At 39.7% G+C, this 144,179-nt stretch overlaps 2 protein-coding genes, 1 long non-coding RNA gene, 2 other non-coding genes and 1 pseudogene across 12 annotated transcripts in view; 3 read left to right on the top strand and 3 right to left on the bottom strand.

The window, feature by feature from the left end:
• Nucleotides 1–49,268, bottom strand: part of ZDHHC20 (zDHHC palmitoyltransferase 20) — a 50,544-nt gene extending 1,276 nt beyond the window's left edge. The window contains exons 1-14 of one of the 8 annotated variants that reach the window (XM_019715664.3): nucleotides 49,043–49,266; nucleotides 34,896–34,922; nucleotides 30,102–30,205; nucleotides 24,655–24,775; nucleotides 21,726–21,795; nucleotides 20,214–20,246; nucleotides 19,465–19,585; nucleotides 12,456–12,491; nucleotides 11,350–11,482; nucleotides 7,773–7,899; nucleotides 6,771–6,860; nucleotides 5,041–5,156; nucleotides 3,900–3,977; nucleotides 1,169–2,460 (exon numbers count right to left, since the gene is read on the bottom strand). In XM_019715664.3, coding sequence (XP_019571223.2) covers nucleotides 3,940–3,977; nucleotides 5,041–5,156; nucleotides 6,771–6,860; nucleotides 7,773–7,899; nucleotides 11,350–11,482; nucleotides 12,456–12,491; nucleotides 19,465–19,585; nucleotides 20,214–20,246; nucleotides 21,726–21,795; nucleotides 24,655–24,775; nucleotides 30,102–30,205; nucleotides 34,896–34,922; nucleotides 49,043–49,160 — 1,134 coding nt within the window. In that variant the 5' untranslated portion in view covers nucleotides 49,161–49,266 and the 3' untranslated portion in view covers nucleotides 1,169–2,460; nucleotides 3,900–3,939. Of the gene's footprint in view, nucleotides 2,461–3,899; nucleotides 3,978–5,040; nucleotides 5,157–5,516; nucleotides 5,562–6,770; nucleotides 6,861–7,772; nucleotides 7,900–11,349; nucleotides 11,483–12,455; nucleotides 12,492–19,464; nucleotides 19,586–20,213; nucleotides 20,247–21,725; nucleotides 21,796–24,654; nucleotides 24,776–30,101; nucleotides 30,206–34,895; nucleotides 34,923–48,280; nucleotides 48,364–49,042 lie in introns of those variants that run through there. The other 7 variants (XM_019715671.3, XR_012495632.2, XM_019715667.3 and 4 more) reach the window with 7 other exon arrangements.
• A 9,843-nt stretch (nucleotides 49,269–59,111) lies between these two features.
• On the bottom strand, nucleotides 59,112–133,880 carry MICU2 (mitochondrial calcium uptake 2). The gene is made up of 12 exons (XM_019715675.3): nucleotides 133,639–133,880; nucleotides 116,077–116,221; nucleotides 95,691–95,722; nucleotides 95,255–95,330; nucleotides 89,105–89,152; nucleotides 88,048–88,130; nucleotides 71,661–71,723; nucleotides 70,692–70,789; nucleotides 66,442–66,613; nucleotides 62,612–62,720; nucleotides 61,529–61,686; nucleotides 59,112–59,986 (listed from the first exon to the last, which is right to left on the bottom strand). The coding sequence occupies exons 1-12, from the start codon at nucleotides 133,840–133,842 to the stop codon at nucleotides 59,882–59,884; spliced, it is 1,293 nt and encodes a 430-aa protein (XP_019571234.2). The 5' UTR covers nucleotides 133,843–133,880; the 3' UTR covers nucleotides 59,112–59,881.
• LOC109436825 (nuclear nucleic acid-binding protein C1D pseudogene) lies at nucleotides 85,532–86,324 on the bottom strand (annotated as a pseudogene).
• LOC141571427 (small nucleolar RNA U2-19) lies at nucleotides 131,686–131,764 on the top strand. Its single transcript, XR_012496170.1, has one exon. It is a non-coding gene; the product is annotated as a small nucleolar RNA U2-19 (small nucleolar RNA).
• LOC141571426 (small nucleolar RNA U2-30) lies at nucleotides 131,911–131,980 on the top strand. The gene has a single exon (XR_012496169.1). It is a non-coding gene; the product is annotated as a small nucleolar RNA U2-30 (small nucleolar RNA).
• Nucleotides 133,881–133,962: 82 nt separating the features above from the next.
• LOC141571091 (uncharacterized) lies at nucleotides 133,963–139,992 on the top strand. Its single transcript, XR_012495634.1, has 2 exons — nucleotides 133,963–134,105; nucleotides 139,689–139,992. It is a non-coding gene; the product is annotated as an uncharacterized LOC141571091 (long non-coding RNA).
• The last annotated feature ends 4,187 nt before the right edge of the window (nucleotides 139,993–144,179 follow it).

The following is a 144,179-nucleotide window of genomic DNA, read 5'->3' as shown; positions in this document are numbered from 1 at the left end:
CAATATGGATGAGTAAACCCAGTCGAATAGTATTCACAACGTGGCAAAATGTTGGCCATAAATTAAACCAAATGTAACCAAAAAAAAAAAAAAAAAAAAAAAGGCTTTCACTGAAAATGTCCAAAAAGTGCTACTAAACTTTTTAAACATGCTACTAAAGATGATGTTAAATAAGGGGAATGAAAAGAGCCAAGAAAGATTCCAACACCACAAAAGTGCCTGAATACATTCAAGGGGAAAACTGTTTGCTAGGTGCTTAATCAGGTGCGTGCATAACCTTTTATCTAAAAATAGAAATACTCACAAAAAATACCAGGAGAACGTTTCTGAAAGTAGTAAGTTTAAACACTGTTTCCTTATACTATGCGAGCTGCCAAACTGTAGTGATGTTTTCAGTTGGTAACTGATATCCCTTAAGAAGTCTTATACTTAAAGGTTTCCTAGAATCAAGATGATTAAGCTACAGAGTTAAAATAAAGGTAGACGAATCAACATGCTAGTTTTCCAAACTATATTTTCAAAGCTAATGCATTACTTTGGTTCAAAGGGAAGAAAAGTTAATTCCTTTTAAAACCTAATATTAGTATTAGCCAATGGAATTAGACAAATCCTACAAATTCTAAACCTGGAATACTTGACTATAAAACCTGTGCAACATTAGACATTAGAGCTATTCCCTTGTACGCTGTTTGGCGTACAGAAGATACTCCAAAAATATTTGTTGGATGAATAAAAAATAAGGTTATTTTGCAAAATTAGAAATTGAAGAATGTTACAGGTTATCCAGTCCAACTCATTCCTAACACCCCCTCCCCATAATCCCATTTTACACATAGGTAAACTATAACCCTTGATACTTATAGACGCTGGTTAAGATTTGTCTCTATCCACTACTAGAAAGAAAGAAATTATTTTGGGTTGTGTGTGCATATTTGACTTAAAAAGTATAAACATTTCTACACTGTTTGTCCTTTATATGATACTGTATTTTTCTTTAGAATTAATGCAACATTTTTTGCCACTTACGACTGGATTTCAAAAAGAAAAGAGGGTGTGTGGGCAGAAAGAGGTTACGGTTATAAGGTCAGATTTACTATTTTGCATTTAAGAGTGGCATCCAGTTGAAGTTTTATGAGTATACGGGCAAGGAAACACAAAGATACATATGTTTTCTTTTTTGATTTTTTGGCTTTTTTTGAGATAAACCTAAAATAAGATTTGAATAAAATACAACTGACAGAAAAATAAAGAAGTGGATATGCCATTCTAATTTTTCTAATATTTTGGTTAATAGAGAGATGCTTGGAAGTATTCCACATGAGAGCTGGCACGTCCATGAATGTTATAGAGAAAGTGTCCACAGGGGAAAGCTGGACAGGATGATGTCTTTCGGGACCCTTGCAAGGCCAAGAGACTAAAGTTTCAAATGACTTCTCAGGTTAGAATTTCTTTCCTCAGAGCAGTGTTATTCTAAAGAGTTTCACCCTAGTTCAAATTTCATTTCAAGTCACTGATTAAGGTGTTAATAAATTACTGTAAAAGTTTTGAAGTAATTTTTCATCAATACCTACATTGAAATTTGATCCTACGGACCTTAGAACTAAAATATTTTTAACAGTTTTTAATAGCCTGCCTATCATTCTCTTTACTTTTCTTCTAGCCACTTCTTCCCATTACTACTGTGTCCAATATTTCCACAGCACATACACCTTTGTGTTTCCCTGCCCATATACTCATAAAAATTCAACAAAAAGGTAATTTAAAAGAAGACAGAAACAAAAATATTTCTTATACTGCCAAGTTTCCTTGAGGCCTTGGGCATACCATTATGAATTATACAAATTATACAAATGTGCTACATTTTTTAAATCATTACATTTAGATATTTTAATCCTTGAGTGTTACTGTATAGCAACAATAAAAAATCTTTATTAAAAATGTTGAAAAGTTTAAAACAGTAATTATAAATTAGCAAACACCCATTTTTTAAAAAGCAGTTCTGTTCTTCTTTTCCTTCCACAGTTCAGCAACAGGAATTTGGACTCACTTCAGGCCACCACCCTTCCCTAGATGTACTTCACTTAGACAAGTTTTCAGCTTGTTTCAGGAGTGAAAATTTATATGGACACTAAGAAACAACTCTGGTAATGTAACTCAGGTATTAAAAAGTACGTATGCCATGTGAACATGTGATCTGACAGCTCCTTATAGCATCTCACGATAGGCAAGTGTTATTTGCAAAGTAAATGAAGTCACTCTTGTAGCTGTAAGCCGTGTTGGGCTTCTTTAAGATGAAGGCATCTTCGTGCTCTGCATAGGGCTTCTGTGGGCCCCGAGGTCTGTACAAAGACTTCCTTTCTGAAAAAATGTATCTTCCGTTACGCTTCAATTACTTCCTTCCATTGATCATCTTCTTGCAAGTAATACTGAAAATATCAGTCATAACATGTTTTTATAAACCTGTAAAACCAGACACAATTGAGTTACTGGTTAAAACTTGATTTTCTATTTCAACAAACATGATGTATTCAGTGCTGCTGTGAGCTAAGGTGTAAAGCTGCTACTCTACTACTCTAGCAAGACACGCAAGAAATACTTTACATGATGTGCTGTCATAATAACAAAGAGTTTTGTAAGCAGAAAGTAACGGCAGCACCCAGAAGAGCATTTTACAAGAGGCAGGTTCTCAGAGCTGTCTCCTGCTGCTCACTGGGGTACATGTCAGGAAACAGCTCCCCGCACACTGCTGTGGGGCGCAGGCTGGTGCCCACAGCCACTGGCTAGGGATTGCAGCCAGCCCGGCGCTCAAGCAGCACAGGTACCAGCCACTGTTCCATCTATAGGAAGAAGCAGCGAAGCCAGGATGGAGCACCCGTCTGAGGCCCACCTGTGGCCCACAGCCACGTTCTCAGAGGCACTGACTGTGGCTGTGACCAGGGCTCCTGCTGCTGTCTCCGAGTGCAGCCTGCGCTGCCTGACAGCAACCCCACCTGCATGCCTGTGTTCTGCATCTGTCCAGGTTTTAGGCTCTGCCAGTAACTCGGACCCCTGGGCTCCAGGTCCCTGCACAAAACTGAGTGCTCATGACGAACACCGAGCATGGCAGCAGAGGCTCCCCTGAGACTGCAGATGACAACCCTTTGAAGAAATTGCACTTCTGCCATGGGACCATGGTAAGAATGAACAGGCTAAGCTTGTGGTCACTCCTTACAGAGCACTGGTAACCAGTAAACATTACAGGGAGTTTTCAGACATCAAGTGTCTTCACCAGATGCTGCAGAGCCACTGAGCTCAGATCCTGATTTGGAAACAGATAGCTGCCTCCTTGCTTTAAAGCATCAGGAGAGAGACCTGCTACCCGCTGCACTTCAACTCCAGGCTATCCAGCTCCCTCACAGCTCACAATACTTCCTGTGTCTGCTCACCGTCGCTGGGCACACAGATAAAGAACAGCGGGTCTGTGCTTTTGGCCGCAGCAAACTGCTCTTTGCCGCACTGTTCACCAAGTAAGTAACATCGCTGAACCCCTTAAGTCTGTTTCCAGCCTTTAATTTTAGTCACTCTTCTCTAAATCAAATTTCTTCAATAGTGGGCAAAAGTCACTTGTTTTTCTTAAATTAGTAAGGTACTGTTTACTGAAAAGGTTAGTTGTCCATATACCAATCCTAAACAATTCTTACTAGTTTCTTCATTAATCTACCAATAAATATTTACTAAGATTGAGCGAGGATTGGTTAGAAAAATGGGATTTAGGCTGATACCTTCCAGTTGCTCCTGAACTACCTGGTTTTGCTGATGTAACTCAAAGAGTGAAAAACTGAATTGCAAATTGTTTTGAGATGATGAAATATGCAAATAATCTGCATTTGTTCAAGGAAATTACCTTTGCACTGTCTTACCTTGCTCTTAGTCAATTGGTTAGTTATGAACAAGTGGAACTCAATTTTCTATGGCCACTGTAACATGGTTATTTGTCCCTGTAAGCACACAATTATATATGACATGACAAAAAAAAGAAGTATTAAGTTTCTGACTAAACAGCACAATTGATGATTACAGTGAAACCAACTCTCAGGAAAGCACTAAATAGGCTTATGGTGCCAACCACTTATCCTCTTGTCGAACCCAGAGGTAGGTAAAGCAGGGCTAAGAGCTAAACATCCCGTTTTATGCCTGTTTTTGTGAAAATGTCCACTGGCTTTAACGAGGTTTGGCAGCGACAACTAAGAATCCACAAAGCAGATCTTTCCCTTGACCTCACAAAGGGCTCTACTGATCCTAATGAAGATCCCAATGACATTAATTTTAAAGATTAATTTAAAGGCCGCTAAAACCCAACATGACAGAAAAATCAGAAATTCTTACAGCAAGTTTTCAAGTTTTAGGATATTTCCTAGATTTAGTACAAACTGATCTGAATGTCCAAATTACATTTCTACAGTGCCAGATGATAATGACAATATAATGTCATTACTATTATTAAGAACTACTAGTTATGTTTCAGACTGTAATGCTAGTAAGTGGCCAGACTATGTTGTAAACCCAGGTCTGACTCAAAAGCCCACTTCTATGTTATCAACTGTTCTATAATGCATCCATAATTCATGAAATGATTAAATAATCAAGGAAAGGTTAAAATATATTCACATGCATTCTTTTTATAATAAGGCAGCAAAGAGTATAATGCTTTTCAAAAAGTTATTTTCAAACAAGCAATAGCTAGGTCCTTAAAGAACAACCTTGTTGAATGTTATTCAGAATATTAAGATGCCAAAAGAACTTTATATGTCTGAGGTAAAGAAACGCATGGATGGGTAACAAAAACCACCCTGACTGTGAACAGAACAGAATAGCAGAAGCCAGTACACTTTCGCACTCAACCTGCTTCTCCAGAAAAGATACCAGTAAACAGTATCACCCCGGATATACGATACTAATTAAAAAGTTTCACATTTTAGTATTTTAAAATAGCACGTTATCCAAATCTGGTAATTTTCATTTTTACCAGGAGAAGCAGTGTTTCCCGATAACCAGTATTACCTGATCTGACAGTGCCTTCCTCAGATCCATTCTCTGTCCACTGACATTCACTGTCCAGCAATCGGTTTTTTGATTCACTAAGTGGTCTGATAGGAAAGGGTGGATTTGAGCCAATACTGAAAAGAAGAGCAAATCATTTAGTAAATAGTGTAATGCTTAATTAAGAATACTTAATTAATAAGCAGCAAATTAGTATTCCTTCTCCTAAATACGTGAAGGCAACTCGTAAGATCTCAGCACTCAGAAAAAAATTCTATCTTCAAAAGAAAAATATGCCTCCACCCCCTCACCCCCCCCATTAAAAGGCTCTCTAGACCCAAGAATCGGTACTCCAACACTGCCAATGAAAACAGGCAAAAGAACAAAGCTTCCTTCAGAGGCCAGCCTGAAACATTTTTAACATATGTTAACCAAGAGCCATACATTAGCACAAGGAAGGTGAGGGTCTATGTCTGCGGCCAGGACAGAAAAATTACCTGTCATTTCCCAAGTTTTCTGCTTTCTACCTCTGCAGTTTAGATCTAAGGGGAAAAAATGATTTAGTGATTTAGTGTAGACTTATTTTTCTAGCTAACAGATCCAGGGAGGGAGGGAATGGAAGAGCGAAAGAGGAAAAAGGAACTAATATTTGTTGTGTACCTACTGTGGGCCAAACCCTGTGCTAGCTGCTGTATACACATTATCTCAAACCTCCGCAGTGACCTGGGAGATAGGTATGCTTATCCTCACTTTATAGAGCTGGAAACGGAAGCTTAGAGAATGGAAGTGACTTGTTCAGAGCCACAATAAATGTTAGCGCTCTGAGGTCCTAAGGCCTTAGGTTCCAGGTGCTAAGGCCTATGTTCTTCCATATTAATATGCCAGCTTGGAATTTATAATCCCTTCTCCCCCACAATTAATTTCTGTAGTAAATAAGTTTCAACTGTTTCACTTTGACAGATCTGAATAACACTAATTTTAGAGAATTTAAATGCTGCTAAAACCCAAAACGATGAAAAAATCAGAAATTAAGTATCTGTACCTTCTTTAAAATTTCATTTAAAACGATTTCTCTGAATGTATGAATCAGTTTGCTTGCTGTGCAAATATGAAAAAATATCCTCTTAAGATGAATGAGAGAAAATTTTATATTTGTACTTTTGAATTCTCATTAATATTATTTTCATATTGCAGTTAAAAATCTGCTTATCAAAATAAAATGGTGAATAGAACAATGAAGAATTTCTTTGAAGAAATACAAACCAATATAATTAAATCTTGAAAGGATGTCTTAATTTCTATGAAGATGCAGTATACTTAGGGAGACCATGCTTCCTAGTTTGCCCAGACATTGCCAGCTACATGTGACTGTCCTGGTATAACTAATAACAATAAGCATTCGCTTTCTTACTCTCAGAGTGTTCTGGCTTAGATAATAAAAGTATGGTTATCCTAAGCTAATTAGGTATATATGCTTATTACCTAAGCATATTTGTTACATAACAATATAACACAGAATTAGATATAAATTATTACACATTAACCATCAGTTAAAATAATTTAGATAGAATTTCTCTCTTCCTACCTATACTGGCTCACTAAATTACTACTGTATTTATCTACAAGGTATGTATGTATTTATATATATATATATATATATATACACACACACACACACACACACACACACACACACACACACATGGTTTGCTTTATAATGAATACTGAAAGCTTAATGACAAGAAGCTCACCTTCTGGCATATTCATTTTGGTTTGTAACAGAAGCTTGCTCTGGATCCATGCCCACAAGGCGAGTCGGAAAACTGCAACCATCACCCAAACTACACAATAGAAAATATCAGAACAGTTTAAATCATATTAAATGAAATCAATGTGGTCAAACTTAACCCCCATTTTTCAGAGGCATGGTACAAAGAAATCATTGTCACTTGTCATTTCACAGAATAATTCCTCAGATTTCTAATAAAGAGGGTGATTAGCATCCACTGAAGATAAACCTCTTTCTTTTATAATTACATATATTTAAAAACAGTATCTTCTATAATACTGTATGCCAACTATACTTTAATAATAGTAAAAAAAAAATGACCTTCCCTGACTATTAAGATTATGACCCCTATGAAGATTATGACACGTCAAACAGAGGTATTCCAATGTTTGGGTAACTGAGCTGCTCGTCACAATCATTTAAGAAATCATAAAGATTCAAACTGAAAATCAAGATGTAAGTTCCACACATACTCATTCGACAATATTCATTACACAAGCATTTATGGAATGCCTATGATACTCCAATTACTATTTTAAGTGCTAAAGATCTAGCAGTGAACAAGGAAAAGGAAATCTCTGCCCCCAAAAAGCTTACAATCTAACCAAAGTACAGACAGCTTACGTTCACATTCTAAACACTGAGGCTGTGTGCGACAGTTTACTTCCAGCCAAGATGGATTAACCAGTAACTCGACCTGCTGTCGTAAACAACCAGCAAACTGAACAGTATATACAATAACTGTTTTCAAAGCAGTTAGCACAGAACTGTGGTCTGTGACAAAAGAGAACCGATCAAGTGAGGCCCAGCCTCTGCCAGGCCAGGAAGAAAACACGCGGAGTAAGGTGGTGTCATTGAAGAACGTCACAATATATCGCAGTCCCTGAATCTTAAGACATTTAACCAGAGAAGCAGAGACTATCACATATTCCATAATTTCTGAGACCTGGATTTTATAAATTACCTTGAAAATATTGGAAGTAGCCAGTATTTCTTTTCATTGCCAAAGACTTGTCTCCAATTTTTACTGTATCCAAGAGAGAACCCATTTCCATCCTGTCCGTATGAAAATGTGGGTGCGCGGAATGATTCTGTTATGTGTATATACATGAAAAAGAGTTAATCTATTTAAAATTATCGGAGCAATAAAAGTACCAATTTTCTTGTTTTATATCACTGATATCAAAAGCTATCAATATAATTTAAAATTAATACTTGTGACAATTAAAAATTCCTGAAACCTATTTCAGAAAAAATATCACTTCTGAGTATTTCATGACCCTTACAAAAAGAAAATGTCAAAATAATTATCTAATATTACTGAAAATCTTCTAAGTATGTTCAATGTATCTTATTTTTCTTTATTTCAATATTCTAATTCTTACAACTTCGTTCACTCATTTTTGTGAATTTCCACTATGTGCCCGATGGCACATTACCAGGTATTTGGGATCCAAAGATAAACTAGATGAAATTCTTACCAAAGAACCCAAGTCCAACAAAAGTACATGTGACTGACGTATGTGTGTGTATTGGGGGTGTTGGGGAGGTGAAAGATGGAGGAAGTGATGCTTGAGGATGACCTTGAACAGTGAGTAACAGATGAGGAAGCAGATGGTATTAAAGACCATTATTTCAAGCTTGGTTATCAAGTGATGTAGAGTGAGGGCTAGACGAAGATTTAAGTTTCACAGTATTTTTTTCTTTATTTAAAAATAGAATGCATTTCAGCATGTTTTAGAAGCTAAGGATAAGAAGAAGCCAGGGATAGATTGATGGGGAAAAGTTGGTAATACAGAAAAGTAATGTAAAAATTGATGGAAGAAAATCTAGAAGAAATAGGATGGCCCAAGAAGAGCTCTAAAGATTAACCTTAGATATTAGAAAAGACATCTTATCCTCAGAAGTTAGAGAGGGTGACAGTGATGGGTCTGACAGTAGAAATGTTATATGAGGTTATAAAGGTGGGAAGGTAAGAACTTACTTGTGATGACTTCTAATTCTTCTATGAAGGGCACACAAGATGGGTAAGAAAATTAGGGAGAATGGTGAATATCTGGAAAACTGTTGTGAGTGATAAGGCAACCAACCTGATCAGAAACACATTACTCCCAAAGAGAGGTGAGGGCCTCAGTGAGGCTGAGATTTTAAATCTGTAGGCCAAACAGTCTCTGTGGGAGTGAGACTGCCGTCACCAGCTTGCTACAGCCCTGACGCACATATAGATAAAATGGACAGAGGGACTAATCCAGGTCATGGGTTAGCACATGAATCATGGGAGAAAGCCTAGGAGCAGGTATAATGTGAGGGTGCTGTCGAGAATTATTAGTCATTTATTACAGGATCTGGAATGGAAAGGGTAGGAAATGAAACCAGAAGGGAAAGAAACACTTGGGAGAAGTGTTGGAGAACAGAGGACTCAATAATCTAAAAATGGAAGTACATTAAAGTACAGAAAAGGGAGAACTGAAAAGATGCAGACTGTGGTCAGACAATGGAAATTTCCAGTTGAAAATTTCAGGGGCTCTTCAGTTCCAAGTGAGGGAAAGGTTCAGTGTTTCATTATGAGAATACCAGCCACCGGAATCAAAGGGACTGCCTGTCAGGGATGAGTAGTGTGACTATAGAAACTCTTTAATGTGGGGGAACTGTCTCAAGGTGTGGAGGTGACAGCTGTGAAGAAGGGTAGAGGCGGTACCCCAAAGGATGGATCAGAGCTTCAAAGAACAGGGCACACTACTGCCAGGTGTGGAGGGCGAGGGTGTGGAGGGCGAGGCTGTAATGAGGTCTGCGCCCTTCATAGGCAGCAAAATCCATTCAGTCGTTTATAACCACTGAATTATTTAAGGAACTAGAACAGAAAATATTAGCGTACACTGCACATACAAGAGATTAATGACATCTTGTGAAATTTTTGCTTACTTTATTTACATGTTGTAAATGTGTGCACGCACTAAGTCGTGATATAAACTGATACATTTCTTCCTGCAGTCCCTGGCCAGAAATGGTTAAAGACTAAAGGGTCAATGGGTCTCCCAGGAAGCGCCCACCCTTGACACCCACACAGTTGGGTGGGGACAAGTGGCCCAGTTATGGTTAGGGCAGCCAGCTGCTACTCAGCCCCAAGCGAATGGTGCAGATGGAAAAATGGGCCGCCGTCACCACACTTAGCAGTTTTGGAATGAAGAAATCTACTTTTCCATGTAAAATCTCTAAGTTTTTAGCTGTTATAGAAGATCTTAAGCGCCAGACTTTGCAGGTAGGTTGCATTTTGTCATCTCTGAGTAACGGTAAAGAGATGGCAGGATAGTCTGTGAGGAGGATAACAAATTAATGGATATAAGGAAGTCTGTTTACATGGAAAAGGGAGGAAGGCACAATGGAACCAGAGAGTGCAACAGTAGAGAGGAAGCTGGGCAAGGAAGGCCACAAACACCCTTGGCCTGGACGCCCATCACCCCTCACATGACTCAGTACGACATGAGATCAAAACAATCCAAATGTGAAAGTGCCCAAGTCTCCATCTTTCTGTTATTAACATCTGCCCCTCCTAATTCTCCTGGCAGACACACAGCTTCAGATGGCAGCAGGGCTTTAACTTCCTTACAAAACACTGCGACAAAGCCCTACTTTGTATCCTGGTACATTAGCTGAGACTCAATATTTCAGTTATAGCAGTGGTGCTGCTTACATGCCAATAGCCCATCTGAGCAATACCACACCAGTGTGTAAGAAAGGTCTGTCTGATTATTTGAACAACTCACTGAATTCTTTCCCTGTACTTTCTCTTTTTTTAAATTAAAATTTATTGGGGTGACAGTGGTTAGTAAAATTACATAAGTTTCAAGTGTACAATTCTGTAATACATCTATATATCATGTGTGCTCACCACCCAAAGTCAGTTCCCCTTCCATCACCATATACTTGATCCCCTTCCCCTGTACTTTCACTAAAATATTGGCAGAAGAAAGACATCAATGGTGATATTTGTGATACAATAGGTAAATTTCACTGTCAACTGACACAAAGACGGAAATAATTAACCATGTCAAAAAACGAACCCTCAGCCTCAATCATGAAACATATGCTAGTCAACCGTGTCATCAATTGTGGTAAAAAAAACATGTTTTCACTTAAAGAGAAAGTGTATTAAGGATTTCAAAATTATTTTGTCAATCTGAGAATGAACTGCCTCATAACATGTAAATCTACTACCCATCTTCCACGGACTGATTTTTGAAGACACTGTGAGAATGCAGGAAACAGCTTGTATTAACATTTATAAGATATGGTGACTTCTATACTTTTATATACAGTGCACTACTGAAAACCTATATGTAAGTCAATCTCACTTCTTCAACCTTCTTTAAAATAAGGAAGCTTTCCATTTATATATGCCCATTGTTCCTATCCAGTCACAGTGAATTTTCCTACACAATTATTTTACATTTCTTTATCATCTGACATTTGTCCTTCTTTAGATTTCATATTCATTTGTGCTCATTTTCCTAAACAATTATGATTTATTTTAACCTACTTACCTATTGTTGTTCTGTTTTTTCCAACCAGCCAACAGTGGTAGCTGAAAAGTGACAGGACGCTGATGAAGAACATCGTCGACACAAAGAAAAGAAAAAGTACGTGGAATTTGGCACGTGTATCTGGGAGTTCATTCTGAGGAAAAGAAAAAAAAAAGTGTTAATGTTAAAGACAGTTAACCTCTAAAATATACTTATTATTTGATTCTTCCTAAAATTACTGAATCCACCAAAAAATTTGCCAGATATGAAGAGTAACAGAATAAATTAGATAATATATCCAAAAACATTACCAGAGTCAGAAAATTGGCATTATTAAAGGAGCTTGCTTAATAAAACGTCAGAGCCATTTAAAAAATTGCTCTTAAACATTTAAAATTTTAGCAATACTTTCAGTAATATAATTAAAAAATGGGTTCTTTTAGCCAACATTCTGCATCTATACAAGCTTTCCCCAACATCAGGATACAGAAGGGTTTTTCCCCACCAATGCTAAAAGATCTGTTATTTTAATTATAGATGCTATTAACCAGAAACTAATTGTGATAAATTTTTGTACTTTCCTAATCTCTATTTTTGGAACACCACTGCAACTATATCCATCCCTTTATCTGCTTCAATTCCTACCTTTTTTTATCCTCCCTCCATTCCTACAGAACATTTTTTAGTAATTAACAATTTTGGTAAATAAATTTAACAACAGGTATTAGTGAATGAAAACAGGTTCTCAGTTACCCATTCTTAGGGCTATGTTCATTTTAACAGAAGCAAAGTCTTAATCTAGAAGAAACGAGTATCTATTGATAGGAGGAAACTTTTCAGTGTTAGCTTTTAAAATAAAATCACGTAGGGAGATCACAGACGCCACTAGAACCTGAGGTGGTCCTGCTTGATTTAAACACTGTTTACAGGCGAAAAGGAAGATTTTCAGCATTACATAATTCTGATATTTATCTTTTTCTTCTCTCCTAAAGTTACCACAATACCTTTTAAATACATTAAGTGATTCTTCTGTCTCCCCATCTTGTGAAGCAAATGAGTATTACATAATATATTCACTATAAACATCATATGAGAGACGAGAATGTCATGACAATAATGTATTTTACCTGTGGACAACTTTCTGTAGACTTCCTGCGGCAAAGCTTGTACAAATAGAGACAATGTATTAAGAAACCAATTCTTACACAAAATTTTCCTGAACACTCGTTTTATAAATCTTGTTTTGAAGGAACACTAAGTTGTTGCTCTCTAAAAGTCACCAATAACATTTCCTCAAAAAATGCAAAATAGAAAATGGACAAGAACACTTCACTCTTCAAGCTCGTTTTAGGTACACTTTACACACTTTTCCACTCAGTTTTTAAAACCGATGTGTATCTAGGATAGAATAAAATTAACATTTTTTAGAAAATAACTTTTTTTTACAAAACTTTGATCAGCAGTCTCTAAAAACCAGATCTGACAATTTGTTATCACGTTCACGGCTATTGCAATGGCCTTCTCTGACGAGGTGACCTGCACCATCGGTCTAGTTTCAGCACAAGCAGAATGACACTTCACAAGTCAGGTCACGTCACTCCTTAGCTCCCACTTCACTGGGCAGTAGCCAGGGCTCTGTACCATCTGGGCCCATCTCCTGGACTTCCTGACAGTCTCACTCCTGTTCATCTCCTTCAGCTAGGGTTTCCAGGTGGGAATGCCTGCCCATTCTCAGGAATTTTTTTTCACTTTCCTGTTCCCGAATCCTGAGAAAAGTTGGTCAGAAAACCGGGAAGACTGGCTCCTTGAAGCCAGTGATACCCACAATGGGAAATAAATGTACTACTCACAATATTTCTCTTAGACATTTTTCCTATTTATTACTAGGGTTTCTGGGTGGGAATTTCCACCCATTCTTGGGAATTTTTTTCGCCTTTCCATTCCTGAATCCCGAGAAAAGTTGGTCAGGAAATCCGGAAAATTGGCTCCTGGAACCCAAATGGTTGGTAGTATCGGCCGTCACTTTGTGGAAACGATTCATCGTGGAGAACAGGAAACAGTTTATATCTCAGGATTCAGGAACGGGAAAGTGAAAAGAATTCCTGAGAATGGGTGGGAATTCCCACCTGAAAACTCTACCTCCAGCCACACTAGCCTCCTTGCTGCTGCTCAACATGAGATACTTTAAGATCTAACTCTTAGCGACTTTCAAATATACTTATTAACTATAGTCATAACACTGTACGTTACTTCTCCAGGACTTAATTTTGACCACTTTTACCCACTTCACCCATTTGCCACCCCTTATTTCTGACAACCACCAATCTGTATCTATGAGCTGTTTTACGCTATTTTTTTAAATGTTGACATGTAAGTGAGATCATCCAGTGTTTGTCTTTGACTTATTTCACTTAGAAAAATGCCTTCAGGGTACATCCGTGTTGTCCCAAATGGCAGGATTTTCTTCTTTTTTTAAGGTTGAATAATATTTCATTGTATATGGATACCACAATTTCTTTGTCCATTCACCAATCAATGGACACTTAGGTTGTTTCCATGTCTTGACTATTGTAAATAATGCTGCAGATATCTTTTCTAGTATTTTTGTTTTCCTTTGAATAAATATCCAGAAGAAGAACTGCTGAATTGTATGGTAGCTCTATTTTCAATTTCTGGGGGAACTTCCAAACCGTGTTCTATAGTGGCTGCACCAATTTACAACCCCTCAACAGTGCACGAGGGTTCCCTTTTCACAACATCCTTGCCAACACTTGTTTGTTGATTTATTGACTAAAGCATTCTGACTGGTGTGAGGTGGTATCTCCTTGGGGTTTTGATTTGCATTTCTCTAACAGGTAGTGAAGTTGAGCATTTTTTCATGTACGTATGGACCATCTGTATGTCCTCTTGGGAGAAATGTCTATTCAGTTGCTCTGCCCATTTTTAAATCAAAATGTTTGGGTATTTATGCTATTGAGTTGTATGAATTCTTTATATATTGTGGATATTAACCCCTTATCAGATATATGGTTAGCAAATATTTTATCCCCGTTGGGAGGTTGCCTTTTCATGTTGTTGATGATTTCCTTTACTGTGCAGAAGCTTCTTAGGATTATGTAGTCCCACTTATTGATTTTTGCTTGTGTTGTTAAATCTAAAAAATCATTATCAAGACCGATGTCAAATAGGTTTGTGTTTTCTTCTAAATTTATGGCTTCAAGTTTATGTTCAAGTCTTTAATCCATTTGGAGTTGATTTTTTTGTATGGTATAAGAGAGGGGTCTGGTTTCATTCTTTTGGATTTGACTGTCTAGTTTTTCCAACACCATTTATTGAAGGGACTGTCCTTTCCCCATTGTATATTCTTGGCTTCTTTTTCGTAAGTTAACTGAAGATATATACCTGGGTTTACTTCTGGGCTCTCTATTCTGTTCCATTGATTTGTGTGTCTGTTTTTTATGCCAGTACCATACTATTTTGATTACTACAGCTTTGTAATATAGGCTGAAATCAGGAATCGTTATGTCTCCAACTTTGTCCCTTTTTTCCAAGATTGCTTTGTCTATTTGGAGTCTTTTCTGGTTCCATACAAATTTTACGATTGTTCTACTTCTGTGAAAAATGCCCCTGGAATTCTCATAAGGATTATACTGAATCTCTAGATTGCGTTTGGAAGTATGAACATTTTAACAATATTAATTCTTACAATCCAACAGCACAGACTATCTTTCCATTTACATATCTTCTTCAAATGCTGTCATCAATGTCTTACAGTTTTCAGTGTATAGGTCTTTTACCTCCTTGGTTAATGATACTCCTGGGTATTTTATTCTTTGTGATGCAATTGTAAATGGGATTGTTTTCTTAATTACTCTTTCTGATAATCTGTTATCAGAAACTCAACTGATTTTTCTGTATTGATTTCATATCCTGTAACTTTATTGAATGTGTTTTAGTTCTAACAGTCTTTTGGTGGTCTTTAGGGTTTTCTATATATCATGTCATCTGCAATTACAGTTTTATTTCTTCCCAATATCAATGTCTTTATTTCTTTATCTTGTTTGATTGCTGTGGCTACGACTTCCAACATTATGTTGAATAAAAGTGGCGAGAGTGGACATCCTTGTCTTGTTCCTCATCTTAAGAGGAAAAGCTCTCAGCTTTTCACTGTTGAGTATGTTTTAGCTGTGGGCTTATCATATATCACCTTCATTATGTTGCAGTACACATTTCCTCTATGCCCACTTGGTTGAGAGTTTTTATCATACGGATGTTGAAGTTTGTCAAATGCTTTTTCTGCATCCACTGAGATGAACATATGACTTTCATCCTTCATTTTGTTAATGTGGTTTATCACACTGATCGATTTGCAGATGGTGAAGCAACCTTGAATCCCTGGAATAAATGTCACTTGATCATGGTACATGATTCTTTTAGTGTACTGTTGAATTCAGTTTGCTAATATTCTGTTGGTAGTTTTTTTATCTATGTTTACCTGGGATATTAGCTTGTAATTTTCTTTCTTATAGTGACCTTGTCTGATTTCTGTGTGTCAAGGTAATGCTGGTCTAATAAAACGAGTTTGAAAGTGTTCTCTCTTCTATTTTTTGGAAGTTTGAGAAGGATTGGTGTTAGTTCTTGTTTAAATATCTGGTAAAATTCATCAGTGAAGCCATTTGGTCCTGGACTTTCATTGGGAGGCTTTTGATGAGTCAATCTCCTTACTAGTAATTAGTCTGTTCAGAGTTTCTATTTCATCTTGATTCAGTTGTGAAACGTTGTATGTTTCTAGAAATGTATCCATTTCTTCTAGGTTGTCCAATTTTTAGCATAGAATTGTTCATAGTAGTCTCTTATAATTCTTTGTATTTCTGTGGTATCAGCTGTAATGTTTCCTCTATAATTTCTGATTTTGAGTCCTCTTTTTTTCTTGGTGACTCTAGGAAAAGGTCTATTGTGTTTATCTTTACCAAAAACCAGCTTTCTGTTTTACTGATCTTTTCTATTCTCCTAAGTCTTGATTTCATCTATTTCTGCTCTGATCTTCGTTATCTCCTTCCTTCTACTGACTCTGGGCTTCATTTGTTCTTTTTTCTAGTTCTCTGAGGTATAAAGATGGATTGATTGAGATCTTTATTTCTTCACGTAGATGTTTATCACTATGAACTTCCCTCTATGAAGTGCTTTTACTGCATCCCGTAAATTTTGGTATGTTGCACTTCCATTTTCATTTGTCTCAAGATATTTTTTGATTTCTTCTTTGACCCACTGGTTGTTCAGTGGCATGTTATTTAATGTCCACATATTTGTGAATTTTCCAGTTTTCTTCTTGTAACATTTCTAGTTTCATACCACTGTGGTTGGAAAAGATGCTTGATATAATTTCAGCGTTCTTAAATGTATTAAGACTTGTTTTGTGGCCTACCATAAGATCTATCCTGAGATGAGAATGGTCTCTGTGCGCATAGAAGAATGTGTATTCTGTTGCTTTTTGATGGAGCGTTCTGTACATGTCTGTTGAGTACATGTGAACTAATGTGTCGTTTGAGGCTGATATTTCCGTACGAATTTTTTATCTGGATGATCTATCCACTGATGAAAGTGGGATCCGCTACTATTATTGTATTGGTGTCTGTATTTCCATTAAAACCTGTTAACATTTGCTTTATATATTTAGGTGCTCCTATGTAGGGTGCATAGATGTTATTCTCTCAGATATCCACTAACTCCCTTCAAGCCTTTGCTCCAATCTAATCTTCTTACTGAGGTCTACCCCAATCACTCCTTTAATACTACAACCTGCCCCTGTCCTACACACTCCCACACACTTGCCAAATTCCTTACCCTACTTTTCTTTTTTCATAGCGTTTACTTTCTAATATACAATATAATTTACTTATTATGTTTGTTATTTGTCTCCCTCTTTCCAACAGTAAGTTCTACAAAGACATGAGTCTGTCTTGGTCACTGATATACTGTGTTTCCCTGAAAATAAGACCTAGCCGGACCATCAGTTCTAATGCGTCTCTTGGAGCAAAAATTAATATAAGACCCGTGGTGTGGTGTGTGGTGTGTGGTGTGTGGTGTGTGGGGTGGGGTGTGGTGTGTTATACCTGCTCTTATATTATATTAAAATAAGACCAGATTTTATATTAATTTTTGCTCCAAAAGATGCATTAGAGATGATGGTCCGGCTAGGTCTTATTTTCGGGGAAACACGATATATACCAAGGGGCTAAAATACTGCCTAGCACATTATAAGTGCTAAATAAATATCTATTGAATAAATGAAGAAAAAGGTAGATTTGAGTTTCTTAATCTTACCTTACTCATGATGAATCTTAAAAAGTTAATATTTATCCTTTAATTAATAAATCATTACATGCAAACACTGCTGAAGTTTCTGACAGAAAAATGTGAAATTGTTTAATTTGGACTTCATTCATTTGGCACTGAATCTTCTTCCTTTAAATAAGGCCACTAAAGGTGCCCACATAGGGGAATAATGGAGGTCAAAATTCATTAGGCTGAGACCAGACAGAGATGGGATACTCTTTTTAATATGCAGAAAGGCACCATAAGTGCTAGTACCCTCTGGTTTTAAACACCCAAATTTTAAAAATCTAATGATGTTTTAATGAAAATCCTTCCAAAATGTATTAGATAGTATTTCCTGGAAAAATAATTGTGGTTGATGACTCAAGGTTTTTATTACGTTCTTCACAACTATGAGAAGCAAGTCAGTGAAAAGTACCTGGATATTGGAATAGAGAGATCTCGGTTAAAATTCTGGCTTCCTATACTATTAAATATGTGACCTTGGGTAGTTACCTAACCCCCAACCTCATATTCCAACTCTAAAAATTGGAATAATAACGGCCCATTTCGCATGAACTATATTTTCTTATTTTCTGTGTTCTTGATGCGCTGGCATTTGGGGCCTTGCTGATGAGGGAGAGAATGCCCCTCCCAGGGCTATCCAATTCTTAAGAGATAGCAAGGAATGCACCTCTCATATATAAACTAATCAATCCAGAGCCCATATTCCAAACTACCTCCTCTATTTGGCTCTTACACTCCAGGAAGAAATACTCCCTTGCCTACTCACTCCAGAGCTCAGTATTGGACAACTAGGGGCAGCCTATATGCCCAGAGACTACTGAATTATTCAGACTAGCTAATCCTAAATCCGCTTTCTCTGCCTGGCCTTGTCTTTCCCGCTGAAACCACAATAAAGGCTCTGGGCTCATCCCTTCTGCTACCTAAACAACCCTGGTGCTTCCCTGTGTGGCCCTGTGTCGGGTGGCATGGTATGGCATGCCTCCTCCCTTGGGAACTATGAGTGATAGACTACCTTTTCAATGATAATCATCTCCTGATCTGTTGGCTTCACCATACCTGAATAATAATAAAACCTACATTTTAAAACACCTTCATAGAGCTTTTAGGAAGAATAAACACAAAAGTACTTTTTAATCAGAATAACCTCCCTTCAAAATTAAAGATTTAAATGTGAAAACAAAAACAATAAAAATCCCAGAAGAAAACATGGGTGAATACTTGTATAAACTTATAGTGAACAGACTATAAAGCCAGAAATCATAAATAGAAAATACTGCTTTAAAAACAAAAATCAGAAACCATAAAAGTTCTTCTTTAAAAATATAAAACTTTAATTTAATAAAAATAAAACAGGGTTATAAGATATAAATCGAAAATGTGAAAAAAACATACACAGCTCATGACAGTAAAAGCATTATTATCTATAGAGGCAAGAAAGAGATTAGTGATTATCGGGGACTGGGACTATCACTTTCATTATTGTAAAACTGCAGTAAGTTTCATCAACTCAAATAAAAGCAATTACTTCCCTATAATTGATATGTCTATTACAGTATGGCTGAAAACTATGGATCATTAAAAAGCTCACAATATCATGTTTAATATTCATTTACTTACAAATAAACAAGTATATATAAAGGTAAACATTATCCCTGTTTGCCCTCTGATCCATTATAGATTCTAAGTAATAAAATTAAAATAAAGTATATCTACTTGTAATAAAGAATGAATTCTTCATGAATATAGCATCTTAAAAAGTCTGAAATACACTTTAAGATAGAAAAAAAGACTTACCGTCCAAAATTTTATAAAGTACTGTAAAACTGTTGTAGCCACGAAAAGGCAATATAATAGGGAATACAATAAAAATAGCAGGAAGAATTTGTAATTAGAAAATCCCACACAGTTGTTCACCCTAGAAGAATAAAGAAAGTCACACTATAAAAATAAGACAAATCATAAACTCACAAAAACAAAAACTAGAATGGTTTTTGCCAGGGGCTGGGGGAAGGGGAAAATGGGAAGTTGTTTAATACGTACAGTTTTACTTTTTCGATGACAAATTTCCTCACACAATGTGAACACACTTAACACTACTGAAAACACACATCCACAATGAAGACATTGCTCCTGGCTTCCCAAATGACCCATTTCCAAGTAATAATGTAAGACATTTCAAAATGTCTATAATAAACACATTTCAAAAAACTTAATCATTATTACCTGGAAATGGGTTGTTTGGGAAGTAGGAAGCAATGTCTTAATTGTGGATGTGTGTTTTTAATAAATGCTATAAGGAATTTGGAATTTTAATGTTAATCATTCATATATAATTATTTGGGTTAATATCAGAATATATTTTAAAGGAAAACATTTTATAAAAACATGTATATACATACGAGTATAAACATGTATATAACTAGATCAATCATGATATTAAATTGACCTTGAAAACTTAGGAATGCTGAGGTCCATCACTCTAAATTCTCTCCTTCCCACCTCTCCACTCCCATATGTAATTTCCTCTGTTTTTTTATACATACCAAGGACAGTGATGATCCATCTTAAGAATACATCTAAAAAACAAATAAGCATTAAGAAAATCCATGCAGAAAGTTTTTCCAATTCTAATTTCTGATAATTTTTTTCCTTAAAAATTTCCCTCTATAAATATATCTTAGAAAAACCAACCCAATAAACATTAGGCTAGAGAAACTTTCTGATATTTCCACCATTTCTTTTATAGGTAAGAGGTCATGATTTTTGAACACCTGGAATTCAGCTGAGCATAGTTGTCTTGGACCACATCAAGTGACATTTTAATACACAGATATGGTGCAGACAGCTCTTGGTGTATTAGCTAGGCCCAGCTAACAAATCAGCTGAGGGAAATAAAATGAAATACACATGATCCCTATTTTAAACATGTGCAAGTCATAAAAATAAAACTTCAGGAGCAAATATGTTAAAATATTAACACTGATGGGCTTGTACCGTGTTTCTCCGAAAATGAGACCTAGCCAGACAATCAGCTCCTAATGCATCTTTTGGAGCAAAAATTAATATAAGACCTGGTCTTATTTTACTATAATATAAGACTGGGAATATAATATGTAATGTGATAATAATACAATACCCTATACTATAATATAATACAATACAATACCGGGTCTTATTTTACTATAAGACTGGATATAATATAATATAATATAATATAATATAATATAATATAATATAATATAATATAACACCAGGTCTTATACTAATTTTTGCTCCGAAAGATGCATTAGAGCTGATTGTCCAGCTAGGTGTTATTTTCAGGGAAACAGGGTAAATGTTCTTTTGTCCACATATTTTATAAAATTCTATCCCATGGATAAGCACTACTATACTTTTATAAGCAGAAAAAAAGAATCCCAAAATTTGCCTCCCTGCCAGAATGTGTAATCTATATTTGTATAGACCACAGATCACCTCAAATAATATAATAAATGAGGAAGTAACACCAGAAAGCTAAAGTGCTTGTCTAACTCAAGTTCAAGCATTAACTGGGATTCCCAAACTAGAGATCTCTCCTTCAACACACTACCTTCTCACAAGTACACAAGGACTAAAATCTTTCAAATTTTTCTGGGAACAATGTTACAGATGGGAATTGAAAATGATATTTTTGTGGTTTGTTAGGCTTTAATATCAACATTAATAATCAAAACAAGAAAACTGTCATTTTGGTCTTTTTAATCCAGGAAATAAAGTTATCATTCTTAAGGGGGTTATTACTTGCTCGTCTATATTATATTAAGCATGAACACAGGAAGTATGTTAAAGAAAATTCTGTCAATCTTTAGAGGAACTGTTATCAAAGATTGCTCCAAAGTATATTGTGGATTATAGGAATATTTGTTAGGCTGCTCGTATGTAGCAAATAATGGGAGAAGATAGAGTGTTTTTGTTATGTATAAAGCACGTAAGATGTTCCTGCCCCTTCTATTCTCCCTTCACCCATTTCCAGTGCTGGGGTTAAAGGAAAGAAAGCAAACAAGGGTAACACTTACATGTCACATGCTGAGCAGTGATGCGCACGGTCAGGTTTAATCAGCTGACATCTCTCACAATACCTGATGGCTACATTTAAGAATTAAAAGGAAGTTGTTGAAGGATGTAAAAGTTTAGTTAATTTAACTAAAATGTGCTTTCATTTGTTGTATGAACAACTCTGGAAAAACTGACAACTAATAATTCTGTCATCAGGTTTGATACCAGTTCTCCCACTTCCTAGCTGGTGACCTTGGGTGAGTTGTTTCTAAGAGCCTCAGTTTCCTCCTCTGTAACTGCAAGTAATACCAAATGTAATGAACTATTGTGCAGATTAAAAGGAAACCTTCTAGAACATATCAGATTCTCAATACAGCAGTTATCATAATAAAATACTGTTATTTCTATTATTATTTCTAATAAAATATAAAGTCAGACTCTACGATGGGAAAAATTGGTGTGGGGGAAAAAACCAGGGAGATTACAAAGTGCACAAAGAGCTATCGTGGAGAACGCCCAGGGATGGATTCTTCCATAGACATCTCCTGAGTGCTCCCTTAGTGAGACACTGTTAGGAACCGTGGGAGAATGCCTGACTCCAGAGGCTCAGGATATAGTCAAAGTGGTGAGATGAGCACAAGGAACAATGAGGCAGTGACTTGTGATATCCAAGGTAAGCATCGGAGAAAGTCAGAGACGACTTTCAAAATCACTTCGTGTTAAAGTGGATAAATGGTTTGAAGAGAGGTGGACAGTGAATTCAAACTTTCAACTGGATTTAGAGATGAGAAAATCATCTTTCTAGGCAGAGAAAAAGACAAAAAAATAAAAGGCAGCGAAGGACACAGTGTTTTAGCACAGAATTGACACAGGAAAACAGTGTAGGAGAAAGCTAAAGAGAAATGCTGCTGGGATCCAGACTGTGCAGGGGTGCAGGTTCAGAAAGACACGTTTTGTTTCCTGAATAGATAATGATACGTCCACATGATTGGAAAACGCACAAAGGGGAATACAGTGACAAGTCCCCAGCCCTACTGCCCAGCCCCACCTCCCCCGGGAAGGCAGTGCCATCCCCTTCACTAATCTCTGGTCTATGAAGGTCCACTTCCTATAGCACACATTTCAGAATTTTGTTCTTTAAAGAATGAATGGGTATTAGTTCTATAATAAGAAAAAAGAAGAAAAAGCCCCAGAGTGTGGGATTCTCAGCAGTAGAAATGGTTCTCCAGAGCAGGACTCTGCCAGCAGTCAGAAGATAAGGTACGAATCCCAGACCTCGCCCCCAGCGGGCTGTGGGCACCTCACTGCCTCTCATTTCTTCATCTGTAAAATGGGGACAAGCAGCACCATCAGAGAGTTGTTCTCAGGGGTAAAGAATCACCAGTGCCGCATTGAGCAGAGTCTGATGTAATACTCTAACGAGGGCGTTATTCAGAGGAGAGGGCAGCCGTGATAACTAATGAAAAGCAGTGAAACTTCCACATCAGCGGCTCTTCACTCTGGGGCACGAGTGCTGCTCTGACAATCAGATGATCTCGCTACCTGAAAAACAACCCCAAAGTTTGCGCACAATTGCAAGGCTTCCTAAATTCTCTGAAATCTTGGACTTTGGGTTAAAAACATCTGCTCTGCAGAACCATGACTGCTAACAATAATTAGACCAGACCAGACCTTTTCTAATTAAATATAACAAAGGAGTATCTTCAATTAGCTCTCATGTACCGAGAATTCACTGCATAACATGATCTACCGTAAGGGCATATTGCATTTATGTATCTCACTCAATACTTCCACTAACCCAGAGATGCAGGTATTGTTATTCTTGTTTTAAAACGAGGGCTTGAAAGTTTCAGTGACTCTCACCACACTAATAATGGAGAAGCTGGGGTTTGATCCAACACCCGTGTTTTCATTCTACATGGCAACATACTAGTTATGCAAAAGGGGCAGCACTGAACACATGAAAAATCGAAAACTTAGTCAAACATCTCCTCCCAAACTCTCTGCAAACTTGTACCTTTCTAAAGTCACAATCTGTATATAACTGTACAGAGGGAAAGGTCCCTTTTATTTTCCCTTGGACTTGAGAAGCATAGTGGGTTCTGGAGCCAGAGCAGCTCAATTTAAATCCATTTTTCACATACATCTGTATGACCTTGAACAAGTTACTTAACCCCTCTCTGTCTGTAAAACAGAGACAACAGTATCTGCTTCATAGGGTTGTTGTGAAGTTTCAATGAGCTCATACGTGCAAAGCACTCAGAACAGAGTGCCTGTTAGTTATGACTATTACCTGGTATATAATTAATGAGGTATATAATTCATAATTTAAAACAATTCCCTGGATTTCAATGACCAGCTTGACCACTCAGAGATCCACCCTATCCTAAGGCTCTACCTATGCTTGAGAAGGAAGTTTCTGCTGCAGTCACTTATCCCAATGGATGTGGCCCAACAGTGGAAACACCAACGGCTTTGAAACCAGACACACCTGAGCTCAAGTTCTGGCTCTCCGAACATTAGCTTTACAACCCTGAACAACTTTCCCCCTTTTGTAACACTTCTTCCCATTCTATGTCAACACATTCTTGATGTTTTAAAAATTACTCAGTGATGACACACAATATTCAAATTCAAACCAGAATTTCCAAATACGAGTTTACAAAGAGTAACTGCAATTTGCAGCCATGAGGCTGAGTTGGGAATCAGAGTATACAGAGGGGACACTCACAGCAAAGTGAGCCTCTTCAGAGATCTGTACCATATGCGTACACTTCTGCACCTGGGACACCACAGAGATGCAGAGCACAGGAACACCTTCCTGCGCAGGTTATCTGTGGCACTCACAATGCCCATAGAATAGACGAATCATGCAAATATTATCTTGGCAGGAATGACCATATTTTAAAAATTCTTTGGAAAGGAAAGCTTAAGATTTGTCTTCCTTACTTCTGGAGCCTGATGTGGTGTAGATAGGTAAGTCCCTTGCTGTTCTTCTCAAAATATCTTGTTGTCTTTCTGGGCTGAATTCCTTTTCATAACGCTCCTTTTCAGAACTGGACAAGTAGAACTATAAAAGGAGAAGCAACTATTAACTGTTTTTAATCCCATGATTATTAACGATCACGCTCAGAAAAACAACGTTTCATCCAGCACCCCTCCAAAAAAACTTCTTCTATGAAGGCAAAACCTCTCCAAATTTCTTTGAGAAACTAAATCAAGCACATGTGAACAAAACGACATACCTTTGACAGATTAAAAAATATTTGCTCTGCATGGTGCCAAAGAACATGAATTAAATACTCTGCATCTTGTTTTTTTACAAAGTTAAATTCCTCCACCAAAGGGGCTTAATACATATTTTCTATTACTGCAAATTTTGTTGTTTGAAAGCTAATGTCAAGAGATTTTTAATTTTTGGAAAAATGTCCAAAGATTGACTTGTTTTGGGTAAAACGCCAATCACAGATCTTGGGGTCCTATTATTTTCTGGCCGTATGTCTCAATGAGGTCAACAAGTCATTCTCGTACCACTTAGTTTTAGCTTTTCAAAAGCTAACCAACAGGAGTACTTGCTCTAGAATTACTAAGGATCGTCTAGGCAAGCATTGTCTCTTTTTCTCCCGCAGCTATTTCTTTATGGAGCTGTTTCTAGTTTCCATTTAAGTTTTATTCTCACAGTGAGGCCAGCCTCTAGGTCACCTCTTTAAATAGCACTTTCTCTACAAAGGACTCGTTTAGTTGCTCTTCTTTTATGTCATCGCAGCATCTAAAGGACCCTTATTTTTATGCTTCTATTTCATGTAACCAGGAGTTTTACATTTCTACTGAAGAGAACCAAAGTTCTGCCAACCCCATTCCTGTCCAAGAGATTCAGAGAGAAAAACCTGCTTCGGGAAGGATGCTAGTGTCTTCACCCTGGCCTGAAGAGCCGACTTTGAATCAGGTGTGGTAAATAAGAGGGCTCGGTTGGGTTCTACTCCTGTGTGGTCCCCCTGCACTGTTGGTGTAAAACACATATTCTGCCCTTCACAGTCCTTCCTGGAACCTGACCAAAACACCGCGGCTTAGGGAGTGGATGAGTCTGTTTAGGTTACCTAGCCTGGCTCCCACAATCAAATCCTGATGGACAAGAAATCCCCAAATTACTTATAAGAAACAATAAGTAACATGGACAGATGAACGGGACAGAAAGAAGTCAGGAAAGATGCCCACGATTGTACAGCTGAGACTCTGGAGGTCACTTACAGAACCTCTCACACAGGCAGGAATCTTCAGGCAACTTTCTGAGACCCACCCCCTCTCGAATACTCTCAGGTATAGTAATACTTTCCTACTTTGTAAGAGAATTATAACTTGTTAGAAAGTTCTCCCTTGAAACGTTGTGTCTCTAGAACATTTAAATTATGTTTAAATGTCTCTGGAGCTTTTAAATTCTGAAAAGCTTAAGTCAAATGAAAATCTCAAGAGACACCAGAATTTCAGATGAGGAATGAAACAAAATAAAATTTTAAATGGATTGGTTTTGAAATTATGACTACAAGTCTATTTTTCATTAAAATCTACTGAACAAAATTCAAACTATGAAATGTCATTATTTTAAATTCAGTGTTCAGATGGTTCGATTTAAATATATATTAAATATATATTAAGAGTTTGGCACTGTCCCAGGGATCAGGGATCCAAAGACCAATAAAAACAGAGGCTTTGCCTTCAAAAGTACATTCCTAAGGTCTATCAGGAATGTTAGACACACAGAGAACTGCAAATGACAAATCAGCATAATAAACACATTAACAATACAGTGGGACCTCGGTTTTCGAACGTCTCCATTGACTAACATTTCGGTTTACGAACACTGTAAACCCAGAAGTAAATGTTTCGGTTTTCGAACACAACTCAGAAGTTGAACATGTCACATGGCTTCCGCTGAGCGCAAGATCTTGAGGCCAAGCTCTCGGCTGTTTTTGAACGTTTCAGCACTCGTGGATCACGTTCAAAAACCGAGGCAGCATGTACTTGGCAAGGTGAGATGAAGGCTCCCTTGGGAGGGGGTGGGGTCATCAGTGGGAGTTTCCCCAGAGGAAGTGGGACCCAGCTACGTTTCGAAAGATAAACAGGAATCTTCCAGAAGACAAAGAAGGAAAGAGAGTCTCGCGTACAGGAAGCACAAAGGTGTGACAACAGTTTGTTCACGGAGATGCGTTACTTGAGCACAGAGTTCCAGGAAGAAGCAATGGAGACGGAGCTGGTAGGATGTTAGAGCACGAAGGGTCTTGTGTACCATGCAGATGAGCACAACCTTTATCTTGTAGCTGAGTGACAAGCTCCACTGGGTTGCTAGAAGTGATGGGAATATACTTTCTTTCTGGAGAGCAGACTCTCAGTGATGGAGGATGCCTACCAGCTCTGTGTATGCCGCTTCCTCCCCTCACTCCCTCAGGTGCTCAGCAACGGGTTCCATTATACACTAGGTGTGGTTCTAGGTAAGGATGCAGCAACAAACACACAGTCTTCCTTCAGAGCTTATACTTTAGTGACAGACACACTTACAAAGTCTCGGCATAAAGGCGACTTCGTCAGAGAAGACTTCTTTGACCACACTATCTAAAGGAGCGTCTTCTCTGTTACGTGCTACCACATCATCACGTTCTTTTTCTAAATGTATCACAATTTGTCATTATTTGTTTGTTTACTCATGTATTCTCTGCCTCTCCCTTTCAAATATGAAGACCCTATCTGTCTTGCTCTTTGGATTCCCAGAGCCTACCAGTCTGATGAACAGCAGGGACTAAGTACCTACTGACTGAAAGAATGAAAAAAATACCCATATTTGTAACTTTTCTAAAAATGTACAGTTTTTGCTTTTTACACCAATTGGTTCCCCTAGATCTGATCCCCAATTGTTACTCTAACCTCTGAGCTTGCAAAGTGCTTTTAACACAATTCCATTACCACCTCTGTCACCACAGCACTGTGATTTACTTACAAAGAGCTACCTCAGTCCGCACAGTGTAAGCTTCTTTAGAAAGTTCCTGTTCTGGGTTGTCACCGAAGCTCAGCTTCGCTGGCCCTTAATGCTTCAATAATTAATTCATCCAACAGTAACTGAACACCCACTATGTGCCAGGTAGTGGGGAGAGGGACATAGTGGAGAACATGACAGAAATGATCCCAGCCCTCAAAAAGCTGAAAGCGTAATAAGATGACACATACAAATAAACCGGCAATTACGGTATCGGTGACAGGAGCTATGCAGAAGGGAGGCTGCCTTGGGCTGGCAGCTGAACTTGGCAACTGAACTTGTAACATGGGGAGGCATGAAGGCTGCAGTGGGTACAAAGGCTGAAGCCCAGGCGGGACGCTACATGGATGCAACATGCCAAAAACTACCACCAAAAACGAGGAGAATAACATCTGGATGGCACTTACTATGTGAAAGGCATTCTTAGGAAGCACTTTAAAGCGTTCATTATGTCACTACAGATATAACCACATGTATTACTGACGGGTTCAATCCTTCCAGCCATCCCCCGTCCTCATCTGACAGAACTCTGAGCTTCAGACAGCTCAGCAGTCGCGGGTGTCACCAGACTGCCAAGGAGCAGACGGAAGAGCCGTCTGGAGCTAGGCTGAGTTCTTCAGCTCTATCGTCTGTTGCTTCTTAAAAGCACCACCAATTGCTTTTTTATTCTATTTCTTATTTCCTGTAATGAGAACTAAGCTTTCATACCTGCTATGTTTTCAATCTCCATCGCTACTAGAAATTGATTAAATTAATAAAATCAGGTCCTTTTAAACTGAGAGATTAAGATATGGATGATATAACTTTAAGGGTTGATTAATTATTACCAAATATCTGAAAAAATTATTTGAATACCAAGTTCTATTAATGGTTTACGTTACTCCTTTAAACAAAAGCACACAATAGGAAAAATGGGCAAAAAAGCCTGGCATTATCTACTAATGTTGACTATATACACAACACATGACCCAGCAATTCCACCCGTACACATCTCCCCAAAAGGACGATGTATGTGTGCACGTGTGCACTACGTGTGTATACACACGTGTTCATGCACAAGAACGTTCACAGAAGCCCTCGGTGCAGTAAACTTCAACTGGAAGCTACCCAAATGCTCGTGTCCATCAGCAGCAGGACCAAGTATGTAAACTGTGTTATAAACCACAACTGAACATGAAACAGTGACAAGGAATGATCCACAGTTGTATACAACACGGGCGAATCTCACAAATGGAATGTTAAAGACAGAAGCCAGACACACAAGCATACGTACTGTGTGACTCCATTTACGGGAAGTACAAAAGCAGGCCAAGCTAGCCAGAGCTACCAGAGTGGCCTCCCATGAAGCGAGTGACTGGCAGGGAGCTGAGGAGGCTCACAGGATGGAGAGCTTCTTTCTTGAACGGGGTGGAAGTGTTCAGGTTACGGAAGCTCATCAAGTATACACTTACAGTGCATACACTTTCTGCATATATGTTCTTCTATAAAATGTTAAGTGGAAGTTGATACATTTAAACAGGTGGAATGTAATTTTTAATGGATTCTGATGAATATAATAGGAAGAGAAATAATTACATAATTGTCACCAGCTAACAATGTCTGGTGCCCACCATGTACGTGGCAGGTGCTATGCTATTCAGTCTCAATCCTCAGAGCAACCTACAGAGAGACAGGGACTATAATCAGCTCCAATTTCCAGGGAGAAAACTGAAGCTCAGGTTTATTAAGTAACGTGTTAGAACAGAAAAATCAAACTCAGACCATCCTAAGCCTGAGAACAGATTCTTAACCATCTAGCTACACGATATTTGAAGTGAAGGAAGAAGTCAGGCGATGTCAAGGCAAGAGAGACACACTGATCTTAAACCTTATTCCACATAAATGTTTACTCACATTATTTTCCAAGTGGAAGCTTCAATTAGAATAAACACTAGCCATATTCAGGTGCAACAAGCAATGGCTTAGACAATTTGTTACCCACAATAAAAACACTTTCTTTAGTTGCAGCATATTTGCTCAGGCCTGAGAAAACATAAATGTTAAGAGGATTTCTAAAAATAAACCCTCCCTTCCTAACTCAATTCTGTCCCTTAAGATTTTTTACCCCAATGATATAAAGTATGTCTTTAATTTAAGAAACTGTAGCAAGGCAGGAAAATATTAGTACAGCTAAACTTTACCACTATTATTAATCTTTAACTACGATCTGCTGATAGGCTGGTGACTCACAAGCACAACGCAGAGTACCAAGCACTCTGATGAATGGAACATAACAAACGCATTATGTAATAAAGCTTTAACACAGGTAACACAGGGGAAAGAAATCCATAATTAGTTACAGCATTTGGAGATTTACCAATATTAAATTTACCTCTTTGGAAGGGGAAGCGGGAGTTGTGAAAATTGTCATCCAATAGGACCATACAAACATAACAAAGGACAGATGGAAAGTCACGAGGTAAACAACGGCCTTTCCTGGTAAATAAAAACAAATAACATTTCATTGAATCCCAGTGAAAGCAGAAAAAAGCATTACATTAAAACACAGTATTGAGGGTCAGGAGGCTTAATCTAACACAAGATTCTTAATTAAAACATACCGAAAACAGCACATACAGGAAGTCCTTTGTCTGCATGAGGGAACATCACTGATACAAAGAAACATTTTGCGCCTGCATGGCAGGGTTATCAGGCTGGTTACAGGTACAGAGTGCAGTCTGAGATGACAGCTGACTGCACTGCTGCTGAAGACAAACTGAAATAGCTCCTTCACTCACTACATTTCAAGCTCTTCCTAAAAGTTAAGACTTTGAATGACTTAAAACAGATTCCATTACTATGAACATTAAATCCAAGGAAATGCAAAATGAAAATAAATAAAGGAAGTTCCCATCACAGTGAGTAACCAGTACCTGTGAAAAACTCAATTCCTGGGTTGTTCAGAAAAGCTTTCCTAAATTTCCTTTTCCTTTTCCACAAACGGAACGCTTTCAGCCACTTTGAACTTGTGCCTTTCAGCCACTTTGAACTTGTGCCGTAACTGTCTCCAAGTGGATTAGTGTACCATTCCAACACCTTCGTCTCCAAAAACTAACTCACTGACAGAACTTCAAGCTCTCTGTTGTGTTCTGAAGTTTTTCTGTTTGGAAGAAGTGGGACTGGTTTCCACAAGAAGCAAGAACTACCTACCAGGTGCTTAAACTCCCTGTTTGGAACACAGCACCAAACACCCACTGAAGAAAACGAAGCCCAGACAAACATGCAAGTTTGAAATTCTACTCATTTTTAAAGTTCAGATCAAATACTACTTCCTCCACAAAAGCCTTCTCCATGACTCTCACAACTCATCCCCCCTTTATACTCTACTCCCCAAATAATTTGCTCAGACTTGAATGAAACCACTAAATGTGATTCGTTGAAGTTATTTGCCTAGTACTGATGACCTAATAAATGCAAAACTCTTTAGTGTGTGGCACAGAACAAACCATCAGTAAGCGCTGGCCATTGTTAAGATGGAAGGGAGCCACAGCTCGGCTACCCTTACGTTGTCTTTTGAGGATACTGATTTTCAGCTGTTTATTAAGAACCAAGACTCAGAAAGAACCTTTGACTATCCCCTTCCTACCCGAGATTCAGACAGAAAAACCTGCTTCAGGAAGGATGCTAGTGTCTTCCCCTCCGCCTGAAGAGCCGACTTTCAATCAGGTGTGGTAGGTAAATAAGAGGGCTCAGGGGGCGTGATATCCTGTGTCCCTGTCTGAGTGCCCAGCAAGGATTCTCCTGCCAGGTGTGTTCACTCTTCCGCAACTCCCTGCACACCGCCCATCTCACTTCTGAAAGCTAATACCCCGCCCCCACTTTCTCTCGTCCAAAAATGTCACAGAGACCCAATGTTGCCTCACTGTCTTTAGGATCTTCATGTGTATGTTAATTCCCTATGAGCAAGTATTAAAACTTTGATTTCCTCTTTTCATCTGATGACTGGCTGAGCTGGAAGAACGCAGACAGTGGCAGGGGAAGAACTAACTCTGCGGACCCCTACACTGTTGTTACTCCCCAGGATCTTAATTTCTTCTGCTTTTTGTGTTTTCCCTATACCAGTGTTTGCCAAGCTGAAGGACTGACAAATATTTTCACTGATCTGCAGTGAAATGAGAAACATTAGGAACAAAGTGATGAAGGTTTTATAAAGCTAACATGTATTCAGTTCAAGGTACTGTCCTTCCTTTGGTCTGAGCTTATTTCTCTTTATATTTTTGACTTTTAAAATGTTCTTTTAAAATAAAATAACAATACAATTTGACAACTCCTCGGACTCCAACATTTTTCTTTGCAATTGTTCTGGTACGTGCCTGGTCCGAGAAGCCCGGAGGAAGCCAGGGCTCAGTGACCCCTCATCACGGTGATACAGTACAATGTTCTTCAAATTTCAGCTCTTCACTCTCAGAGTAACCGCCGCCGTATTTTCCCGGCCGGGGCAACAGTTTGTGTTGCTGCTTATCTCACTTGGATTACTGCAAAAGCCAACTGGTCCCCCGTCCAGTCTCTGTTTGCCACCCATCTCAGTGAGCAGTGTAAGCCGTGTGGCTGAGTTCTTGTCCCCCTGGCAGTGAGACCCTGGGAAGTAACTCCAGGGGCATGACTAACAACAAATACACTCTGAACTGGGACTTCCTAGGAGCCATACTTGACTATTCAAACCACCACTGCAGAAAGCCTGCGAGAAGGCATGGGAGGCAGCCCTCATTCTAACCCTCACAAGTGTCCCGTTAGGTGCTTTCAGTTTACAGAGGTAAAACCCGCGGCTCAGAGAATTCAGTATCTTGCCCAGTTTCACTTTGCTACTAACCCATGTCTGGCTGATAAAAACACAAGGCTCTTGACACTATCAAGTTGTATTCTCCTCCACTTCTTGAACCATCACCTTAGTGGTCACAGCCAACTTCTGAGCCAACACCTGAAACCCAACAACTTTCAAATTTGCTTTCTTTTCACTTCCATTAAAAGTGACTGTCATCCTTACTGAAAATTCTGGTTTCTCAGGCTCCTTCTGTACCACTGTGGCTCCCTCCAGGCTAAACCCACGGTCTACCCCCAGTGGACTGAATATCACTCCTTCGTTTTTCCTTTGGCAAAGCACGCTGGAGCTCAGCCTCCTGCTGTTACCCCCACTGTTCTCTTCACCAAGCTCACCTCACTTAAGGACATTTTTGCCTGGCCCCATATTCAATCATGTTTGTCAACCCTCATCTAGATATTATTATATAGCTTTGAGATAAATGGCAACCTTGAGTTACTCTAAACTTCTTAACCATTTATTTACAATTAAGGCTAGAATGTAAAACAATATACTTTAAAAATATTTTTAAAGCCACTTAATATAGTTTTACAACATTTCTGCTCTCCATAAGAACAAAAACAATGGCTTTTGCTTTAAAAATCTTAAACTGCGATTACAAAAAATAGATAAATCTCTCAGCATAATGCCTGGAATACAGTAAATACTTAACACACAGTTAATTATCAAATTATAATGTAAAGAATAATAGAAAACTGCTATTAATTAAGTTTGAATTAATGTGATAACTAATAAGTAAACTTCTGGTCACATATATAAGCTAGAAGAAATATACAAGGGGTGATCAACAAATATAGTGAATGTTTAAAAAAAAATTATTACAGTAAAAAACACATTGCCATTAATCTCCCTCAAAATATTCCCTCTGGCTTTGAACACACTTATCCCATCATTCTTGCCACTTTCTGAAGCAGTTCTGGAAGTCCTCTTTCATGAGTGTCTTTACCTCATCCTCCATCGTAACAACGCTCTGTATCAAACATCACTTCTGCTATGGCAATTTCTGTCAAATAAAAACATTATGAAGTGTCCTCATCCACCTTATACACCGGATCTGGCACCATGCGACTTCTGGCTCTTCCCCAAATCAAAATGATTCAGGACATTGAGGCAGCCATGACAGTGCAACTAAAGACATTCATTAAAGAGGAATTCCAGAACTGCTTCAGAAAGTGGCAAGAATGAGGGGATAACTGTGTTCGAAGCAAGGGAGATATCTTGAGGGGGATTGATAGCAATGTGTCATTTACCATAATTTTTTTAAATAATTTAAACATTCACCGTATTTTTTTTATCACAATTCATATAAAGTAAAAGTGAACTAAGCAAATAAAATCAAAGTTGAAAGAAAAACTGAACCTAAAATCAGAAGGTCTGATTCCAAAATCATCTGTAACTGAATTAAAAGAGAAACCAAAAAGCAAAAAACAAAACAAAACAAAACAAAAAACTTCATCAAAAGACTGAGCAACATGGGGAGAATCGCCCCAAGAAATGGTGCAAGTTCAAAGTTCTCTTATAAGAACTTCAGCAATTCTCTGTTTTCTGTATGTGTGCTTTCAACATATGGAAAATAGTTTTGATTTAAAGGAAGAAAAATAAGCCTACTAAGATTGAGTCTACATTTATTCTGTTACTGAGAAATTAGATTCAAAGGTAACGAGATTTACACGCTTAATGCCTAATTATTTCTAATAATAAGTATTAATTTCTAGCTGCTCAATTGTTCTAGAAATCCTCTGGATTTTCATATCTCAAATCAAGTTGCATTTTTGAAGTTTGATCTCAAAAGATTTAAATTAAATTCTGAGCAATGATTTTTTTCCTTTAGGCATTGCCTTTGACTAGTCATTATAAAAACTTTAATTCCCTTTCAAAATGAACTAGTAATACAATTTATAATTACAGTCTGGTTACTATTTTTACCAAATGTATAAACAAAAGAAAACAAAACCCCTTTCTCAACTCTAGCTAGAACCGTATTGAACATCTCTTAACTATTATTATAAAGAGTTCTGAAGAACACATGAGGCAGAAATATGTACATAAGTATATCAAAGAAGTTTGGGTAGTAGGTGCCCTACAAAATGTCAGCTACTTCAATTCACATAAATAATACCACTGAGAAGACACTAAATGTACAGGAATAAATCCAGTATCACACCTCATTTGAACTACTTAAACTTTAAATACGTATTTTTTCTCTCTGAAAACAAACGCACATAGTCATCATTAAATAAAAAGTATATGGGTTGCAATTATGATACCATAATTAGTCTACTTAAATTGAGACTAAAAGTGCCTTACCGTTTTCTCCATTTCCAGAGAGAGTAACTAGAATAGAAGAAAAAGAATTAATATACTTTATAAACATTTTGTACATAAATGTTATTCCAAATTGACTTCATCTTAATATCATTTTCATAAAAATAAAGTTTGGTTATAAAATGTAAACACTAATGCAAATTCATAATTGTACACTCAAAAAAACCCGAAAACACTAAAATGCTAAAATTCAAATCTTCTATCATTAACACTGCAATCACATTTAAAATTTTTTCAAACCTTTGTTTATTTTTTCAGACCTTTGTTAATTTTAAGTGAATCGATACGTTTATAGCTGTGGTATTTCTTTAGCTCTTTCCGTATTGCTGCCTACAGAATGCATGGGGTTCTCCTGTGTGGCACTCATACTTATTATTAGTCTGTGGCATACCTTTATATAGAGTTTTTTCTTAACTTCTTTGGCACCATATCTGTATGTCTTTGCTTTTACACTGAAAATCTTAGTTCCTAATTAATTTATTTACTTATTTGGTTTATCCTAAAACATACATAAAATAGTTTAAAAACTGCATACTAGTTTAAGATTTCTTTGCAGTTTTTTAAAATTTTGTTTAGGCTTTCAATTATATCCCACTAAGCAATTTGTCATGCAGGGTCTCAGCTCCCGCTCCCCATAAAAGAACGCAGGATATGGGGCGGCCAAAAAGGAACACCCACGGAGCCATAGATAGGGGAGTCATACCACTATATTCTCGCTGGCGGCTGGGTTGGAGACACAGGGAGCAAACATCCGCCAGTACTCCAACAAGGAGTCTTTTGCACCCCAGTCTTGCTGGCAGCCGGGCAAGAAACACGAAATAGGATCCACACGATCCGCAATCCGCCGTCCACTTTCCTGCCTGCCAACCAACCAACCAACCAACCAACCAACCAACCAACCAACCAACCAACGCAGCCACGGCAGGTATAGTAGTGGCCAATGGCTAACCGGTTACAGCTGATGGCCAACCAGTCACAGCTGATGGCCATCTACTACCCAAGCCAGCACCTTTCCACATGAGGCTGAGAGCCTGGAAACTGCTCTCTGGGACTCTGTTCCCACACAATTCTATGTTCAAAAGTCACTTGAAATAATTCTTTCCTCTGTGGAGTTATAGTACCAACTTTATCTAAAATTAAAATTTATTTGTTTCATGATTTCAAATTCTACAGTTTGCTTTTCCCCCCGTTTTTAGTTTTTCGATATGTAAAAAGTATCAATGGTTTAAAAGTGAAAACTATATAAAAAGGTACTTAGAAAGGCCTGACTTTCAGTCCTCACCCTCTCACCCCAGGTAATCATTTTTATTAGTGTCTGTTTAACCTTCTAATAGTTCTTTTAGCAAAATAAGCAAGTATGTATTTCCCATTTCGTCCTTTATGTATCATTCCACACCTTGCTTTTTCCCCTCACATACACGAGTACATGGACACAATCGCTGCTTGTTCAAAGCACTGCACAGTATTCCATTGTGTGGGTGTTCCAGTTGTACAATCAGGCCTCTGTTGACAGACATCTGGGTTGTCTCCAGTCTTCTGCTGTCACAATGTGGCAATGAAAGACGTGGTGCATGTGCTGTTTCTCTGTGGAGGTTTATTTTCAGTGTAGATTCCTAATGGTGTGATTATTGGGCGTCTGTTTCTCCCCAAATCTGTTACAGGGTTGCACCATCTTATATGCCTACCAGCAGTGCATGACACTGCCTTTCTCCACAGTCAACCCCATCAAGTGTTTTCAAACTTTTGGTACTGCGGGGTAATTTTACTTTGCATTTATCTTGTAAGTGAGGGTAAGCATCTTTTCATAAATTTATGAGCCGTTTTCATTTTTTTCCTCTTAACTATCTATTTATGTCACATCCATTTTTTTCTATGAGGCTTTCCTCACTCCCTGGTTATATCATCATCCGCCCATGTATTGTAGTACTCAACTGTTTTTAGTTTTTACATTCAGATTTCGTTTACTTTGAAATGGCACATTCCAGGGACAGGAAGAGTATTAGATAAGCTGGAACAAATCTCGTGGTTCCAGAAAGTAAGGAAGAAACAAATGATGGGGACATGTCAAAAGGACACAGAAACTAAATGGAGACAGCTCCTACTGGCCAAATCTGGGACAACCTGAGGAACCAAATCAATAATAAGATTATAATCCATAAAATGAGACTCCACGAAAGCATGCTGATGTAAATGAATGAACGAATAAATAAAAATGTGGGGAGGAGAGAGACCTCTTCCTTACAGTTCTACTGTAATTAAAAGTAGAAGAAATTGTGGAATTAGAAAAATCACTATTTGGCAACCAGCAGAATACCTGTTTCAAGCAAGAATCCTCAAGAAACGCTAAAGGGAGTACATATGAGTGACCAGGAACAGATTTACAGTGTCAAGGTGCTCCAGACAAAGATGCTGGTCTCAGCTTGGGTTCTCTGCCATCAGGTGCTGAGAGAGTCCGGGATGCAAGATATCTAGTGTGAAAGGAGGGGGACGAAGCAGAACTGGGCAAAGGGTGAAGTCTAACTGCAGGGCAGGCCTATCAAGGCCTCCGCCCACTGGCACTGGCCTGGAGCTCTGCGGCAGTGCAGACCCTTCTCACTTACACACAGGATGCAGGCTGCCCAGGCAGGGTGTGACCTTGGGTGAGGTGAATCATACTCAAAGGGCTAACCGCAGGAAGCTGTCTGCAGGCTGCACTGCCACAGCGGAGCAGTATGCCTCCTGGAAGGGAGTCTGTGTGGTGCACCTGAGTCTGCCAGAATACTTAGTAATTACAGAGAAAAGCTGTGCTTTCACAGAATGGAGACGCTCGGCAGACACCACCTGAAATGATCAGAGTGAACAGTCTCCAAAGTGTCAATCAGTGACACATTATTACTTTTGTGGTATGCTTGCTAAACATGCACTCTGACTCGAATCATGAGGAAACATCACACAAACCTAATATAAGGGACATTGCACAGAAGAAGACTGTACTCTTCACAAATCTATGGTCACGAAAGACAAAGCAAGACTGAGGAGCTCTTTCCAGGTTAAAGGGCACTGGAGACTTGATAACAACCTGAATGTGGAATCCTAGGCCGGACTGCAGAGCAAAACAAGGGATGAGTGGGACAGCTCGTGAAGTCTGACTAAAAGAGTAGTACAGTGGTACCTTGGTTTTCTAACGTAATCTGTTCCGGAATACCGTTCAAGTTCTGAAACATTCGAAAACCAAGGCGCAGTTTCCCCATAAAAAGTAATGCAAAATGGATTAATCCATTACAGACCTTTAAAATCAACCCCTAAAACTGCAAAATTAGCATGAATTTTACTACTGATACCACAGATCTGTAAAATTTTAGGCGTTCGTAAACCAAAATGTTTGTCAACGGAGATGTTCGAAAACCGAGATACTACTGTATATTTTTCACCAATGCTAATTTCCTGATTTTGATAACTGGATTCCAATTATGAGACTGAATGTTTGTGTACGCCCCCCCCCAAAAAAACACACAAACCAGCACATTCATATTAGGTTGTAAGGGTGAAGCCCTCATGAAAGGGATTAGAGCCTTTTTAAGAGTGACCTCAGAGAGCCCTCGCCCCTTCGACCATGTGATGATACAGTGAAAACATGGCTGTCTATGAACCAGGAAGCGGCTCTTACCACACCCGGAATCACCAACACCTTGATCTTGGACTCCCAGCCTCTAGAACTGTAAGACGCACATTTCTGTTGTTTAAGCCACCCAGTCTATGATATTCTGTAACGGGAGCCCAAACAAACTAAGATATTCTTGTTCTTAGGAAATAACACTGAGGTATTTATAGGTAAAGACATATTGTGTCTGCAACTTACTCTCAAACATTTCAGAGGGAGAATGGATGAATAACAACATATAGCAAATAAGATTTAGGGACTCTATGTGAAGCACATAGATTTAAAATATAAGAAAAAATAAGATTTTATCCATTTGTAGTTTATCTTGGAATAGTGTGGGGTATGGAACCAATTTTATCTCTTACCAAACACCCATCCAGTTGTCTCATCTTTTCCTCTGTAATTCAAGATGCTATTTTTATCACATTCTAAAGTTCTATAATTTCTGGACATTCTATTCTGTTCCATTGGCCAGTGTGTTTATCCATGTATCATACCATACAATTGTTTTCATAAGACTTTATTTTTTTGAGCACTTTTAACTTCATAGCAAAATTGAGCAGAAAGTTGAGAGAGTTCTCATATACCCACCCCCCTTCACAGTTTTAATTACAGAGGCTTTGTGGTGTAAAAGTCGGTGGGTGTAAAAAGCTTTGTGGTGTAAAAGCTCTTTATCACTGTTCTTTTTTTTCAGGGGTTTCCTAGTGGTTCTTTCTTGTTTATTTTTCTAAATGACTTCTACAATCCACTTGTCTAGTGACAAAAGAAAGAAAAAAACTTTATTGGGACTGGAATTCATTTATACATTAACTTTGGGAGAAATGAAATCTTTGTAATATTCAATTATTCATATATCCATAAACAGGATATATGAAATGTCCTTCTGTTTGTTCAAGTCTCCTTTTGTTTTTCAAGAATGTTTTCCCTCTTATAGGTTTGACATATTTCTTAAGTTTACTCTTAACTGTTTTATCTTTTTGATGCTATTGGAAATGGAGACTTCTCTTCCACCATATTTTCACTTATTCATTATTTTCATTATTGTGTACATATATAAGGTATTGGTTTTTGTTTGCTAATTTTATATCCTATTTCACTTCATTTTTTTGTATAGATGCTTTTTCGTATAGATTCTCTTGGCTTTTCAGCATGTACTATCACATCATCTGCACACAGAAACAGCTTTCCCTCTTCCTTTCCAATGTCTTATGCTTCTAATTATTTTATCATGATTAAATGTGGTAACTGAGCTTGCTAATACAATGTTACACGGCAATAGCCATAGTAATAAACATCTTACTTTAATTGCTGGTTTTAGTGGAAATTAATGAAGTATTCTGCATGTGTGCAATTTTGTTTGAAAAATCCATTTACTCCTATTTTATTAAGTATTTTTTGTTGTTGTTGTTAATCATGAATGGACGTTGGACTTTCAAATGCCTTTTTGACATCTATAGAAATAATTATTTTTCTTCCTAATGTATTACCGTGATGAATTTAACAACAAAAATGGAAGGAATTAGTTATTATCCCTCATATCTACTGATAACACCACTTTTTTCAGAGGCACAATCCCTTGAACCCTCATCTCTTACGCCCTGTCTCCATCTCCCCATCACCACGACTGGTTGACACCAACCTGTCTAAAAGGATTTAAACAGAGGTTTCAGGAAAAAAGAATTCTAAGGCAAAAAAATTTAGAAAAATACTGGGTTAAACAAAGTTACATACTTAGTTACAGCAGAGCTTCTTACAACTTGTAACATGCAAATGAGCACTGTGATATTAAAGCTATATGCAGCCCAAATGCATTTGACCATGTACATTTGCCTATCTTTGAATTCCCAGTGTCAAGTAGAGTGCCTGGAACACTGTAAGCACTCAATGTTTGATAAATGACTAAATTAACATAGAGATGTTTTTAAGGTCAGGAGAGTATCCAAATTTGAAATTGCGAGTTATCTACTGTGAGAATACTTCTCCTATTCCCCCTCTACTGTGTACACATTATGCAGGACCTACTCTAGGTTCTTCATGTAAAGCAGTGACCGTGCTACACAGGAGAAAAACACAAATAACTATGAAAAGTCATAGTGAGTATTAATGAAACAAAGCAGGGTAAGGGAAAGTGAAAGAGGAAGTACTTATTTAAATAGGGCAGTGGGAAAGCCTCTCGGACAAGTGACTATCTGAACAGAAATCTGGATGAAGTGAGAAAACTGGCCATGTGGCAATCTGGGAGGAAAGCCCCCCACGCAGGAGGAGCAGGAAGCACAAAGGTCGTCAGGTGGGACCGCGCAGGGCCTGATGGCTGTAAAGCAAGGGGGCCTGCTTGCTGAGGCCGGTCCGGCAAAGGGAGAGATGGGACAAAGTGCTGGTGGGCTTTACAGATGGCACAGAGAACTGCCCATGACTCTCGATTTCGTCACGAGAAGTGGGAAGCTAATGGACGGTGCTGCACACAGGAGTCATAATCCTGACTCGGGTTCTAAGGGACCCACTCCGGCTCTGTGGAAGAGGGCTGGGAAGAGCACACTGTCAGGAGGCTACTGCATACATGTACGTGGCATTCGGCATCCCACTCCTTTTTTTAATACTTATAAAAAAGTATACCAGTTATCCATAGAAAAATGGGAATCAGAGTATTAGGAAGAAAAAAGATCAGTATAATCTCACAGCAGTGTCGTTCACTATTAACCTGTGGGCGTACTGCTACAGGTACTGATCATATCCTTTCACATTTAATAAGTCATGTGTCTTTATATGTTGTTCAGTTAATATCTTAATAAAATTAGTCCTCCTGTGGTTCCAATTGGGTGGGCCAAAGCTCACATTAGTAAGTGTAATGAAGCACTGGGAGGGGTACAAGAACACAGAACACAAATGTGTTCAAAACAGAACTGAAAAAGTCTTTATCAAGATGTATGGATCTCTCTTACAGACGTCTATTCACCGTAAAACCATAATCACCATTATATGTGACCATTTCAGTTATTTAAGTAGAGATGCCCATCTTCTCAAGAAAATGTGCCACGTATCCGAGCAGTACCTAACTCTGTAGCTCACATGCTACTGGAAGTAGTGTCAGGTATGATTCTTCAGGTGCCACGTGGGGATGTGGCGGGTGCCATCCCTCAGACTATACATCCTGCCAGTCACTCCTGATACCACCTGCAGCTCAGAGCAAAACGGGCACGTTTCTGCAATATGATCTTCAAATACAGCTAATTAAGTATATATATTTTAAACTGTGTGAGAATGTGCTCCTTCACTCCCTAAAGACTGTGTGTGTGTTGTGGGGGTAACAACAGAACTCCAAGAATTAAAAACAAAACAAAAAACCTCCCACCAAAAAAGGGAAGACAAGAGAAAATGTACTAGTGGCCATTTACATCTTCTCCCCGCCCTCAATAGAATCTGAAAGCCTCCTCTGCTACGAATCTTACATTATTCTGTAAGACAGGTATTACCCCATTTGACAGCATGGGAACAAGTTCAGAGAGGTTCAATAATTTATGAAGCTCATTCAACAAGTATTAAAGTAGAGCAAGGAAGCCAGCATGGCAGACGAATCAATAAAAAGAGAATGGGAAGGAAATGAGCCAGAGAAGTAACGACGGGAACAGACTATAGTAAGGACTTCAGATGTCCCACTGAATGAGACAGGAAGCCCTAGGTTTCCAGAAGAGGAGTGACAAAGCTGGTATTAATGTCAAAGGGGCCATTCTAGCTGCTCCGTGGAGAGTAGACAGGGGACAGGATAAGGATGGGGATGCAGTGAGGAGGGACAGATGAGACATAAGGGTACCACCATGATATAGGTGAGAATGTGGCACAACCATCCACCCAAACTTAGTATCTTTAAACAACCACCACTTATTTCACACGATTGTGGGTCAGCAGTTCAGGCTATGCTGTTAAGCTGGTTTCCAACTGGCTGCAGTCAACTGGCAGCTCAGGAAAGTCTGATGGCCTCTTCTCATATAGGGGCCTGGCACTTAGCTCATCTTGGCTGGGCCTCTCTCCCTACACCGTCTGGCCTGGACTCTCCTACATGGCAACCAGAACATTCCAAAGACCTATCTATGGTGAAGATGCACACTGTCCTGAGGCCTCGGTTCCAGAGCTCACACATCACTTCCAGCACATTCTATTGGTCAAAGCAAGTGCAAGGCCAGCCCAGGTTCCCTGGGTGGGTAAACAGAGCCACCTCCTGATGGGAGAGAGTGCCAACTTTGCGGCCATGATTTTCAATCTAGTACACGAGAGATCACGGTGGCTTGAATGAATACAGCTGCAGCAGTAGTGGAGACAAACAGCCATATTTGGGTACAATTAATGACAAGATTTGCTGATTAACTGGACGTGGAATAATTTTTCAACCAAGGCACTGGAATGATGAAACTGTCCTTTACTGAGCGAGGGTAGGAGGAACAGGCTCAGGAGAGAGAGGAAACAAGTGTTGTTTTGGGTGTAGTGAGTATGAGATAGCTACTAGATAGATATCCAGTAGAAATGTCCAGCAGACAGACATCACAGTGTGGAATTCTGCGCGCTGTGCTTCTCTCCACAAAGTGCAAGTGGCCAGAGGAGAAAGAAAGTTTTATTTGCATGACTAGGGCACAGTATTCTTCTTCCAAATAGTCTGACCTGGCTTCCAAATTGTCCAGCACCTTTTCCTTCCATATTTCTCCTCTAACAAGAAAGCAGTGAAGGCTCAAAGAAGAAATTTTATATGGAATTTATACGGAAGAAAAAATAAAGGTCTTTTTGTTCATCTGGGTTTGGGTTTTTGGATATATACTTACAGATCTCTCTCAGACCATCTACTTTATGGTATCAACAAAAACTGATAACCAGGACAGATTAACTCACTAGCAGTCATAAGAAAAAAAACATTTTTCAAAAAAAAGGCAGGGCACTATAGCTTTCAAAAGACAAGTTATATAGAAAATTGCTATACTCCAGCCATGAAACAGAAAGGAAATAAAATTAGTAAAAAAGTTTAAAAAAGTATTCTAATTCACGTTTTAACTTTTCCTATAATGATGTCAACCACTGGGGATGGAATTTACAAAGCCAGATTTTCTTTTTTAATAGTATCAGCATGATTCCAAAGGCTCAACGTTTCATAATCCAAAACAAAGGCTGAAAAACCAATAAACAATTATCATGTAGCCTGTAACCCCAAAGACTGTTGAAATATGTTTGGTAATTATAATTTAATTAGTATTGTTAGTGTGGACATTTGTTCTAACAAATCGTGTTGTTTTCAAACATGATTCACGTGAGTTTCTAAGGGCATGATTCTATTAAATTAAACACATATTAATTGAAAGTCTACTAGTAACTAGACTCTAGTGACTACAAAGATGAACAGGACCCAATCATACTATACATCTTATAAGCAGTATTTTAAGTATTTTTCAAATACTTAAATATGATATAATAAAAGTACATTTTAAAACATTCTAATTCAATGTTCAAATGATTTGTGGAGGCTTACGAGAAATATATTCTTAAATGAAACTGCAAATATATATTTAAAACAAAAATACAAATTAGAATATTAAGTAGAGACTAAGGGGAGAAATACTGATACATGCTACAACACAGATGAACCTCAGAAACACATAAAAGACAGCAGACACAAAAGACCACTTATTGCGTAACTACATGAGATGTCCAGAAAAGGCATACAGAGACACAATGTAGATTAGTGGGTGCCTGGGGCTGGGGATGGAAACAGGAAGTAACTATACATGGGTACGAGGCATCTGACTGAGTGACAGAAATGTTGTAAAAATGGATGGTCATGATGACTGCACAACTTGGTAGGTTTACTAAAAATCACTGAATTGTACATCTTACACGAGTGAATTTTATGAAATGCAAATGATACCTCGATAAAGCTGTTTAAAAAAAAGGGCAAAATAAAACTTTTATAGATATACAAAAGCTGCAATAATTCATCACCAATTGACCTGCACTACAATAAATGTTAAAGGAAGCCCTCAGGCAGAAGAAAATAACACCAGATGGAAATACTGATCTATAAAAAAGAATAAAGAATACCAGAAATGGTAATAACTACATGGGTAAATATGTAAGATTTGTTTTCTCATTTAAATCTTAAAAAAAAAAAAAAGATGTTTAAGCAAACTAACAGCAATATAGTGTGAGTTTTATAACATATGAAATGCAGGAAACAATAGCATAAAGGCTGGGAGGGAAGAAATGGAAGAAAGCTTTTATGAGGTACTACCTGTGAAGTGGCATATCACTTTAAAGATAGATTAAGTTAAAGATGCACGCTATCCTAAAGCTATCATTAAAATGAGAGCTACAGCTAATAAGCTAACAGCGAAAATAATCATAAAAATAATTCAAAATTTTTAAATCATTTAAAAATTGATTCATTCAAAAGAAGGCAGAGGCGGAAAAGGGAACAAAGAACAGATTTAAAAACAGCAAATTTAAACTTAACCATATCGATAATCACATTAAATGCAAGTGGTCAAAATACCCCTATTAAAAGGTAGAGATTGTACAGCATGATAATAATACTGTGACCCTAGATAATAATACTGTATTGTATATTTGAAAGTTGGTAGGAGAGTAAATCTTAAAAGTTCTTATCACAAGGAAAAAAATTTGTAACTGTGTGGTGATGAACGTTAACTAGACTTACTGTGGTGATATTTTTCAATATGTACGCATATATACATACATATATATATATACATATATATATATATATATATCCACACAATATAGTCATACACTGAATCATTATGTTGTACACCTGAAACTAATTATTATGTTGTATGTCAATTTAAAAAACAGGCAGATTAAAAAAACAAGACCTAACTATATGCTGCTTACAAGAAATGCATTTTAAATATAAAAACATAAACAGGTTAAAGTAAAAGGACTGAGAAAAACATACCATACTATCAAAAGAAAGATTAGTGGACAAGTTAATATTTGCTAAAGTAGATTTCAAAACAAACAATATCACCAGGGATAAGAAAGTCATTTCATAATGATAAAGTGTCAATTCACCAAGAGGATACAACAGTCCTAAACAGTTTATGTACCTAATTACAAAGCTCAAAACACATGAGGCAAAAACTGATAGAACTACAAGGAGAAATAGACAAATCCACAATTATAGTCAGACCGCTCTCAATAATTAAATGATAAAACAAAATCAGCAAGAGCACAGAAGACTTGAACACTAACAACCAACTTGTCTTAAACGACATTCATGGAACATTATGACATAATACACAACAACAAACAGCAAAATATACTGCAGGACACAAAATATATTTTTCTCCAATGCACATGGAACACTTCTAAGACAGCCCATATTTTGGGCCATCAAACAAGCCTGAATATATTATAAAGGACTCAAGATACACAAGTATGTTCTCTGACCGCATGGCATTAAATATGAAATCAGTAACAAAAAGATACCTGGAAAATCCCCAAATAACTCCAAACTAAATAGCATACTTCTAAAATAGGAGCCTCTACATGCCAAATAAGAGGTACACATCCACTATTAACAGCTACAAATGACCTGTCAGGTGTTCTGAGAAAACTCTGGAAATCTAAAACCATCTTGAATAAAGTAGAAAAGTTGGTCAAACCACCCATAACTAAATTTAGCGTTGGGGGTAAAAAATCAAAGAATTTCAGTTTAATTTAAAATCAAGGACCAATATTACTAATTAATCACTACTTTTCTGCCTATCTCCTCTGTGAAATGGCCATCTTAGGTGCATTACTTCTCACTCAATTTTGTCCTCATTCTTACCCCTTCCAACAATAGGAGTTACTGATGGTGTGTGTGTGTGTTTGTGTGTGTGTAATTACAAAATGAGGAAGTTATAGAGGCTGGGATGGAATGACCGCCTCTCATAAACAATTTGTTTCTTAAAATGTCCTACTGTGGGTGAGGCATTTTTATTATCTGAGTTACTTAATAACCTTCTCCTGCTACCTGTTAGGAGAAAATTACCTTACAGAAGTAGATCATAAACACAACAGAAATCTGTCCTGAGTGTCCAGGTCTAGATAAACAAGTAGACTAGTCTTGCATAGCAGTTAATTTTAAAAACATGGAGGCATTCCAATTCTGATTATGCTGTGTACTAATCGTATGACCCTGGTCAAATCATTTAACTTTACAGAGATTATTATGAGAATTAAATAAATTAACACATGTAAAGATATAATTATCATTATCCTCTGCCATCTAGTTTGATAAATACCAGAAGCTATGAAAATTCTATAAAAATTATTAAAATGGCACTTTAAGTAAAACTCACACTTCACTCAATTTAAAAATCCTACAAAGTTATATATTTATGTCTTCCAGTGGGAGGGTCTGTGCTTATGAAAACATAAATATACACAAGTAGTTTAAAGGGTAGTTTTAATATGAGAGTGAATGAGATTTCATGCTCAACTATATAGTCCTATGATGCTGCAGACCTCCCAAATTCTCCAAGGTTAAACTTGGATAACTCAGAAGTATTAAATGCAAGCCCGGTGGTAAGACTTCTCACCACCAGTATTTTAAAATTCTTTGAAGCACTGGGTCTTAATTATTTGGTGCAGAATGTTCAACTTAATGAAATCCTGGGGTATGATTTCTAAAGGATGGGCCTAAACTCTAATTGAAGTGATCTCCAAAAATGGGCAACCCCTCAACCCCACCCCTACCCCCATTACGGATCAAACAGTTACAGTTCCATGGATCCTCAAGGCTCACTAAAAGTTACATGCAGAGTAGAAAGATGTGGATCACATTCCAAGAGCCACTCCACTATTGTTGACTAAGCCAAGGGCCTATTTGTTCAGTCTCATTTCCTAGTCTGTAGAGATATCAGGGGTTTAAAGGAGAGAATGATGAAATGCCCCCTCCATCCCCACTAGCACACAGCACTTCTCAATTCCTGTTCATTTTCCTTTATGTTTGATGTCAGTTTTTGACAGGTTAAATGTGCAAATTTCAACATAAATGCACATTTTTAGTGTTCCCTCAGAAGCTTTTGTTCAAAACCATGATGGAATTAAAATAGGGTGGGAATAATGTTGTGACAGAACTAAGCGGTACAACTTTTGGAATAAATGCCCACTTCAGAGTAAATAAGATAACAGTATCATCATATATTAATGAGAATCCTATGACCACTATCACTTCCTGGAAGGTGGCTCAAGAAATACCTAAATCTAGTTGATTTTAAGTGATTCAAACATTTTCGGCAAACATTTTGGTATCAAAAGGATGAAATTAAACAGTAACATTCAACAGTTTATTATTATTATTTCAAAATGCACCCCACAACTAATTTATTCTATGGCTATTTGCAGGGACAGTTTTCCTGGAAATTAAATATACTGTAGGTAAAAACCCTCAAACTTGAGCCAAAGCATTCTGTCCCATGCACAGAACTCGGGTTTAACCAAGTCCTATCTGACAGCTGTGCAAACCCAGAGCCATAACTAGAGAAGTCCTGATTGTGCCACTTTCAAGTGCAGTGGGTGGTGGTACAGCTTTTCATTCATAAAATTCGTCTCTATCTCCTGTGGCTTTTTAAAAAGTCTATATACCATATTGGTCCGTTACACAACTGTGGACTCAGCCTGGACACTAAGACTAGGTCATTCTGGGACTGGATACCAAGGGTCTGCTTTTACAAACACCACTTACCGTGTGGTCCTAAGTTTTCTCGAGAGAGGACACAAGCAGCAGACAGACACAGAACCACCCAGAGGAGGCCAGAAGTAGTTGCACAAAGCCTACGAACAATTAACTTAAGACAGAGCAGTCAATCAGTGTCACAGAGGTACAGCCCTCAGGTTTTGATCGACAACCAATCTCTTTCCACCTGAACGACAACCTATTCAAAACAGTATCGTAAATCCTTGAAGTGTGCTGGGAATCGGGTGAGAAATCGGATATAGGAACTAACGAGGGAAATGGCAACAGGAAAGCGACACCAGGACATCTGAGGATGAGAGAACCAGAAACCTGCATAACAAAGACCTGCGAAAAGGATAATAAAGGTACTCCTTCTTTGTTTGAAAACAGCATTTTGTGCGAGTTACTGAGACTTGAAATAAGGAACTTCCCAACGGGCCGGGCACAACCGCGCCAGAGACCGGCGCTCAAGGTCTCGGCGGCAGACGGCCCTCAACCGGCAGGAAGACCACCCGCCCGGCCACCGGCTCTGCGTTAACTCGCTCTTCTCGCGCCGTCTATGCCGCCACCACCACCACCACCACCAGGAGGCACGGATGCTTCACCGTAAATATTACAAACGCAAAGACGGTCAAACACCCCCAACACTTCCGCGAAGCTCGCTGGCTCCCGCCGGACGCAGCGCCCCGCCCCAGACCGCGGCGCTGCCTGAGGGCCGCCCACCCGCCGCGGCCGCCGCCCAGGCCCTCCCGTCGCCAGCTCAGTACTCACACACGCACAGCTCCACCACGTACGCATAGTAGGACCAGGCCACCACGAAGGCGATGAACAGCACCGGCACCCAGCCTACGCCGCGCTGGCAGCAGCGCCAGAACCGCCCCGGCGCCATGTTCCGCGGGCGGCTGCACCACCGCGGCGGCGAAGAGCGCGGGACCCGAGCAGCGACGCCGGCGCTCCGGCGGCGGCTCGCCCGCGGCCCTGCCCACAAGCCCCGCCCGCCGCAGCCCCGCGCCGAGGCGGCCCCGCCCCTGCCCGGCGGCCCCGCCCCCAAGGCCTGTCCGCCGCAGCCTCTCGCTGTGGCGGCCCCGACCCTCGCCGCGCCAGGCCCCGCCCCCTGAGCCGGCCGCTGTCGCGCCGCACCGTGGGGCGGGACTTCCGTGGCTGAAGTAGGTGGGCCGGCGCTGGGGTCCGGGCCTCGGTTGGGGTCGGACCGCCTAGGGGGCGGGGCAGCCCGAGGGAACGGTGGTGCCAGTGGAAGGAGCGCAGGGTCTGTGCCTGGCAGGGCCGCTGAGGCGAAAAGCACTTCCTGGCCGGTTGCGCTGATTTGTGGGCCTTGTCTGTATACAGATCCTGCTCTCGTGGGACCCATTTCCAAAGAGGGCGAGACCGCGACCCACCGGGTGCAGGCCAGGGAGTTTGTACATTGTTGTCAGGCCCACCAGTGAGGCGAGTGTTCACCTCTCCTTAAGAATCCTATGCTTTGAAATCATTTGCTCCACGTTTCAGGCCAAACCCCTCCATTTTTCGAAGATGGCACCGGTGGACGCCCGTGATTTAGGATGGAAGCCGCTTAGAGTCTGTCAGTTTGATTTGAAACCCAAACTGAAGGTTGAGTTAGGAGAAGGAGAGGAGCTTGCTCCCCAAAACGACAACTGGAATTTCGAGAATTTATTTACAACTGGAGACTATTGCTAAACAACGCTTGTAATCATAATTAGAACCCAGAAGCAGCACTCTGAAGATATAATGATACAAGTACATCCAAACCGCATTTTCTGATACTGTCATGTCTGTTCTGGTTAGACTAAGATTTTAATTAGCTGCTGCTCAATAAGGCCTCCATGAAGCACACGTCCCCTTTTATAGTGGAGTATGAAGGTCGTAAAAGCAAATAATGCTGAACCACTGCATACTAGTGCTAGAAATACTAAAGGGTGTGTAAAATACTTTGTTCTCCAAAATTTTATACCTTGATAAGTCATGTTAGTGGCACAGTTGACAGGTTCAAGGCATTAAAGTGGATCAAATTCAGCTTGTTTTCCAGAGAGCCTCCTTAAGAGGGTTTGACTTCCTGATGGAATATGGACTGACATGGAAGAAGTCCTGTAACTTAAAGTCTTTCTCCCTCCTGCCATCTCCAAAGCTCAGCACAATGGCACTTCCTCCAGAAGGCTTTCTTGATCACATCAGCTGGAAATGATTTCTTTGTGTTATGCCATTTTGCTTATAACACATCCATTTGTTTCCTAGGGCTGCCATAACAAAGTACTACAAACTGAATGGCATAACACAGCAGGTATTTATTGTGATGCTGGCCTAAACTGGAGCTGGCAGTGGAGAAGGTGATAAGGAAGCTATTTAGGACTTCAGATCAACGTTGACGCACCCATTCTGCTCCAAAAACATAGCAATAGTAGATGTAAATCTAAAAATAGAAAAGCAGCAAACAACTCAGGCTCAGACCTCCATCCCCAATCTCCATCTTCCCCAGCCCCTACCAAATAAAGCAGAAAAAAGTTGTGCTGATCAACCCCCAGGATCATGGCTTTTAACAGATACTGGAGGACACACTGGATCTCCCCGACCTGGAAGCGAACTAAGCTGCTACCTGGTCTAGTGACTTGATCTATGGTGTCCCCATTGTTACCACCAGCCAGTAAGCTCAAAAGGCCCCTTTATGTTCTACCACGTTTCCCTGAAAGTAGACTTAGCCAGATAATCAGCTCTAATGAAGCTTTTGGAGCAAAAATTAATACAAGACCTGGTATTATATTATATTATAGTATATTATACTATTATATTATATTATATTATTTTACTATAAGACCAGGTATAATATAATATAATATAATATAATATAATATAATATAATATAATATAATACCGGGTCTTATATTAATTTTTGCTTCAAAAGATGCATTAGAGCTGATTGTCCAGCTAGATCTTATTTTCGGGGAAACACGGTAGTTCTGAACTGAAGCCTGGGGAGGAATAAGGGTGACTAGAGGCATCTATGAAACCATTAGACAAGGATTCTGGAAACCATATAGCAGTCAAGAAAAAAGAGAAAACTTCTTCAGTCCCATACAAGATAGGAAAGGAGAGAAAAGAGCAACAAAAAAGGGCTGGAAACAGAAAACACATGTGAGATGAGGAAGTTACAACCAACTAGATCAGTAATTAAATACAAACAAATGCCACATTTTATTTTTTATATAAAGGTGCATGGGAGAAAGTTGGAAGCAAAATGTTAGCACGAGTGATTGCTTTTGTATTTTCCACAGTTCTACAAAAACATAGTGTGGGGACAGAGTCCCAAAGAGCAGTTTCCAGGCTCTCGGCCTCACGTGGAGGGGTGCTGGCCCCAGTAGTAGATGGCCATCAGCTGTGGCTAATTGACCGTCAGCTGTAACCAGTTAGCCAATTAGCCACTGCTATAACTGCCGTGGCTGCGTTGGTTGGTCAGTCGGTCGGTTGGCTGGCAGAGAAGCGGACAGCAGGTTGCAGGTCATGTGGCTCCAGCCTCCAGTGAGACTATAGTGCCACCAGTGAGACGATAGTGGTAGGACACCCCTATCTATGGCTCCGTGGGTGTTCCTTTTTGGCCTAACCGTATCCTGCGTTCTTATGTGGGGAGCGGGAGTAGAGGGCCCGCAGGCCGCCTCACACGACAAATGGCGCAACGAGCAGGTTCTCCCGTAGGACACAGTCTTTCAAAAAGTACTATATAGTCAGGTGCTTTGTAGACTGTCCCTCAGTCTGCATTGGTCTGATATCTTCCCATAAGCCAACTGGGGTATGGATTCAGGGGCAGAAAACGCCATCCTGCAGGGTGGGGTCGGTACAGCTCACCTTCTTGCTGGTGATGTTAGCCTGGATCATTTCGTTAAAGGGCTGCCCCCACTGTGAGTCACAATTTTCCCCTTTCCCTACACTATTCATTAGAAAACAGTCATTAAATCCAGCCACACTCAAAGGGAGAAGAATTAAAAGAATTAAATTAAATTGGAGGGAGAAATATCAAGGAATTGTGGGCATATGTTCAAACCATGACAGTAATTAGTAAGTGTTTAGGGAGAGGTACTTCGTGGCTATGCAAACATCCTGTGTTTGTGTAAAGTCTCTCCCACTGATTTTAATGTGCATCGATGGGCCTTGCTGTGAGGTCTTTTTCTTTTCCTTCACTGCATAGTTGACTAATGATCTGCTTTTAAACTGATAACATGGAGTCAAAAAGGGAGTTCAGGGATTTAGCTGTGGCGATGAGGTGACAAATAGGTTCCTGACCCTGATTACAGCAAGAATTTCTGGTTTGGTTACATTTGTGTTTGCACACCTGGAGGAGTGTGCCCCAGAAAGCTTCCTGGCCACTTGCCCATTGCTCGGTGTTACCAATTGCATTTAGTCTGGAGGACACAGCTGGGCTTGGCTGCTGCCATGGCAACATTGATTGACCAGAGTACAGCAGGATTTTAGGGAATGTTACTTGGCCCCACTGTCTCTATTGCTGTGATCTCCTCCTGTGATCACTTTGGATTGAGAGCCAACAGGTTCCTGGCCAATCAAGGCAGGGTGGATGAGCCATTCCAGACAGGAGAGGGGCAAATGACAAGCTTTTGTGTGTGTGTGTGTGTGTGTGTGTGTGTGTGTGTGTGTGTTCAGCCTTTGGAACTGTCCTATAGTCATGTAGCCTGTCTAAAATCCCCGAATAAAACACTCAGGTACTTCTCTTCTTATGACTATTTAATTAAAGATAGTCACTTTCCCTAGACTGTAAACTTTCTGAACGAGGGACTAGGTCTACTTTGCTGACCATTGTGAGCACAGAACATAAAAGGCACTAAATTGTATTACAGTAGTACCTCAGTTTTCGAATGTCTCCGTTGACGAACATTTCGGTTTATGAACGCCATAAACCCGGAAGTGAATGCTTCAGTTTTCAAACATGCCTCGGAAGTCAAACACGTCATGCGGCTTCTGCTGAGTGCAAGATCCTGATGCCTGGTTGTCGGCTGTTTTCGAATGTCTCAGAACTCAACTGGTCTTCCGGAACGGATTATGTTAGAAAACCGAGGTACCACTGTAGTTGAATAAATGAGTGACAAGTAACCTGAGTTAGGAATGTCCCTGCTTCCCTTACAGTTTTCTCAAACTCCCCATAACTTCGAGCACAGAAGCACTCTTTTATCCACACACTCTCTAGTATTGCTAGGAGAGTGTTATAATTTATTTATATCATGAAGTAAAAAACATTTGTGGGCTAGCCTAGTGATTGAACTATGACGTCGAACACTATTAAGGATAACCTGACTTTGGGCAGTGTGGAAAAACGATAGATTGTGGTGTCTGTGATACCTGGATACAAAGCCCAGCATCATCACTTACCAGTTATGCAACTTGTGGAATTTGTGTAAGTCCCCAGATACTCATTGTCTCTTGTGTACCATTTCTTGTGAGGGTGAGCTGACATTTCATGTACGATGTATGCCTGTGTAGTATATATGTAGTCTACATAAAAATGTATTTGTATGTGCTTTATGCATATGTGCCCCTATTCCTGCATACATGTGTATGTATACGTATATTCCAGGGCATAGCTGTGTCTGTCTATCCATCTAATTATCTATCGATATTGTGTACCTCTAGTTCCTGGCTTTCGGTCACTGTACCCATCATTGTCCCCATCGAGTATCTCATCAGAGACAATTTACTCTAAGGAATTGGTAAGACAGGTGTTAGACAACTGAAAAAGCAAAAGGGGACACTGAGGTAACTCTGGGAATGTACCTGCAGGAAGAGCTCCTAGAAAGGCCGGGGCCTCAGGAGAAGAGGTCGGAGCTTAGAGGAAACGACTTGTCCTGCTCAGTGGGTGCTAGTTCTCCAGGAGGACACAGTGAGCTGCTCTGGCAGTGCCAACTGGCAACAACAGCAAGCACGAGGGACTGGCACCAACTGCTGCTGGGGTGTGGCGGGGAATGGGGACAGTGGCGGGATAATAGGCCCATGGGAGCGCGCCCTGTGCTGCCCACCCCTGCAGAGCCTATGCACCAGAACTGGGCTTGCAGGGTCCTGCCCACAGCACAGGCAGAAGTGCATGGAAGTGCTGGGACACAGACAGCAGCTTAGCAGCCAGCAGCACCGTATAACTTGATGCTGACAGCTGCCTAGCATCCTGGCACAACTGTAGTACCTTGTATTTATCCCTTGTCATGGGACAGTTGAGTTAGTTCCAAGTTTTTACTGTTTGAAATGATGCTGCAATGAGCATCCCGTTAACTGTGTTTGGACAGTAGAATTTTGTAGTTGGGGAGAGCTTGTATGACACTGTGCAAACCATAAAGCAGTTATTAATTAATGCTTTTCTACCCAATATTACTGTCTACATATGACGTAAAAGCAGATGTTATGTTTTAAGCACAATATTTTCTCCTGTTTCATCCTCAGAGGAAAGACTATCAGAAAAGCAAGGCTAGCGGCTAGCAAAGCACACAGAACAGAGCACGTTTCAATCAAGTTTGATACTGATGCTGCTGAAGAAATAACCCACCCCATTACAACGTACTGCCTAGAATCCAAAGATTCGTTTCCTGCCTCACTAAACGCACCGAATGTGAATTGCACACGTTAGTGGTTAAGTGTGCTAACACTTGTTCATTTCCCTAAGAGCTGGTGGATACTTAGCTCAGGGATGTCAGGCCAAAGTCTCCCACACTGCTTCTTCAACAAGGAAGTAATTCGAGACACGTTCCGTAATTTTCTGTATTCGTATTTACTTGGTGTTTTTGTTCAAGATCATGCTTGTGCTCAAGGAAGATAAAACATTTTAGAAAAGCACGAGTGCCATCTTGTGGAGGACATGTGCAGTGTTTCGTTCTTTTATTTTAAATGTGTCGTGCTGCCACCACCCATGGTTTGCAGAATTCTTTCAATTTTTATCAATATCGTTCTTCTCCCTCATCTTCGGGTCTCATTTATTTTATGGCATTAGAGGCATATTGGTGTCAATTTTCACCCCAGCTCTTGCAGACATGCAATTTCTATTAAATAAAACTTAATGCTTCGTCTGTCCTGTGCTGCCTTTGTCTTTCTGTTCCCTAATTTTCTTTTTTTTTTTTTTTTTTTTCTTTTTTATTAATTAGTTTCAGGTGCACAAGACAAAGCAAAACTTAGACATTTATCATTTATATCCCTCACACTGTGTGAACCCCCCTCCCCCCATCCACTATCCCTCTGTACGTTCCCAAAACCTCTCACCTTCCCCTTATCCCCACCCCCCTGCCCATCTAGCAACCCTCAGTTTTTCCTCCATTTTTCCAAAACTGTTTCTGATTAGTTCATTCACTTATTCTTTTCTTTAGATTCCACATATAAGTGAGATCATATGGTATTTGTCTTTCTCTTTCTGACTTATTTCACTTAACATAATGTTCTCTAGGTCCATCCATGTTGTTGCAAATGGTAAGATTTCTTTCTTCTTTATGGCTGCGTAATACTCCATTGTATAAATGTACCACAGTTTCTTAATCCAGTCATCTACTGATGGGCATTTCGGTTGTTTCCAGGTCTTGGCTATTGTATATAGTGCTGCAATAAACATAGGAGTGCATAAAGATTTTTGAATTGGAGTTTTGGATTTCTCCGGATAGATACCTAGGAGTGGGATTGCTGGATCATAAGGTAGTTCCATTTTCAGATTTTTGAGATATCTCCAAACTGTTTTCCATAGTGGCTGCACCAATCTGCATTCCCACCAACAGTGCACCAGCGTTCCCTTTTCTCCGCATCCACGCCAGCACTTGTTGTTTGTTGATTTATTGATGATAGCCATCCTGACTGGGGTGAGGTGGTATCTCATTGTGGTTTTTATTTGCATTTCTCTAATGGTTAGTGAGTGTTCCCTAATTTTCATAATTTGCATCAAACTCTGATTTTGCAGTTTGCCTGTACTTCCCCAGGGAAAATTCTTTAAGTTTCGCTGGGTACAGAATTCTAGGTTGGTGGGGTTTCTTTTCAACTCTTACATAGCTATTTCACTCCATTCTCTTGCTTGCATAGTTTCTGAAGAGAAGTCCCATGTAAGATTAGACATGTTTTCTTTGGATATATTAATTAACATACAGAGGGTGTCAATTATTACATGAAGGCACTTCGCTAGGTGGTGGTGTTGCATACCTGAGATTCTTTACCTGGTTACTATCTTGCTTACACTGGACCTCGAGAGCACTGAATTGCGTTAGTCAGACGCCTCTTTTTGAGGCACTGTGTCCTCCTCGGTGTGAAGTTTTCAATTTGTTTCACTGTTGTTTCCCCTTTAGTGCTGTTCTCCATGGTGGTTCCCTCTCTGCCAACAGTATGGTTTCCGTATGTGTTTTTATACGCACAAATGGTATAAAATGAGTTTTTCTGCTTTAAACTCAATATTGTATTTCGATCTGTCCATGTTCCAGTTTACAGCTGTAATCCTACCTAGTACCCACAGCATACACTGGTCGCCGTTTCCCAGTGACGGACGGACACGTGGGTCCTCTACGTGCCCACGACAGTCCACACTGGGATGGGCACTTCGCGCGTGCGCTCGCGTAGACTGGGCTGGTTCTCTGGGGGCGTCTGTCCAGGAGAGACCCATCACAGGCTGAGCAGGTACCTAATTTCACTAAAGACGGCCTGATTGTTTTAACCAGCCGCTGAGATATCCTATTTCCTTGCGTCCACTCGAACATTCGGTGTTATCAGATTCCCATTGTTTGCCAATCTGATATGTGTAAATTGGTACCTCGTTTTAATTTCTCTGCTTACTAGTGAGCAAGTGTTTTCCTTAGCCACTCAGGTCCATCTGCTGCTCAATACCTCTCCTCCCCTTGGTGAATTTCCAAGATCCGTTTAACTGCTTATTTTTCTATTGAGTTCCTCATTTGTTTTGTTTTTGATACATATACCAGGGGGTGCCAAAGAAATGTGTACACATTTTAAGAGATATTATCGATGCTCAAGCAGTAGTTTCGCTGTAATCAGAAGTGTCTGGACACTGATGGGAACCACTTTGAGCACCTCTTGTAACTGCAGAAGTCAAACGTGACTTGTATTTATCTATTGTTATCGGTACATAGTATTAGAGTTTTTTCCTTTCTTAAATGTGTATACATTTTTGTGGTACCCTCCGTATATGTAATCTAGATGGTACTGACCTTAAGAGGTATTTTACAAATACACAGGGATTTTTTTTATATTATAGTATAGAAGTGCCAGAATATATATGTGTGTGTATATATATATATACACACACACACATATGTATATATAGAGGGAGAGAGATACACATATATGTATACATATATATCATGTTACTTTATTACAAATTTTTATTTATGTTAGTGCCTTGTGTTATTTTTAAAAATACGTGTGTAAAGTTATGTTACCCATGAGTTTCATTTCAGGATAGTAAAAAGGGCATTACAAAATATTTTTTAAAAATGGTGGTGGTGGTGTGTGTGTGTGTGGGGGGGAATTGGATCTCATTTGATTGAGAACCACTGACTTCAATGTTAATTCTTTGTTGGCTTTTCACATGTCTACTTTGTCTCAATCTTATCACCCATTGGTTAATCTTGTCTATAGTATACATTATATATTTTTTAAATAGCTTCTTTAAGATATAATGCACATACCATATAGTTCACCCATATAAAGGGTACAATTTGGCATTTTTTGGTATATTACATGGCTAATTTAAAAAAATTATGTAAAATATATGTAACAAAAATTGCCATATAAATCATTGTTAAATGTACAATTCCATGGCATTAATTATATCCACAATGTTGTGTTACTATCAGCCGTATATATTTCCAAAGTGTTTAATCACCCCAAACCACAGTTCTGTAGTCATTAAGCAATAACTGCCCATCCTCCCTCCTCCCCAGCTGGTAACATCCATCCCATTTTGTCTCTATTATGTTGCCTATTCTAGGTACCTATGTAAGTGGAATTGTACAGTATTAGTCCTTTGTGTCTGGCTTATTTCACTAGTATAACGTCCTCATGGTCCATCAATATTGTAGCAGATGCCAGAATTTCCTTTCTTTCTATGGCTAATATTCCATGTGTGTACGTACATGTTGCTTTCCCATTTGTCTGTTGATGGGCAGCTTTTCCCACTTGCCAGTCTCAAGCATTAAATTATAAGTCTTCCGATTTAGCAGATTACCTTATTTCAAGGCCTTTTTCTTTAACAACCGTAAGGGAGAGTTTCCCCTTGCCCCAGTAATCAACCCATTTTCAGTGTAAGATCACATTTCTTATTTTATTCCATAGGTTATAGTCCGAAACTGACATTAATCACCTTGATGCTCAAATGACACCAGATCTGGCCAGAGGGCGTCCCTGTCACAATTTTGACATGTCCCCGTTGTTTTTTCAGCACCATATGCTCCAGGCTCCTCTGTGCCTTCCCTGCCCCATCTTGGGACCACCTATCTACCCAGGGAGTGAGACATGTTTTCTTTTCTTTCTTTTTCTTTTTAAAGATTTCATTGGGAAGGGGAACAGGACTTTATCGGGGAACAGTGTGTACTTCAGGATTTTTTCCAAGTCAAGTTGTTGTCCTCTCAATCGTGGTTGTAGAGGGCGCAGCTCAGCTCCAGGTCCAGTTGCCGTTGCGAGTTGCAGGGGGCGCAGCCCACCATCCCTTGCGGGAGTCGAGGAATCGAACCGGCAACCTTGTGATTGAGAACCCATTGGCTCATGTGGGAATCGACCCAGCAGCTTTCGGCGTTAGGGGCCCGGAGCTGCAATCGTCTGAGCCACTGGGATGGCCCGAGACATGTTTTCAATATTTGCAATATTCTTATTTGAGAAACACATTTTAGAAATAATTTTTATTTACAATGTTTACAAATATACCATTTTACATTATATATTTAATGTCAATTAATTTCTAGTGCCATTTTAAATTAAACATTCACCTACAACCCAAAAAATGCTAACGGACTCTGATCTTGTGATCAGGATACTCCCAATTACACTAATTTTTAAGAATATGAACTAATGAGGTTGGCAATGGGTGAGAATATTTACATTTAAAAAACAATGTGTTTTTTTAAAAAAAGATGTAAAACAAAACATGCCTCAGTAATTTTTGTATCTTTGTAAATACTTTATTGTTTCCAGATAGAATACTGAAATTTACTTGTTATTTTAAAGACAACTAATATAAGACATAAGATAGACATAAGAAAACCTGAAATATTAATTTAATTTGCCTGCGAGGAACATCAGGACTTGTAGAATTGATACTGGCCTGTATGTCAGTTACTTGTTTCTATAATTACTGCTGACCCCTCCAGACGTCATATTGTGTTTCTCTATCTAAGAAATCAGCGAATAACGAGGTTTTCCATCTCATCAACAGAATGTTTTTGTAGAAGAATATTGTCTTTTCTTTTTACTAAGTTCATTAATTAAATGTTATTAAGATATTATTGAATCAGAAAGCAAACAAGGCATCTTTATATTACAACAACAACAAAAAAAAATCAGAAGGTCAACATCTGGTACTTAACAAAAAAATCTCAAATTCTGACAATTGGAGCAATAAAATTCCCACATGATCTCCTATAAAAGACCTTTTCCAGCTTGTTTCCAGACTTCTTTTACTCCTCCAATACTTTCTTTTTTCACACATTTCCAGTATTCTTGTACACTTGGTTGCTGTGGTACCTGTTCACCAAAAGTAAACATTAGGGGTCACTCTCTTCAAGTTAAACGTGATTCTTGTGTGCATTGTTACTGTTTATTTCCCACACTCCTCCAATACTATCCCGGTGGATTAGGTTGTGAAAGACGATTGCAACACGACTGTACAATAAAGTAAGAGACAGAAAGTGAATGTGACGTAAGAATATCCGAAGGGTGACTAAGGAATGCAGGCAGAGGATAAGAGAGTGGAGATTCCTCCCCAAAAGATAAGGAAGATGTTGAGTGACCATCTTTCATATATTGGTTTTAAAATATAACTATTTCATGATGTTTTCCTTTTATAATACTTTATAATGTTTTCTTTTTCCTGGTGAACTTTATTTAGCTTTGTGGAATACAAATTATAAGTCTAAAACTTTGATTAAACCTTGGCTAAAGCTAAAAAGAAACTATAGGTCACAATATATTTGATGAGAAGCCTTAAGAAATCATATAATTCATGTAAGTACTTTGTGAATTAAAAGTACCGTGTGGTTATTATTCCTCTCAGCTCCACGAGAAAGTAAAAGTTAGGAAACCTTTGGACTCTGGTGACCACAGCAGCACAGCAATGCTGGAAATCCACCAAATGGACACCAAAGTCTATTTTAGCTTTTCTCTGTATGTGCTTGTTCCTATCGCTGATTTACAGTTCTTCTCTTTAATGTCTTTTGAGAAATGGCAAAGAGGCTCCTGGGTATATCAAACTGTGAACTGCAAAGGTTGGTGTAATTTCCAGGAATGTGACCAAGAGGTACTGGATAACTGACCACAAAGCTTGTGAGATACGTTTGCTAATGGGAATCACAGTTGTTCATTTTCCATTAATAATGTTTGCAGCAGCAAATGAATGTGCTTTTCTATAGGTCGCAGACAAATAGCTTTGTTTTTGTGAGTCCACAGTACTTTCTCTCTCCCTTTCTTCTGGCCTAACTGCCTATTTATGACGAGGCTCTCTCTGGACCCGAGCTTCCAATCTGCACACAGCTTTCATGCGAGTGCTTCCAGCAGACTCTCATCTAACTATACACTGGGTTTGATCTGTCCCACAGTTATAGACCAATATGTGAGTCTGAATAAATAATGACAATAGCTAACACTTACTGCAAGCGTCTCAGTCACTATACTAAGTATTTTGCACTTAATCCGCATAATAATTATTTCTGGTAGATTCTATTAGTTTCCTCATTGTACAGATGAGGAATCTGTAGCTCAGAAAAATTAGGTAGCTTTGCAAGATTTAACCTTTAATAGATGATAAAGCTGGGATTTAAATCTAGGTGTTTTTAACTATAGAGCCCAAAGTAAAATTCTAGGCCATGATTTCTGAATAGTGCTTTCTGATTAGATTTTTTTAAAAAGCAAAGAAAAATGTTAGATTCCCATCCCATTTATAAAGACATCTCTTTATAAATGATGAAAACTCCATTTATGATGATACATTTGCTCAAATTCTAGGTTTGACACCATCCATTTAATTACATGTAAAAACATGTGGTGATTTAAAAAGCCAAAATCTGTTACCCATAAGCCTCGATGCATCCTGTTTTTCAACACTCCCAGGAATTCTCCATGACTGAGACACTCATCACCATCCAAGTCAAAGATCTTGAACACAGTGTCCAAAATGTTGTCCGAGAGCTCCTGTCCTGTGGCTACTTTCACTGCTCTCTTAAACTCCGCTGGAAAAGAAAACAAATGACTCATCAACCACGTGAAACAGTCTACGTGGAATTAATCTAATTTTCCATAATCTGAGAAGTAAAAACAAATGTAAACATTTATTACATGGGAAGTAAAACAAAAACAAAAATGCACATCAACAATGTATTTAAATGGGCCAGCCCGTTGCCTCAGGAGGTTAAGAGCTCCATGCTCCTAACTCCGAAGGCTGCTGGTTCGATTCCCACATGGGCCAGTGGGCTCACCCACAAGGTTGCCGGTTCAACTGCTGGAGTCCTGCAAGGGATGGTGGGCTCCGCCCCCTGCAACTAAGATTGAACCCGGCACTTTGAGCTGAGCTGCCGCTGAGTTCCTGGCTGGCTCAGTTGGTTGGAGCGCATTCTCTCAGCCACAAGGTTGCAGGTTCGACTCCTGCAGGGGATGGTGGGCTGCGCCCCCAGCAACTAGCAATGGCAACTGGACCTGGAGCTGAGCTGCGCCCTCCACAACTAAGACTGAAAGGACAACAACTTGACTTGGAAAAAGGCCTGGAAGTACACACTGTTCCCCAATAAAGTCCTGTTTCCCTTCCCCAATTTAAAAAAAAAAAAGATGAAAACCTTAGTTAAAAAAAATGTATTTAAATAATAAATCTGGCGGAGAAATGCCATTAAAGTAACTGCATGAGAAGCAGCTATTTTAATCTAAGCTTTCAAACCCAAATATCTCCTTCTCCTTCTCAGGGACAAAATAAGAAAGGAAAAGGAAACAGTAACAGTTAAATGTGAGTGTTGGTGTTATAAATCCAGAATAAACACGATGAGTTAATTAAAAGGCCAATTCATTGTTTTACTGATAACTGGCTCCTTGGTTGGTATCATCCAGTTGAAGAATACAGTGATATTGTCTAAAGATGATAACAACTAAATGATTCATAGAACTTACCTAATCGGACAGGGCGATGAGCTAAACTAAACATCTGCATGGCAATAGTGAAGTCTTCCAGGTGGGTTGTAAAGTGACAAAACGACTTGAACTCGTCCAAACTAATGCTCTAAAACAACAAAATGGAGTTCTTAGCCCAATTTTGTAAGTACATTAAATAATCTTATAAGTGTGAGTCCTCTTGTCTATCATGAGGTCATGAACTTCTATCTTTCTAAGCAAGTCTATTAAAAAGTTTGAGATACAGAATATTGTAATTTTAGAGATTAGGAAGAATCCCAAGAGATTAACCGGCAGCCACTGTGTATGGCTGTGGACTGTGCGCTGTGGGAACGGGTCTCCTGGAGTCGTGCAGTGTAAGACCCAGAGTGGTCCCGTGCTATGGACTCAACTGTGTCGCCTCAAAATTCCTGTGTGGAAGACTTACCTCCAGTGTGCTGTATTTGGAGATGGGACTTTAGGGAATAATTAAGACTGAAGGAGGTCCTAAGTCTGGGCCCTGATTCCCCAAGGCCTGGTGTCCTGATCAGAGGAAGGGACCCCAGAGCTCTCTCACTCGGGCGTGAGCACAGAAGACGCCCTGTGAGGAGATGGTGAGGAAGAAGCTGTCAGCCAGGAGGGGGGCTTACCAGACACCAACCCTGCTGGCACCCTGATCTCGGACTTCCAGGCTCCAGAACTGTGAGCACGTAAATTTGTGGGTTTAGCCGTAGTCTGTGGTGTTCTGTTATGGTGGCTTGAGGAGACTAATACATCCTGTTAGGAGGCCTCCCTCCTTGCTTTTCTGCTTAGTTTTATCAGTGGCCATAGCATGGAGTGAGGGCACTGGGTTTTGGAGTTACAGATCTATGCTGTAATTCCAGTTCTGTCATTTATTATGCATTTACGCATTAAATAGGGTAGAATGTCAGACCCCTCAAAATTCTTGATTTTTTAAGACCCCATTACAAATTAAAGATTGGTCTATTACATGTGATGTCAGTATTTCCCCCCATTTTCTTCTAACTTCGATTATAATTTGGGGGAGGATGAGGGCATGAAACAGACCTTAATTTTTAGGTAGTAACTTCCTAAATTTTTCTTAAAAGCTTCTGGGTTTTGCTCAGAGAGAGATATATATACTCCACTTTTAGGATGACTGTTTCCAGTTTTCTTCTGTACTTACTCAATTTCCTTTTTCTCATTAACATTTAATTCTTTGATCCATCTGGCATTTGTTTTGACAGTAATGAGTGAGGTAGCGACTTACCTTCATTTTCTCTCTCAGATGGCCAGTGGCTTGTCCTAATGCCATTTATTAATTATTCTCCTTTACCCAACCAATTTGTAATAGTTTACATATACTAAATATCCATGTGTATTTTGGGTCTATCTCTGGATTTTATATTCTGTTCAATTGTCTGTCAAATTCATTGTAACTGTTTTAATTACCAGTGGTCGATGGTACATTTTAATAACTTGGCATTCTTTTTTTTTTTTTTTTAAGACCTTTTTTTAGAGCAGTTTTAGGTTCAGAGCAAAACTGAGGGGAGGTACAGAGTTCCCATACACCCCCCCACCCCCTCAGCATTCTTTTCATATAAACTTTTATGGCATTTTTATGGAAGCCCACTAGTGTTCACCAGTGTCTGCTTCTCCGATTCCTGCACCCAGGCAAGACTACACTTCTGTGCCTCCTTGCAGTTAGGTAGGGTCATGTGATCAGTTAGCCAAGGATCCTGACATTTCCAGGACAAAACACTTACGAGGTGTGATAAAAAACTACGGTGAATGTTTAAATTAAAAAAAAAAAAAATTATTACGGTAAGAGACACATTGCCATTAATTCCCCTCAAAATACTCCCCCTCACTTCGAATACACTTATCCCATCATTTTTGCCACTTTCTGAAGCAGTTCTGGAAGTCCTCTTTTATGAATGTCTTTAGTTGAGCTGTCATGGCTGCCTCAATGGTCTGAATTGATTCAAAATGTTTACCTTTTATGGTCATTTTGACTTTGGGGAAGAACCAGAAGTCGTACGGTGCCAGATCCGGTGAATAAGATGGATGAGGACACACTGTAATGTTTTTATTTGACACAAATTGCTGTACCAGAAATGATGTGTGACATGGAGGCTTTGAACAAATACAGTGACTGCTGCTGCCAAGTGCCATCCAACTGAAAGGCAGGGATCTTCAATACAGGAAGCGGTGTATCAAACCTTAGCAACAGTGTGTGACAAATTTCAACGTGTTCGGGGCAGTCAGTTGGGTGTGAGCCACACTTGAAAGAAGGTGTGTTTTAAAGTGTGTCCTAAATCATTCTCCATCATGACAATGCTCCGTGTCACACATCACTTCTGGTACAGCAATTTCTGTCAAATAAAAATATTACGGTGTGTCCTCATCTACCTTGTTCACCGAATCTGGTACTGTGAGACTTCTGGCTCTTCCCCAAAGTCAAAATGGCCATGAAAGGTAAAAGTTTTGAATCAATTCAGGACATCAAAGCAGCCATGACAGCGAAACTAAAGACACTCACGAAAAAGGACTTCCAGAACTGCTTTAGAAGGTGGCAAGAACAATGGGATAAGTATGTTTGAAGCGAGGGGGAATTTTTTGAGAGGGATTAATGGCAATGTGTCTTATACTCTAATACTTTTTTTTTTTTAAATTTAAACATTCACTATATTGTTTGATCACACCTTGTAAGTTCCAGGACGTGGCTCACTCCTTCCGTTTCCTTCCCAAGCCTCTGAGGATGGTGTTCTTTTTCAGATGGTGGAGCTCCAGGATGGCCGTGCCTCGAAAAGCCTGGGTCCTCAGCAACTACATGGGTACCCTCCCCACCCGCAATGGAGAGGTGGCATGGTTGACAAAGATGCCTTTGTGTTGGCCACAGGGATTTCTGGATAGTTTGCACCTGCCGCAAACAGAGGCTGTTCTGACTGCTGTGACCATCCCACTTGTAACTACCTTAAGGGAGAGCTGCTGTGTTTATAATACTAAGAACTTCTACTCAATCACAGGGAATGTCTCTCCAAATTAGGTAAGTTTTGTTTTATATCCATCAAGATTTTAAAGTTTTTTCCCCCATATATTTCTTGTTAAATTTATTTCTAATTGTTATATATTTCTATTGCAATTATAAATGGGAAGTTCATTACGTTTTATCTTTTTCCTCACTACAGAAATAGCTTTAAAAATTATAAAAAATACATGACCATTAAAACAATTTTTTTGGACTACAGTAAAAACAATAAACTAAAAATCACTTGAAATCTCACCACTGTACATTAATCATTATTAATAGTTTGGCAATCATCATTTCATGTAATTCACATATACACACATATATGCTACTGCATTTTGACCTTGAATTTTGACAGCGATTTCTCATATAATAGCATTGTAACAGGCACTGTATTTAATCTTTATTGTTTCTAATGGTTTTCAATTAGATTACATTCTCTAAGCATATAATCACATTATATGCAAACAAAGACAACTGTCACCTCCTTTCATGTTTTAATATTCTTCATCTTGTTAACTTGCACTGGTTGAGATCTCCAGAACAACAGAAAGTGACAGCAGTGATAGTTGACACTTCTGCCTAATTCTGACTTTACTGGAAATGCCAAACTCATGGCTGCTATACCGACTTTACCTTAGGCAGTATATCACTCGTAAGAAAATAGTATGTGGAGAACATACCTCAACTTGATTTTACACTTAAATAATAGAGATCAGTTTAGTCTTAGGTAATTTGGAAGTCACTTTATTTAATTACATAGCTATGTCTAACTTATTATTTCATGTTCATTACAAGTGTAACAGAAAGGCATACCAACCTCTCCTGCTGACAACTTCTCTCTCACATTTTTCCAATAAATGTCGTTATTTTCAGTGTTAGTGAAAAAAAGGAGCCACTCAGCAAAGTCTTCTTTTCTCATGAAACTCAAACCTTTAGAAAACTGAAGGAATTCCATTTCTTGGACCTCTATTTGTAGATTTTCCATAAATCTAAATAAAGTACAAAGTTAATAGAAGTAACCATTGGCATTCAACAGTAATATTGTAATGGGGTCTGCAAAACACCTTCAGCATCACCTGCTGAGTGGCCAGCCTCCTGGGATGCGAGTGGGTGATCTGTTGACCTGCATGCATGACGCCTGAGAACTCTGCAAAGCATTGTGGGAACAGGAGGGTGCAGAGTCGCTGGTCAAGTGCAACAACACCAGCTTCAATGTGACTCCCTACCCTTGTTTTGTTTGTGCAAATTATACTCAGCAAGCCACATTCTGATGAACTTAAGACTTAAAACATTATGAAAACATTGCTGTCTTACAGCCATAGAAAATAAAATTGCATGGAAAACAATTATTTTCCAATTTCGAAAAATCATCAGTAATAAGAGAAACTTAAAATTCAGTTGGGAACTGCTTTGAGAATGTCAATCATAATTAATGGTTCCTAATATTTTTCAGGTGCCAAAGGTTGATCGAAGTAATCAATGGCTATGCATCAAAAGCTTAAATTTACCTAAAAATATTTATAATCTTTTGGACAATAACATATGTCTATGTGACTCAACATTCTTTTTTTTTTTTTTCTGTAAAAACACATGGCACTTTGATCAAACTGTCATCAACAGCGTCCTGTGAAAGGTACAAGTTGAAAGAATAGCAGATTAAAAAATATTTTCTTTGAACAAGGACCCAGAAATGCTGTACTTGATTTATTTATAACCTAAATCATGTGAAAAGTCTTATTATCTCCATGCGGTTTAACATGCTGCAGATCCTGTTATCCACCTTTCCACATGTGAAAAGATCTGTGCTATCTGTCACGTCACAATTTAATAGAAATACACATGGGGTGAAAAAGAGGTACATTCCAGCTCTGCAGGAGAAAAGCTGCCACTGTTAACAATTACTTGCTTCAGATTCTACACGTGTCCCCTCAGCCTTAGAGGCAGGCAGGGGAGGTGGGCTTAGGCTTCTATCTGTGTGGGAGGTAAGGTTCTGAATTTATTCTATATACAGATTTATCAGTGTTATGCGTCTGTTGGGGTCAAAGAAGAATTTTATCTAGAACTTGAAGCATTTCAAGTTTGGATTGACAGATCAACAAAATCTTCTACTGATATGCTTCATCCTTTGTTTTACTGAGTTTTATTGTACTGTACTGTGATGACATTCAATTTTTTCTTATTAGGATTGTTAAAAGAATGTTTTCCTTGCAAATGAGTGCACAATGAATTAGGGAAGTGGGAAATACAGTGTAAGAACATTACCAACTTGCTCCTTCCCACTTTCTTTTGCTTCAGGTTCTATCTGAGGCTGAAATATTATAAACTTAATTGCTGTTAAAACTATACATTGTCTGGTTTAAGCTACTTTCATCTTAACTAATTATACTACTTTTGAAGAACGTTAAGTATGTTTTATGATAATAATCTTTTCTAAGTCTAAAATTATGTATCTTGTTATGACATGAAAATCTGGAACATGATACCGGACATAAATGTATGAATTGAAGAATTTATGTTCCATAAGGCCACCAGATGCACTCGGAACACATTTAAATAGTTGGTAAATTAGTGGGTTAAGTGGAGATGCTGGGGAGAAGCTGCTTTTCCTTAGCTGGGTGCTGCCGGCCCTGGTGTCCTGGAGCTGGCTCACCAGCTGTGACGGTGTATATGCACATGTCCCCCACACCTACTCCGCGTCTGGCATCTTAAGGCCAGCTTGCTGGGGGACTCACACCATAATCTGCAAATGCTATCCTGCCAGAGAGCTGAGCGACATACTTACCAGGACACCACTGCTTACACACCTTGGGATTTATGACAACTCCATGAATTCAGGACATCCTCAACCAGTAAGTGGTATTTCAGAATTAAAAAAAAAAAAAGTCCTAAAAAGTACATCAGTATCAATATCCTAATTTTTCCGGGTAAGAAAACTTGAGACCACTTTTCTCTCCTATTTCCCTAATTATTTTCAGCTTTAAAAATTTATTGGGATAAAAAATGAGGTCGAATGTACCATACCAGAAATAAACTTGGAGATTTTTTCTGCCCACTACTCTTAAGGCTAACCATTAGAGTTTAAAAGAATGGAAAGAAATGCAGAACAAGAAAAGGCCCCAGGTAAAGGAGGGAAGAGAGAACAAGAGACAGGAAACAGCGCAGAGGGGCCCAGCCATCAGCAGCAGCCTCACTGGCTGAACATCAGTGTTTTCTTCCCTGAACCGTAGACAAGCTGCCTTTTCAAATTTAAATTACCTGTTGATTTCATAACAATGAATACACACCAAAATTCCAGGAGCCAGGATTTAAATTATACTTTAGTTTTTACTTAAGTGCCTAAGTGGGTTTTCAGTTAGAAAACCTTTTGACTAGTTATAAAAGTTAAAAAAACACACCACAAAACCCACAAATTTATCCACTGTTCCCTCATTAACTGGCTGTTTCCCTTGACACGCAGTGGTATCTACTTAATGTGTCTGTCCCTCTGGCCATCTGGTCTGGTGTTACTTCCTTGAAAGCCCATTCAGTGCACCCAGCAGGGACCTGTGGGACTGACTCTTCCAGAAACTTTGTGACCACTTAAACCTTTTAAGACAAACCTGGGTCTGAACATCACTTCTTTAATCTCTGAGGTATATGACCCGGGACTAAGTTCCTTCATCTCATCAGGTCCCAGTTCTAAAAAGGGAGACCACGGGTCTCGGGTGGTGAGAACAGGTGAAACAATACACGTAAAACACACAGTCACAGGCCAGGCACACGGTAAGCACGCAGCAGACAAGGTACGACGGCACTGAGGACTGTAACTGCCTCCCCTCACCCTTCCGCAGGCCCAGACTCCACTCTTCACGGCTGCGCCGCTCTCTGCTCCACCTCCTCCGCCCACGGCTTTGACGGCCTCCACAACTGCAGCTTGAAGAAAACCAGACAGGAACTGCACACAGTGCTACCGACTGAAACTCAAGGTCTACACCTCCAAACAGGCCCTCAACCCTTCCAGACACCTCGCCAGCCAGTGAAGCTCTTGTTGACTTTGCACCGTGGTTATTTGGAGCCCTCTACACCCTCTACAAGTCCATCTCAATGGCCTTCTGTCTGTCCTCAGCAGATGACCCTGCCCTAACTTCTCAGAGAGATTAGGAATCATCCTTAGGAAATTTTCTCACTACTGAAACGTGACAGCCCTAGAAAAAGGGGAGTTCCTTCCTTTGTGGATGGCTTACTGGCCATCTGAATCCCACCTCTATTCCCATGGTTCCTCCAGTTTTCTGTTTTAACTTAAACAAACCCTTCTCTCTGAATTTTTAAATAATCAATCCCTGGGGGAAAAAGCACTGAGAACCCTACCCTTTATTTCAGTTTTGGACTTTTTTCTTTAGATGTTGAGTTGAGGAGCCTCTTGGGAAAGAAACTGAGGACACTCCAAGCTGAAAACATGTGAGCGAGAGAGTTGAGGAAATGCAAAAAGAGAGAGAAGCCAGGGCAGCTGAGAAAGAGAACCCCTTCGGAAACATCTGGTAGCTGGGAAACAAGCTGTGGGAGTGTCTGAAAATAATTCAGTTCGATGTGCATGCAGCACACATTCTGTGCTGCCCACGTGTTCTGTTCTGTGCACTTAGGACATACTGTCGCATTTAATTCTCAGATCAGCCTCAGACTTCCCATGTGGGGGACAGAATGTTAATGGAAATGAGAGGGGAAAGAATAGAAGATTAGGAAGGAAAATATTTGCATGAATTAGAGATTTCCTTTTTTTCATTATTTGATTATAAAATTAATTATCATTTATAGTTTTAAAGTTTACTTTTATATTTACTCAAAACTTGTAAAGTAGGGAGGACAAGCATCATCATGTAAATATTTTAAAGACTAAAAGAAGGTACAGTTGACCCTTGAACAACAACATGGGCTCACTTATACTTGGATTTTAAAAATTTACACGAATTTTTAAAAATCACATATAAGTGGACCCATGCGGTTCAAACCTGCATTGTTTAAGGGTCGACTAGTTGTTTCTTCACTTATTACCTATAATTTCCCTAAATGAATATAAGTATTTGCATTTACCTTCGAAATTCTCTATAATGAAGTTTTCTTTCTCCTCTCTTTCCAAAGAAACGTATCTGAAGGGTTGTGTTAATTTCAGGTTCTTTCACTGTTGGTTCCTGTAAAAAAAATGCGGCGGCAATTTCAAGTAATTATAACCAGGAGAAAAATAGACCCTGTAGCCTGGAACTCTCAGGACAATATCCACAAAAGATTCCTGTAGCACCACCACCACCACCACCAACAACAACAAAGGTAGAAGAGAAGTAACCATTATGTCCGTCTGTTACTTTGCATAACACTATTCTGTAATCATCTTTGCTCAAAGCAGGAGAAAAACAATGAGGGCTAAAAAACTTAAAACACTCAAGGTGGACTTCGACAGTAAGCAAAATTTTAGAAATGCTCACACATTTTGACCCAACAACTGAATTTCTGGGAAGTTATCCTTCATATCTATCCACCTAGGTATAAAATGACATAATTACAGGATTATTAATTGCAGCATAATTTGTAATAGCAAAAGACTAGATATGTTTAAATATCTTTCCAAAGGGGAATGGCTACATAAATCGGCACATCCATACAACAAAGTACTATGGAGGCCCTAAAAGGAAGGACACCCAGCTATATTAAGGAAAACTGGGAGAGTGGAACAATGTATAGTATGTATGCTACTGCTTGTATGTATAAAAATGGAATAAAGATACACAGATGTACTCAGTCACATATTTACCTACATGCTTATATATGCGTACCTCTGGGGGAATACACGGTGCTCACTGATCAGGGGGGAGTGGTGCCTGGGAGGCAAACCCTACCCTATATACTCCTGTGAACCCTATGAAGTCAGGACCATGTGAATATAGCACATCTACTTAAAACATTTAGAAAAAAGTGAGTTACTGACAGTTTTCCCAACTATTTGGAAATACTTATTTGAACAAACAGAATAGAGAAGCTATTATAATATCACCTGTTTGCACATACCTGGCATTCTGTGTCATTAGTTCTCATCTTCACGTCATCTTGTTTACTTATGATCCTCTGTAGCTAAAAAGATTGCAAATATGAATTTAGATGTGTCTACTGGATTTTTCACAACAACCTAAAAAACAGAGACTGAGTTTTTGTTTTAAAGTATATATTAGATATTTAAATTCCTTTTATATTGTAACTGCTAATATTACGTTTTTTCTCAGATCATGTAAGAAACAAAGGAGAAATAGATATGCAAGTATTAACATTATTATTCTGATTTTTTTCTCCTAAGAAAGCTAGATTACTTAATATATACATATTCTAAAGGCATCACTCTATAACAACTTCATGATTACCCTGATTGTTCAAGAGAATTTTTATTCGTTTTTTTGTATCACTGATAGTTTGTGGCCACATTTTCAAGTATACTCATATAACTCTTAAGAAGCTATTTATATCATGTAAATAGTGTTCCTTTTCCCTTTATGCATTTATAAAGTATTAAAATAATTTAAAGACCTACATTTCTACCAATTATAAAACTGTCAATAGTACCCTGAGACTGAGCACATTAAAAACCTACCTTTCAGAGTCTTTTGTACCTATCCTCCTGTGGAAAGCAAAGTTTTAAAAAAAAGATTTAAAAAACAAATTGAATATAGGGGCAGCCAGTTGGCTCAGTTAGTTAGCAGCGCAGTGCTCATTAACACAAAGGTGGCCGGTTCGATTCCTGCATGGAATGGTGAGCAGCGCCCGCCACAACTAGATTGAAAACAACGACTTGACTTGGAGCTGATGGGTCCTGGAAAAACACACTATTCCCCAATAAAAACTTTAAAAAAAAAAGGAATATAGACAAAATCTAAAACTACGAATTCAAATCAATTAGGAGGCAGAACTTCACCCATTTTTTTTTCTAGGCTACTTTTTTGTTAATACTTTAAAAATTGCTGCAACTAAATTCCAAATTAATTATCTCAAATTCAGCATCTTCTACTATGCTTATTTTAGGCCAGTGGTTTATCTCTAGTTATCTAAATCCCTCAAACTTTTCAACACAGTTCATACTCATTTTAGGGGAAAATGTTGAAAAGCTTTATACTAGTTTAATCCTTCATTTTGTGTTAACAATCAAATAGTATAACACCAAGTTCAATACCCAGACACTTCTCCCTAATGGTGATAAGTCAAAATTTATCATATAGATAACAATTTGAAAAATAGAAATGTTATTCATAAAATGATTATAAATTTTTATCAAATATTCAAAACTTACTTTTCTTTTATTATAAGACAATTACTATAGTTGTTGTAATCTTCACATAGTCAGTGTCAAATAGTTACAAATAACACAAAAATAGCAAATAGGAGTTGTTCACTGAAATAAGAATTTGTTAGGAGACTTACTATAATATTGGCTTATTCTAATTGGTGTGGGACTTAGAACAAGGGTCTGTCCTAGAGTCTGCCCAGTGGGTTTCGTGCCAGATAAGCCTGTCATGTTAAGTCTTACTGAAAACATTTTGGTTTGGATTCAGGGAGGGTGTTATAGCAAGTTGTAGTGTGCTTTGAAGATTATGGTGCTGCACATTTAGTTCTATGGTAATCGCTCCATTTGAAAGATCATAAACTTTTGTACCCAGGTATTCTCTTGTGCCAAAAGGTCTTTCTGGTCTAGTGAGATACTTTCTAAAATGGCTGCAGATGACGCTGATTCATGACAGCAATGTATGAAGTACCCCTTCTGTGATGCAAGTCCTGTTCTAAGTGTTGGGAACACTGGGGTGAAGGACAGATGATGTCCTTGCTGTCATTAAACTTACATGCTAATTGGCAAGTGAACAAATCAATAAGAGAATTTCAGATAATGTCAATGTAGTCAAGTGCTACAACTAGGATACACTTAAAGTAAAGTAGGGTACTTTATTTTAGGATTCAAGACTACTGGGAGGGCTGTTAGACAGGCTTCTTCTGGGTCATTCTCTTTGTGAACATGACATTTGGGCCGAGATCTGAACGACTCGAAGCTTCGAGAGGTATGGGGACAGGATATTCTAGGTGGAGGGAAGAGCAAAGTTCCTAGTGGAAATAGGGGTACTTCGTTAGAGAAACAAAGAAGTCGTTACACATAAATGGTAAGAGAAGCAGGAGGACACATTCACCAAATACAAATTGTGAATGTCTAAAAAGGTATGGACAAACTGGCTAAATTTATATTGATCCATGTTTTCAATTTCAGACTGAAAATGGAGAAAAGTATGTAGGGTTGATTTAACTTATTTGTGTTTTCAGATCATGATAGTTTAAATTCTGAAGCAACAACACTATTCCAAAATCAAGAATAAATCCTAGTGAAGGTTTGTATTTCTTTAATAATAACTCTAGCAGGTACTTCACAGGACAGAACTACAACAGCACCATATTAAGGGTACAGTCCCTACCAGTGTGAAACAAGGGGAAATAAAAGAACCACTGTAATAAAAGGAGAAATTTATATAAAAAAGACTTGTCATCAATCTATTATTTAAAGAAATTGCACTAGGACCCTGGCACTTATCCCAAATAAGCAGCCGTGCCACCCACCTATCAAGGTAAAGATTAAATGGATTAAGTAATACCTGCTCTGATCACCCCTGGTGTTGTTTATTATTATCTGACTGAATAGCTTATATGGATAGTTGTTAATTTACTTGTTCTTGGGGTAAAGAAGTAAGCAATACACTTAAATTAACAACAGTTTCTAGATCTGGGTGTCGATAAAACATGAACACATCACAAAACATCAAAGTAACAAACTGAAGCAATTTACATTTTAGGATAGTGTCCCAAGATTTTGTATTAATGTATTTCATCATTACTTTTACATTTGCTGCAATCACTTTATATCTATGTTTTGAGTATTAAACTAATCCTCATCACTTTTCTAGCACTAACAGTGGGAAGAGCAATACATAAAATTTACTGGGGAAACATTCAGATAAATTAAAAACTAACAACAATAGTCAACCCTGCCCTTTACACTTTTCTGATCTGAAAAGAACTGTTTGGTTCTTTGAATAAAATTTCAAATGTAAGATGCTTGCATACTTAGGTTTCCTAATACAATGACCATGGAAGTGAAATAATTATTCTAATACTTAATGTAAACACAGTTTTTTCTGCTCTATGCTGTTATTTTAAACTGACACATTGTATTATGGTCCCCCGGTTATCAAGTTCAGTGTTAAGTGCCTAAGATCAGCACAAAGAACCTTTGTAGGCTTAGAAGTTTACAACTTAAAAAAAAAAAAAAAATCAGTGATGTATCTTAACATACTTTTTCATGTTTTCTTAATTCATGGGTTGATCATCCAAGAATCTTCCAAACATTTACAGAAAATATTGCAGATTTCAGAATAAACTCAGCACGTTAAACTATCTGGAAGACTTTTACAAGGCTTGCTGGACGCATTCACGAGCAGAGGCTGGGATGCAGGGGATGGCTGGGGCCTGAAGAAGATGGGACACGATAACCTGCCCTCTTGCCTTTTTCAGTCTCATGTTCCACAGTGTCACCTTATCTGCAGGCTGTCACTTGGCCCTGTGTTACTATCACACATTACCACAGCGCATCAGGACGCTGGTCCTGGAGAGCATGTTGTGGTATTAGCAGGGTGCACCTGTCCACGTATGACATGTCATCCAAGTTCACAATCCAAGTTCACAATCTCTGTGTGCACAGACAGCACAAACTCCTTGTGGGGACAGAGCCCCAGAGAGTAGTTTACAGGCTCTCGGCCTCACATGAAGGGGTACTGGCTCGGGTGGTGAATGGCCGTCGGCTGTGGCCGATTAGCCAAATGGCCACTGGTATAACTGCTACGACTACGGAGGACTGCCGAGGAGCCGAGCAGAGCCGAGCAGAGCCGAGGAGAGCGGAAGAGGAGAGCAGAGAGAGAGGAACAGAGGAGAGAGTGGAGAAGAGTCGTCGGTCGGTCGGTTGGTGGAAAAGCGGACGGCAGGTCGGCGTCCGGTGGGCCCAGCCTCCAATGAGACCGTGGTGGTATGGCTCCCCTACCTATGGCTCCGTGGGTGTTTCTTGTTGGCCTCACCGTATCCTGCGATCTTGTGTGGGGAGCGGGAGCAGAGACCCCGCAGGCCGCCCCGCACAACAAATGGTGCAGCGAGCAGGGTCTCCCGCACGACAAATGGCGCAGCGAGCAGGGTACGGTGCCGGCCAAAACCTACCGAAGCATGGTGGAGAGGTTTGTGCGTGTGAGAGCCCAGCTTTGGAACGCCCATGAGGAGCGACACCGGGAACGGGAGGCGCGGTCTGCCTGGGAGACTCAAGCCTCCAGCTAGCACATCACCCTCTTGGCCATGGACGGCATTGCCTTCATTTTGGTGATCTGCTGCGGCCTTAAGCTCCGAGGGTGGTGGACATCTTACACCGAGGCCTCCACCCACTCAGACACCTGGCACAGCAAGCAGGATTCCGACCAGGTAGGAATGGAGTCTGACTCTGGGCAGGAGGATGTGTGGCCCCCACACAGTGTGTGGTGTCCAGTGGCCACTGTTCTCAGGAGTTGCACCCCCAAGGAGGGGTGGGAAGACATGGACGGCTCTCCGGCCAGTGTGGAGAGGGCCCTGCAGGCTCTGGCTGAGCGGTTGCCGGAGGAGAAGGCTACAGCCGGCCGCGTGGGCTGGATGTTCCTCAAGGCCTTGAGTCTCAACACAGAAAATGGGCTTAATGAAATGGCCCGGGTGCCGAACCAGGTGTCTCGGTTGGAAGCACTGGAAGCCTGGATCCGCCTGTTAGAACAGGGGCCCCAAGGTGGAGACTCTGAGGCAGAGGCGGAGGAAGCCAGTGGAGACAATGTAGCTCCCAACCCCCAAGCCCGGCCAATCTTGAAACAAAGGGTAAAAGGTGAGCAACCTTTGGGCCCCAGGGGCGTTGCTGCTGGCAACCCAGCTGTGACTGAGTTCACTACCTACACCCCTTACACTCCCACTGAGTTGCAGGAGCTGGGGAGGCGGTACAGACAGCGCCCTGGAGAGTCAGTCTCGGCTTGGCTATTACGTTTATGGGATGAGGGAGCAGACAGCATTCTCTGCTCCCCAGGCGAGATGGAAAAGCTAGCCTTTGTGACAGTGCATCCGTCCCTGCGACAAAGGTTACAAAACTGCCATAGGTTGGCCCACAACCAGGGCAACCACTCTCTAATGGCGTGGCTCACTGCTGCGGTACACACAGTATGGGGACAGGCAGGCGAGCTGCCAGACAATGTGAGTCAATGGCAGTCATATACAGAACTTACGCAAATAATCCGTGAAATGGGTATGAGACATGCTATTTTTAACCTCAACATGCAGGGCCCAGATGACGAGCTTTTTACTGCCAGCATGAGAGATCTGGTTTTGGATACTGCACCTGCGAGTGCTTTTGGATCCTTGGTTGCTATTCTTACACCATATGTAGGGCGGCGGATCCATGAAGTTACAACTGCCATGGCCACCCTAGGGGATGTTGAAAGCCGGAGGCGAAGGAAGTTAAGACAGGAGGTCCGCACAGTTGAAACCTGGAAGCCCAAACCAAAGGTAAAGGGGCGAGGTCGCGGGCCTCAGAGTGTAACATGCGCACAGATGTGGCGTGATCTCGTGGCAGCAGGGGTCGATAGGAAGAAAATAGACCGACAACCCAATGCACTCCTGCTGGAACTTTGGAACAGTTGCGTCCGGAACAACAATTCCGGAGAAGCATAAAGGAGGAGTCTGGGAAAGCGCGACCCGTGTCCCTCCAGGACTTCATGCAGCCGCTTGAGGCCGACTCCTTGCAGCTTGATTAGGGGTGGGGCCAAGGTACCCGGTCAGAGGGGACGAGCAGGGACCGGAGGCCCCACGTGGAACTCTCCATACATTGGTCCCCTTCGAATGTACAGAGGGTTTTGGCTCTAGTTGACACTGGCGCCGACTGCAGTCTCGTTTATGGGAACCCAGAACTGTTCCCTGGACCAGCAGTCTACATTGATGGCTACGGGGGAAAAACTGTGACTGTGAAAGCCGTTTCCTTACCACTGGGTATAGGAAGGCTTCCTCCTTGTACCTACAAGGTTTATGTCTCCCCCGTTCCGGAATATATTCTAGGGGTGGACGTGCTACATGGTCTCAGCTTACAGACGTCGGTAGGAGAGTTCTGTCTCCGGATCCGGGTGGTGAAAGTGGTGACACACGGGCATGCTCACCACCCTCCTCAAGTGTTGCCACAGCCCTGGCGCATGGTTACAGTGCGACGGTACCGCCTGCCAGGAGGACAGGAGGAGATTGGTCGTACAATATTGGAATTGGAAAAGACACATATAGTGAGGCCAACGCACAGTCCCTTTAACTCCCCAGTATGGCCTGTCAAGAAGCCAGATGGGACCTGGCGAATGACTGTGGACTATAGGGAGTTAAATAAGGTGACGCCACCCTTGCACGCTGCAGTGCCTTCAATTCATGATTTAATGGGAGACTCTGTTAAAGCCAGGCTACGGCAGAAATGGGAACATTTTGCTGCCAGCACCCACATGCTTGAAAGCAGGGGAACGGCAGCAATGGACTTGGCCCTGGCAGGTCAAAAGCCCCCACTGTCGGTGGTTAGGTCTGATAGCCCCATGGGGGGCCGGTTTGACTCATGATTTGCAAGTGACGCCAAGGGTGGTGGCTGAGTGGCCACCGCAAGTGACTGTAGTATACAGAGGTCCCGATACCGGGATGATTTTGCGAGGAAACTATGTGCTGTCACTATGGCCTATTATGGGGTCCCCTGTTCTGTTACATGTTGAAACTATGTAAGGGACCCCAAGTACTGCCATAAAGGTCTGGTACCACAAACCGGGAAAGGTGCCAGTGGCAGCGACCCTCCTTTCCCAGGACAAAAAGCTGGCATGTATCCTCCCAGATGGAAGGGATTTGCCATTGTTGGTTCCTAAGACTACCGTTTCTTTTCGTCCGTAGGTGTCAGTAGGCTAATACGGCACAGGGACCCTCGTGGAAGAGGCTTGTTGCGTAGATTGTGAGGCGAGACCCTGTAGGGGTGGAGTGTGGGGACAGAGCCCCAGAGAGTAGTTTACAGGCTCTCGGCCTCACATGAAGGGGTACTGGCTCGGGTGGTGAATGGCCGTCGGCTGTGGCCGATTAGCCAATTGGCCGCTGGTATAACTGCTGTGACTATGGAGGACTGCCGAGGATTGCCGAGGAGCCGAGCAGAGCCGAGCAGAGCCGAAGAGAGTGGAAGAGGAGGGCCGAGAGAGAGGAACAGAGGAGAGAGTGGAGAAGAGTCGTCGGTCGGTCGGTTGGTGGAAAAGCGGACGGCAGGTCGGCGCCCGGTGGGCCCAGCCTCCAGTGAGGCCGTGGTGGTATGGCTCCCCTACCTATGGCTCCGTGGGTGTTCCTTGTTGGCCTCACCGTATCCTGCGTTCTTATGTGGGGAGCGGGACCAGAGACCCCACAGGCCGCCCCACACGACAAATGGCGCAGTGAGCAGGGTCTCCTGCACGACACTTCTAAAACTCAGTTTGACGCCTGTGACTGCCGGCTCGCCCAGGTGTGCGGGAACGTGCAGACTAACAGCTCACCCACCTGACAGGACCGCAGATCTGTACAGCACAGCCTTTCCACAATTAACCTCTATGTACTACTTCAGTCCGAACGGCAGTCTTAGTGTCTCCTGCCTTGTACTTGAGGCAGACCGCAGTGGCTGGAGGGTACTGGAGCCTTGGGATTTATGACACTGGCATCTCAGCTCCTACTTGTACAGACATGTTTTCTTCCTGACACTAATCTCTAAGTAATTTATCTCCTTAATCATCTAACATCCAGAAGAAGAATTTCCCCTACTGCCATCAAGTTTGCACGTCCTGCTCATTCCTCGTCAAATGGCTCCTGCGATAGCTCCCAGGGACTCAGCAGGCCCCAGGGCTCTGTCTCAGTCTGTCCTAATGACCACTCTTGGAGAGTGTGCTATGGAACTACCCTCAGTGTCCCCTCTTCTGACTTGGGCGCCGCATACTCTGGGCTCTCCCTCCCTTCTTTGTCCTCCACTTACGACCTGCTCCTTGCAGCTGCGTCCCTGGGCCTCAGCTTCAGTGGGACTTCCCACCTGAAACCATTTCCATGACTGGCCTTAACCCCGTGACGTCACACGCACAGCTTAATGGTCACCTAACTTAATTAACAGGCAGAATGCTCCCTGCTCCTGGCCACATTCTTGATCCCATACAGCTGCTGGCTACACTGGTCACCACCGCAGGGACAGCCTCCAAGCAGTTTATCCAGCTCAGCGTTTCCATGCTCAGAGTTAACATCTTTTTCAGCCCATTCCTTTGAATTCTTAAAACAAGAAAAGCTGACATGGAGAAGAGCAGCTCTAGAACCAGAAGGACTTGGAACCAAATCATCACATCATTTTTTTTCTTCCCAACATTTACAGCCTTTCTTGCGAGGCTATAACCATTATGCCCAAATTTGGCCATCAGTATACAACCTCATTTCCCATCTAAAATTAATGAGAATATGTTTTACTTTAAATGGGACATAGAGGCAAAGTGCTGAGAATTAAAGTGTGGGTGGAAAAGGGGCCACATATTAAACCTGACAAGCTCAGGACACTGAAAATAACTACATAAGATGGCGTGAGAATAAAAAATTTCATAACTAAGTGGGCAATGGCAGGAAGTCACATCTTTAGCCTGAAGCTTCCTTCATAAAGTCAATGTTCACCTTAAGTGGGCCTGTCTATTGTCTTTTTGCACCGAAGATGACATCCTTAGAATGTCAGTGATCCCCTTTTTCTGGACCAGAGCAGGAAAGTACAGAATCCCTCATTATTATTCTTGTCCCTGATTAACATCTCTATGTGAATTATTAACTATCCTGTACCCACCTATGTGAAAGAAGTACCTGTCTCTCCAATTTACTTTTATCCAATCCCAGAGATTTCCCCCCTTTCCTTTCTCCCACCCCCTTAATCTACCACCAGTGGGTTTCATGTAACCCTCCTCCTTTGATTCTATGTATAAAATAAGCTACAAACAGCCATTTCACGGAGCATTTTCTCAATCCGCTGAGATTCTGCTTCCCAGCAACTGTCATCAGTTTGGCTCAAATAAACTCTTATAAGCTTTCTCTTAGGCTGGATGTTTTTCATCAACAAAAGTATAACCTTAAAGTCTTAAATTCATACGTCAATATCAAAAGAAGCAATTCCCCAAATCATGAAAACATGATGAAGTAACTACATAGAAAAAAAACGGACATTTCAGTCATTTCATTTTTTCTTGTATGTTGCCACGAGCAGCCTACCTGTCTGTCCCCTCGTACCTGCCCCTAAAGAAAGGAAAGTCTGTGAGACTAATCCTTTCAGGGACTTTGCTTCACCTTTGTGCTTTCTCCTTATGCCTCCCTGTTTGGCCCAGGAAGATGTCTGGTTAGCCAATGACGAGTAAGATTCCCCACGGGGGGGACAACTCAAGCCAGGCAGAGTCGAGTGGGGACCAGCAGGAGAACCCACGGGGTTGATAGAGGTGGGCGTAGACCCCTACCTTCCCCCCGGTTAAGGAGAGCTTCTACCTTTGTGGCTGCATTCCTTCCCACAACCTGCTTGGGAAGAGATTCAGTGATGTAATAACATCAGTTCTCCATCTATCCATTTCAGTAAGATTCAGCATAAAGTTTTTGTCTCTTGGGGAGGTATGTCAGGTCCTGAAACTGATGGTTCAGCTGTTTGCAGGCAAGAGTAATTAGTTCAAATCAGTTTCTTAGTACAATGTGTGAAATTCATAGACCTTGGAGAAAACAATGTTGCTTTCCGGTGTGTGCATCAATAAAAGCCACAAGGCAGCCCAATTGGGGGCTCTCAGTACTTTGAGGCTGTGAAACCCCTAGCCCGTTTCATAAGTTTCTTGATTTCTGTTTCTTACTTTCTTAACCCTTGTCCGCCTCTTCTTATTCGCTCACTGCCTGTGTTGCGCTGGATGCGACATCTGGCGCCCAATGTGAGGCTCAAGGAGGGAAGGACAACTACGAGTCGAAATTAACTGGTGGAGCAATGGCAAGGGCTCTGGGTAACCCTCGTGCGACAACTACCTGGGAAGGAGATAGGGAAGGTTCCCGAGAATTTAACCAAGGAAAGGGGGAATTGGATAAAACCTTACTAAACACTTTTGTATGTGAGAGTGTGATTGTGTGAGTGATTGATCTTAGTAGCTCCACGGCCTTGGCTACAGAGCTTGTGTGGGCTCTAATCTGCGGTTCCGTGGTCTGGGTCATAAGGCAAAACGGTGACTTAGCGCCTCACGGCGTTAACCAGGCCTGGGGTTTATACAAGTGCACCTTAGCCAAGACCGACCTTAAAGTCCTGCGAGGGATGTGGCCAGACAAGCATCAGAGTGAACTTGAAGTGAAAGCTCTTTTCTCTTTTCTTTTCTCTTGTCTTTTACTAACATGGGCAATGCTGAGAGTAAGTATAGACCTTATATTTGCCTGCTTAAACAACTTCTTAAGAAGGGAAAACATAAAACCTCAGAAAAGAAAGTTGAGGAACTTCTTAAGGTGACTGAAATTCATTGTTCCTGGTTTCCAGACCTTGGAACACTTGATTTAGATCAACGGGAGGAAGTCGGATGAGACCTCCGTACGTTACATTCCAATGGGGTCTCTTTGCCTGGTTCAATCTGGGAAACATGGGAACTAGTTCGTTTAGTTTTGGAGCCTCTTCAGACAGACTCAGAGGAGGAGACGGAGGGAGAAATAGAAGACCAGATGGGGGAAAGGGAGGATAGAGAAGATGCAGATAAAGAGTCTGAGACAGCGCCAACAGTAGTCCCAAAATCATTATATCCAAACTTGGGAGACTGTTTCAAGGACGCTTGTCCCCCTCCCACTCGCTTATCTCATTTACCTTCACCACCGCCTTCCTTTACGGAGCAGGCGTGGGGGCCTTCAAGATCAGTAATAAGAAGTAACAATCCTTTTCTGTGCAAAAATGTACCTCACACGCTGAGGAAGGGCACTCGCTCTTCATTATCAGCCACAGAGCGTGGCAAACGCCAGGCCAGGGTGGAAGGGGATGTGGATGCCTTGGCCTTCCCTGTAGTCATTAGGGAATGCAAAACTCCTACTGCAGAACACCCCGATGGGATTCATGAGGCAGTTCACAAGCCTTTTTCTTTTAAATTACTCAAAGAATTAAAACAGGCAGTTTTGCAATTTGGACCTACTTCACCTTATACTACAGGCCTTCTTAGAGGCATTGCCGATGGCAGTCAGCTGATTCCTATAGGTTGGAATGCGTTAGCAAAAACACGTCTGGCCCCTCTCAAAAGAAAAATTCGAGGCTTTGACAGAATTAGTACAGATCCAATTAGAACAAGACCATATAGAACCCTCAACTAGTCCATGGAATTCACCAGTGTTTGTAATAAAGAAAAAATCAGGAAAATGGCAAATGCTCACTGATTTGTGAGCTATTAATGCTCTAATTGAACCTATGGGTCCTTTACAACCTGGACTCCCACAACTGTCCATGATTCCTATAAATTGGTCATTAGTAGTAATACACTTACAAGATTGTTTTTATACTATCCCCTTACATTCTCAAGACTGCCCTAGAATGCATTTTCAATACCGCTTATAAATAACAAAGAACTTATCAAAAGATATCAATGGAAAGTTCTTCCACAGGGAATGCTTAATAGCCCCACAATTTGCCAGTTTTTTGTAGCTTGAGCTATTTTGCCAGTTAGAGAAAAATTTCCAGATTGTTACATCATTCACTATATGGATGACATTCTCTGTGCTGCATCATCTACAGAGATTTTAGCTAATTGTTTTAAGTTCCTCCAGGAACAGCTTGAGCCAGCAAGGATCCTCCGCAAGTACAGCGAGCTAAAGCCATGTTTACTTTAAATTTTTTGAATTCTTCTGGCTCTAGCACAGAACCAAACCTTGGGTGCACAGCTGCCAAAAGACATTTTAACAATCTCCATAGTCCTAAAGCTTTGGAAAATGTGCCCATTTGGTGGAAAGATATTCAAACTAATCAATGGCAGTTAGGAACCTTGTAAACGTGGGGGTGAGGTTATGCTTGTGTTTCTCCAGGACTGGAAGAACGTCCTTTGTGGGTGCCCAGTCGGTGTATCAAACCGTATCATGAACAACCCACCGAAGACCAGCCTGACAGTCAACCGCGGGAAGAACCAAAAGACTTACTGGACTTCTAATTGCAGCTATTATGGGCATAATTGCTGTAGCCACTGTAGCTGCCGTTTCTGGAGTAGCTCTACACCAAACGGTACAGACCACGGAATTCGTACAAAAATGGCATGGAAATGCTAGTAAATCTTGGAATCAACAAGTTAAGATAGATCAGGAAATTAATGGTAGATTAGCTGATTTAGAAACTACTGTTGTATTTCTTGGTGATGAACTGGAAAATCGCCGTACTGTGATTACTTTAAAATGTGATTGGAATGTATCTACCTATTGTGTAACCCTTTCTCTTATAATCAAACTTGTTCCCCTTGGTCTGAGGCACGAGCCCATCTCCTGGGACATATGACCAATCTCACTGTGGACATTTTACAACTACGACAAGAAGTAGATCAAATGTCTAACGCCAAACTTCAACTCCTCCCTGGAGAGGAGACACTTTCTGCAGCTGCAGAAGGACGTTCTACTTTAAACCCTGTCAATTGGATAGACTTTGGGTGGAGGGTTTGTTGGTGCTATTGCTATTCTGTTTATTGTTTTATGTTTATTTTGTTTAGTCCTCAGAAGTAGACAAACAGCCCTCTAACGGGCAATGAATGAAAAATCTACAGGGTCTGTGTTTCTCATATTTCAAAAACAAAAAGGGGGAGATGTTGCCACGCATTAGCCTACCCGTCTGTCCCCTAGTACCTGCCCCTAAAGAAAGCAAAGTCTGTGAGACTAATCCTTTCAGGGACTTTGCGTCACCTTTGTGCTTTCTCCTTATGCCTCCCTGTTTGGCCCAGGAAGATGGCTGGTTAGCCAATGACGAGTAAGATTCCCCACGGGGGGGGGGACACGACATACTCAAGCCAGGCAGAGTCGAGTGGGGACCAGCAGGAGAACCCACGGGGTTGATAGAGGTGGGCGTAGACCCCCACCGTGCCCGGTTAAGAAGAGCTTCTGCCTTTGTGGCTGCATTCCTTCCCACAACCTGCTTGAGAAGAGATTCAGTGGTGTAATAACATCAGTTCTCCATCTATCCATTTCAGTAAGATTCAGCATAAAGGTTTTGTCTCTTGGGGAGGTACATCCTGAAACTGACGGTTCAGCTGTTTGCAGGCAAGGTTAATTAGTTCAAATCAGTTTCTTAGTATACTGTTTGAGATTCACAGACCTTGGAGAAAACAATGTTGCTTTCTTGTGTGTGCATCAATATTAGGGGGCTTTCAGTCCTTTGAGGCTGTGAGACCTTTGGCCCCTGTTTCATAACTTTCTTGATTTCTGTTTCTTACTTTCTTAACCCTTCGCCGCTCACTCACTGCCTGTGTTGCGCTGGACGCAACACTTGTATATAGTGAAAACATGTATTTATAACTTCAGCCTTCAGATAGCAGACTTCATAAAGTCATTATTCATTTAAAATAGACAAATGTTTACAAAGAACATTTAACGTAAATTTCATAGTTACTTATAAAATGGTATTTGGGAGGTTGACCTGTACGAGGAAATGAGTCCTGTCAAGAGAGATGGTAAACTATAAATATAAATTATACCAGTGTTAAAAACCTCACAGTGTTCTATAGGAAAATCAATAAAGATAATTTTTGGGAAAAAATATTTAGCATTATAAATTTAAATGTAAATTTTATGTATGAATTCAATAAGGAATATATTTAAACCTTGCACTGTCACATAATCATCACCTATTTTGTGCAAAACAATAAAAATGATGTACTTTTTGAATGTGCATACATCGAAAACAAAAGGTTAATTTTCACTTTTTCCTTTATTGGCAACTTTGGACGCACCTCGGGTGTTGGTTCCCAGAGAACACTTTTCACAAATCATGAAGGTACCTCTGCCCAGTGTGCCAGCCTTTTCCTGTCTGTCATGTCCTTGACCCTGTTCATGTACATGCTGGTTCTCTCCAGTCCCTGCTTTGCTGGACGCTCTTTAGTATTAACTCCCTGAGCTGCCAAATAAACCCAAACACTGAATTTAGTGTGCAAGCAGAAGCTAAATCCACTTTTGCTTGGTCAAGTGAATCCAAATTCTGCAACAACTCCTGTCTAGAAACAGACATTGTGGTCTTCAGCATCTCATCCTCAAATGTGGATACACACTCATGAATCCCACTGGAGAATCTTCACTGATCTCACCTCTCCTGCCATTATGACCAACTCACTGTGTCCCAGAGAGCCTATGGCACCATCTCTAAAACGTGGACACTACTCCTCATTTTGCAGGTTGCTGTCAAGATTCAACAATGTGCCGCTTACGTTGGACATAACCAGTCCTCAGGAAGAGTCTTTTGTCTTTGATCAGACAGTACTGTCACTATTCCAGTCAGGCTGATTTCTTCTTTCCCCTCATTTCTATAAACCACCGGAAGCCAAGTTCCACAGCAGCTACTGACTGTATGTTCTGCTTTCCACTCACGGGTGTGAGCCGGACCAAGGCCATAGCCCAATGGGCCTCCTTGCCTCCAGTCTGTCCTTTTTTTTTTTTGTTTAATTGGGGAAGGAGAACAGGACTTTATTGGGGAACAGTGTGTACTTCTGGGACTTTTTCCAAGTCAAGTTGTTGTGCTTTCAACCTTAGTTGTGGCGGGCGCAGCTCAGCTCCAGGTACAGTTGCTGTTGTTAGTTGCAGGGGGTGCAGCCCACCATCCCTTGCAGGAGTTGAGGAGTCAAACCGGCAACCTTGTGGTTGAGAGCCTGCGTTCCAACCAACTGAGCCATCTGGCCACCTGGAAGCTGAGTGGCAGCTCAATGACTCCATTCTAGTTGAGGAGAGCACAGCTCGCTGGCCCATGTGGGAATCAAACCCGCAGACCCTGTTGCCCAGAGCTCGCGCTCTAACCAACTGAGCCACCCGTTACCCCCAGTCTGTTCTCTTTGATTCACCTCTCAGACTGTGGCCAGAGGTGGATTTGGGAACACTGAAGTACAATTGGCATGACAGCTATCCACTAGTTTCTGACTGAAATTGCTTGTTATTTTCTTCACCTAAGTATACCCGTATTTTGTCATCTGCAGTTTCCAGTTTCACTTTCTTTAAAGTGCAGCAAAATGTAAAGAAATGGGTGAAATTAATGTCCCCAAATATTACTTCATCATGTATTCAATATAAAAATTGAGGTATTTTACATTCCTCTCCTTTGTCCTCAATACCCAGTGTGTATTTTACACTGATGGGACATCTCTCTTCAGATGTTACATTTCATTGGAAATACTTGATCTGCATTTAGATTTCATAAAATTTAAATTGAAAACGTAGACTCACATCCCCAAGCTGTTCCAAATATACCTAAAACGTTCCCAATACCTGAAGTCAATGTCAGGTTTTAAATTTAGATTTTAAATGAATTAAAATAAAAAACTCAAGTTTCTCGCTCCACAGCTGTATTTTAAGGTCTCAGTTGCCACATGGCTGCTGGCCACTCCATTGGGTGGCCAAGTGCAGACGCTCCACTTTCTATATAATTTTAACAAGCTTTGGTGTCTGTTTCTCAGGACACTGGAGACTGGAAGAAAAAACCAGATGACTGGAACTGACATTTTTTTTCCATGAAGTACTCTAAAAGATTAAAAACAGTGACCCCTGGCACATACCCAACAGTTTATGAGCAGAGGTATTTTTTAATATTACCATCAACTTTCTTGGAACGCAGTGAAATTTACTGGTTGGATGTCCTAGAGTTATATCTTGGGAGATTTCATTTAAACATATTTTTAGCTTTTCAAATATTAGCCTTAGCAAATTCCTGGAAAATATGCCTCAATTCATACCTATTGTGGCTTTTCCATTTCCCCCTATTTTTATGAAGGCCTAAGATTTGTTTTTCTTATATTTTTTTTTGGGGGGGAGTGGCGGGGGAAGGTATGAGAATAATTTTTAACGTATCTATGAAGCCCTTTCTATTGTATTATAATTTGCTAAAATTGTAAAAATAAAAACCCTAAAAAATGTAGACGCTTAAGCTCATTTCTCTTTTTGGAATCTTATGTTCTGTTCCTTAACTGTCTCTCAAGGTTCAAAAATTTAATATTTCTGAATGTATAAATGATTTCTTAACATTTTATGTATAAGCACTGGATATAATTTTGATTTTTATGGAAGTGTAAAATTATCACAAATACCTGGGTGTTTTATGATAAACTAAAAATAACTAGAATTCACTTACCTTAAAAAATTCTTTTTTCTCAACCATTTCATCACCATCTGCATCCAACATTTTAAAAGCAACATGAAACCCAGTATGGGGTTCTGCAATCAAGTGATAAATGAATAATTATTTAAATATTGGTGAAATGCAAATTACTTGCAGATATAGTCAGATCTTCAAATTTGAAATAAGTTACCAGAAACCACATGAGTAGGTGCCTACACAAAGAAAAAAGTGCTCTGTTCCTGTGACAATTTCAAAGGCTGATACATTTCCGTGGGTGTGCTGTGCTGTCATTAAGTGTTCTGCCCTCAAATCAAAGCAAAATTGATTTGAGAATCTCATTTCTTTAGTTTTCCTATGTTCTTATGGGATCTTGCCTACTTTCACTTTCATATTGATTTTCATTCTTTATTTCTCTTTCTCAGAGTAGGGCTTTTTAGAAAAAAAAATTTATTTTGAAATAATTTTAGACTTATGGAAATGTCAGAAAGATCATATGGTGAGTTCTCATATACCCTTCACCCAACTTCCTCTAATGTCATCATCTTATATAACCACAGTACCTGTATCAAAACTAAGATATTAACCCTGGTATTGCATTTTAAACTAAACTACAGACTCTATTGCGATTTCATGTTTTTCCACTGATGATGTTTTTCCTATTCTGGGATCAAGTACAAGAAGCCATGTTGTATTTAGTTGTTATGTCTCCTAGTCTCATCCAAGCTGTGAAAATTTCTCAACGTCCGCTTGATTTTTATGACCTTGACAGTGTGAAGACTACTGGTTGGGAACTTTGTAGAATGTTGGTGAGGGTTTTTTAACATCCCTGAGTGAGGCGAAGTCTGACTCTGCTAGTCAACAGGCCTTCTGCTAAACAGACAAAGTTATGGGGCCACAGTGCAAAGGAGGTGTAATAATTTAACCCAACCGTATCATCTTGCGTTTTGGAAACTAAAGTACCAATAACATTTTTAATGGTAAAGACATAAACACTAAACTCCCACAAACTTGTTCGGTATACTACTAGAGAATGCCACATGATCATTGAGAAAAACTGTGTGATACTTACTAGTGAGGATTGTAAGCAAGAAAAGATACTCAGTATATGAAATGAGCCCTGAAAGAGATAAAATAAAAACATTGGAAAATAAGTTTTTGGTGGTTTAGTAGTAATCATATACACACTATACGTAAACTTAATTCAAAACACATTTTTACTTTAAATTACATCTCTTTGGTACAGTGGAAAACATTTATAATAGTGAGCTAGGTACAGTACTAACATTTAAAAAAAGATACTAGGTTTCACCAGGTTACCAGTATTAGTAAGGAGCAGGAATGGGTGCTGGCTGGGAAATAACAGGTACCACTGGAGGTTTTACCTGCATGGCACGCACTTTATGTAACTGCTACTCAAATTTTACTATTCATAACATCTCAAGTAAAGCAAATGTATAAACTGAGTAGAATAACAAGAGATTTGCATATACCAAGGGTCAGACTACATATTTACATGGAAATAATGAAATCTCTGTGGTAGTACTGCTTTTGCTCTGGGCAAACTCTCCTTCCCACTCCCACATGCCGTGTGGGTGGGACTGCCCATTGACCCAAGGCAGATGCTGACAGGTCTCAGCAGTCACCTCACCCTGCAGAGTTGGTGCAGGGAGGGCACGCAGCTGACCCCTGCTCACCAGGAGGCTACCTTCGCCTGGCTGCAGGGGTCACGCTGGGCCACACAAAGTGGGATCTCTGCAGAGATGCTGGACCACTCACTTCATCTCCCTGTCAGGCTTTGCTGTGAGAATGTCTCACTTAGGATGTAGGTCACGGAGACAGCCCACAGTGCAGTCAGTCGCTAACTGACAGGCCTGAAGGGTGGACCCTGGCGATGCCCGACCCTGGAAGTAAGCTGGGCTTGAATCTCGTTCTCTGTCTGGCCACGAAATAAACTTCCTTTCTGCTCAAGTAAGTGGTGTCAGATTTTATGTGCTTGCCATAAAAAGAATCACAATAAACACAGAAACCATAGCTGATAAATCATTGCTTCTTGATAACGTAAAAGAAATTTCCCTCTGGATCACAAGCTTGGAATAATAGCAAACTACACAATTCAAAAACTTTATCATGGAAAACTTCAGTCACATACAAAAGTAGAGAGAAAAACATGATGAATAATTATGTGTATCGGCTTCAGTCATGATCGGCTCAAGTTAGGTCTTGTTTAATCGTACCCTCTCACTCCCTTCCCCTCACAAATCCCATGTGTCATATCATTTCATAGTGGAGAACTCAGGCTGTATCACCAAAGGGACTGCTCCCTAACCCCAAATATACAGAGGGTGCCCAAAATGCCTACACATTTTAAGAAAGGAAAAAACTGCATTAAAATTGTAATAATATATATCGATAACAAAAGATGAATACAAGTCACGTTTGACTTCTGCAATTACAAGAGGTGCTCAAAGTGGTTACCATCAGCATGATTTTAATACAGTTTTTTCTTATCTTAAAATGTGTATACATCTTTTGGCACCTTCTGTATTTACCACCCCTAAAAACTTATCAATAATTCCCTAACATTATCAAATTAAAATTAGTGTTACAAATGTCCCTGTTTCAGAAATGTTTTAAAGTGTGCTCAAATCAGGATTCAAAGAAGGTCCCTGCATAGCACTTAGTTGACGCTTTCAAGTCACTTTTTTTTTATTGTGGTAAAATATGTGTAACATAAAAGTTACATTGTAGCCATTTTTAAATGTACAGTCCAGTGGCATTAGGTACATCCACATTATCAGAAACTCCACAAACACCAGCTCCCTATTCTCTTGTGTCCCCAGCCCCTCTCTCTAGTCCTCTTCCTGTCTGTTTGAGGGACCTCGCATGGAGGAGTCTTACAGTATGTGCCCTTTGTGACTGGCTTACATCACTGAACACGATGTGCTCAGGCTCACCTGTGTTACAGCCTATGTCAGAATCCCCTTCCTTTTTAAGGCTGAATAATACTCCATTACATGTTTATGTCGCCTTATGTTTCCCCACCATCTGTGATTGTTCCCACCTGTGGCTGTTGCAAACAACGCGGCTCCAAACGTTGTTGTACCAACGAAGACCTGTGGAGTCTCTGCTTTAATTCTGGGTACACACCCAGAAGAGGACCTGCTGGGCCCTGGGGGAAGTCTGTGTCTCATTTTGTGAGGAACCTCCACACTGTTTCCCACAAGGGCTGCACCACTTTACACACCCACCAGCAGTGCAAGAGGATTACAATTACTCCACATCCTTGCCAACACCTGTTATTTTTTATTCTTGGTAATAATGGGTGTGAAGTGGTGTCTCATTGTGGTTTTGATTTGCATTTCCCTAATGATTAGTCATGTTGAGCACCTTTCATGTATGAATTAGACATTTGTATGCCTTCTTTAGAGAAAAGTCTATTCCACTTGCCCATTTGTAAACAGCATTGTTTGCTTTTTGTGGTTGAGTTTAGGAGTTCTTTACACATCCTGGGTATTAGCCCCCATATATGATCTGCAAATGTTTTCTCCCATCCTGCGGATTGCCTTTTCACTCTCTTGATGGTATACTTTGATTCACAAAAGTTTTCATTTTTCTTGTGTTTCCTGTGTCTTAAATCTCTTTTAATCTCTAGGTTCTTCCTTGTCTTTTTTTCTTCCTCTTTTTCAACTAATTTGTTGAAGAACCCTCGTCATTTGTCCTGTAGTTTCTCGAAGCCTAGAGCATTTTGGTGAGACTGAACTTTCTTGGTGTCACTTTACATGTTCCTCTGACTTCCATGTTTTCTCCAAATTGGTGCTTTGAGCAAGAGCTGTGCTGTACACACCGGAGGCCACAATGCACATGTTTACAGAAAATGCGAAGTGCCACTGAGAGATGCTGACGGTAAGAGTCACAGGGCTTCGGGAAAATGTTAAACCATTTCCAGTTTGGATGATCAGAGGTGTAATTCTAAAAGTGGTATTTGAAGGATGGATGAAAATTTTAATTAAGCAGGTGTGACATAAGTGGGAAAGCCACATAAGATAGATAAAGCTGAATGTGAAAATGAAAAGGAAACTGTCTGAAGTAGCGTACACGGGGGGGGGGGGGGGGAGCAGTACAGAAGTACAGAAGTGAGGAGTACAGGCTCCAGGGCACGATGGCTGCCAGGGGACACCCCCCTATCCCCATCTCCACCCCCGGCTCTGGCTCCAGGTCACACAAAGCAGAGACTCCAGCCAGAGCTGTTCAGAGTAAGACAGGGAAGCATTTTTCTTTTTCCTTTTTTATTTTTTTAAATTTATTTTTAAAATTTATTGGGGTGACAATTGTTAGTAAAATTACATAGATTTCAGGTGTACAATTCTATATTATGTCATCTATAAATCCCACTGTGTTCACCACCCAGTCAGTTCTCCTTCCATCACCATATATTTGATCCCCCTTACCCTCATCTCCCACCCCCCACACCCCTTACCCTCTGGTAACCACTAAACTATTGTCTGGGTCTATGAGTTTCTGTTTCTCATTTGTTTGTCTTGTTCTTTTGTTGTTTTTGGTTTATATACTACATATCAGTGAAATCACATGGTTCTCTGCTTTTTCTGTCTGACTTAGTTCGCTCAGCATTACACTCTCAAGATCCATCCATGTTGTCACAAATGTTCCTGTATCATCTTTTCTTACCGCCGAATAGTATTCCATTGTGTATATATACCACAACTTCTTTATCCATTCATCTATCGAAGAACATTTTGGTTGTTTCCATGTCTTGGCCACCGTAAACAAAGCTGCAATGAACATTGGAGCACATGTGTCTTTGGGTATAAATGTTTTCAGATTTTTTGGGTAGATACCCAGGAGAGGGATTGCTGGGTAATATGGTAAGTCTATTCGTAATGTTTTGAGGAACCTCCACACTGCCTTCCATAACGGCTGCACCAGTCTGCATTCCCACCAACAGCGTATGAGGGTTCCTTTTTTTCCACAGCCTCTCCAACACTTGTTACTATTTGTCTTGTTGATGATAGCCATTCTGACTGGGGTGAGGTGATATCTCATTGTGGTTTTGATTTGCATTTCTCTGATGATTAGTGACGTTGAGCATTTTTTCATATGTCTATTTGCCATTTGTATGTCCTCTTTGGAGAAATGTCTCTCCAGGTCCTCTGCCCATTTTTCAATTGGGTTGTTTGTTTTTTTGTTGAGTTGCCTGAGTTCCTTGCATATTTTGGATATTAGCCCCTTATGGGAGGCACTGTTTGCAAAAATCTTCTCCCCTTCAGTTGGTTGCCTCTTTATTTTGTCGATGGTTTCTTTTGCTGTGCAGAAGCTTTTAAGTTTCATATAGTCCCATTCATTTATTTTAGCTTTTACTTCCATTGCCTTTGGAGTCAAATTCATAAAATGCTCTTTGAACCCAAGGTCCATAAGTTTAGTACCTATGTTTCCTTCTATGCAGTTTATTGTGTCAGATCTTATGCTTAAGTCTTTGATTCATTTTGAATTAATTTTGGTACACGGTGACAGATAGCAGTCCAGTTCCATTCTTTTGCACATGGCTATCCAATTCTCCCAGCACCATTTATTGAAGAGGCTGTCTTTCCTCCATTGTATGTTTTATTAGCTTCTTTGTCAAAAATTATCTGTCCATATTTATGTGGTTTTATTTCTGGGTTCTCAATTCTATTCCATTGGTCTATGTGTCTGTTTTTCTGCCAACACCATGCTGTTTTGATTATTGTAGCCCTGTAGTACAAGCCAAAGTCAGGAAGTGTGATACCTCCACTATTGTTCTTTTTTCTTAAGATTGCTTTGGCTAGCAGGGAAGGATTTTTAAATGCAGGTAATTCGATGTCTTAGCTGTAACTTCAGGTATACATTTTTAAATGTTCTGAATGACTTACTTTTTTGTATCACCACCTTTTCTGTCATTGTTTTTATTTTGGAGCAGGTGTACCTCTCTTTAGTAAAAAACCTATAGCAAGTCTTCAGATTTTTTTTTTTTTTTTTTTAATATTCAGTGTTTATGTGAAGGGAGAATAAACCGAATGCCTTTTGTCATATCTTGTACCTGAGAGAAGTGCTTTAATCTTAGCTGAAGGAACAAAGCTTTTTATCCCTTGATGGCCGCACAAAAGGGAGTAGCTCTTTTCTAATTTTCAAAGGAATATGGTGATGTGAAGAAATGGCCGAAGAGCTAGATGGAACTGGGCTTGGTGCCAAAAGAAGACCTCACTTTTCTTTTCTCTTGACACAGGTCTCATCCTTCACACAAGGGCAACTTTTTGAAAAAGAAAATTTCAGAATCTTTCTTTGAAATATTGATGTAAATATAAAGCTTGGATAAGTACAAGTGTAGGATTATAAATAGTATATTTCTACAATAGCATTTTAGGCATCTGTCCTCTGAAAATGCTTTCTAAAAAACTGACACTTCAGAATATTATAGGAGAAACAATTTAATACACATGTGTTACATTTAATTGTAAAATAAATGCTGTTAAATGGTAACGTTTCAAAAACCACATGTCAAATAGGGAAGTATTTTAAATAATTTATATTTTAAAATTTGTTAAAGAATCCTTAGGGGCCACTAAAAGAGAATATTAAATTCTGTTACTATGCTTCTCTGTACATATTTTAAAATTGGAACCATTATAAAATATAACTTGCTAGTGAGTGCAATTTTGAAAATGCTGTTCTCCAAAGAGAAACAACGTATCTTATTATTTAGATTCAGTTCATCTTTGAGGATGGTATTATAATGAGAATTCTGTTCAGTTTAAAAAAATACATAATAATTATGACTTACAGTTTCCTTTTTTTATGATGCATGGTTGGTGACATTATTTTCTTATTTCAAGAATATAGTACCTTTTGTTAGTTATGATATAGTAGAAATTCTGATAGTTCTTTTATGTGGATTCTCTTCTTACTTTAGCTACTCTGCCTCGTCCCTTCTCTCTAGCCTTTAATGAAAATTGGTGTTTGGAAAATTTATCTGTAATTGCTCAAAGAGTTTGAGAAAGCTACGTTCTACTTAATGAGGATTTTATTATGATTTAAAAAACATCTATTAAATAACATGGTGTTAAAACATTCTCTATTAGATTCTCTACTGTAGATTCTCTAAGATACAGCTACAAACCTCTTAACTTAATTGCTTAATAACACTTTCGTTAAATAAAACACAGTACAAACGTAACAAATCAGTTACCTTTATCGCCAAGGTCTCTGAAAAAGTTCGGTCCACAACCAGCTGTTTGCACTGCTGCCAACACATTCTCCATATCCTTTAAATATACATATTAAAGTTTTAATTTAACTTATAAAAGTTCATTTTCTATCTTGTAAAAAAAGGAAGGAAGGAAGGAAGGAAAAAGGAAGGAAGGGAGGAAGGAAGGGAGAAAGGAAGTAAGGGAAGTGAGAGGGAAGGGGAGGAAAGGGGGAAAAAGGAAGGGAAGGAAGAAGGAAGGGGAGGAAGGAAGGAAGGAAGGAAGGAAGGAAGGAAGGAAGGAAGGAAGGAAGGGAGAGGGCAGGTGAGGAAAGGGAGAAGGAAAGAGGAAAGGAAGGAAGCAAAGAAGGAAGGAAGGAAAGGAGAAAGGGAGAAAGGGAGGGAGAAAGAAACCCCCTCTGCCCCACACATTGCTTACCTTTTTTGTCAGCTTCTTGACTGATGTTTTACCTATAGCCAAAAAGAAACATTATTTAGCACCCATATTCCTTGGTAAAACTCAACTTCCATTTAAAAGACAAAATAAACAACTAGATATTAAAAAATAAAAGTTTGGCAATTTTAGCTAATATTTTTAAATGAAAGTTATGAGCCAGAGAATTCTAAGTCTAAACACAAAGACACTGTGTGTTCTTTGTAAGACCTACTTTCAGTTTCACTCACCCCATTTCAGACACATGAAATCTTTTTTTAATTGAAGTATAGTTGGCATACAGTATCCTATTAGTTTTATGGGTGTATCATAGTGATTTGGTGTTTATATATATTATGTAATGACCACCATAAGTACAGTTACCATCTGCCACCATACATAGTTATTACAATATTATTGACTATGTTTCCTGTGCTGTCCTTTACATCCCCTTGATTTATTTATTTTACACGTGGAAATTTGTTACTTCTTAGTCCCCTTCACCTATTTTGGCTGCCCCTCAACCTCTTCCCTATCTGGAAGCCACCAGTTTGTTTCTTGTATCTCTGAGTCTGTTTCTGTTTTGTTTGGTCGTTTGTTCTTTAGATTCCACATATAAGTGAAATCATATGGTATTTTTCTTTCTCTGTCTGACTAATTTCTCTTAGAATAATACCCTCTTGGTCCATACACTGACATATGAAATCTTATAACTACCTTTGACTTAAGTTGTCTGCATCATAAATTCTTGCCAAACATGATTTCTTTCTTCACATCATTATTAAAATCAGTCTCTTTATGCTTTCGCTGATTAAAAAAATACACATTCACGCTTTAGAAAGCTACCTTTTTAAACCCTGAAAAATTCTCTTAAGCTTACAGCTTCTCCAAATTTGAAAGGCTAGCCAACATGACTGTCCATTCTAAAGTGATATTACTTTTAATAATGTCCTATTGGATAACAGAGATCTAAGGTGCTTTTAGGTTTTCAGCCATCTTCTCTACTGCTTACACCATTTTCCTCTCACCCACTATAACTCTAAAGCTATCACACTACTTCTTTTGTTGAGACTTACTCTATAGCCTCAGGCCTCGCACAGCTAGAACAATGCTTACCTGAGCAAGAAGCATCACAAACTTCCCTTCCTCTTCTCAAATTACCTATGAAGCTCCTTAAGTACAATTACATGGTCTATGAAAATTCAGGTGACAAAGTAAAGAAATGAACACTTTTACATGTGTCTTTTCTGTAGTCTGGGATGCTTAATTTGGACTACAAATCGAGTGGGGACAAATTCTATTATTTGGTCTTAATAAATTGCCAAGATTTTGTTTTGGCATTATTAATCAACACAGTAGTTGTGAATAAGATTAAATAATTTTTTAGAAACATCTATGACGATGTTTGTAAGCTTAAGTATTTCAATTTCAGATTTTTATTCATTGACACACTATTACCGTGTTTCCCCGAAAAAAAGAACTAACTGGAAAATAAGCCCCAGCATAAGATTTCAGGATGACATCCCCTGAACATCAGCCCTAATGTGTCTTTTGGAGCAAAAATTAATATAAGACTGCTCTTATTTTCAGGGAAAGACGGTATGTGTCACACAATGACAAAGAACCCTAGATTCAAATGTTAGGTGCTACCGTGTGAGGTCATCAAACACATAAAGTCACCATTTAACTGACAACTCCTAGTGTCTGTGTGGATGTGTATGTATACTATGAGGTAATACAATGCTGACGACAAAACCCAAAAAGTGTGTAACACATGTTACTTGTCTTTCATATTTTATAAACTTAGAAAAAGAAACTGAGTGACGTCATCAAAATGGAGGCGTGAGGTGAGCCTCTGGAAATCTCCCCTGGAATTTACAACAAATTGAACAAGTATAACTCCACAAAAGACTCCCTGCACAGCAGACAAGCAAGACAAAGAGGCCCACTACTGAAGTCACCTACAGGTGGGCAAATTGCATAAACAGGGGAGGAGGGAAGGGAGAAGTGCGAGGAGACAGAGCCGCGCGGGCACAGGACGCAGACCTAGCTCAGTGCTCCGAGCTCGCTGCTTCCCGGAACTACCGCAGCTGCGGGAGAGGGAAGAACCCGGACTGCTAGGGCTCCGCCAGGGCACCACAGGGCTGAGGGGACAGCATATAACATGGCTGAACCCAACACTCATGGCAGAGACCTCGGAGCAAAGACTGAGGGAAGAAGGCTGAAAACGGTGGTTTAAGCCCTCACTGCCGAGCAGAGAACGGAGCTTTAGGCACTGAGACTAGCCGCCCCCTCCCTACCCTCCCAGAGCTCGCCCCACCCCCACCTGCCCGGTGCTAGAAGCGGAACAGTAGCAGTGTCAGATCAAAAGAACAGAATATTTGCTGTTCTGAGAACTGTGGACCGCAGACACAGATTCGCAGCCCAACTAGTTCTGGCAGAGGGGAGGGAGCTGTGGAAGCAGGACCGGCTGTGGTGGTGGTCGCCGCCATTGCTCTGGGCCACCTCTCACAACCCATCCCGCCCCTGACCCCACCTATCTGGGCGGATCCCTGCAGGAGTAAACAGAACTGCTGAAACACACAGGCTCTGAATCTGGTGCAGGAAGAGCTTTGGAACTTCAAAAGCTCTCCGCATCCACACACAGATTCAGTGCACTATGACCTAGGCGAACTATTAACAGAGAAGCCTGCCTTTCAGGAAATCCCCCCACTGTGTGAGACGCTGGAATAGTGCAGAGAAAACATAACACTACAGTGTGAGAGAGAAAAAAAGGCTGCAGTCGTAGAGAAAATAAAACACTCTACCAACATCTACTAGAAAACAAAAGAAACACCTCTTCCTATCAACCTGTTGCAGAACCCGCTCCTGTAGATGTCTAGGAAGAGAAATAAAAAATCATTAACTGCCATGAATAACCAAGGCAACAATACAGCTTGGAAAAAAAATGAAAAGTCTCCAGAAAATGTAGTTAAAGACATGGAAATAAGTGACTTAAATGACAGAGAATTCAAGATTGCAGTTCTTAAAAAACTCAACAAAATGCAAGACAAAACACACAGGCAATTTAATGAACTCAGAAACATACTCAAAGAACAAAATAAACATTTAACCAAAGAGACTGAAAATTTTTTAAAAGAACAAGTAGAATTTCTGGAGATGAAGAACTCAATAGAAGAAATTAAGAATTAAATAACCAGCTTAGGTAGTAGAGTTGACCAGATGGAGCAAAGAATCAGTGACTTCGAAGATAGAAACCTGGAAATGACACAAATAGAAGAAGAAAGAGACTTGAGACTTAAAAGAAATGAAAGAACTCTACAAGAACTTTGTGACTCCATCAGAAAGAGCAATAAATGAATAACAGGCATACCAGAAGGGGAAGAAGGGAGGAGGAAACAGAAAGTATATTCAAACTGTTGATGAGAACATCCCAAACTTGAGGAAAGAACTGGACCCTCGAATCCAAGAAGCAAATAGAACACCTAATTACCTCAATCCCAACAGGCCTTCTCCAAGGCGCATTGTACTGAAGCTGTCTAAAATCAACGACAAAAAAAGAATCCTCAAGGCAGCCAGGGAAAAGAAAACAGTAACCTACAAAGGAAAACCCATTAGATTATCATCAGATTTTTCATCAGAAACTCTAAAAGCCAGGAGGGAGTGGAACCAAATATTCAAACTATTGAAAGAGAGAAATCATGAGCCAAGAATAATATATCCAGCAAAGATATCCTTTAGATATGAAGGAGGAATAAAGACCTTTCCAGACATACAGAAGCTGAGGGAATTTTCTAATACACGACCTGCACTACAAGAAATACTAAAGGAGGTTATTCGACCACCATCAACAGGGACAATCTGTGGCAACCAAAACATAAAAAGGGGGAGAGTAAAGGCCTGAACCGGAATATGGGAATGGAGAAAGTAAGCGTGCTGAAGAAAATGGAATACTTTAAATATCAAACTTTCTTTTACATAAACTTAAGGGTAACTACTCAAAAAAATCCAGAACTGAAATATATACTGTAATTAAAGAAGAAACATAGGGATAAATCATAGAATACCACCACATAGAAATAATAGACAATAACAAAAAGGCAAAGAAACAATGGAGACACAGCCTTACCAGAAAACTAAAGAGAGAATGATAGGAAATCCTCATATATCAATAATCACCCTAAATGTAAATGGGCTGAACTCACCAATAAAAAGGCACAGAGTAGCAGATTGGATCAAAAAACTAAACCCAACCATATGCTGTCTCCAAGAGACACATCTCAGCTACAAGGACAAGCACAGACTCAAAGTGAAAGGATGGAAATTGACACTCCAAGCAAATGGTATCCAGGGAAAATCAGGTGTAGCCATAATGATATCAGACGAAACAAACTTCAGGGTGAAAAAGGTAACAAGAGACAAAGATGGACATTTCATAATGGTAAAGGAGACTATACAACAAGAAGACATAACAGTCATCAATATTTATGCCCCCAATCAGGGAGCACCGAAATATACCAAGCAACTACTAACAGAACTAAAGGGAGAAATTGACCAAAACACAATTAGACTAGGGGACCCAAATACATCACTGACTGTTATGGATAGATCATCCAAACAGAAAATAACGAAATAGCAACCCTAAATGACACATTAGATGAAATGGACATAATTGACATTTATAGAGCACTTCATCCTAAAACATCAGACTATGCATTTTTTTTCCAGTGTACAAGGAACATTCTCAAGGATAGACCATATATTGGGACATAAAACACGTCAGCATATTTAAGCAGACTGAAATCATACCAAGCATATTCTCTGATCACAAGACTTTGAAATTGGATATCAACTACAAAAAAGAAAGCAGGAAATAACACAAATACATGGAGATTAAACAACATACCCTTAAAGAACGACCGGGTCAAAGAATAAATTAGAGGACAGATCAAAAGATACATAGAAACAAATGAGAATGAAAATACATCCTACCAAAAATTTTGGGATGCAGCGAAAGCAGTTTTAAGAGGGAAATTTATCTCATTACAGGCCTATCTCAAGAAACAAGAAAAATCCCAAATAAATAACCTCACGTTACATCTTAAAAGAACTAGAAAAAGAAGAACAAATGAAACCCAAGGTCAAAGGAAGAAAGGAAATAATAAAAATCAGAGCCGAACTAAATGAACTAGAGAACAAAAAGACAATAGAAAAACTTAATGTGACAAAGAGCTGTTTCTTTGAAAAGATTAACAAAATTGACCATCCCTTTGCGAGACTCACTAAGATAAAAAGAGAGAAGACAATAATAAACAAAATCAGAAATGAAAAGGGGACGTTAATAACGGATGCCACAGAAACACAAAGCATCATCCAAGAATATTATGAAGGACTATATGTCACCAAATCAATAACCTAGAAGAAATGGACAAGTACTTAGAAACATATAGCCTTCCAAGGCTGAACCATGAAGAACTAGAAACTCTAAACCAGGGGTGTCCAAACTGCGGCCTGCCGGCCAAATCCATTTTTGATTGGCCCGCAGCAAATTCCAAAAATATATTTAGTTTACTTAAATAAACCAGGTGAGGCAATACGTACTTCACCTTGAGTGAGTGGCCCGGCGGTTTGTGTATTTTACTGCATATGGCCCTTGGTGAAAAACACTGAAAAAAGTTTGGACACCCCTGATCTAAATAGACCAATCATCAGTAACGAAATCGAATCAGGCATCCAAAACCTTCCCAAAAGCAAAAGTCTGAGACCAGATGGCTTCACTAGTGAATTCTACCAAACCTTCAAAAAGGATTTAATACCAATCCTGCTGAAACTCTTCCAGAAAATTGAAAAAGAGACAGTACTCCCTAACTCATTTTATGAGGCGAACATTACCCTCATACCAAAACCTGGTAAGGACAACACTAAAAAAGAAAACTACAGACCAATATCTCTGATGAATACAGATGCAAAAATCCTAAACAAAATTCTAGCAAATCGAACGCAACAATGCATTAAAAATATTATTCATCACGACCAAGTGGGGTTCATCCCAGGGGCACAAGGATGGTTCAACATACGCAAATCCATCAATGTGATACATCACATAAACAAAATAAAGGACAAAAATCATATGATTTTATTAATTGATGCAGAGAAAGCATTTGACAAGATACAACATCCATTTATGATTAAAACACTTAATAAAATAGGTATAGAAGGAAAATACCTTAACATAATAAAGGCTATATATGACAAACCCTCAGCTAATCTCATAATTAACAGGGGAAAACTGAAGCCCTTTGCTCTATGTTTAGGAAAACGACAGGGCTGTCCCCTATCACCTCTGCTTTTCAACATAGTGTTGGAAGTCCTCACCAGAGCAATCAGGCAAGAGAAAAGAAATAAAAGGCATGCAAATTGGGAATGAAGAAGTTAAAAAACCCTAAGGACTCCACCAAAAAGCTATTAGAAACAATCAATGAATACAGTCAAGTTGCTGGCTACAAAATCAACGTACAAAAGTCCATTGCATTCCTATATACTAACAATGAAACCTTAGAAAAAGAAATAAAATAAACAATTCCTTTTGCAATTGCAGCAAAGAGAATAAAATCCCTAGGAATAAACTTAACCAAGGATGTAAGAGACCTATATGCTGAAAACTATAAGACATTTTTAAAAGAAATTGAAGAAGACACAAAGAAATGGAAAGACCTTCCATGCTCATGGATTGGAAGAATCAACACAGTTAAAATGGCCATATTACCCAAAGCAATATACAGATTTAATACAATCCCCATCAAAATCTCAATGGCATTTTTTAAAGAAATAGAACAAAAAATCATCAGATGTTTGGAACCACAAAAGACCCCGAATAGCCAAAGCAATCTTAAGAAAAAAGAACAATGTTGGAGGTATCACACTCCCTGACTTTAGCTTGTACTACAAGGCAACAATAATCAAAACAGCATGGTTATTGGCAGAAAAACACACATAGACCAATGGAATAGAATTGAGAACTCAGAAATAAAACCACATAATTATGGACAGATAATTTTTGACAAAGAAGCAGAAAACATACAATGGAGAAAAGACAGCCTCTTCAATAAATGGTGCTGGGAGAATTGGATAACCACGTGCAAAAGAATGAAACTGGACTGCTATTTGTCAGCATGTACCAAAATTAATTCAAAATGGATCAAAGACTTAAGCATAAGACCTGAAACAATAAACTGCATAGAAGAAAACATAGGTACTAAACTTATGGACCTTGGGTTCAAAGAGCATTTTATGAATTTGACTCCAAAGGCAATGGAAGTAAAAGCTAAAATAAATGAATGGGACTATATGAAACTTAAAAGCTTCTGCACAACAAAAGAAACCATTGACAAAATAAAGAGGCCACCAACTGAATGGGAGAAGATTTTTGCAAACAGTGCCTTCGATAAGGGGCTAGTATCCAGAATATACAAGGAACTCATGCAACTCAACAACAAAAAAACAAACAACCCAATTGAAAAATGGGCAGAGGACCTGAAGAGACATTTCTCCAAAGAGTACATACAAATGGCAAATAGAGATATGAAAAAATGCTCAACATCACTAATCATCAGAGAAATGCAAATCAAAACCACAATGAGATATCACCTCACCCCAGTCAGAATGGCTATCATCAACAAGACAAATAGTAACAAGTGTTGGAGAGGCTGTGGAGAAAAAGGAACCCTCATACACTGTTGGTGGGATGTAGACTGGTGCAGCCACTATGGAAGGCAGTGTGGAGGTTCCTCAAAAAATTACGAATAGAATTGCCATGTGACCCAGCAATCCCTCTCCTGGGTATCTACCCAAAAAATCTGAAAACATTTAGAGATAAAGACACGTGTGCTCCAATGTTCATTGCAGCTTTGTTTACAGTGGCCAAGACATGGAAACAACCAAAATGCCCTTCAATAGATGAATGGATAAAGAAGTTGTGGTATATATACACAATGGAATACTATTCGGCGGTAAGAAAAGATGATATAGGAACATTTGTGACAACATGGATGGATCTTGAGAGAGTAATGCTGAGCGAACTAAGTCAGACAGAAAAAGCAGAGAACCATGTGATTTCACTGATATGTGGTATATAAACCAAAAACAACAAAAGAACAAGACAAACAAATGAGAAACAGAAACTCATAGACACAGACAATAGTTTAGTGGTTATCAGAGGGTAAGGGGTGTGGGGGGTGGGAGATGAGGGTAAGGGGGATCAAATATATGGTGATGGAAGGAGAACTGACTCTGGGTGGTGAACACACAATGGGATTTATAGATGATGTAATACAGACTTGTACACCTGAAATCTATGTAATTTTACTAACAATTGTCACCCCAATAAATTTAATAAAATAAAATTTAAAAAAAGGATATAACTTTTCATTATTAATAGAATAAAAAATTTTAAATACTAAAAAAAAAAAAAGAAAAAAAGAAAAATAATGAGGTTTTGGGAGGATGTAGAGAGGCTGGAACACCCTCATTCATCACTGGTGGGAACATAAACAACATTTAAGTACTGAAGAAGTAATTCGTGCTATAATATGATGAACCCTGAGGACATTATTCTAAGTGAAAGAGGCCAGACACAGAAGGACAAATATTATGTGATTCCACTCACACTAGGTACCTAGAGTAGGAGGAAACTCAGAGAGACAGACAGTAGGTTGGTGGTAGCAGGGGTAGGGGGATGAGAGTGACCACTAATGGGGACACAGTTTCTTTTTGGCACGATGACACGTTCTGGAGTTAGGCAGTGGTGGTGGTTACACAATCTTGTGAACTAAACACCACATTTTAAAATGATGAATTTTGTGGTATGTGAATTATATTTCAATTTTAAACAAGTTTTGGCTAGGAGCAATTCAGTTAATTAATAATACAATTAATAACAGCTAAGATAGTTACTGAGCACATGCTATGTGCTCATGCACTGTTCTAAGGCCTTTATAGAAATTATCTCATCCAATCTGCAAAATTACCTTATGTGGCAGGTACTCTTCTCATCTCCACCTTCTGGATGAAATAGATTTACAGAAGAGATTATGTGTTCTGGATTATTCAGACAGTAAAAGGAGGCAGTCTAAAGTCAACACTTATATCTTTGTTGTAGTACACAAAAAAGGATCTAAATTTTAAATTTTCAGAGATGCCACTAGAGAGGAAATTCTAATAGCAGAAGGAAATTGGTAGGTTCTGTGCTAGTTTTGAGTTCATAAGAGAGATTTAAAAGGGTGTTCAAAAGAAATGTCTGAAAATTGAACCTGAATGCTGCCTGGCCCTTCCTCTCATTCTAGAAAGCCATTGTAAAGTACAACTTCTTTTAATTAATTTAATGGTAGTAAGAAAGAAACTGAAGATAGAGATTTCTCCTTAAATGTAGTAAAACAAGACAGTATTTATTATAAAAAAAATCAATGATGAATTTTGCAGTCAAAGAAAAAGTAGAAACCAGTGCATCTATCAGGCAATTTGGCAATATACTTCAACAGTCTTAAAAAATGTGTATTTTATGATAATATTTCTAGAAAAGTATTCTATAAAATAATCAGTCATTCAGAGATTTATGAAAAAGTACATTCCTATAGCATCACTCATAATAATTAAAAGTTATAGACAACTTAAATGTTCTAACATTTAAATTATGGTATATAAATGACAGTATTGTGTCATCATAAAAATATTTTAGAAAAATATTTATTGAGAAAGAAAGCTGCTCCCATGCATTCAATAGAAAAAGTTAGGTTATAAAACAGTATATAGTATATAAGGCATGATTTCAAATTTGTAAAAAAAAGTCTGTGTTAATGCTGCTTACTCTGGATGGTGGTGAGAGAGTTATGGTTACTTTCTTACATTTTCCACTCTATACTTTTTAATGTTTCAGTTTTTAAAATAAACAAGTTTTTATAACAAAAATGTGTTATTTCTTAATTTAAAATATTTAGCTGCTAATGTTTACCTGATGAGACCTTAATGTGGATTTTGTGGATTAAAGGCTTTAATCTTTTAATTTTAGTCTTTTAATTGGGAATATTAATTGTAACCAGTAGCTGCCACAGGCTTTCCCACATTCTCTAACATAACCATCCTAACAGCACTCGCAGGTGGACACTACCACTTTACAGATCTGGAAACAGGCAGGAGGGGTTTGGTAGCTTCCCTGAGGTCTCAACAGGGCTTTTGCGGTGAAGAACTGATTCCAACAGGCCACCCTTGCCTTGATCGCAATGATACAACACATTGCATGGCACCTTTACATATATTGCTTAAATACTTCTCAAACTTGTCTGATCAAAACAATCACCGGGGCGGGGTGCTTGTTAAAAATACAGAAATATAAGAGAGGGAGGTAGAGTGAAAGGGTGTCCATGATGGACTCCATGGCACAATTTGAATCAAGTCATGGGGGAGGGGAGAGGAGAACTTGAGCGTTTTAATTCCTGCCCAGGTGAGTTATCTACCACGCAAGTTTGGGAAATTCTGTATCACAATTGATTAGAAAGAATGAAATGGGGTGGGGGGGTGGGTGGGAGATGAGGGTAAGGGGGATCAAATATATGGTGATGGAAGGAGAACTGACTCTGGGTGGTGAACACACAATGGGATTTATAGATGATGTAATACAGAATTGTACACCTGAAATCTATGTAATTTTACTAACAATTATCACCCCAATTAAAAAAAAAAAGAGAATGAAACGATACTCAATATTACAGAGCAGGAAACAATGAGAGACTAGGAAACAAGTCCCACAGTGGCACAGATAAGAACTATATATTGTAACTGCAGCAATTAAAAAATTTTAAATTCACTTGTGTAATTTCAAAACTCTTGAGATAAATCCACAAAGATGGGCTCATACTAGCAACTTTGGCACATGCACCATCATAAATTCTATGGCCACCAAATTATAACCCTTTTAGGAGTTTTCAGAGGAAACTGTTAAAATGTCCATGGGTTAATCTTAATTTGGCTTACTTATTTACTTCTTTGCAACAAAATCTATATTGTGAGTATAAGTAAGGGCATGCAGGATGCAGAGGCAAGGACAGTCAGGACCGGCCTGGGGCCGAATTCCTGTGGGATCTCTACTGGATATTCCTCTCTTCCATCTCTTCTGACACCCAATTTTGCTTACTCTTGACTATTATTAAGATGTTAACAAATACAGGGTTAGGCTGTGACATCACTCTTAAGGGGATTTATATTCTCCTGGGAGTGGGGAAAAAGCTTTGAAGGAATTGAGCTAAAACCATAGTTCCACAAGTGGGGGAATGGACACTTCCAGAGGTAAGGGCAACACTGAAGGAGAACGAGCAGCCAGCACCCAGCAGGGAGCGGCTGGGGAGACGGCTTAAGTCTCCCCATCAGTTACTGTTAATATTAGTAAAACGCATTGTTTGCAAAACATCCAGAGAGATAAATACCAGGTAAAATTGAATTTGGATCTAATGAGTCTCAGATTCTTTTGTTTCTTTCTGTTATACATGGAAAGCATGGGTCACTGGGCTGGCTCTGTTTTCCTTGTTTTGCTGTTCATCATGATACGTAGGAATGCAACCAAGATTATTCTTCTTATCCATGATGAAAACTGAAGGTTTTTCTTATGCATAAAGGATGTATTATTTGGCCTGCAAAATTACCGAATTCTTGATTTAGCTAAATGCCTTCTGATAGAGTTTAATTGCATTCCACTGAATAATAAAAGTGGAAACATTATAAGAACCTGATTTGGCTAAATCAAGGGTTGCATAAAAACAACAAGAGTGAAACAAAGAAAAAAGAACACGTAAACTTTGAACTTGATGAGAACAGCTCGGGCCTGTGGCTACAATAGGGTAGAGTAAAGCAAATACTGGAGCCAATTGAAAGAATATAAACGGGGAGGAAATGCTTTGATGACACTAAGCACGAGAGTAAATAGCTGAGATTTTCAATGAGGAAGAAAATACAAATGCTCATTGAGAGAAAGACAAAGGAGTGAACCACTGAGCTGGGTGAAGAGAAAAGAGACATTACTACATATTAGTTACAAGTATATGCTATGTTAATATTTTGAGGATGATTATCAAGTTTTTACAACCTCCACTTGAAACCCTAATATGAAAAAATGAGTATAAATTACAGTATAGGATGTAGCATAGACATTTCTGATAACCAAGAACTGTTTGGCTATAAAATATGTCTAAAGAATTCTTTCATTAGCGTGTTTTCTTTCACGCTATCATCTTCTCTGTTTTGTACCTTTTAGAACAAATTTCTAGGAAAATCCGTATCTGCTGTTTTCACTGCCGCCTGATTCTCTCTCTTCCTGCCCACCACTCCCTTGAAATTGACCTATGGTGCTAGTGAACAATGCCAGTGATCAAATCCAATAGCCTCTCGGTTATCATTCCCCTGAACCTTTCTGGAACACCCACACTGCTGACTCCACGACACTGGATTCTCACCCTCGGTCAATGGTCTTGTTTAAAAAAATCTCTGCGATTGGCTCTTCTTGTTTCACTGACCTTTCAAATGTAGAGTTCTTTAAGAAGTATTTTTAACTTTTTCTTTTTTATACAAATAATAAACACTTGTTGCAAATGAATTAGAAAATTACAAGAACAGAAAGAAAATATAAAAACTGATAATTCCAAAAGCAAGAATGAACAATTAGCAATTTGGTGAATATCCTTTAAACTGTATTTTATGTATAAACATATATACATAAGAAAAAATGGGCTCTTATTCTTCATATACTTTTAAAAAAAACCTGCCTAATTGACAGAATTGAATGAAAAAGACAGTTCTACCATAATAGTTAGAGACTTCAGTACTCCACTTTCAACAATGAATAGAACAGACACTAAGGTCAATAAGGAATGCGAACAACACTATAAACCAATTAGACCTAACAGACATACAGAACTTTTTACCTAAGAATATCAGGATATACATTCTTCTCAAGTGGACGTGAAACATTCCGGGACAGACCATATCATAACTCAAAAAACAAATCTTAATACATTTAAATACTGAAATCATACAAAGTATTTTTTCTGGTAACAGTGGGATGAAACTAGAAATGAGGAAGAGAGCGAAAACTGGAAAATTCACAAGTATATGGAAATTAATCAACATACTCTTAAATAACCAATGGGTCAAAAAATAAATTACAAGGGAAATTAGAAAATACCTTAAGAATGAAAATAAAATCACGACATACTAAAACTTTTGGGACACAGTAAAAGCACTGCTAACTGGGAAATTTATTGCTGTAAATGTGTACATTAAAAAGGAAGATCTCAAATCAATAGCCTAATTGTACACATTAAGGAACCAGAAAAAGAAGCACAAACTAAACTGAAAGCTAACATAAGGGAGGAAATAATAAAGATTAGAGTGGAGATAAAACAGAACAGATTAACAATAGAGAAAATCAATGAAACCAAAAGTTGATTCTTTGAAAAGATCAACAAAGTTGATAAACCTTGAGTTAGTTTGACTATAAAAAAAGACAGAAGCCTTAAGTTGAATTACTAAAATAAGAAATGAAAATGGGGACATTATCACAGATTTTACAGAAATAAGAAGAATTCTAAGAGAATGACTGTATGTAATTTCAAGGCATTAACAATTTGGATAACTTAGATGAAATGGACAAATAAGTAGAAATAAACAAACTAGCAAAATGAACTCAAGAAGAAATAGAAAATGTGAATATACCCAAACAAGTATGGAGAATGAATCTATAATAAAAAAAACTTCCCAACAAAGAAAAGCCCAGGACTAGATGGCCTCACTATTCTACCTGACATTTAAGGAATCACCACCAATCCTCCTCAAACTCTTCCAAAAATGGAAGGAGGAACATGTCTGAACTCATCCTAAGAGACTAGCACTACCCTGATACCAAACCTAGACAAAGACATTACAGGAGAAGGAAACTGTAGGCCAGTATCCCCGACTAACATTGGTATAAAACTTCTCAACAAAATTCTAGCAAACAGAATTCGACAGCACATGAGAAGGATTGTACACCAGAATCAAATGCGACTCATCCCTGGAATGCAAAGTTGGCTCAAAATCTGAAAATCAATCAATGGCATTAATAGAACAAAGGAAAGAACCCAAACAATCAACTCAATGGAGGCAGAAGAAACATCTGATGAAATCCAACACCCTTCCATGATAAAAAAGAACACTCAATAAACTCGGAATAGAAGAAGGAAGTTTCCTTAACGTTGTAAAGGGCATAGCTGTAAAACGAGAGTGAACATCATACTAAATGGTGAAGACTGAAAGCTTCAGCAGTAAAATTAGGAAAAGGATGCTCACATTCTTCACTTCTATTCAAGATGTGACTAGAAGTTCTAGCCACAGCAATTAGGCAAGGAAAAAAAACTAAAAGGCATTCAAATAGAAAAGGAAAAAGCACAATTATTTCTATTTGTAGAAGACATAATCTTATATGTAGAAAATCTTAAGAAATTCACAAAAAACTATTAGAGCGAATAAATAAATTTATCAAAATTACAGGACACAAAATCAACACACAAAAATCAGTTGTATTTCTACACACTAGCAATGAATAATCTCAAAAGGAAATTAAGAAAACAATTTCATTTGCAACAGCGTCAAAAAGAATAAAATACTTAGGAATAAATTTAACCAAGGAGGTGCATAACTTGTATACTGAAAACTACAAAACTTGCTGAAAGAAATTAAAGATTTAAATAAATGGAAAGACATCTTGGATTATTGGACTGGAAGATTTAATCTTGTTAAGACAATAATACTTGACCAAAAGCAATCTATGGATTCAATGCGATCCCTATCACAATTCCACTGGTGTTTCTGACAGAAATAGAAAAACATAGTTTTAAATCTATATGAAATTTCAAGAGACCCTGAAGAGCCAAAAGAATCTTAAAAAAGAAGAACAAAGTTGGAGATCTCCCATTTCTTGATTTAAAGACTTAATACAAAGCTACAGTAATCAAAACTGTGATACTGTTCGTGTTGCTTTAGTGTGTCCAATTTAAATGTTAAGCTTCCATATGCAGTGATATCATATTATTTATAGTTTTCAAACATTGAAATGTCTAGTAAATGGTTTATATTTCAAAAAAAAAAACAAAAAAAAACAAAAAACTGTGATACTGGCAAAGGGTACACCTACAGATCAACAGAACAGAATTGAGAGCCCAGAAATACACATTTATGCTCAATAGAACTTTGGCAAGGATGCCAACACAATTCAATGGGAAACAAATGGTGCAGGGACAATTCTTTTGCCACATGCAGAAGAATGAAGTTGCACCCTTTTACCTTATACCATTTACATAAATCAACTCAAAATGGATCAAAGACCTAAAATCAACATCTAAAACTATAAAACTCTTAGAAGAAAAGAGGGAGCAAAACTTCTGGATCTTGGATTTGGCAATGGTTTCTCAACTATGACACTGAAAATACAAGCAATAAAAGTAAAACAGAAATTTGAGTTCAAAATTTAAAACTTCTGTGTACTAAAGGATGCTAGAAAAGACAATCCATAAAATAAGAGAAAAATACTATTTGCCCATTTCATCTAAGTTATCTAATTTACTGGCATACAATTGTTTGCTGTATTCCTTTATAATCCTTTTGACTTCTGTTAAGTTCAGTAGTGATGCCCCTCTTTCATTTCTTTTTCTAATAACTTGAATGTTCTCTCGTTTTTTTCTCTTGGTCAATTTTACTGACATTTTTTCAGCTTTTGATATTTCTTTTCAAAGAACCAGCTTTTGGTTTCATTGACTTTTTTTTCTACTATTTTGCTAGTCTCTATTTCCTTTATCTCTAATCTTTATTATTTCCTTCTCTTTGCTTGGTTTAGTTTGCTTTTCTTTCCCCAGTGCCTTAAGATGAGATAGTAGGTTATTGTTTTGAGACCATTCTCTATCAATATAGGCATTTATGGCTGTGAATTGCCCTCTAAAACTCTTTAGCTGCATCCTGCAAGTTTTGATGTATTGTGTCTTCATTTTCATTCACCTCAAAGTATTTTCTGATGATCCATTTAATTTCTCCTTTTAACCTTTGGTTACTTAGGAGTGAGTTGTTTAATTTCTATATTAAATTTAATAAAGTTTGTTTAATGGCCTAACATATGATCTGTCCTGGAGATAGACCCCTGTGCACTTGAGAAGAATGTGTATTCTGTTGTTGTATGGAGTGCTCTACAGCTGTCTGTTAGGTCTACGTAGTTCGTTTATAGCATTCTTAAGTCTTCTATTTCCTTTCTGGTCTTCTGCCTAGCTTTTCTATCCATTATTAAAAGTGGATATTTCATTACTTAAGTCTCCAATAGGTTATTGTTGAATTACCTATTTCTCTCTTCATTTCTATTGGTCCTCTGACATATATATATATATATAATATATATATTAAATATTCATTTTTTAGCCCCCCTGTATGTGTGTGTGTGTGTGTGTGTGTGTGTATATATATATATATATATACACATATATATAACATATATACTGTTTATGTTTTATGTATATATACATATATATATATACACACACAGCGGGTGCCAAAAAATGACTACACAGGACTTGTATTCATCTTTTGTTATCATTATATAGTATTACAATTTTAATACAGTTCTTTCCTTTCTTAAAATGTGTATACATTTTTTTGGCACCCTCTGTATATTATATATATATATTTATAGCTTGCTGATGGAGTGATCCTTTTCTCATTATAAAATGACCCTGTTAATCTCTAATAACATTTTTTTTTTTTTTTTGGTTTTCAAGTCTATTTTATACTTTTTGTTAATAGTATAGCCACTCCAGCTTTCTTGTGGTTGCTGTTTGTATGATTTATCTTTTTCTACCTTTTTACTTTCTATTTGTCACTTTCCATTCAAACTGTATCTCCTGTTAACAGCATATAAGGTGGATCTTGTTTTTTCATTTAGTGTGACAATTTCTGCCTTTTAATTGGATTGATAGATGCATTCATATTTGAAGGTGGCATTGATGTTGCTGGATTCATGTCTGCTATTTTAGTTTTTGGTTTTCATGTGACTCATGCCTTTTATGTTTCCCTATTCCTCCTTAATTGCTTTGTTTACATTAAGTTTGCTAATGAGACATTTAAATTTAACGATCTTTTTAAAATTTTATAAATTTTAAAAGTTATTTCCTTAGTGGTTTCTCTAGGGCTTGCCATATATATTTTGACTAACCAGAAATAGCTTCAGATTTATACTCAATTTCAGTGCGATATGGAAATGTTACTCCTATGTCATTCTATTTCCTTTCTTCCTTTTTATGGCATTATTGTTATACATATTATCCCATTAATGTTACAAATCCCAAAATACATTGTTATAAGTCATTTCTTTACCACAGTACAATTTTTCTCATATCTACCTCCTTTGTGCTATTACTGGACAAATGTATTACATTTCTATATGCTGTGGGCCCCAAAATATACATATTATTATATGTGTGATATACATATAACATACATGTATGCATAACATACAGGAGATACAGTGTGGATGCAAGGATACAAGTAGAAAGTAAAAATATACATAAATGTACAATAACATACATATATGAGTATGGACAACATGCATTTTATTTTATACAATTGTTTTAAAGTCAGTTAAAAGAAGAAAGTATACTCATATGCATTTATATAATTTTTTAAGATTACATTAATTACCTTTAACAGTGTTCTTTGTTTGTGTGGATTCAAATTATTGTCTGGAGTCACTCTGTTTTCCCTGAAAAGCTTCCTTTTGTATTTCTTGTAAGACAGATCTACTAGTAACAAAGTATCTTAGTTTTTGTTTATCTGAAAAGTCTTTATTTCTTTCATTTTTGAAAGACAGGTTTGCTGGATATAGGATTTTTTGTGACAGTCTTTCTCTTTGAGCAATTTAAGTATGTTATTCCATTGCCTTCTAGTCTCCACTCTTTCAGCTGAGTAAGCCACTACTTTATGTGGGTCCCTAGTAAGTGACAAGTCATTTCTTTCTTTTGGCTGCTTTCAAGAGTTTCTTCTTGTCTTTGACTTTCACTGTTTTTACTAGGATGTGTCTGTTAGTGGATTTCTTTATGTTTATCCTACCTGGAGTTTGTTGATCTTCCATGATGTATAGGTTAGTATCTTTCAATAAACTTTGAAAGTTTTCTGCTATTCTTTCTTCAAATATTTTTTTCTCCTCCCTTCTCTCTCTTCTCTTCCTTTGGTACTCCCATTAAGCATATGTTGGTATACTTAATGGTGTCCCACATTTTTCTGACACTTCATGTTTCTTTATGCTTTTTCTTCTCTGTTCTTCAGATTGAATAATCTAGTCTGTCTTTACATTCACTGATACTTTCTTCTGCCATTTCTAATCTACTTTGAGCCCCGTTAGTGAAATTTTCATTTGTTATTATAATTTTCAATTCCAGAATTTCTATTTCGTTCTTTTTTATAATTTCTTTTATTTGATATTTTTTATTTGATGTGATATTATCGTCATACTTTCTTTTACTTCTTTAATCATGATTTACCTTTGTAAAGTAAATTAATTTTTTTCCTGGTAAATCTGAGATCTGGTTGCAATCACAAGCAGTTTCTGTTGATTGTTTTTGCTCAGTGGGGTGATACTTTCTTGTTTCTTTGCATGTATCATTGTTTTTGGAAATGGGACATTTTAGATGATATGAGGTGTGATAAAAAAATATGGTGAATGCTGCTGCCAAGGGCCATCCAACGAATAGGCAGGGATATTCAATATGGGAAGTGGCATGTCAAACCTTAGTAACAGTGTGTGACAAGTTTCAACTTATTCGGTGCAGTCAGGTGTGAGCTACAGTTGAAAGAGGTGTGTTTTAAAGTGTGCTGTAAATCATGGATCATGAACAACGCATTAATATGAAATGGGCAAATGATTTCATCCACCATCATGACAATGCTCCCTGTCACACATCACTTCTGGTATGGCCAATTCTGTCAAATAAAAACATAACGGTGTGTCCTTGTCCACCTTATTCACCAGATCTGGCACCGTACGACTTCTGGCTCTTCCCCAAAGTCAAAATGACCATGAAAGGTAAACATTTTGAATCGATTCAGGACATCGAGGCAGCCATGACAGCGTAACTAAAGACATTCACACAAGGGGACTTCCAGAACTGCTTCAGAAAGTGTCAAGAGCAATGGGATAAGTATGTTCAAAGCAGGGGGGGAGTCTTTTAAGGGGGATTAATGGCAATGTGTCTTTTATTGTAATACATTTTTTCCAATTTAAACATTCACCATATTTGTTGATCACACCTCATATACGTGTATAGTAGCAACTCTGGATACTAGCTCCCTCCTCACCACAGGGCTTGTTCTTTGCTTGTTTAGTTGTTTAGCGTCTGGCTGGATGGCTGTAGCTGGCACTTCTGATGTTGCTTCTCAGGGAAGCAGTTTGGGCATGCCCACAGTCACTGGGACGACAACTGTTCTGGCAGCTCTCTTGGTCTCTTTCCCTGACCATACCAAGGTGTTAAGCTCTACTAAGTGCCAGCTGACTGCTTACTGTTTTCAAGAATGCCCTGGGACATAAATTGTTCTAGATAACATTACAATGAAATCTGGGCTCCTCATACATTGCCCTAGCCCACATCCCCTGTGCCATATATAGCTATCCATGGGCAACACTTCCAGCACACTTCAGAAAGTGTCAGGAAGCCAAGAAATTTTCATAGAACACTTCTGTAATACAGAGGCCAGAGGTCAGGGCCATATTCACTCTCTGCAAAGTAAAAGGGCCTCATTTAGATAAAAAGAAAAAGAATCTCTGATATCATTTGAAATAACTGAGAACTGACAGTTTATGAAATAAAAAAAATTATGTAATTACAGCTTTTACAGCTTTTGGATTTTTGCTTCGAATTCTATTTTTTCAGATTTTTTTTTTTTTTACTAATGGCATCATAACTCTATTATATGACTCTCCTCATTGCTCCAATCTAGTTTCATTTTTTTTTGCCCAATTTAAAACATCAGTACCACCCAAAACTAACATACTGGATAAAATAATTATTTTATTAACAATTCATTTAGTGACATTATAAAAACTTATCTTTTTTCCTTTGTCTCTTCAGAAATACCCACATACAAGTCAACTATTTCTTAGATAAAAGTTTAACTGTACTTGTGTCACAAGCAATGAAATGTCTAAATAGTAAGTAAATGCATGGCACAAAGAATGATGATAATTAAAACAAAGAAAGCCTGTTACTGAAAAGTTCTGAAAAATAGGCAGTTTTGGCCCTAATATTTGTGTTTTTTTTTTAACTTAACACACAAAACAACTCACGTTCCATGTGCTCAAACATCACCGAGAAGAGGAAGTCCCGTGGTGTCATGTAAAACTCTCCCTTGTGCTCCAGTGACGAAAACTGCATGAAGCGCTGCTTACGGAGAGACAACTTCCCCATCATGTCTCTACTGTCTCCGCTTTTCTAAAAGAAAAGAAATCACAAGTTAAGATGTCTTTCAGTATTATTCCCCAACTTGGAGAATAATAGAACTACTTCTAGAATAATCTTTAAAGAGTGATTTTAGTGTTTAGGTTTAATAACCTCCAAACTTTCCAGTCACTTATTTAACAATATTCACTAGGTGCCTGCTCTGAGAGCAAAGGCACTGGATACGGCAGTGACCGAGACTAACTGGAGGGAGCTTCCATTCCCAAACCGGAGAATGACAATTAATGAATACATGGGTAAAATCGTTTAAGGTAGTGAGAAGTGCCAAGAAGAAATCTGAATCAGGATAAGAAACTGACAGGGAGTAATGCTTTAGATAGGACAGTCAGGGAAGGCCTTTCTAAAGAGGTGACATGTAAGGAGACTAAGTGAGGTCCAGCTGGGGAGCCATGGGCTTCTTGGCAGAAGAGCCAGAGGTACGGTAAGAACAAAGACCAGGAGACAGAATGAGCGTGGCATGTTCAAGGAACAGCATGGCAGGAGACAAGATCAGAGAGACAGGTAGGCAACAGACCACGCAGCTGTGCTTTCATAAAGATAAACATATCGTATCTGATAAACAGCTCTGCTTTTAGAAATATACTTATATCATGGGTGGAAAGTGCAAAAGACCAAATGGGCAAAGTATTGTTAGTGTAAGAGTCTGTATGCCCGGCATCTTGACCCAATGCTGACAGAGACAACACTGAAGTATTCATTGCTGACCTCTCGTTGAGCACTTGCTACGTGCCAGGCACTGCGCTAATGAATGAAGCACGTTACACGAATTCAGTTAATCCTCACAATACCTGGCCAGTAGATACCACATCTGAGAGGAGCCTGACTCCGAGTGGGTCAGCCTCTTACATGGCACACTGTCCTACTCAAGGCTGGGCACTGCACCCAGGCACACACCGGTTCCACCAAGGTCAGAGCAGCAGCCCTGACACAGTGTGAGTGCCTGTGCCAGCCACAGCCCGCTCTCCCCTGGGTCTGTTTATCTTAGGGCATCGCCCTCCTGCAACCACAACATCCTTCCTGGGTCATGCCACTCCCCTTTCACACTCACTGGTACTGTCATTTACCCTGACACACAGCTGATGTTCAGTGAGTGCTGACTGGACTGAAACAGGGGAAAAACACAAATTCCAGTCGTTCAGAGCTGTCCAGACTGAAAGCTTGGTCAACAGGTCCTTTCTGGCAGATCTCAGCCATCTGATCAGTATTAACTCTCTCTCCTCATGTGACAGCTGGCTTCTTCGAGCAGTTTGGCCTGTGCCTGCCTTGCGTCCTGTACAATGCCTACCAGCACACGGGCCCCACGTAGAACGCGGAGGTACCACAGTGACCGTGTCCCTGTGCTCCCTGCAACTAGTCTCCTCATGCCTTTCCTTCCCTTTCCCTTAAATTACTACTATAAAAACCACTCAAGGGCCATGCTTTAATTACACAAGAAATCAAAAAGTTGAATTTTATTATACTTTCTGAACATTTTATACACAAGGCAGATATATCATTTTATTCAACAAGTCAATATTAAGTAGATATAGGAAAGCAGTGCTAAACAAGCGGACATTAATTCCCACCAGAATGTGCTAAGTGCTCTGGCAGTGAATTTCCACACAGTATACAGATGGGACAGGGAAGGGGGGTGGGTAAGAGTCGTCTCAGTACATGTCACAGCGCCAAAGTTCTGGATGTGACAGAACATAGTGTCAGAACTGAAAGAAGCTGAAAATGGGCATCCATAGTGTTAGCTTAGACAGTATCTATATTACGTTAATGTTAATATATCATCTATTAAGAGATCAACAAAAGCAAATAATCTATACAGAAATATAGTATATTTACAAATCCTTAAACGAACGTTGGCTCTTTTTTATTTCCTAACATCTAAGTTGTTCTTAACTGGTTAAAAAAGTTTACCTTTACCAATAATTTAATTCTTTTCATAAAAATAAACAAATTCTTCTTTCCAAACTGCAACCAACTACAAGGGATCAATTATTTATCCTCAACTGGTCTCATAACAAGTCAGTTAACATACATTTTGTACGCTATATGTGTTATATACTGCATTCTTACAGTAAGTAAGCTAGAGAAAAGAAAATGTTATTGAAATCAGAAGGTTTGCAAATTTATTCCAATTGTTGCAAATCTCCGAAAGTTTTCCAGTATATTTATTGAAAAACATTTATGTATAAGTGGAGCTGTGCAGTTCAAATCTGTGTTGTTCAAGGGTCAACTGTAGACATAGCTTGGGCTTGTTACAAATACTGAGACTATGGGATGCAAATCCTTTCATCTTTCCAGTATTGTTAACATACACTTTTAAAAGAACTTATTTACCACAAGTGTTGTGGGGGCAGAGCCCCAGAAAATAGTTTCCAGGCTCTCGGCCTCACATAGACAGGTGCTGGCTCAGGTAGTAAATGGCCATCAACTGTGATTGGATGGCCATCAACTGTGATTGGATCGCCATCAGCTGTGGCTAGTTGGCCGTCAGCTGTAACCAGTGAGCCAATGGCCACTAATATAACTGCTGTGGCTACGCTAGCAGGAAAAATGGGGGCTAGCAAGAAGATGGTGGCTGAGCTAGCAAGAGTGGATTGCAGTTAGTACGGTGGATTGCAGCTAGCAAGTGAGGTTGGTTGGCAGAGAGAAGTAGTTGCGAACAGTGTGGCTCCTGCTTCCTGTTTCTCCAACCCAGCCGCCAATGAGAATATAGTGGTATGACTCCCCCATCTATGGCTCCGTGGGTGTTCCTTTTTGGCCTCACCATATCCTGCGTTCTTATCTGGGGAGCGGGAGCAGAGACCCCACCGGACGCCCTGCATGACAAGTGTATTCTTAGCTGTAATGAGGTATCAATTATAGGAAAAGCAGATAGACAAATAACAATTCAATATGCTGACACATAGATTTGGGGATTTCAGGATGTCAAGAGAGAGGTGACTATTGTCTCCTAGGGCGAAATCAATTCTTTTAAAAAATAAAAAGTGTAAGGCAAACCATAATTTTAAGCAATTTATATGGAACGTAAGTTTCAATGTGAGTGTTCTTCATGTCTAAAATCCTTGTAGGTACCAAGGGCTGCTTCAAGGCTATGGAGAGAATACCAGCACTAGAGAAGCTCAGAATCTCCAGTTATCATAGGATCTGCTGTATAAACCAAGTTTTCATTTTTTTTCCTCTTTGGATTTTTAGTTTTCAGTCTCAATCTATATAATAATCTTCTTTAAAGTAAAATTCGGAAGGTTGTTTTCTCTATGCTAGTTTCCCTCCCAACCCTCCCAAAGAAGTATAATGCACCTTCCTGAGAGAGTTGACTCTTAATAAAATAAAAAAAAACCCTGCAAATCAACGAGAAAGCATTAAGGTTCTTAAAACTTTCCTCCTATACCCGACAGGAACACAAAATCAAAAAGAAGCAAGCACAGCCATGCTGATGCTAGCTCCTAACCTCCCACTTACAACTTCTTCTAGAAGGATCTTCCAGATACCGACAATTTGGACAAACTAAGACAACACTAAGACTAAAAACTGGTTTCTGCTTCAGGGGAGAGGAGTGCCATGTAACGGAATGAGAGGAGGGGGTTCTCCACAATGGGAGCTGTTAGGGTCACCTGACACAGTCGTGTGCACTGCACACCTCCAGGGAACGCCAGTCACACGTGACCACCCTACAGTTGTCTAGCAAATGACGGTGAAGTGCACGAGGAGCGGGATTGTTTTCTAATTTGCATGAAGGCTCCACATCACCAGGGGCAGTGCTGTCACTGATGTCTCCCAATTTGCAAGGGATTGTGCAAGTGGAAGAGAAGTGCAGTGCCCCACTGGAAGCTCCCATCACTCACTGCACTCACCACAGGCCCAGGACTTGCCATCTTTCCCACCTGTGTCCTGTCAATGGCGGGACCACCCTGGGCAAGTTACAGCTCGGTTGGGCAGAAGAAACCACTGGATTCAGGGCCTCGCTACTCTAAAACCTATGCACTACCTATGAGGGCATTTCTCTGAAGAGGCAGGCGCCCCCAAATGGGGAATGAAGTGAAACGCAAAGGCCAGCCCGTGGGATGGGACAAACCTGATGTGACAGCACAGGCAGAACTTCCAGAGTAGATCTAGGACACAGACACGTTCCGAACTGCAGTTGAACATCCAACTCTTTGTTCAATCTGTCAGGCAGCTGAGTGACTGAACAGCTGACATAAGCTATTACCATCCTGTTCTTTAGCTAATATTCTAATGCACAGGTAACAAATGCTTAGATCAAAATGGAGAGGAGACACGGATTCACATCAGTTTTTGCAAATAACACATTTGTATAAAACGGGATGCGGGCCTATGCACATGGTGTGGGGAGAATGAAGGCAAGAGCAATATGAAACAACTAACAAGGAAAATCACATTCTGAAACAGAAAAAAGAAAACAAAAGAGGCGATGGTCTCTATAACATCAGAGAGCAAAGATAAGATAAAGATGACAGAAATATTTGAAAAGGGAGCTGGCCTAGCTAAAGAAAGAAAGAGGAGAAACGTACTATTGTAAAACTTCAACAAACTTTAAGAAACAGTAATGATTATAGAATCCACACTGCAGAAAATCTATGAACAATGTGATAGGGAAAAAAACACACAGAAGGCAGAAGAAAAACACAAAGAAAGGCAATTAGGGAAAAGAATGTCCACATGTGAGACACCAAGGAGGCGACACATGGCTAGCGGCTGTGCTCCAGGAAGATGGAGTGAGAAACATCTATTTCAAAAATACAGTGGGGAAAAAAAGAACAAAGACTCGACTTTGCTACTCTGTCTGCCACTGCCCTACGTGTGTGTACTCTAGCTTTGAATAATCCTAGACCTCAAGGAAGACTGACCAATTTTAATCTCTTCCAGAAAACCTAAATATGGTAGATGTTAGAAAATCTAAATAAGGTTCAATCATCATGCCCGCACTGCTGGATCCAACCTCTAAAAAGCTGTGTTCTAAAGGTAAATACAACAACACATCACAGGAAAGGATCAGACATGGCTGATTTCTGACATTATTCTCAAAAGACCTGTACCACCCTTATATAGCTTGTTGGAGTGACAGCAGTGCAAGGCATGGCATAGCCAAGCCCTTCACCCCGAAAGGCCAAGAGAACCGCTCACTATAGTCCGAGAACTATTCCCGTGGAAATGGACCAGAGGGCACCACCCTCCACCTTCACCTGAGCGGGATTTCGTAGGTGCAGTGCAGACGCAGTCTGCTGTCCTACGTATACTGTTACACATAAATAACTGAGGGGCTGGCAGGAGGGAGCAGCTGCCTGGGAACCAGCTCCTCCAAGGGCAAGAATGCAGTGGGGACATCAAAGGGCTGGGCCAGGCTGCTGGTAGCTGTCACCCTAATGGGAGTCGTGGTAGGTGGAAAGGGATGGGGGTGAAGATGAATTCCTATTTACTTCTCAAACCTACATCTCAAGCTAAATATATGAGAAGTGGGGGCAGGAGAAATGCTAGGGTTGGGGGCTATCCCAAACATGTGAGACCAGCCACATGGTTCTGGTTATATATAAAGTGCTCCCTGGATTTCCAGGATTACTTGTAATGCAGGAAAATATGTGACAAAGGAATTAAGAGCAATGAGTGATGTGAGCTGGATAAAAGAGATCTTTGAAAGCTGATGACTTCTGTTAAAACAGTTCAGTAGTTTATTGCCTTTAAAGCAACAGGTGCTTCACCATTCTGTCTCTACTTTTTATCCGTGAAGTGACAAATTGGAAAAAGTTAGTTCTCTGTTCTTTGTTGAACATTCTTTGGTCTCTACATTTCTCAGGAAGAAAAGTGAGAAAGGGCCTTCCTTCCAATGCCTTCAATATGTTCAATGCATACGCACTGCGCTGGACGCCGCGTAGTAAACCTGGTTCACCTGGGGCTCTTATGTTGGAGTTTGTAATAATCTGGGTAAAATGCAATTGCTTATTCGTCTTTGAACTTTCTGGGTGTAATGGAAAGACTATCTACTCTTCTTAAAGAAAACTTTACAATTGGAAATTTTCAGTCATTAGACAGAACTTTTCCATTTGGTTCTGGAGCAGAGAGATTTTATTGCACGTGAAACAAAATACCGCCAGACTAAATGAGAAATATTCACCGCATGCATAAGCTATATTCATGATAAATTCTACAAAACGGCAGCATATTAGCCAAGGAGACAAGAGTCATTCCTGGGAAAGTGGGAAGCCCTGGAGTCCAGTCCCTGGCTTCTGAAGATTGTCTGATGTAGTGATGACCTCGTCTGGACAGCTTTCCAGAGACTGGAAGAGACCTGGTGTGGCTCTTCTTAGATGTGTATGGTAAAATGAAATGGCATATAGTTATAGATACCAATGAAAAAAATGCCCTAGTATTCTGACTGAGGAAGGGTGGCCACTGTCAGGAGATGCTAAGTAGAATGGCAACTTCTCTTCTAGTTAACTGCCTTCTCTTTCCTGATGAGGTCACTGAGCAGACCACTCATTTTCCCTTCCTCCATAACGACCTTTCAGGAGGTACATCTTAACCGCGTACACTTTTGTTTATGATTTAAACAGAAAGTTTAAATTAGGTTTCAAGTGATTAGGCAAAGAATAGAGCCCTAGCTTAAAAACTTCAACACCTTACTAAAGCTTCATCAATATCTCTCATTGCAACCATAAGTAATGTTTTTCTTAAGAAAGGACTGAGTTACTCTGTGGATTTCCCTACACAGGAGAAGGTCAACACTACTTTGTGAGATATTTCTGCAAATACTCAACATCAGCTCGTTTAGTAAACACTGCGTGTCTCCTACACCAAGCATTGCAGAATTAAGATGACAAGTAGACAGGCGCTCACCTTCTGGGGGATGCACAGCAGAAGGTGGTCGGTGCTAGACCACGATAGAAGAGCCTTCTAGCATTCAGGAAACCGCATGTCCCACAACCGTATGTTTCAAACCCGATCATTACTTTTCCAATGTTACCAACTGTCACATTTTGCTTCTTACTTTTCAAAATGAGATATGCTCCAGACTAATATTTTTCAGGTTTATACAGAGGATGCCAAAAAAGATGTACACACATTTTAAGAAAGGAAAAAACTGTATTAAAATTTAATACTCAATATATACCGATAACGAAAAATGAACACAAGTCATGTGCATACATTTTTTTGGCTCCCCTGGTATAATTAAACCTAAATAAAATACAGTAACAGGTCTGGCCTCAGTAAATTTATCTGGATTCTGTTCTCTTGTCTTCAGGCAGCTGGGAAGTACAGCCGAGCAGTAACAAGGGACCTTCTGTGAAACAAGCTATGATCTAGTTTCAGGAACCTTACACAGCCATGCAAAAAGGGCTCCTTGGAACTGAAGACTTCTAGTAAGCCTGGGGACAGTGCTGCTGTCTGAGGGCCTCCTCAACAGAGGCCACCACGAGGGTTAACGCTTAGGATACTGTATCCTACAGTACATGACACAGGATGGGACAAAGAAGGGGTGGATTAAGGGACCCTCTCTCCTTCCTGCCACCCCTTGCCGGGAACAGCTGCTGTCTGGAGCTGAGCATTTTATGTGGGACCGCAGGAGGAAAGTGACTCACCCACACAGCATTTTGTACAGCCCCCCCTGCTCCCACATTCTCCACCCCCCCACCCCAGGGCTTCCATATCCCCAACCCCAGCAACTGTCCCCTCCAGACGCTCCCACAGCTTATAAGTAAGACACTCAGTAAAAACGGCTTTTTAAAGCTTGTGACTCAATACTAATGGCAGTTTGCTTCCTAACACCAAGTCCCGTAAGCCCCACACATTTAGCTTAACCCTACACAAAATTTGGTCAAAGACTGGAATTATTTTTAAAAACGGCCATACGTTACTTGCATACAAACAGAAATTTTATCCAAGACAAAAATGGAACAAATTTGAAAAAAAACTTCAGGTAAATGGAAGATAATGAAAGCCTAGACAAAGGGGCAGAATTGTAATTTCTTATTAAAAACAAAAATTACATTTTCTATTTAAAAATTCCATTGATGCTATTATTTTTACGAATTGTTTTTTTTTTTTTTTTTTTTTTTGTACAAAACAAATATTGTATTGACTTACATATAAACCTTAGTCTTGTTCATTGCAAACATTTTCCTAAAACTGATTTGGTTTCCGGAATGTTTTTAGCTTCAATTCATCTACTCTTTGAAGAGCTTCAGTAAACCTTTACTACATACCTTTCCATAGACAGATTAAATAACCATTTACTGCTTCTGACTGTAATTAAAACACTTCACAAAGGTAAGCATGTAATAAATCCAGCTAGTCGTTTCTTGTCCCTCTTTTCATTTGGCTAACTTATTTGTTAAGAATTCTGGTACTTCTCTCCTCTCGGAGTCCTTCCAAAGCACCCATCTGGGGTATGGCGTCCTTTGGTGCGAGCACGCAGGACGCTGAGCAAACTTCAGCAAAGCCCCAGTGACTGCGGAATTCTCTAGAACACAGAGGGTCCGTGCTCTCTGGAGCCGCATTCCAACTGCGTGCTTCATGCTGCCCAGTGGTCCAGAAGAGTGTGCCAGGAAAGAATGAATCCTTATGAATGGGAATCAATTCCAAACTCAAAGTGTGACATTAAAAAAATAACAATTTAGAAATAAATTTCGGCCTATGAACCAATATGCAAATGTTTGGTTTGGGTGCTTATTTATTTTAAACCCTATTAATAATTAATAAAATATCTTTCGACAGCTCGGTATGTACTCTGCCATGTACAACTAAAGAAGTACGCACACAAGTAGAAATAAAGGCCCTTTGATTACATCCCTTTCATTATAACCACAAAGTACTGCACACTGTTAATTACTTGAGATGAAAAAAATGTCTTCACAACCAGAGGACAGAGGTAAGGCCCTGGACAGGTGGTGGCCTTATTTTCCGCCTATTGGGGAAATCATGGTATCTCAGAAACAATTCCACAGCGGCTCCACACTCTTCCGTAAACCTGGATGAAAAAGCTTGTGGGTTTCAGGCCTTACACCATGTTTGGTTTAGGTTTTAACAGATATTTTCAGCTTCGACTGAAAGTTCACTGACGTACCTTAACACACCGCATCTAAGATAAAATTTGCTATTAAAGACGTTATTTGTAGGAAATGAGCAGGGGACGAGCCAGACAGTTCCCCAGGACTGAGGAGACAGGTTGTTTCCCGGCAAAGGTATGCACACTTACGCCATTTGCATCTGTCGATGTTTATAAATAAAATAACCAGTAAGGGAAGTAGTACAGAGTACACAGTACAAATATACAACACAAAAAGAAAAGTAATACAGCTATGACTATATATTTTGGCAAATTTATTTACTGTTCAAGCAAAGCTCTGCTTTCTATCTGTGAAGTACAAACATGGGACAAATCATTAAGAACTGGCATGTATTTGTCAAAATCTCCCTTTCTGCTTTTACCTTATTCTTTGGACATATTTCATGATGAGATATTCATGCTCTCAGTAATTTCTGAAGATAACAGTGAAGATTTAAACATTCCATCACAGAATTTGCTATGCAACAATTGGAAAATCAAACAAATTGTTTTTGTTAGTTTCTTTTTTTTTTGCTTTGAGGTAGCACCAAGCACAACTGAACTGCTAACTAACTGGAAAAGAATTTCCCACTTGACTGCTTCAATTGCCACCACGATTGGTCCTCACACACTTTTCTCCTTTAACTCCTCCACCAGCCTCTTACATCTTTCACAACAGTTGGTGTCAAATGAGGAGTGCTATTCTCCACCTTACCCTTCAAGTACAGACTTAACCTTCAGGTACAGGAAAGCAGCAGTGTCACTGCCAGGGAAGCATACACTATGCCAGCATCACCGCTAGCATTTACCAGGCAACAGTGGGGCTGCACCAAATAGGAAGTTCTTTGGGGTGCATGTGAAAGAAAAATTGTTATCTTGACCCCTGAGAATTTTAAGCTCTTATATGAGAAACAAAACTAGTGGAAACAAAATTTATGGTAAGTGGTTACATACGTTAAGGGTTGGCATGGACAAAGCTAGCACTTGGGTAATCTTTCTCTTTTAAAATTTACTTGCTGATTAATTTACTCCTGTATTCTTTATTTAAAAGTTTATTCAAAAGGATAATCCTAGTTAAATCTTGGGAAGAGGGTGGGGACAAGAAGGGATAAATGTTTGCAGGCTAGAACAGACAGCCTGACATTCTGAGGGAAAGCAGGTAACCCAAATCTCCAACCTGGAATTGCTATAAGTCCCAAAGAGTAGCTGAATATTTAGACTTGGATGGCTTTGGTCACTTTGTTTAGTGTAAAATTAGTTTGCAAATACTTATTGCTATTGTTACTCTTTTAACTTATAATTTAAAAACACTCTATACATGTAATATTTATTACGAGTATTAATAATATTTCTGTGAATTTACAGGCAGACTCCTTAGGCTCTGAGAACTTGAATAACCCAACTCATTCACAGGCTAGAAGGTGTACATTTCCTCTTAAGAGCATGTGTTTTGTAGAATAAGAGCAAATAGTAATTTTTTACTCGACTTCAGCTAAACACATATAATTGCAAAAGGAAAGACTAAAGTCTGCTTCTGCTTTTATATAACAAATTGTTTTTGTCCCCCCCCCCCGCCCCCGCAAAGGACCTCCAGATTGGTAGTAAGATACACGCACTGTCCTTCTATTATCAAGGAAGGAAAGTAAGACAACCTCTCATTCGTGGAGGACAAATAGCTGTGCCAAAAGCACAGATTACATCTAATTACAGGGTATAACTTTGTCATCTTTCCTTTCAAAACCTAGCCATTTACACACTTTGATTTCTGACTTCCACTTGGGTTTATTAACATCAAAGCTTTGTCATCACTTATCTGTTTCTAGAGACATTTTTACCTGCGGCAATAAAAACTTTGCATTCTTGCTTTACTGTTCCAAGAAAGCTTTAGTCTTCATTAGGTTTAGAAAGCTTTAGTCTTCATTAGGTTTACAATATTTCATGGTTGTTAAACTTGTGTATGTTGCTATAATGTTTACTGCCCTTAGCACACCAATTTTAAATGTAGTGTCATGAAACCCAATGCACTGCACACAATTACACTCCAATCCAAGGACACTCCGGCACAGTCTAGTTTCACGCACTGCTAATATCTTTTTAGTGTCTTTCCCCACCCTTTTCACAAAAATAATCACCACAAATATCATCAGACAACATGAAATAAAAATGTCAAAAAAAAAAAAATAATGTCACTTTTATCATACGAATTTTCTAGACCTCCTATAGCAAATTAAAATAGCTCCATCTTTTAATTACAATGAGTTTTTATAATATTCGTTGATATGCAACAGTCCCACATTTAACGAAACTTGCAAAATCACTTCCCATGTTAATACATTTCTGTTTGACTGTTTAAACATGATGATTAATCCACTCATTACTTTTATTTAAAATTTGTATCCACTTGTTTTAATCAGATTGTACCCGTAAAATATAAGAGTTCAAAAGTAAATTTAAATAATATCAAAGAAAAACAAATCATCTTTGGTGTTCTCTTACTATTTTAGAATTTTAATAATTTTAAAAGTTAATACCATGAGGCAATATATTACTCATTTTAAACTAACACCAAGGTTTCTTAAAAATAATCTGTTAGGTAATACTTTTTAGCAACATTCGAAAAACCCACCAAAAGAAAGCCATCAGAAAGTCTTGGCAATTGGTCCTACATTCGTTAGAGTTGTTTCTATGCTCTCCTTCAGGAACTCTGTTCAGCTATCCCCTCCCCCTAAATCCATGGGTGTTGTTCCCGTTGCAGTCATTATAGGTCCCTCTGACACAGCCCACAGTTCCTGATTCGACCTCCTAATTTTCCAGAGCAGTTTACACTCCGGTTCTTTTGGCTTTTTTAAAAAATAGCTGGCAAGTATGACATTAGGTCAAACTGCTTTTGCTCCTGTTACAACGCAAAAAAACGTATTATTAAAGGCCAACCCTTGTACCCGCGGACTTGACTCCATGTAACTTCCTGTCTTAAAGACGTCAACCTATAATTACCCCTACAAATCTGTAACAATTTTTTTTTTTTTAAGATTTTATTGGGGAAGGGGGACAGTTCTTTATTGGGGAACAGTGTGTACTTCCAGGACTTTGTTCCAAGTCCAGTTGTTGTCCTTTCAGTCTTAGTTGTGGAGGGCGCAGCTCAGTTCCAGGTCAGGTTGCCATTGCTAGTTGCAGAGGGCGCAGCCCATCATCCCTTGCGGGAGTCGAACTGGCAACCTTGTGGTTGAGAGCCCACTGACCCATGTGGGAATCAAACTGGCAGCCTTCGGAGTTAGGAGCACGGAGCTCTAACCGCCTGAGCCACCGGGCTGGCCCTGTAACAATTTTTGACTCCTTACTGCATCATTCTATCTGCAAATGTCCTCTATTGTCTCACATCTTAAAACAAAAACAAAACCTGTCCTTGGTCTCATATCTCTTGCTTACTGTGCCTTTTAAAATACCCTTTACAGCAACCCTTCTAGAAAGTATCTCTATTCACTTTCTTTGCTTCCTTACTTTAGTCTCTCTTCAACACATTCCAATTCCATTTCTGTTCCCAATATTTCACTGAAATTCCTCTTATTAAGGTCACCAACAACTTCCATATTGCTTCACCCAAAGCTCCATTTTCTGTTCTCACCCTTTCAGCCACAGACTTAAGTGGGCACTCTCTCCTTCTTGAAAAGTTTTCTCATGACTGTGCTGAAATGGTAAGCATACCATTTTGCTACTTATCTAATACTTTTTTTGGGGCTATGCAAATGTCCTACTTGGAGATGACTAAAAAAAACAAACCTGCCATATGAAACTTCTTGCTATACTTACTATAATGATGCTACCATATCCTCTTTATGAGACAGGAAATACTGTTTTATTCCCAGAACTAGTTATGCTTCTGAGCAACTGACTACAGTTATGCGCTGCTTAGTGACACGGACACGTTCTCCGAAACATCATCAGGTGGATTCATCATTGTGGAACATCAGAGCGCGCTACACAAACCTACTGGGCTGTGTGGTGTGCGGCCATCGGCCATCGTGCTGCAGTCCGTCAGCAATGGAATGTCCTTACACGGCACATGACTGCACCATGCAGCATATAACTGGCCCGTTCCCCTCTTTGAACTTGCTGCTAAGTTTAAAATCAAATTCATGACTTCCCTCAAGCTTAATACAGGATCTCACAGCATATATTTTAATCTTTTTTAAAGCTTCATCTTGTATCATTATTTTCCTCTCGATTTAAAAATTGTAATTCGCAGTAGCATTTTTCTAAGCCACTTTAAATCCTTTCAGTATCAAGGTCACCATAAACAAACAAACATTTGAACACAGTTTTAGTCAGTGGGGCAGGTGCCCCTCTCATTTGCCTCAGCTGCTTTTCCAGGTATCCTCTGCCCTCTTCCCTTCATTTGCCTGCCATTTCATTGACTATATCCTTGGCAAGTCAGCTGTCATTTTGTGTTACCTGTGTTGGGAGCTCTCTTCTCGTAGATCCATCAGCCAGAGCTGGCTGTAGCCCCTCTTTCTTCCCCACCTTTGTCAAAGGTGAGGGGAATGGGCACGTGTGTCCAAGGCACAGCTTTCTGGACACTGATTACACATGGGAAGATCGAGCAGCCACATAAATATGGTGGCGATGGATCGAAGACCTTTGAATAAAACGGAATCCGCAAGTCCAAACAGGTATGAATGAATGAATCAATGAATGAATCAATGAATGAAAAGAAAGCCTCACAAAGCCTCAAAGTACCTTCCTCAAAATACTTACTGATTAACAAGCACAAAACATACATTAATTAACTTTATAATGGAGAAACCTGAGAGATAACATCTTAACCAAATGATAATAGTATCATCAGTTGAAATCTACACTGTGTGCCTCCAAACATGATGCATCAAAAGAACAGAGCATGGCCTTAGTGTTATTCCTAACAAAAATGCCTAAATCACGAGGAAACATCAGCCAAATCTAAATGAATGGACATTCTGCAAAGTTAATGTGCCACTACTCAGTGATAAGTGAAAATGCTTTAAAACTGCAAACAAGCATAAGAATATAGATAGATTAAAGTTTGGAGGAAAGGCACACTAATTATAAACTGAATTTAGCCATTTTAAACACAGCTTTAGCTGGGCACTCTATCCATCATCTGTATTTGCGATACACTAATATATGTAATTATTTATGCATTAAATAAACATGATATGGAGACAGGTTTAATAAGTACTCTAATTTCAAAGTGATAGGTTGAGATATCTGTAACAACTGTAATATAATAGGAAAATATCTGAGGTTTCCATCGATGACAAAGTCAGCTGCTTTGAATACTATTGTAGCTTGTTGCCTACATTCGTAATCGAAGAGACTTGTTAAATTCTAGGTCAATGAAAACAAAAATGTAGTATTTTTCTACCTAAATTCATAGACCCCCTAAATTCTACGCCTGGAACTTTTGGGGCCCATGAAGGTCAAGTACTCCTATAGTAGATCCCCGCTGTCCACAAGATAAACATTTCTATCATGCGGCTTAAGGGGCACTTCATGATCTGAACCCCTGCCACAACTCACCCTCAATTTTGAAACTCATGTTTTGCAGCTCACATCCTACTGAGTCAAACTCTTACCTTTAGAGCTCTGTAATGCTATTTCCTTTGCCTGCAATATTCTTCCAGCTCTTTGCCCAGCAAACTTGCAATCATCTGACAGGTGTCAGTTTACATCACTGCTTTAGGAAACCAGGATTTTGTTTGATGAACTTCCAGTGTACCCCCACTGCACCTAGCACTTGCTATCCTATCACAGTATTTCCCACACTGTAAGAAAACTGGGAAGCTTTCTGTAAGAAAACTGGGAAGAACTGTGTCTCGAATCCCCGCTCCCTGCACGCTGCCTGGCACAGAGCAGGCACTTCAATAATTGTGGAATGAAGAAAGGAAAGAAGGGAAATTCAATTTATTTGCTGTTTCATGACCTTGAATTCTACCCTTAATTCCTTATTGACCTTCACAAATGCAAGCTGTTGGTCACAATGGGAACCAGAAGAGTGTGGGACTTAATTAACATAAAATAACTATTTTTACTAGAAAAATCACTTAGTGTGATGATTGAAAATGAAGGGCATTATTACTATAATTATAAATCCATATCGGGAAGATTTTACCGCTTTGCAATACTAAGTAAAATGAGTATACTAAATAAAACATAAAATAAAATAGTTTCGAGATGGCATGTATCTATCTCAGTAATTGTCAACTATGCACACATGACTCCAAAGTGGTCCACGGTGGCCGTGGCAGAGGGACTCACAGGACCCTCTGGGGCTTGGGTGTGTGTGTGTGTGTGTGTGTGTGTGTGTGTGTTATCAGAATCGATGGTTCTGAGATCTGATTTTATTGAAGTGGATCAATGATGAAACAGCCAAGTCTGAGCATCAGAAGACCTTCTAGTCCACCTGAGGCATGATCTCTGCAGTTCTGAGAAGCAAAAGTATAAAGTAATATGGAACAGTTAGGGCTCACGTCTGGATGTGTATGTTTATAAACGTGACAGTGGGTAACTCAGGGCATGCTGATGGATGAGATTGTGAGGCTGAGGGATGTATGTGTATGAAAGGCTACTCAGTTCTGAGCAATCATGAAAAGATTTTACTACTGACCTTTGTAACTATGAAGGTTTCTACACTTGATCTGAGCTCACAATTTAAAAAAAAAAAAAAAAAGAGTCAATGAGGGGGAGGGAGTCTAACTGCCTAGGCCTCTCCCTGCTGCACTCAGCCATGGCTGCTGGGAGGAACGCATGCTCATCTTCAAGTCCATTGTGATGATGAAAGGATGAGAACCACTGTATTAAATTGGTCCAACAGCAGATCAAGCCAATGTTATGTCAACAAATCTTGTTAAAAAAAAAATGATAATAAAATGTTTTCTGTATTAGTTTAGGCTGAAAGTACCAAAGGTTAAGAGGAGGGAAGGGAGCTGGGGGGAATTCAAAATACTACACTGATGTAAAGTTTTTAGTGTCATGTCAGGAATTTAAAACACAAACAGACTAGAAGTTGGCCAGGAAGAAAGCAATGAGACATGAACTGAAATCAGACTACAAACTGCTGAAGGGGTAAAACTGAAGTCATGTTCTGGGAAGAGGGTGTGAATCCACTTTGATTGGGAGGCGTGTCTGAGTGGTGACAGGCCACTGTGACTAGAGGGCTCTGAATGACAAAAATAAAGAATATGGATTTTATCAGAGGCAGATCCAGGCACTAATGGTTTCCAAAGAAGTGTACATAGAGTGATATTCTTGGAAAGATTAATCTAAGGGTCCTATAAAGGGTGAATGAAGGGGTTGAGAACAGAAGTAGAGAAACCAATGATGAGTAATAAACTAAACTGCTCAACACAAGATTAACAAAAATGCTGTTAAAACACTAGAAGGTGGATCCTGCCACCTGTAATCAGAAATGATATGAGGATACGGGAGAGTTATTGCACGTGTTATCTACGTGGCATTTTAATTTAACACAAGTAAAAGATATCATCTGTCAATAATTTTAGCTCACAAAGCCTGTTTTTGTCTCTTTTGTTGTATGAGTGTTCCTTGAGTTTTTCATTTAAAAGGCATAATGTAAATCTAACTAACAGAAAAATACTGCTTTTAATTAAAAAAATCCACACACAAAAACGTATTACAATGTCCATAAAATAATTAAAAAGTAGCACTTTTTCAAAATTTCAAATGTTTCACGTAGCCATTTTATACGAAACTAGGAAAGTTGACCTTCACCTTTAAAATGTGGGGAGTTTTGCAAGAAACGCCTTTGCTTAGTGCTCGAGTCCACAGAAGCATTAAGGTTTATGATCGATCATGTGCTAATGTTCCTTACAGTTGATCATAAAATCTGGAAATTATCAGCCGGCTAATTAAATTTACGATTTAAAAAAAGACATCTACCGTATTAGGACAACTTCACCACGCTCTGCAAAGAGGGTAAGGGGTACGCACGACCCCTCCGCGCACGCGTCGCCGACCTGAGAGGGAGGGGCACCGCGCAGGGAGAAGTGTGCGAGTGCAGGGTGGCAGTAAGACACGCCCACACCCATCACCACCGAACTTGTTTCGCCCACTTGTCTGTGGAGCTGGGCTGCTGGCCTCTCTACTCCCGGGAGAGGCGAGACGTACTGTTAAAGTCTCGCGAACTCCCGGGGGCGCGTGGTGGGGGTCTCACTCACCCCCCCGTCCCCCGTCGGAGTCTCCGCGGCGCCGCTGGCACCTTACTCCGCCCCCCCCCCCCCCCGTGGCCCCGGCCTCGGAGGGAGGAGGGCCTCGGTGGCGGCTGGCGGAAAGGGCCCATCCGTACCTGCGCCAAAACCGTGAGGCTGCCCTCGGGCGCCGTCACATTCACGCGGCCATGGTGCCACGCCACTCCCGCTCCTGTCAGCGCCACGCCGGCCACTGCTGCCGCCAAGGGGCCAGGGCCCGGCACGCCACTCCGGCCGGCAGCCAACCCGCGCCGCAGCCTCGCGCCCCAGGCCGCCAGCCGGACGCCTCGGGCCGCCGCCATTTTTACGGAAGCGCCCCATCACGGCCCTCGACGCGAGAACTGTAGCGCCCGTCGGGCCTCGCGAGATCCTGCGGCCTCCGCCCCACACCTCCGAGCCTGCGCCCTGCAAGCGCTGTGAGCGACCTCGGCGCCACCGGCAGGGACCGAGGGAACGCCTTCCGCTGCGGTGGGAACGGCGGAGCTGGAAAGGGGCCGGGACGATCAAACAGGTCCCAGTCCCAGGCTAGACAGAGCCCTGTTGTGGAGGAAGTGCCACGTGTCCCGTAAGCGAGAGTGTCATCCTTTGTTGATGACCGAGGGTTCCTGGGTTAGTGAGCGCTATACCAGGGACAGGAAGACACACTCGTGATAACTGTGGTAAACTGCAGCTTGCCTTCCACTAGGCACGATCCTAGCAGTGAGTGGAGGAACCCCGTGCGGAAGTGGTTGGGGCGCGGATCCGGAATGTTGTGCATCCCTGAGAACTGAATCTGTTCTAAGTTCCCCGAGCCTACCTGTATTAAGAATTTCTTAAAACTGTGTTATGTGCACAAATCTACATAAGCTGCAGGTACTTTCACACAGGCATTTAAAATAACATCAATTAGTTCTCTGGCCTCTTGTAAAACTTTGTTACAAAAAAATTGTTGCTGTTTGTCTCACTTAAGCTACTAAGCAAACTTTTAAAATTTAATTTTAGATTGTGGTATAATACATAAAATTTACCATTTTAATCATTTTTAGGTCTACAATTCAGTGGCATTAAGTACATTCACATTCTTGTGCAACCATCACTCCATCTAGAAGCTTTTTCATGTTGCAAAACTGGCAAACGTAGAAAAAAAAGTGTCTTCCTCATCTTTCCTATCATATTCTTGAAAATTTTTTTTCTCCAATTACAGTCGGCAGTTTAAAGTGTACAGCATGGTGGTTAGACATTTATGTAACTTACGAAGTGATCCCCCTGATAAGTCTAGAACCCTCCTGGCACAATACATAGTTATTACAATATTATTGACTTTATTCCCATTGCTGTACTTTACATTACATGACTATTTTGTAACAAACAATTTGTACTTCTTAATCCCTTCATCTTTTCCACTCACCCCCCAATCCCGCTCCCATCTGGCAACCATCAGTATAGTCTCTGTATCTACCTATCCTCATATTCTTGACTGCTCTTTCATTTTTGTCAAATCATATCCCATCCCTCTTTAACTTTGATGAAGTATTTTCTTATAAACTCCCAGAAAAGCCACTCTAATTCAGGCAATCACTATTTACTGAATGTTGAATTTAAACTAAGTTATGATTCAGTGTTTGATGGATCCATTACATCACCTTGGACCAAGTCAGATGCAGCAGCACCCCTCCCCGATGTCCCTGTCATCAGGGATCCAGGTGTTTTCCCCAGTGCAGGTCAGAACAGTACCTCAGTCCTGGCTGTTCCATTGGTCATAAGAAATGATTTAGCTGAGGCAGATGACTTGGCTTTATTTTGTTGCCTCTGATTCGTTAGTCTTGACATTTCAGAGTCACTTTACCTCATGAACTTTGTCTAGCGTCTGAAGTGTCTCTGGCCATTGGAAGCTTTGCGTGGGCACACAGAAATGAGCCAAAGTCAAAGGTGCAAAGAATCCTGATCTTATAATCACTGCCTTCTTGAAGTTTTGCAAAAGTAACAAACAAAACAGAAGGGCCACACTAAATCTAATTTGACAACTTCACTCCTTGGATCATAGGGTCACAATCTACCCTTAGTTAATGTTCCCTTTTTCACAGCCAGCTTGTCTGGATTAACCTGCAGTTAATGGACGCTTCCTCACTTTCTCCCCAGCTGCTGAAACCACCATCAGGGTGCCTTCCGTGGAAGTAGTCAGACTCCCTGTGTACAGGTGTGTGAGCCAGACCACAGGATTCGAATCCTGGCTCTACCGGGATGGTCACTGTGATTTGGGGCAAATTACTTAATCCCCAAGTCTGAGTTTTCACAACTGTAAACAACTCATATGGTTTGGGGTTGGGAATTAAAGGAGAATTCTATAGGAAGTGACTAGCCAAATGTCTGGCACACGGTCGACTCACCACAGATGTCAGTTCACCTTCAAGGTCTGGCTTACTCCTGCCTTCTGATCACAAATGACTGAATGTTCATGATTCCAGATCACTGGCCCATCTAACGTGAGATTTCCCTGCTTGACCTCGTACCACTGGTCTGTTTTTCACCTCTGCTGACCCTTGTAGCTCCTGCCATGTGTCCTTTTTTGGATTATTGAGAACTAGCTTGTTTCTGTGCCCTGGTGATTATAGGACTTGTAGGATATGTTTGGACACCCTGATGTCTTACCTTGTAGCTTATTCTTGATTTCCATAAAACATGGTTAAAATGGTAGGTTATTTATATTCACACTGCTTAAGTCACCCAGTTCCTGTAGCCATTGAATGAAAGCCCACATCTATTACTTAGTCATGACCCCAAACCCCCAATTGGTGGCGTATTTAAAACATTGTATTTCTCCCACAGTTTGTGGCTGAGGATATCTTGTTTTTCTGTTTCCTCAGTGCCCAGCACATGTCAGACATTCAATGAATGAATATATGAATAAGTGACTAAACAGATGGCACAAATGAAACTTTGGTGTGCCTATTTCCATTCTTTGGGCATCAAACATACAGAAATATTCCTTTTGTGTAATTTATTTTCCAAGACAAAAAACTCATTTTAAATTATTTTCTTTTGCTGAAAAATTTTGAACCTACTTGAAAAACTGCTTTGTAATTAGTTTGTGTGTGTGTGTATGTGTGTGTGTGTGTGTCTGTGTGTGTCTGTGTGTGTGTATTTGTGTGTTATGTGCCCAAGCTTCTAGCACTCATTAAAATTTAACGTATTCAAATTTTTCTTTTGCAGAGGAAACAAATTCTTATAATAGAACTAGTCTCAGTCGACTAACCATTCTAAGTATGAAATCTTCCCTGGCAGCTGCTGACATTTGTCTAAGTACATTGACTATATTGGTCTTTTTAGGCTCCAGCTTTGTTCATTTCTTCATCACCAGCTGTAGAGAAAGTCCTTGGCTGGGATGTATTTTCAACCAGGTGGTTTATAAACCAATACCCAAATAAAGAACTGCTTCTAAAGCTATAAGATCTGTTTTATATGGTAGTTGAGAAGAACAGAATAGAAACACCGATAGTTTCGAGATAATTCACTTACTCTGTGCTCTTTTCCTGTAAGAGGGACAAAAGGTATATGGCAGAAAAAGTGTTCTTGAGGGGCTTTACCTTCACTGAAGAGACCAAGTCTGCATTTCAGAATGATGGTGGCAAGGTGGCATTTAATTATTGGACCTTACAGAGGAGGAAGAGTGTGGTGGCAGGAGCCATCAGAAAGGCATCTAGGGAAGGGAGGAGACTTGAGCTGGAACTTGAAAGTGAGAAAGGTTTGGATAGGTAGAGTCCTCCAAAATTGGAGGAATAGTATGGTTGAGAGTATGGGAGAGAACTGGATATAGTGTGCATTTACATGACTTGGAACAGAAGGGCTGGCCTTGAGTGGCTTGGGGGCCACAAGGGTGTCATGCAATAATTTCCACCAATATATGGCACAGCCATCAGCTCTCCTGATCCTCTTCATGTTTGTCTTCGGGGGGTGGGGTGGGTCCATACCTCCTTTCTGGCATCCCCACCCACTTTGTACTTGATTTCCTCTGCATCTCAGACACTGTCTACCCAGTGATTATCTTCTGCTGGTCCAGATTTTATCCTGGCCTTTCTCACCCACTGTCCCCTGGGCTTCTCCAAATTATCTCCCTACTACCTACAACCAAAACTTTTATTTTCCCCGAGTTGTTGATCTTGAACAAAGAAGATAAACTAGCTTTTCTCATGGAAGACATTTACTGTATTGTATTTCCATTTTAAAAGACAAAGTTACTAACTCAAATGCATCTTTGATTTTAGCATGTGTGAGGAAGATAAAATTGCTATCCTGATTCTGACAGATTGTTCACTGTTATATTACAGAATAATGTATAAGATGGATTATCTCAGGTGGAGGAGAAAACATGGAGGGTTTTAAAAGGTGAATTAAGGAGGTTGGACTTATCCTATAGTAATGAAGTAAATGACACACAAATGGACATTATTAAAGGACCATTGCTTGGAATAGACAGAGGTTAAACTATTTATGGTGGATAATTGTGTAGCGGAGGCTATGACTCACTCTCAGAGGCCCCAGATTAGTCCAAAGAATTGCTACTTCTTTTTCTGTGCAGTTTGGGATCATGGGTTAATGTATCTGGATATCATGCTTGATACCAGCATTTGTAGAAATTGGTCAAGATTCAGTCTTACTGGCAGTGAAAGAGCAATGCCAAGAGTCCATTTTCAGTGTCTTTCAGACCCTCCTCTGCTTCTTATTCCCTTCCTATCATCCCAGTTTGCACTCTCATTGCTGTGTGCTTTGATGACTGCAGTCGTCTCTTGACACGTACTGTTGGTTCTCGTCTTTTTCTCCTCTGAAGCATCCCATAGATCTATGTCAGATCAATCTTCCTAAAACATTTCTCTCACTATACTTCCATTAGCTGTGTGATTTAATGTCCGTAACTCTCTATCTCCTTGTCAGAAAATGAGGAAATTGGTTTCAGTTTATTTTTTCAGTTCTAAAATTCTCAGTCTATGCCACTCCAAAGTGACTTTTTTTTTCCTTCTCATTCCTCATACTGTGTTGAGTGTGAAATACATGCCAAACATAGTGGCACACCTTAGAGATGCAAAAACCAATAAGACACAGCTCCTTCCCCTTGTGATGCCCTGTCACAGGCCGGGGTCACCACACGTTGGATTGTAGCCCCTATGCTTCAAACTTGTAAAGCATGTTGCCCCATTTATGTATGTTTATTTCTTAAGTTACGTATTTACAATTAAACGTTGAAAAACACAAAAATTTTAATGATGAGATAAAGGTGAAATAGTGTTTATAAAATAAGATGCAATTAATGTTTTGTTCTCAAAATGTTAATATTTTAGTGAGATCAATGTGATTAAATCAGCTTTGTTAACTTGGACAGTTTTAGGTTGTGAGATACAAAGGTCGGGCATTATGTTCAGTTAATTTAGACATTAGTTTTGAATACCTGTCAAAGCTCAAAAAGATAGTTCACAAAAATACATTAATTCAAATGAAAGGAGTGTATTATTAACTGATGAAATGAAAAATCATGATACTTGTGCCTTTTCAAGCTTTTTATTATAAAAAATATATGCAAAATTAGATAAAATGATGAACTTCATCAAGACGTCAACAGTTACCAACTCACGACCCATCTTGTTTCATCGTACCTCCTCCAAGTCCCCCAACCAGGTTATTATGTTGAGGTCAAGCTCATGCAGTTTTATTCCATGTATTTCATTATGTATTTTTTTAATTGTGTATTTTTAAAACATGAGGACTCATAAGAAAACCCACATACCCAAACCACATTTTGGTTTTGTATTGCTTAATAATGTTTGTAATCCAATGGATACACAAAACTTCACTGAGGAAACAAGTTGTGAAAATTGCATAAAATGCTGGCAAGTCAGGGGTCACCATGGCAATGGGAAGAAGAGTGAAGTCATTGTACAACTGTTGTGTAACAATTCCGTATCACAGAAGAGTGGTGTGTGTTGTAATGAAATACACTTGCAAATGAGTACGGTGTTAGAAGTTGCAAACAGGATTTTCTCTGAAAACACATTTATGGAACAGATAGTGTATGTCCAGGAAATGTGATTATTTTCAAGTCAGTTATACCATCTCCTAAGTTCTGCACAGCCAAACAAGAATGAAAATTAACACTCTTCTTTCCTTTGCCCCTTTTTAGCTGTAAACCATACATCTCAAGCAAATCAAAGATGACGACTAGAGAAGAGTTAAGACAGATGGCACATCCAGATGAGCAAGGGGAAGAAGGGGGCAGGGACTGAAAATCTACTGAAATGTGCCTTGATCCTAGGATTCCAGCTGAAATTTCCAAGTCATTGATATGTATTCATGTGCACTGAGATATCCAGAATATCATAGCCTGTCTTCAACTGTGCAAATGACTAAGGCACGAAGTTGGTGCAAAAGTTCTGCTATTTTTATTGCTTCTTAAAAAAAACAAAAAGAAATTCAATTTCATTATGCTTTCTTTCCTCCAAGAGTAGATCTGTTGGTTACCTCCTGCCTTTCGGCTACTACGCTGTGTGAACATGTGGTTGTAGCACCACTAGCATGAGGTGGTTTGTCCAGCAGGACCAGCAGGGCCAGAGGCTGGTCATCTGGCCTCAGCCTCAGCTTCCTTCAGAAGCTCCTTTGTCCAACTGACTGGGTTGCCCCAAGATTGTTTGGTACTTCAGGGACTCAGAAAAATACACCAAGATGGTCACCATTCAAAGGCTCTCTCAGAGACAAGGTTGGTCAGAAGGTGAGAGGTGCTGGAGACCTGGCAAGGGGTATGGGGGCTGGGTGTGACAGAAGACCCTCCAGCAGCTCGCAGGGTGGACAGATCTGCAGCCTAAACACAAGCAGACTGACGGCTGGGATGCCAGCCACCTGCCGCCTGCTTGGCTCTCAGGTAGGTGATGCAGGTGGCCTTGAGGGATTCAGTCTGGCACAGTGTCTTCCTGACCATGACCACAGTGACTTCTTTCAGTGTGAGGCCTTCAGCTGCAACCTTCGGGTGTTGGGGTGGGGGTGGGAGGGCTTCAGGCCAGGGTAAGGACCAGTGGCCCAAGATGCAGTTCCCTGGCACAGGTGGAACTGTGTGGGGCTGTGTGGCTTTGGGGAGCCAGCAGTTTGTCCGGACCGAGGGGGACTTCTTCAGAAGTTGAGCCAACCCACTTGAATCTGTGAGTGACATGTGGAGCGGCATCTTATTGGGGGTGGATTTCAGTATGGGGGTGTTGGTATATAGAAGAGCCATTCCGGGGGGAGTGATGGGCTGCTGCTGGGCTGCCTGGGGGCAGCGATGATGACAGAGCATCGGTCTTCAAGGAGACAACCACAGTGTGGGGCGGCAGATCTGCCTGTTCCACCCAGACCCTCTGAACTTGGATACTGAGGCCAAGTGGCCTATTTGTGCTTATACTTTGGAGGTCCTGATGGCCTCCTGGGGAGCCTGGCTGAGGGGTGGGAGGAGCCACGTTCAGAATCAGGTGGGCAAGTGAATTGAAGCACCAGGAAGTGAAGAGCGTGCGCTGAGCAGTGTGGAAGGTTAGAGGCTCCCATGTTTGTGCTGTTTGTGGAGGTAACTGAGGGTGGGAGCTTCCTGCCAGCTTCTTCCCAGTCCTGGCATGGCTGCTGGCCAGTGGTGTTTTCATGGGCCATTGGCTGTGCTCAGCTGCTTGCACACAGTTGTCCCCGTGGATGAGCTATGATCCCAGGCCCCAGGCGTGGGGCGTGGTGAAGACAGTAAGCAGCTTGCAGGGCCCAAAATACCACTCTGCTATTTATATTACAGTTCCATCACCAGGTAGGGGAGTTTTTGTTGGAGTTGGACCATTGAAATCTCTAACTTCCTTGATGTCATTCACTTGTTTCAAATAATTGAGTTCCAGTCCCACCAAAATGTTCATTTCAAAAGTTTTCAAATGGGTTAGAGAATTTAGTGTTCAGGTTTTGTAAGTGTGCAGATATGAATTTTTCTAGGCCACACATCATTTTGGGGCAGCAAACCACATAGTGAAGCAAATACAGTTGAACCTTGTGGGTCAACAATGTGGGGGTTAAGGGCGCTGATGTCCCTCACAGTAGAAAACCCTCCTATTTCCACAGCTGGCTTCTGTATCCACGGATCTAAAATACAATTGACCCTTGAACAACTTGAACTGTGTGGACCTGGACAATGCAAACCCATTATTTTACTATAAGACCAGGTCTTATATTAATTTTTGCTCCAAGAGATGCATTAGAGCTGATTGTCTGGCTAGGTCTTATTTTCAGGGAAACACAGTAGTCATTAAAAAATTTAAAAATCACCTTGCCTCTAAGAGACATATTAACATGCTTTTATATTATGTGTGTTACTAACAGCCACTTGGAGAAGTGGGCAACAAATATGGAATACCCATCATTCTATAAAAGAAAGGTATGCAGCTCCCTTTACCATGTGACAGTTGCTTAAATTACTTTGCTGTTTAGTACTAGCAAACTGTTTTGTGGTCTTAGAGTTTCATGGTCACATTCTATCTCACTTTACAGTATTATGAAGATTCTACAATATATCAAACATCTTAGGAAATTAAGCATCAGTGGTTTTTCAGTCTCAGCACTATTGACACTTTGGGCCAGATAGCTTTGTGGTGGGGACTGTCCTATACATTGCAGGATGTTTAGCAGCATCCCTGGTCACCACCCACTAGATGCCAGTAGCACCCCACCCCCTCCATCCCCAGATGTACAAGGCAGAAGTGGCTCCAGACACTGGGAGTTTCCTGGGGGGAGGGGAATCTCTTCCATTTGAGACCCACAGTTCTCAATGTCAGCTCCAGGAGAGCAGTGAATTTTGCCTGTTTTGTGCATTCTTATAACCCGGGTGCCTAGAACAATGCCTAGCACACAGTAGGCCTTCAGTAACTACTTATTAAGTGAATGAATGAATATTATTTTAGTCATTTTTGTTACAAAGGGAAAAACAAGGATTTTCTCAGTGGGTTTTTGGGCTTTGGTCTTTGTGATTAAGTGACAAATATCAAAAGGAATTTGTGGATATTTATCTTTATGTTGAGTAAAATTTTGTCAAGTACTGGATTGAATATTGTTGAAAAAATTTACTTGTAGAGACTTGTCTTCATGTTCTGGATAGTAGTTTTGATTTACATGGCTCTGTCCCAGTAACAGCTAATATCTCAGGGCATGACACACATTAGGACAAGGCTCATCATTAATGATAGTGGATATAAATCCACTAGTGTTTCAAATCACCTTCTTGATAATTTTTTTTCACTTTTTCTGATCAAGTAGTTGTTTTCATCAAAGCAAAGCCCAGGTATTTTAGTATTGCCTTCCATTTGTAGTGCTTTTGCAGGAGTCTTTTTAACACCAGTTATCCATTCTCATCAGACTTATTTGCATTGATGCCAGGTAACAGTCATAGGTGCACTTCCTGGAGGCACAGAAATGCGCCCCTGACAGTGTGCTGAGAACTCCTTTTTGCTGTCTCACACCACTCCTTTGGCTCCTAGGGGTCTTCCTCTTATCGAGATACTTTGCATGTTGGCACACATGGGCACCTTACATAGGGACAATACATATTTTTCTTTTTGTGGGATTAAAATAAACTACATTGAAGTTTTAGTATTTTGTTCCTGTGTGACCTGTGGAATGTACGCTTACCTCGGAGAATCAGGTCCCGTGCATTTTGGACCCAGTCCAGTCTCCCAGCCTAACATTCTCGTTGTAACAAAGACAGTGTTGTAAGTCCACCAAACCCCGTTTTATTTTCCTCTTCCAGTGCACATAGTAAGTTGCATTTCCCAGCTTCCCTTGCAGTGAGATGTGGTCAGGTCATCACATCTGACCAATGGAGTGCAAGGAGTATTGACTTGCATCCATTCTGAGCCAAGGTAGCTAAGGGCCAAGATCGCCTCGTCTGTGCTGGGCATGGGTCATCTTGTGTGGCCATCCTGGAGGCCTGCATACCAGAGGGTATAGCTGAGGGAAGAGCTCCCCATTGGAGAACAGCTGCCAGGGCATAACACAATCCACATTTGACTTTGACTTTTTTGTGTGTCAAGTGACCTAGACCTTGTGGCCGGGTGTTACAGTAGCTAGCATGATGAGTTCCCCTGCCTGACTACAGGTTATCTGTTAGTATTCCCTGAGTTCTTATTCACTGTCTTTCATTGACATCACTCTGAAGAATGCAGGACAGCAAAATGAAACGCACTAAGACTGAAAGAGTGTGGTTGAAGATATAGCCCGCTCTCTCACATTGCATCCCCTGATGAGAATGAGGGGGGATTTCTTAGTCCAGGAATAACAACACATCTGCATCTGATACCTGGACTGCTCTTCCTCAGGGACACCCTGCATCTGGTAGCTGGTCACGTTCAGTGCCAACTCTGTGGCTTGTGTCTGGGAACCGCATGATACACAGTATCCTGGCACACACTGTTCATATTTGTGATGTGTAGTGTTAGTCTGATCTCTCACCTTTATTTTCTTGTGTCACTTTACTTTCTTGCTAAAAAATAAAAACAAATCCTGGTTTTAATGTTTCTTCAAATGCCTAAAATATTTTTTGGCAAAGAAGCCATTATGAATATGTTTAAGAACATGTCGAATTTTACTGTTACCTATTTTGTCACATTTTTCAGTTAGAAAATAAACT

This window comes from Rhinolophus sinicus, chromosome 16, assembly GCF_057876585.1.
Source record: "Rhinolophus sinicus isolate RSI-liver-muscle chromosome 16, RSI-T2T, whole genome shotgun sequence".
NCBI lineage: Eukaryota > Metazoa > Chordata > Mammalia > Chiroptera > Rhinolophidae > Rhinolophus > Rhinolophus sinicus.
The sequence above is the reverse complement of the archived record's forward strand: the minus strand, read 5'-3'. Positions and strand labels throughout refer to the sequence as shown.

Bases quoted from the DNA above. Each gene is read 5' to 3' on its own strand.
- MICU2 (XM_019715675.3), bottom strand. From the start codon at position 133,842: ATGGCGGCGGCCCGAGGCGTCCGGCTGGCGGCCTGGGGCGCGAGGCTG. The intron at 89,153-95,254 runs GTAACTGATTTG...TATCTCTTTCAG, and splicing joins CAGAGACCTTGGCGATAAAG to GGCTCATTTCATATACTGAG. The intron at 62,721-66,441 runs GTTGGTATGCCT...TTGTTGTTTTAG, and splicing joins AGAAGTTGTCAGCAGGAGAG to AGCATTAGTTTGGACGAGTT.